This window comes from Ruditapes philippinarum, unplaced genomic scaffold, assembly GCF_026571515.1.
Source record: "Ruditapes philippinarum isolate M1 unplaced genomic scaffold, ASM2657151v2 ctg3667_1_1_1_1, whole genome shotgun sequence".
Taxonomy (NCBI): domain Eukaryota; kingdom Metazoa; phylum Mollusca; class Bivalvia; order Venerida; family Veneridae; genus Ruditapes; species Ruditapes philippinarum.
The window spans coordinates 18,837-156,086 of record NW_026861498.1 but is presented as its reverse complement, the minus strand read 5'-3'; the positions used below and the strand labels follow the sequence as shown (position 1 = coordinate 156,086).

The 137,250-nt window shown below is 32.5% G+C and overlaps 4 protein-coding genes across 10 annotated transcripts; 1 reads left to right on the top strand and 3 right to left on the bottom strand.

The window, feature by feature from the left end:
- The first annotated feature begins 14,261 nt into the window (after positions 1-14,261).
- Positions 14,262-21,628, top strand: LOC132715860 (putative ferric-chelate reductase 1). Its single transcript, XM_060698956.1, has 10 exons — positions 14,262-14,374; positions 14,642-14,801; positions 15,413-15,532; positions 15,902-16,017; positions 16,285-16,371; positions 17,326-17,391; positions 18,228-18,327; positions 19,125-19,271; positions 19,755-19,840; positions 20,511-21,628. Exons 2-10 carry the CDS (start codon positions 14,768-14,770, stop codon positions 20,595-20,597), a joined length of 843 nt encoding a protein of 280 aa, XP_060554939.1. The 5' UTR covers positions 14,262-14,374; positions 14,642-14,767; the 3' UTR covers positions 20,598-21,628.
- A 3,438-nt stretch (positions 21,629-25,066) lies between these two features.
- On the bottom strand, positions 25,067-62,979 carry LOC132715859 (sushi, von Willebrand factor type A, EGF and pentraxin domain-containing protein 1-like). 6 transcript variants are annotated; one of them, XM_060698949.1, is made up of 44 exons: positions 62,858-62,979; positions 61,641-61,973; positions 60,580-60,948; positions 60,189-60,248; positions 58,265-58,438; positions 57,784-57,897; positions 56,874-56,984; positions 56,569-56,643; positions 56,187-56,282; positions 55,361-55,531; positions 55,036-55,209; positions 54,470-54,643; positions 53,550-53,723; positions 52,922-53,095; positions 52,537-52,710; positions 51,831-52,001; positions 51,306-51,479; positions 46,605-46,775; positions 46,027-46,200; positions 45,438-45,611; positions 45,043-45,213; positions 44,172-44,345; positions 43,754-43,921; positions 43,181-43,345; positions 42,192-42,365; positions 41,363-41,536; positions 40,446-40,619; positions 39,506-39,679; positions 38,978-39,151; positions 38,510-38,683; positions 37,877-38,050; positions 37,396-37,572; positions 34,903-35,076; positions 34,548-34,721; positions 33,954-34,127; positions 33,437-33,610; positions 32,883-33,056; positions 32,317-32,490; positions 31,496-31,669; positions 30,703-30,876; positions 30,044-30,223; positions 29,205-29,378; positions 28,237-28,367; positions 25,067-27,515 (listed from the first exon to the last, which is right to left on the bottom strand). In XM_060698949.1, exons 1-44 carry the CDS (start codon positions 62,919-62,921, stop codon positions 27,213-27,215), a joined length of 7,554 nt encoding a protein of 2,517 aa, XP_060554932.1. In that variant the 5' UTR covers positions 62,922-62,979; the 3' UTR covers positions 25,067-27,212. The 6 variants fall into 6 exon arrangements, with proteins under 6 accessions (XP_060554932.1, XP_060554935.1, XP_060554933.1 ...); XM_060698952.1 differs by lacking the exon at positions 32,883-33,056; XM_060698950.1 differs by lacking the exon at positions 56,187-56,282.
- A 9,589-nt stretch (positions 62,980-72,568) lies between these two features.
- On the bottom strand, positions 72,569-86,111 carry LOC132715858 (sushi, von Willebrand factor type A, EGF and pentraxin domain-containing protein 1-like). 2 transcript variants are annotated; one of them, XM_060698947.1, is made up of 16 exons: positions 85,807-86,111; positions 85,055-85,375; positions 83,642-84,013; positions 82,903-82,965; positions 80,781-80,954; positions 80,137-80,310; positions 79,519-79,692; positions 78,823-78,996; positions 78,200-78,373; positions 77,479-77,652; positions 76,745-76,918; positions 76,339-76,509; positions 75,700-75,879; positions 74,782-74,955; positions 74,471-74,616; positions 72,569-73,941 (listed from the first exon to the last, which is right to left on the bottom strand). In XM_060698947.1, exons 1-16 carry the CDS (start codon positions 85,865-85,867, stop codon positions 73,228-73,230), a joined length of 3,420 nt encoding a protein of 1,139 aa, XP_060554930.1. In that variant the 5' UTR covers positions 85,868-86,111; the 3' UTR covers positions 72,569-73,227. The 2 variants fall into 2 exon arrangements, with proteins under 2 accessions (XP_060554930.1, XP_060554931.1); XM_060698948.1 differs by lacking the exons at positions 85,055-85,375; positions 85,807-86,111 and adding an exon at positions 84,722-84,797.
- Positions 86,112-86,782: 671 nt separating this feature from the next.
- On the bottom strand, positions 86,783-133,831 carry LOC132715863 (sushi, von Willebrand factor type A, EGF and pentraxin domain-containing protein 1-like). Its single transcript, XM_060698958.1, has 36 exons — positions 133,472-133,831; positions 130,296-130,361; positions 129,761-129,934; positions 124,611-124,784; positions 123,595-123,768; positions 122,891-123,064; positions 121,159-121,332; positions 120,693-120,866; positions 119,912-120,085; positions 118,821-118,994; positions 109,866-110,039; positions 109,124-109,297; positions 108,211-108,384; positions 107,775-107,948; positions 107,207-107,380; positions 106,584-106,757; positions 105,440-105,613; positions 104,420-104,590; positions 103,790-103,954; positions 103,103-103,276; positions 100,952-101,125; positions 99,881-100,054; positions 99,211-99,384; positions 98,147-98,314; positions 97,494-97,664; positions 96,658-96,831; positions 96,149-96,322; positions 95,014-95,187; positions 94,375-94,548; positions 93,513-93,680; positions 92,844-93,014; positions 91,879-92,052; positions 90,829-90,999; positions 89,886-90,059; positions 89,439-89,572; positions 86,783-87,462 (listed from the first exon to the last, which is right to left on the bottom strand). Exons 2-36 carry the CDS (start codon positions 130,303-130,305, stop codon positions 87,349-87,351), a joined length of 5,793 nt encoding a protein of 1,930 aa, XP_060554941.1. The 5' UTR covers positions 130,306-130,361; positions 133,472-133,831; the 3' UTR covers positions 86,783-87,348.
- Between the last annotated feature and the right edge of the window lie 3,419 nt (positions 133,832-137,250).

Genomic DNA, 137,250 nt, shown 5'->3' with positions numbered 1-137,250 from the left:
GTATAGAGATTCAACATAGTAATGATTATAGGAAATAAAAAAGGTGTAGCTAATCCAGACCAGACACCGTGAAAGAGAAGGCAAGATGTTTTCAGACTGACATAAAGCACTAGTTTCTAAAACTAGAATATATTCCTAACAGCAGCACGAATATTGCCAGGATAATATTCCCCTTATTGTGGTTACATCCTGACATTACCTGTTTTATTTTGCAGGGATATTTATGGAAAATGAGCTATGCACGGTACATTATGAGTTTTTGCAATATTTAATGATGTGGTGGCATAGAATTGTTTTCACAATTTTTAATACTTGTATGTTCTTGATTTAATCTAGTCAGGCTTTTGTTTTGTAAAAAATAAAAGAAAAATAATAAAATTTTATCAGTATATGTCTTATTATATTATTATTTTCATATTTTTTCTACCGGAATTGAGCACCATCATTGGAAACCCTGCATTTATTCAAAATCCCCAATGTAGACTGGAATGATAAAGCAGGCAAGCCTGATTTGTTAATCTGATTCATTAATACATTTGAAGTTGTCGGTTTTACGTGGAAGAAGAAAAATAACAAATTTATTAGTGTATCATTAACAACTTTTATCTTGCAATTCCATTAATTGAATCGACAGTTGGTTTCAGCGAACCTAATTATTATTGCCAATTGATTGACCTGATTTTTGATAATTCATTGACATAAGTCAAAGAAATAGGACCATCATTACCCATTTGTTAACATCTGATTATTAACATATTTATAATAAGTTGTAATATGGACCCAATTCATTACCAAATCATGGTTCACTGATTTATTAACATTTATTCATAATGGCAATTGGCTCATTTGCATGTCATTTCTATCTAATAATAAATTGGGAATAAAATGGTTAAATTTGTTTATCAATTTAATTATAGCTGATTCATGTCCTAATCTTTTTTTTTTGTTTGGAATATTATTTTTCCCAAATCCAGCAGAAAAAAATCCCCAATTGAAAGTTACAAAATTAAAAAATATTGAATAAAAATTCTAAAAATCTTTGGAAAAATAAGGGCTTCTTCACCTGTAATACGGTGGCTTAAATGGTTTGAAAAGATGCCATCCTAGACAGTAATGTATTGCATCCATATTAATCACTGTATAATTTCATCCATGAGCATTTTTTCCCCAATTTAATAACAAAAACCCACTGAAATTCCCAATTCCAATGGGTATGGGTCATGTTCCCAAATCCTGGAAAAAATCCCTGAAGCAGTGGCAAAGAATTCAAAACTTAATGGATCAAGTGTGCCAGCAATTTTTCTGTTGTTTTGTTTTGAAATAAGCTGAACATTTACTTTCAAAAAAAATTTTATATTTTTTATCTTTTGCAGTTAAAGTCGATTTTTTTTTTTTTTTTTTCTAAGAAAATTTACATTCTGTCAAAAATCTGGAGTGGGCTTGATTTCTAAAAAGAAAAAACAACAACACAAGAAAATTTTCACAAAAAAAAAAAATGGACACTATTTTACGACTGTTTCTACCACCATTCTAAATAGAAGAGGGCATAAAAAACCCAAAACCAAATACTTCAGTCATTTTTGCAAATTTACAATTCAACCATTCACTTTAAAGGTTAACATGTACAAGTTTACCTTTTTAAAACCCCCTTTTTCATCTCTAACACTAATTGTACATATAGCACTTTTCTTTTTTCTCTTCCATCTATTAAAATTTTGCACATCATTATAAGACTATGTATATAACTGTAGTCATATGTAGTTGATATTGTGCTTTTCTCATACTTAAATTATGTATTAATGCTGCACTGCTTTGCTGCTATAATACTGTGCTTTTCTCATGTTCAAATTATGTATTAAATGTTTTGCCTTGTGCTGCTATTTTACTATATGTACAGCCTACAGGTGTTAATAATTGAAGCTGCATGGCCTAATGGTTAACTAATTGAAGCTGCATGGCCTAATGGTTAACAGGTCAGACTTGTAATCTTAGAATCCCTATAGTTGCCTAGATTCAAACCCGTCAGGGGCAAGCCGCTGTTTTGTTAATTGAGCACTGGTTGGTTCCAGGAACAGATTTGAGTACGTCTATGAGCTTATAGCTTCCTACACAATTAAAACTAAATAAATTTTTGTATAAACTATACACAAAAAAAACATAATTATATACATTGAATTAGTCTAATGGCATATAATTTGCAAACAATACAAATACAAAAACTTCTCCCGTCCACTATTCACTTTGCACATTAACTGACACTCACCTCAGGTAAGGACCGATAGTATGAAATAAATCCTTGTTCTTGTGATAAATCTGAAGTAAACAATCACAATAATTGATATTACAATATTTAATGTTTTCATTAAAAATTTGAATGTGTTTATCATGCTTCTATGACAATGAGCTACAGCCCAAACAAAATCAAATTTTATTGCAAGGCCATTTTCAGTTTAAATTTCTATGAACATATTAGTTTTAAAAATTAACAAAAGTAACTTTTACTTAGAAAAATAGTTAATGAATAGAGCAAATTACCTTGGCCAAAATTTGATTCGTCCGAACACTATTACACTATGAAATATTATTTTTTTGCTTCGTCGGTATTTGTCATTACAAGTTAATCATTCTAAATTAAAGGGAAGGAGAAGACAATGAATATTAGATAAATGAATTACCTAATTTCAATTCTTGGTTCGGCTGAACTGCCATTTTCTACCTATTTGCTGAACTTGCAATTTTTGCGGGAAATTAAACGGTGTCGCGCGAATAATGTTTTGTGAAGAATGATTTTTTTTCACTGGCGTAACTGTACTATGTCTCCCCCAAATGGGAAAACGCTGATTGAAAATAAATATTATAAGCTGGATTATCTAACCAAATACAAAGGGGTATGACTCATTTAATGTTCACAAAATATGTGTTTGATAGCGGAAAATATTTATGCTAAGTCAGAAATGAATTCTAAGTCAATTTCCTTAACACTTTTTTAGACTATATAGTGTAAAGGAAATTGACATAGAATTCATTTCTGACTTAGGATAAATGTTTTCTGCTATCAAAGCATTCAATGAGCCGTACCCCTTTGACCATATATAACAAAACCAACCATTGAAATCAGGTATATTGTATAATATTTATTTATACCTGTTCCAACCAAAAAGCAAGCCAACGGTGAACCTGTCCGCTTTGAACATATATAGATCTCATTACTTTATGTGATTTAACCGACTTTATTTATTTTTAAATATCAAAGTCGTCTTTTAATTTAAGAGGATTGCATGTACACTCAATTATAAAGCAATTAGATTTCCATAAACTACACCATTTTTTACAGTTTTTTTTTCAAGAATTACGTATAAAATGCTGTATATTTTACTATGTATTCCCCCAAATATCTTACAGAAATACAAATGTTCTAATTCGTTTGCTATGAGGTCTTTTCTTATGTTGTCTCAATTAATGGTCCTAAACTCATATAGACGCCTAAACATTCAAACCTATTTGTCGGTGGTTATACTCGGGTGCCCGTTCGTACCAGACAAAATGCACGAATGGGATTTTTTGTACGAGGTATGGAATCTACACGTTTTATAAACATATCGGCTTGAAAAGAGCAGATAGTGGACATCGAAAAAAAATCACGTGCGCACGTGTTAACTACCATAGGTATACATATTAACTAAAATGTGCACACACGTGCACATCACTATTTTTTCCACGTTTTGACTACCGTAACGGTTAAAACTAGGGTTATTGCTAGGGTTAATCCCAACACTGTTAGTTAACGCGTGCGAACATAATATTTAACACGTGCGCTCCTGACAAAAGTCTTTTTCAATGTTCACTCTATGCCACCGTAGGGTTTCAACAAATTTGAAGCATGTATAATAAGCTATATAAATCTTTGAAACATTTGCTAATAATAATAGTAATTATAATGAAACAATGACGTCAAGAATACAGATTGCAAATACATGTACACACGGATAACGCTTTTAAAACGATTTCAAACGATTGCAACAAGTCATTTCAGATATCAATTCATTCGATAGCCTCGTCATTTCATGTGCTCGCAAGGAAGAATACAAATTGATATAAGCTAGCAATAAATCATACAGTGGTCGGGAGTAGCAGTTGCTTGTGCTCGCAATAAATCATACACATTAAATTATACAGACTCGTGCATGGATAACTGATATTTGAGCCGCGCCATGACAAACCCAACATAATGGGTTTGCGACCAGCATGAATCCAGACCAGCCTGCGCATCAGCGCAGTCTGATCAGGATCTATGCTGTTCGCTTACCAATAACACAATGCAAATCCCTATTACAAGTAGAGAAACTGATAGCGAACAGCATATGAAAATGGACCTCCGCGTCCTATTTTCAGTATTAATATTATAAATGAAATGCAAAGTTTAAAAATAGATTAATAACATTTACTTTGTCGCTAGGAAAAATCGAACTACTTTGACACAGATCTGAAAATGTACATGATAAATTCGGTCATAAATATGTATTTAGTAATTTGATTTTAAGTATGTTTTACCCTCGAAAAAAATGTTTGCAAAATATTTCTGTTCTGTTTACTTATCTATTGTCTACACTTAGTTCTCTGTTCCGTAAAAGCTTTTTTAAGTCGACATGATCAATCAAAATAAAGATAATATTATCATAGGCATATATTTGCTGAACAATTAACGTTAATTATTTCTATTTTTCTCAGGTATTAGAGAATTGTTGTCTCGCTTTTCTGACTCGGTAAAACCAGAATGGCACGGTCGAGCATATAGATATGCAAATGAGCCGAAGACATGAAATGTATTAATGCGCTGCTATGATGTTAATATCTTGCACATTATGCCTCTGAAACAAATCAATTAAAGATAAATACATGAAATATGAATTACATAATGTATAAATAATGGTTTTTAGAGAAATGTAAGATTCTTGTTACCTAAAAAAAATGTAGCTATAAATGTGAAATGATTTATTGTAAATTAGCAAAATGTAAACCAAGTAGTATCAAGGTATATCAATATTAAAAAGGTTTTGAGAAATATAAATAAAGACATTTCTGAAGCATTATAGGCCTTTAACTTTTTATTGTAATGTTTACAACGGGACTATTTTTCGTGATCCTTATTTTCAAGTTTCATGCGTTTCACGAGTTCCGTTTTTAGCTCGTCTTTTCGAAGAATATGGAGAGCTAGCTATTGTACTCACCCCGGGGCCAGCGCCCGCGTCACACCTGTATTAAGAATGTGCGTGCAAGTTTGTATCCCCAAAACTACTTAAGGATTGAAAATCCACACACTTATTTGAGAGCATAATCGGTTAATGTAAAAATAAAAAAATAAAAATAATTGTAACTTATAGAGGATAAGCAAGCTTTTTTCTATAAATAAAGGATTTACACTTTCATCGAGAGGTATGAAATATGATAATTTTCATATTACAAGATGAAAATAAATCCTGTATTTACAGAAAAAAACTTGAATTTTCTTTTTATTATATACATTTTTCTCTTTTTTTTATTCGTGACAATTTGAAAGATTTCCTCTTATTTTTTGGTATTGACTGAAAGTAGTGAACGCCAAAACACCAGTGAAAATACGGAAAATATGTTTCACTGCAGTGAAAAATAAATATTTACAGTGAAAATATGGAAAATGAAAATACACATCAAATTTCATCAATATTTCTCAATTTCTCATTTATAAGTAAATGATAAAAAGTAATTTTCATAGATACATTTGATTATTTCACAATCATGAGCGTGATTTCCAAAATTAAAGGGCAACAATATTTTCCCTCTAACATTCATTTATTGAACGATGCCAAGTGACCTTTACTTTTGCATTGTGAATGTAACTGGATATTTTGATGTTAAAAATTCAAGAAATGACAATTATATAAAGATATAGATCTATACCCATAAGCATTTGACAAAAAGTTTGGACTTTATATATTTTTTTCACAATCATCATTATTATTTTATTATATACCACATTTCTATAGCACTCTTTTCATAAATAATAAATGTTCAAGAGTGCTTTACATAAATCCGATAAAACATAATCATATATATATATATATATAAGACATAATGTACAACATTAATTAAGTAAACCTATTAAACAATAATGATAATCTAAAACCAGTAAAGGATGGTAAGAAATACAGACACATTTAGTTTAAAATCAAGGCTCAATGAAAATTAACACTGATAATATAGCAAAAGTAGTACATGTATGATGATTTATGAACTAACGTCCATAGAAACTTTATGAATAATGTGTTTGAGAAGCTCTCTTAAAACATGGCCATAGGTATTACAGTCTCTAATGTCAGGTGGTAACGCGTTTCCATAATTTCGATGCGGCTGTCTGGAAGCACCTGTCACCATATGTACTGTCCGAAGATTTTTAGGACACAACTAATGTCATTGAGTTATTCTGGGACCTCAGATTTCTGACTGGGATGTACACGTCTATCATGTCTTTTATATAGGGCTTCGTGATTGATCGATGAGGATTTTATATGTATAAGTCAAAATTTTATATTGCGACCCGATACTCTGCCGGAAGCCAGTGAACGTTCACGTAAGATAGGTGTTATGTGGTCCATATTTGAGTGTTTTGGTCACAATTCTAGCTGCTGTATTTTGAACATGTTGTAACTTGGTCAATTGACTGCTTAGAGACTCCATATAACAGTGTATTACAGTAGTCTAACCTAGAAGTAACAAGTGAATTTACTAGTAGATTTGGTGCTTTTAAAAGTAAGATTAGGGTCTGATGTGACCGATTTGTCTTAATTGTGCATAACAGTTCCTACAGACATTATTTACATGTTGTTTCCATCCCTCATGTTCGAGTCAAGAAAAGATGCCACCAAGATTGGCGCACACTATAGATGATTGGCTAATTTTCAAAAATTTCCGTCGATGTTACTGTAACTTTCTGAAACAGGTTGTGCGTTATTTCAGATGAGAAGATATCAATTTCGGGTTTTGTGGGGCCCTTTTGGGCCTTCAGCAGGGGGGGCATTCTTTCCAAAACTTACAATGTCTTAAAGGGACATCTTTAAATTACGGTTTTTTAATTCCCCTGAATTGAAATATTAGTCACGGGTTTTTTAAAAGGATAGAAAAGAGTTGTGAGTAATTGCCGAAAAAAAAGGGTTTGTTTAAAGTTTCAGTTTACAACAGATTTTCTCCCGAAGGTTTCGTAACACCCACATAGCTTTTGGGCCCCAAAGGAAACAACCCTTGAGGTACCCATTTTTCGCCCCGGGAAAACCAGTACATTTTTTGAAGTGATTTTAGAAAAGTAAAAACATGCGATTTAGTCCCCGTGACTTTTAAATTTGTATATTAAATGGGGGGGGGAAAAGAAGAAAAAAAAAAAAGGGAAAAGGGAAAAAGAGAAGAAGAAAAAAGAAAAAGGGAAGAAAAAAGGGAAGAAGAAAAAGAAAAAAAAATTTTTTTTTCCGAAACCCTTAAATGTAAAACAGTATCCTGTAAAAAATAAAATTATCACGAAATTAAAATATCCCATGATCACAAAAATGTGATTCGGGTTATCACAAGTTAAAATTTAAATTTAAAAAAAAAACACACCGATAACCTTTAATTTGAAATTAAAAATAAGGCGGAAATTCCCATGCATGCCCGGGTGAATCACCCCTTTTAAAAAATCAAAGCTTTCTTTTTTCCAATATGGGTTTAAATTTAACAGCAAAGTATTCAGTATTTGACTTAAAAAAGGGTATAATAACCCTGATAAATTTGGGCCAATACCCCCAGAAAATCATGTATTAAAGATATGTGTTATTTGTTTTAATATACAGAAAGTTCCCCCAAAGGGTGATATAAAAAAATTTTTCCCGGGGGAATTTCTTTTCCGGGGGACGGGTGTTATTTTCCCCAAGGGTGTTTTATAAAGGGGTTTTCCCCCGGGGAAATACAAAACCATGATTTTTATGGGGGAAAAATTTTCCCCATCCCCAAACCCTTTAAATACGGGCAATAATATATGAGATTTTAAAAACCATTGAAGGACAATATAAAATGGGGGAAAAATAAATTTCTACCTTTTAATGTTGGCCCAGTGTTACGAATAAAAAATTTAAAAATTAGGGTTTTTTTAAAGTTTTATAAAAAAAAACCAATAAAGAAAGGGCCATTTTTTAATTCAAAACCGCTCTGGGGGTTTCATTTTCCCATACATTTTTCGGGGCAAAAATTTTATTTAAACCCTTGTTTTTCCAATCAGTAAACCATAAAACTAAAAATTTGACATTGTTTGCCGATTTAAAAGAAATTTTTGCCCAAAAAAAATTGATAAATTTTAAAGATTTGTAGGTCAATTTTGGTTTTCCCTTTTAAAAAATCAAAACGGGAAAAAAAGGGGTTTCCCATTAGGGCTACACTTTTTATAATATTTTCAAGGGGTATAGGGTTTTTTTTTAAATTTTTAAATTAAAAAAAGTGTAGGGTTTTTTTAAAAGGGATTTTTTTCGGAGGTATCGTTAGGGGCACACCTTGAAAATAAAAAAAATTTTAAAAAAGGGGGGGGGGGGGAAAAAGAAATTTAAAAAGATTAATAGTTTCAAATCTTTCCTTTTTTGATTTAAAAAAGAGAAATGTTAAGATATTTTTCAGGGGTTTTTTTTTGATACTTAGGGGTGCGGGGGGGGGGGGTGGGGGCCCTTTCAAAATTAGCCCCCCCAAATTTCCCAAACTCCCGTCCTAAACCCAAGCTCAATCAAACCAAAAACCCTCCCGAAAATTTTCCAATTTTGGCCGTTTTGGGGTTTTCCCTTAAAGGGAAACCCTTTTTTTTTTCCCCTCTTTTAAACCCCTAGTTTTTATTCCCATTTACAAACTTTTTTCAAAATTTTTTAAAACCAAACTAAATACAAACTAAATGGGGGTTGTAATACCCCCACTTAAAAATGTTTCAAAAAATTCCCCTTTTTCCGCCCGCTTTTTTTTTTTTGTTTTTTTAAAACCCTTTTGTTTCAAAATAACCAGCACGGGTGAAATTTTAAAAAACAATTTTTTTAATACGTTTTTTTATTTAGCAGATTTTAATAAAAAAAGGGTGACTTTACAAAAATTTTTGGGAAAAAGAAAAATATATTTTTTAAAAATGCACCCGTTTAAAAAAAGGAGGGGCACTTTTTAAACCCACTAATGTAATAAAATTTAAAAAAAATTTTTTTTGGGGGCGTGGATTTTTTTTTTACAAAAAAATCGTGACCCCCCTTTTAAATGAATCAAAAAATTAAAAAAATTCAATAAAGCAAAAAAAAAAATATTTAAATTCGCCCCTGGATCATGGGGACCAAATATTTGGGTTTGCTTTTTTGACCCCCAAAAATCGTGATTTAAAATTGGGCAATCGCATATGCATAAATGACTAAGTTAAACTTTTCCCCCTTTGGCCGTAAATTTTTAAAACGTTAGCAAAAAAAAGCTATAAATTTTGGAAATCGTTTTTAGCCCCTTTTCCGTTTACGCTCGTTTTTTTCATTGTGGGCCCCAGTGTAATCGAAGGGGTTTTTTTTTAAAAAAAATTGGGAAATTTTTTTCTGTTGGGTTTCCCTATGTAACTTTGGGGGTTTCTGTGTACAAAATTAAAAATCATTTTTTTTTTTTTTCCTATAAATTTTAATTAAAATCATATTTTAAGTAATATATATATATTTACAACCATCATGAAAAACAACTATAGTATATTATGATGTTAAGTACTGATAATTACAAATTATATTTATCATATACATTAATAAAACTGATAATTATCATGATATTTATCATTTATTTTGATGATACTGATTATTATTATAATTATCATACATTATATTATGATGATACCGATACTTATTATGATAATTAATATACTGTGATAATACTAATAATTATTATGATAATTATTATATAATAATGGTACTGATAATTATTATGATAATTTTTATATTATGATGATACTAATAATTATTATTATAATTTTTATATTATGATGATACTAATGATAACAATGATAATATATTATAATGGTGATGCCTGTATTATATTACGATGATAATAACAATGATAGTATTGGTAAAATGATAACAACGGTCTATATTATTATGACAATGACGACATTGGTAGAATTAATAACAGCTTTAACAGCAACCATTATGGTTCATCATCACTATCATTGTTGTCAAAGATGTAATCCTCCTCCTCTCATCATCGTCATCATCTTTATCATCATCATCATCATCATCGTCGTCGTCGTCGTCGTCGTCGTCGTCGTCATCGTCGTCGTCATCATCAAAAAATTAAATAATCATCATATCATAATCATAATATAAATCATTTCAACCAAAAAATATCATCATCATAAAATCTGGGTTCCGTGGGTTCGTCAAAAACCTCATCCCCCTCATAAATTATCTTTCATAAATCAACAAAAAACATCATCATCATTATCATCATCCCAAAAAAAAGGCATCAACAACAAAAAACAATTCAAAAACAACAAAAAACAACAACCCCAAGCGTCATAAATAAAAAACAAAAACACTACCCCCAAAATCATATCATCACCACCAACCACCACCCAACCACCATAAATCACCCACCCATCATCATCACGTTATAAACGTTTTTTTTCAAAAAAATGACCCATCTTTTTTCGTCATTAAAAACAACAACAAATCATCTTTATTTAAATCCCTGGGGCAAATAAAAAATTTTTTGTTTATTTGTTTTTTAATCTTTATTTAGGGGTTTAAACCCATGTGTAACGAAAACCTTTTTTCACCCAAATAAAAAATAAAATTCGTTTTTTTCCCTTTTTGATTTTTAAAGGGCTAAAAAAACACCCCATAATCATCTTGAAAATCTCAAAAAAACGCTTTTTTTTTATTAAAAAGGAAAAATGGTTAAAACCCAAAAATTTTATAAAATTTTTGTTAATGAAATACTTTCAAAATACACACGGGACTTATTAAATGTGTGTAGATATTTCTATTTAAAGATTTGTAACTGATAATGGAAATCACGATGTTCATTTAAATATAAAATTAATCAAATGTAAATACAGCTTTAAGGCAAAGGCAATATAACGATGATTATCCCGAACGCAAATATTTTTTGTTTGTACAGTTGTTTACTTGTATTATAAAACTTGTTTTTGAAAGCACCTTTTTGAAAAATCGCACTGAACTAAAAGAAAAAAAAATGGTTTTTTAAATTTAAAAATTTCTTTCTGGTTTATTTTGATCAATTTTAGGGAAAAAAAGCCAAATTTTCCCAAAAAAGGTTTTAAAATCTCAACCCGTAGGTTAAACTGGGTTTTTCTTTTTTCATGTTTTTTCAGTAAAAAAATGCATTATTTTAATTTTTTAATTTTTTTAGGGGATTTCAGGGGCAAATTTAAAAACCCGGGGTTCGGGTTGCGGGGTAAAAAAAGGAAAGTTTTTTCCCCCCCCTGCACCAAATTGCGAAAATTTTAGTCAAAGTGGGGTTTCCTCGGGTTCTTCCACTTTCGTTCACCCCTAAAAAACCCGAAAGACCCGATTTCTAATGTTTTTTCTCGCTAAATTTTTTCTCTAAAAATATCCCCCTATGGTAAATGTTTAAAAATATATCCATGATTATTTGTTAAAGGTAAAATGTTAAATTTTTTTCCCAAAAAGATTATCGTGTTGGGAAAAGGGATTTCTTTCAAAGATTATCAGATACAGGGGTATTTGTTTAATTTTTTTTTTCCCAAAAAAATTAAACATTGTAAATGAAATTTTTTTTCAAAAAAAATTATCATTAGTAAAAAGATTTTTTTTTTTCCAAAAAAAATTAAAAATATAGTAAAAAAAAACCTTCCAAAAAAATTATCAAAATAAATGATATTAAATTTTTTCCCAAAAAAATTATCATAAAGTAAATGAAATTCCTTTCCAAAGATTATCATATAGTAAATGATATTTCTTACCAAAGATTAGATTATCATATAGTAAATAATATTTCTTTCCAACAATTATCATATAGTAAATGATATTTCTTTCCAAAGATTATAATATAGTTAATATTATCATGTAGTAAATGATATTTCTTTCCAAAGAATAATATTTAGTAAATAATATTTCTTTCCACAGAGTATCACATAGTAAATGAAATCCCTTTCCAAAGATGATCTTATAGTAAATGATATTTCTTTTCAAAGATTATCATATAGTCAATGAAATTTCTTTCCAAAGATTATCATATAGTAAATGATATTTCTTTCCAAAGATTATCATATAGTAAATGATATTTCTTTCCAAAGATTATCATATAGTAAATGATATTTCTTTCCAAAGATTATCTTATAGTAAATGATATTTCTTTCCAAAGATTATCATATAGTAAATGATATTTCTTTCCAAAGATTATCATATAGTAAATGATATTTCTTTCCAAAGATTATCATATAGTCAATGAAATGTCTTTCCAAAGATTATCATATAGTAAATAAATTCGCTTATTTTCCTTCCAAAAGACCTTGAGCGTACAATAATAGTGTCAGACAACCCTACAACCGACAAGGCTTACCATAGGTTCCATAACTTTGCAGCGCATTCTAGGTGTTTAAGAGCAGAAACTTAAAATATAGCTCTGTTGTTTGAGAATTTTGAGAATTAAATAAACCAATTTCAAGTTGGTTTTGAAAGACTTGGGAAAAAAAATGTTTCCAAAAATTTGGCAAAATTTTCTTTAAACCTAATTTTCTTTAGTGGCTAAATTAGGGAGTCATTTATAATTTCCCTAAACCGCGCTTTTTAAAAGGGGGATGAATGCCATTTCTAAATAAACTTTATACGGGAAATAAAGTTTAAAAGGACAAAAACCCAACAAAACAAAGAAGATCTAAAAAAAAAATATGAAGGAAAAAATGAGCTGACCTCATACATGAAATTAGGCCTTTCATAAAAATTATGAAAATGTACGGATTTCATGACGGGCGTCAAATATTGGTAAAAGAAGTGGAACATTGTCATAACAGTATCGGAAAAAAACTTCTCAATAACACGGAGACAGGTACTCAAGTATAAACGTATTGATTTAATCTAAACATCGATTCTATAATCTTGCAATTCGCATACGAATGTATAATTGGTAATTTAAGTGAATGGCTGGCTTGCCTTATTCAAGGAATATGTTAAAAATTAGGTTAACCTTTTCTAACTCAACGTGAGAAAATTAACTTTTTTTATTATATTTATTACAGGATCCATGTGCATAAAAGGCATCTTACAAGAATTTTTTAAACTGTAAATACAAATAAATGTATACCAAAATAGATCATTGAATAACGTTTCGTGATTTTGAATTGTATAGGCTATTCAAACAATCAATTAATATTTAAGTTGAATATGATACTCTGACAAAGGCTTAAATGTTTTTTCTATAACGTACATTTATATACACATGTATATTCTCTTAATAGAGTTGTAAGTCCTAATAAACTGAGCCGTGTCATGACAAAACCAACATAATGGGTTTTCGACAGCATTGATCCCGACCAGCCTGCGCATCCGCACAGTCTGATCAGGATCCATGCTGTTCGCTTACAAACCCTATTACAATTTTTTTACTTGTAATAGGGTTTGTAAGCGAACAGCATGGATCCTGATCAGACTGCGCGGATGCGCATGCTGGTCTGGATCAATGCTGGTCGCAACCCATTATGTTGGTTTTGTCATGACACGGCTCAACTTATATTTTACAAGTCGAATCTATACTGGTATTTAAAGAGTCTAAGTTTTATAATGCTTATTTATGACACCATTCTACGGGATTTATTTTTGTCATTAAACTTACTGCATGTTTATACTTTTAAGAACAATGTTTCAATATCGCTTACACTCTTAAGGGATTTTTTATTTATTTATTTTTTTATTTATTTATTTATTTATTTATTTATTTATTTATTTATTTATTTATTTATTTATTTTTTATTTACATAGGACATCTTTTGAGCTTTGATTTTCATATAGATCTGCGTAGGATCAAAAGGGAAATAAAAACACTACAAAGAAACAACAACAACAACAACAACAACAACAACAACAAAAAAGAAAAAAAAGACCCCCCCCCACCCCTGCTCATTTTGATACCACTTTTGCTGTTTCATGTTGAAAATGTTCCCACACGTTCTTTCTTCATGTAACTGTTAATGAATAAAGTAGACATTTGTTTCGTTGATGAATATATCAGTATCTGAAGTTTCATGTTATTTTAGGGTGAGGACAGTGTCGTGGGATGTATTGTACCAGGAACCACTGTAAAGAGCTACTATAACGAGGGCACAGAGACAGACGAACTTTCTAATGTAAGCCATCAATAAAGATTGAACATTGCCGTGACAAAACCGTATTCACATCCAGACTTTAGCAATTATAAATACTCAAAAATTGTTACGTGCGATTTTTTTAAAGATAAAACTAATAATCAATTGTTTTGATAAGAAATTAAAGTAACTATTAAATTGATAAGAATGTGCACATTTTTCTTCCAGGGGCTTAACCTTTTGTTATTATGTTGCTAATAGCTATCTAATTAAAATAATTTTTCTCATAATTTGCATTTTCAATTACAGTCAGCTTTAGGCCTGAGCGCCACATCAGTATCGCAGACGAACGGCGTGATCACGTGCACATTCACGAGAACGCTGTCAGAATCATCAGACGACAAATACTTTGATCTAAACAATGATTATATTCTTATGCTTGTCGTTGGAGAGGCGGAGGAGGACGAAGGTATATTTCAATAATACAGCCGCGTCTAACGATAATCGTCCATGTTGGTCATTAAATATTGTTTTGACGTATCATTGTTCTGAACAGATACTGTTTTGCAAAGCCAAATAGCAGCAAAGACGGAAGGAATGACTTTCGCGTTGAAAAATGGCGTCTTTTTATGCCTACCTCAAAAGGACACATATTGCTAGACAGTGTTCCTTGTTCAATATAACGGTGTTTTAGTATCTAGTATCTATCTTGTATATATTTGAATTTTATGAATTTTTATTATTCGATTATCTCTTTTTTTTAATCAACTTGTATGAATGACTGAAAAATAGGTTTTGTGTAAATGCTCTTTAAAACATAAAACGTATGTAATGGACCGCATGAACGTCTTTTCAAACTGTTTTCTGGTTAAGAAAATATGGTTTAGACTTCGGCTATGCTCATGCGGTATGTCTGTATAATTAAATCCATTTAACACTTCTGACAAAAATTGAAACGAACATTTTTTTTTCTTTTGCATTTGAAAAAAAGACAAATTCATTATTGTTATCAACTTACAAGTTACATTTAAAAAAACAAACTAATAAGCATATTTTTTTTCCATACTACCATCGAAACAGGGACGTATAAATTAGAGGAACATGCTAAGATTCCATGGAGTAGTGACGGCAAGGTAGATTTCAATACTCACAAAATCTACGACCTTTACAAACTCAACAGTCCTGCGGTGAAGCTACATGGTGAGTAGTTATGATTACCTCCCTTTAAATTTCGTCATATAATGAACTTGTTACCTCCCTTGCTAGTTCGAACCGAATTATGTTCCAATCTAATTAAGGTTATTCTGTTACAATTTCCGTCTGTAGGTTCTTCATCTATTTATATTACTCAATAATTAGGTCAATATGAATAGAATAAGTTAAGGACCTGTAAGGGCAGTTAGGAATACTAAACTTTAAAAAAGCGCGCGAAAAATGATACCTCTCTGTGACCTCCCCTTATCAGGGAATGAATGAGTTACCAACCCGCCATGATATAAAACACGTTCTGCTACTGGAATAAAGACATTGGACACTTTTTATGTGATTTATTTTTCAATTCTATTACAGGTATAATGATGGTTCTAGCTTGGATGTTGCTGGTAGTTATAGGCATTGTCACGGCTAGATACAATAAAGATATGTTACCAGGGGAGAAGTTGTTAGGTACCAAAGTCTGGTTCCAGGTACGTAACTAACCGTGGACAAAATGTTATAACCAAACGTTATGTGCGGCCAAAAAACACACAAAAACAGCAACAGCAAATAAAAAATATAAATAAATAAAAAAACAAGTATAATGATGATTGGTACTAGACGTCTACACACCTAAACCGACTAGAAATTAATTAAAATGTTAATATTGTTATAGTTTCTACTTTTTTATATTTTATAAACCTTTGAACTTAACGATATACTAACGACGTCATTAATTTTGAACATGCGTATTTCAGGTTCATCGTGGAGCAATGGTGCTAGCTGTGTTGTTTGTAGTAATAGGTTTCATACCTATTTTTGTTGAAGTCCAAGGCTACAGTCAGGTTCGTATATAAATTCTTTTGGTTAACGTCTGCTGTTTTGTTAATATGATATGGAGACAAAAACATTAAATCAAATGTGTTATGAAACTAAACCGTGTGCTTATATCAACAGATTATGCAATATTCAGTTAAAAAGAGAAACTTTCCGCTGAAAAAGTAAAACATTTCGAACAGTTAAACTAATGACCTACGTCACCTTTGAATTAAACACACTTTGTAAAAAGCTGATTATTCAAGATTTTTTTGAAATGGTTCCAAGATGTGGACTAGTTAACAGAAGATCCATTAAAAGTAGGCCGGTTCTCGCACCAACTAAAGTATAGTAAATGGTGTCGTCCTGGTGAATTTTCGTATTCTTTGTTCTATAGTAAATCAGTCACATTAAAGGCTTAATTCTGGATTCCACTGTTCTTGATGAATTATATACTGTCTTCAACTTTAAACATCAACACTATGATCTAAGTCAAATGAGGCCCAAAATATAATAGGTTAGCCATCTCCTTTTTTCAGAAATCTTCATTCTGTTGTAACACAGTTTAAATTCACCACTTTAAAAACTCCTGACTGCTGGTGGTTGGTACATCTTTAATCATTCCGCCAACAAATGAGTTCCTGGAGAATACACAAAAAACAACTTTTAAACTCATCATATAACACACAAAAACTACACACATGCAATAAATACACTTTAATTATGACCAATCTAACTAGAGATGACTTAAATTGGGCCACTTCAAAATTTTAAAGAACTACTTTCTAGACTACAACGGGCTGGGTCTAATTCCGTACCGGGTTGAGACCAAATAGGGCACTTATTTCACCACTTAGAGACTACAAGATTTACTAAATGTATTATGACATTTCATCGAATGTTGTCTTAATAAAAAGTTCAACTGTATACATGTGCATTTTCTTCACCCAAAGTTTGACTTTAAAGTCCTGTATTATTTTCAGATCATAGAATCCGGTTCGGCCCATCCTGTTTTAGGAATTCTGGTGACGGTCTTGTGTTTCCTAAATGTAAGTTGTTAACTTATTGCCCTATTACCTTGTATACGAGTATATGTATGAATTTTTTTTATTAAATTGATTAACAATAAGATATATTGGTACGTATTCTAACCTTGCCGCGCGTGTTATTCATTTGCACAATTTTACGTGGCATGTTTTGTGCAACTCCTAAGTTATATTCACATTCCTGCGTTACGGACTTTCACGGTGGTTAAGTAAAATAATTCTGGTAACGCTAGATTAAGCAAATTGTTTTCAAATAACTTAACATGAAATCATTTTTTTATATTTTCCGTTCAATTTGGACAACAGTGTCTCAATTATATGAGCATATTAACCCTTACCTCGTTGTTATTGTAAATGATTACTACTTGTCACCTGAGCAGAGCCAGGTCAGTCTACACATCCGTGAAATCTGAGCATGCGCAATACTTGTAGCCCTATGTTGTTCTTTTTTATTTTGATATAAATATCACTTAAACTTAAATGGACTTTCCAAATTGAAATCAGGGCACATTCAAATATGCACTTAACAAATGTACACGATTTACCAAACGGGACTGATAACCTGTAGTGTGACGGAATAACGGGATGGTCTAGATATCGGTGCTGGCGACCATTGAAATAGAGAAGCAAAAAACCGGGTCTGAAAATTAATCGTTCTTATTAGTGAGTTGGTTTCGAAATCGGGGTGGTCGCAAAGCGTGTTTCTTACTGTATTAAAAATCTGCAGGTTAAGGGTGGAAGAATATTTACAATTGTAAAGTTAATTAAAAAAACACAATTAAATGCAAAACTATGACTCAAGAGGACGTATAAAGAGATGTTTTTATATTATATTTTAGCCCATTATGGCTCTGTTTCGACCTGATGGTGACCACAAATTCAGGTGGATCTTCAACTGGGCACATTTGGGTGTCGGTGTCATTGCACAGGTGTTAGCCGGTAAGATTACAGAGAAATTAGTTTCATATTAATCTCATACAAATGTAACTATGACTATAAGTAATTTAAAAAAAATATTTAAGTATCAATTTGAAGAAGCAAAAGTATATTTTTGTGAAAGAGTTTGTTTAAGCAATTAGCCTAGACCATAAAGATCAAAAAATATTTTTTAAAGTTCAATGATTTAGCAATCAAATATAATTTGTTCCTAATACATTGGAAAAAGTTGACGACAGCTGTGAAGCTAAGAATATAAAAGTTAGCTTAATATGGTTTCTAAATATAAGAAACCGAGCTCCTGGGTTTGAATCCCGATTTGGGCATGTACTCTGGGTGCTTTTTCAGGCACGATTGCTGATTCAATCGACCCATTTACAAATTTGACATTTGCATCCAACATGATTTAATACAGAACACCATATACATGTAAAAAGATATTTTTCTATATAGATTGATATTTAGTGCAAACATGTACAATGTTCGGTGTATGAATTTTATTTTTATTTATTTTTGTCATATTTAAATGAAATATATATTGTTTCCGAAGTCACTGTATCTAGTAATACACAGGTCCCTATTATCATTTGCCTTGCGCCCTGTACTGCGTTTGTTTGGGGTCCTCCTGCATTGGCTTCCTGTCGCTGATTCTTGTTGCTTTGTCGTGTGGGGCTTTGCGTTCGTTTAACTCTGCATTTCCTGATTGATATCGTTTATCATGTTTTATCATATACTTAAATTTGAAAAAAAACCCACAAAAAACGGTTAACAAATTGACATTTTTTTCACTTCTGTTTTAGTTGTGACTGTTTTCCTTGGATACGTACTGGAACGTTCTATGATGCCAAACGAAGCTCTCTATGTGACCATTACACACCTGATTGTCATCGCTATCATCTGTGTAGTCCTCGAGATCACCAAATGGAAATCTTATATGAAGCAAAAAAGTAAATATTATTTCTTAGTGCTTTCTCAATTTTTTGTATAAGTGATTACATAATTTATTTTGTTAAATGATGATTTTTTTTCTCAATGATAATGCATTTAAACCCAGTACTGCATGAGCATTGTGTGAAAAATGGTTGTTTTAATTATATAGGCTCCTGTTACAAGTTCAAATTGCTATGAAACCATATTATTTTTAATACAGTTTAAGCTTGCATGGCACACATATTGGCTAGACCATAGCCTTTGTAAAGGCATGCTCAATCTGAAATTTCCTGTTACAATTGCAACGAGTGGACATATCAAAATTGCCAAAGCAAGTGTTTTGGGCCTACATAACGCATATTTTTACTACTTTAGGCCTCAAACTTAGGAGGGGGGAGTTGAATAGGTGAAAGCACGTCTATAGGTAATGGGTTTAACAGAAAATGATTTTCAAAAAACATTTATAATCTTTGTATTTTTTTCCACACATTTATTAACAGAGCAAATAGAAAACAAAAATGGAGTACTTCCTGAAGATATCGAGATGAAAGAGGTCAAGGACGTGTCAGAACCTCCAAAACCCTCTGTAAGTTTTTATTATGGTAAAAAAACTGTTTTGCTTCTTAAATTCAAAGCGTCAGACTTTAAATTTGCCTCAGCATTGCTTAAGGTATATGCTAAACATACTATACTAATTGATATATTCCATCAACTGCATTTGTATACAAAGTTTATACGAGGTCACTTTGTATGAAAATATGATTCTCACGTGTTAGTGTCATACCTTCACAAGATTAATTATTATTATTATTATTATTTTTATTATTATTATTATTATTATTATTTAATTATTATTATTATTATTATTATTATTATTATTATTATTATTATTATTATTATTATTATTATGCGCAAATATATTGTGTTGCTATGGAAAGCCGCTAGATGAAAGAATAAATTTGAAAAAAAGAAATAAAGCAGCATTAACTGTGTCCCTTTCATAACACATAGATACAATGAAAATTTTTATACTTACCTAATTTCACACAAATCTAGTTATCAAACGAAATAAGATTGATGTATAAATTTAAGGCTAATGCATGTAAGACCACTAGGAATTAAAGTTGCAAATTATCTTATTTGCAAGTTATTTTAGAAAAATCATATCATGTTTGGCGACATTGGAAATCAATTTGTAGCCTTAATATGCGTATTCATTTTAATGACAAATTAATGTTGAATATTATTCATTTCAGGTCCTTCCGTTTGCCTTGATGTTGCTCCTCGGTGGATTCTTGTTTGGTTCCGCGATGGCGATCCTAGTGATTATAGCTGATAGCTAAATCTGGGAACCAGTAACTACCGGTTTCTGTAGTTCCATATTTCCCAACATACGCTAGGAACCAGAAATATTTTCACCCGTTTGTTCTGTGTGCTAATAATCATCGAATTGTATGTTTCATAAAACACAACAACGTTTTTTTATGAATTAAAAAACTCAGACTTTACATGAATATAAAACTGCAAGCTAGTTGTTTTGTGTGCCATAGAATTTTACTTTTCATACTGATTTGATTACAACTATAAATTAGATGAATTCTTACCAAAGACTATCCGTTAGTTTGAATGAAACAGTGGAAAAAAGAACCTTTTAAATAATAGGTGCTTGAATTACTTGTACATTGTGTGTTTAATCATGTTTTTCAAACTATTTTGTTAATTTCATTTGTTAGACTATTAACGCTTATAACCATTCACCTGCCGGAACATAATGTTTTATAGCCTTTACCGCCAGTTTGAACCCAGACCATCCGGTACATCTCCTACGCAGTCAATCTCCTACGCAGTGATCTCCCCTATCAGCACAATCTGCTAAGGGAGGTAATCACTGTGAGGAATTTGTCACGCTCTAAACTGTGGGTTGCTTAAATTTTTGTATTTTGATACAAGAACCGCTTGAATTTTGAATGGGCGGTTCTGCTTTTAAGTCAGAGCAAGTCCATTACACAAATGCAGAAGGTTTAGAACTAAAAGGCCAATTATGCCTCAGATATGCCACTGTTTTTATTTCTAAAAAAACTTTATTTTTTATATTTCTTTACAGTTTCCAAAACATTACTCATTTGTCATATAGATGAAATAAATTTGCTTTGTTGTTTTATATATATGAGAAGTTGGTATAATTATAGTGAATAAACGTTTGTGGATTTCTGAGACATAATGTGCCTTAAATAAAAGTTAATATTTGTGAGTAATTGCATGAATAATACAAATATAGTATATTCTGCTTTGTTCTAAGCGATGCTCAAGTGTTAAAATACGCAATTTGAATGTGATACATTTACATATAAGTTCTGTCTTTGTTTATCTTTTTCTAATAAAATTTATACATGTATAAATATATCGTTTGTTTTATTTTGCTTTTTGTGCAAACACGATGTAAAATATACAATGTAGTAAGAAACAAAGTTTTTTCCTTAAGAATTCCATATCAATGTGACATAATTCAGCAAGTGACATGAAATAGTAGCAAAACCAGCTTTTCGGCAACTTTCTACAATTCTGCCCAAACCAACCAAATTCCAAAACCTTGAATGGTATCAGGGCACTTGATGACTTTCATTTCGTGAAGGTTTGGATAAATTCCTTAAGAATGGAGTTGTTTATTCGGCTTCAAAGCAGCCGAGTCTTTTAGGACGTACGGACAGACAGACGTACGGACGGACGGACAAGTGCAACGCTATATTCTCCCACTTTGTGGGGGCATCAAAATAATTTTTGGTAAATAATGAGCTTTAAATATATAATGCAGTCATATATCACGTGTTTGGTAAATGAAAATAAATCGTCCTTATCATAACTCAAAATTATACAGCTGATATTGATGGCCGTGAAGTACACGGGGCAACGGGCTAGCAGTCTAGCGGGCTAACAGTGTGAACTGGGCGGGCTAGCAGTCTAGCGGGATAACAGTGTGAACTGGGCGGGCTAGCAGTCTAGAGGGCTAGGAAATGTATCATAACGTTTTCATGTTTATTCAATTAAGTATTAAAGTTTATCCCGCTGGACAGCCAGCCCGCAAAGTTCACACTTCTAGACCGCTACACTGTTAGCCCGCCCACTTAACACTGCTTGGAAATGTTTAATGACGTTTTCACGTTGATTCAATTAAGTTTTAGAGTTTATCCCGCTGGCCCGCAAGACTGCTAGCCCGCTACACTGTCAGTCCACCCAGTTCACACTGCTAGGAAATGTATCATGAGGTTTAAATGTCGATTCAATTAAGTATTAAAGTTTAGACCGCTCGCCAGCTCGCCCAGTTCACACTGCTAGACCGCTACACTGTTAGCCCGCCCACTTCACACTGCTAGGAAATGTATCATAACGTTTTCATGTTGAATCAGTTAAGTTTTACAGTTAGGCCAGCTGTCCCGCCAGCCCGCCCAGTTCACAATGCTAGCCCGCTAGACTGCTAGCTTGCCCAGTTAACACTGTTAGGCCGCTAGACTGCAATCCCGCTCAGTTCACACTGTTAGCCCGCTAGACTGCTAGCCCGTTATCCCGCGTACTTCACGGCCATCTGATATTGTATTACTTTTGGATGTTTGCATTAATTTACATTAACCGACGAAACATTGAAGGAAATCGCAATAATTTGGCTAAAGTTTCATTCAAAGTTCGTCTGTGGAAAAATGGAAAAGGGTGCTTTTGTATGTCTACCAACCTCAATCTGTAAGGTACCAGATCGATTTGCCAAACTTTTTCAGAGTTCCAAGCCGGAAAAATACGATCCCTTGACACCTATCTTTCTCCATGATTGATATAAAAGCCTTATTGGCAGCCGGTGTATCAAAATAGTAAATATCACACAATCAACTTCTGCATACTCATTTAATTTAGTATCATTCTGTGAATAACTGGATTCAAAATGAAATGACCACCTTTTGGCAAATCTAAACCTTTCAGGACATGCATTGTGACATTCCCGCGGTCCGTTTCCTCGGTTATGACGGGCGGTTGATATGGTAAGAAATCATTTGAGCCGCGTCACGACAAAACCAACATAATGTCGGTTTTGTCGTGACGCGGCTCAATTTTTTTGACATGATATCTATTGCGAATCTACACCTGTTATTTTACGGCCTATTGTTGATGTGTTTTTACATGGATAGATGAGCAGAGATAAAGTTTCTGTATTTGAGATATTATAAATAATTATCAATGTTTAAAGTCGCATGACTACCACAGCATTTTGAATAAGTGAATTTAAAAAGCCTAAAATCTGTCCACAAATAACCTAATTATACAGAAAAAATGTAAGTGTCGTTTTATAAGTGCCTCTAAGTGTATATATATGCCAAAAATATTAATGTCAATGGTAAGATAATTGGCACGAAGCATTTTTATACGAATTCTACGAAACTGAATTACATTTATCCTTTGGGGTTAAATGTAGGTACTGCCCCAGGGTTGTCATCTTTATATAGACTTGTATTAGGTAATGTATATGACCTATACTGTGTCGGTGTGACAACAAACAAACATATTAATAGGTAATTTTAATTCTTCTAAGTTCTTGTTATATATATTTTGTAGCTGTTTTATTTTATTTTTCAATTAAAAACTAACAATATGGTTGTTAGTCAGTATAAAATGTACGTCTATCGTAAGCATACATTAGTCGTCTAATTATCTTGGCATGCATCGAGGGGCGTCCGTGGCCGAGTGGTTAAGGTCGTTGACTTCAAACAACTTGCCCCTCACCGCTGTGGGTTCGAATCCCGACAGGGACTTTCGATTCTTTCATGTGAGGAAGCTATCCAGCTAGCTTACGGAACGTCGCTGGTTCTACTCAGGTGCCCGTTCGTGCCTGAAATAATGCACGGAAGGGCACCTGAGGTCTTCCTCCACCAGTAAAGCTGAAACGTTGCGATATGACCTATACTGTGTCGATGTGACGTAAAACCCAAAACAAACAAAAACAAACAAAAGCATGCATCGATATAGATCTCAACAAAAGTTTCATAAAATAATTATGCACATGTGGTTATGCATGTCTCTGCCTTGGAGGTAACTCAAGCGGCGCTCTTGTTAGAAAGTTGTAGGTTGAAGCATAGTTAGGGTGTATATGTGAAGTTGTGAAGTTGAAACAAGTAATTTTTGTATCATCATAAAGTACCATAAATATTTCAAAATATTTAATAATATACTACGACGGGACTTTCTATGCAACTATGTTGCTAAAGGCAAGCTGCTTTTACAGAAAGCTGATGTTTGTTTAATGACAATATAACTATAGTAGTTTACTCGCAACCTTAGCTTTCTCACTAAAAAGCGTTCGTTTGACATCTATATATATCATCATTTTTTTTGTTTATATTTATCATGATCAGTAGTCCTATACTGGTTAACTTCCGCAATCGAATAAACTCTTCACCCCTTTCGAATTGGAACACTCAGGATTTAATAAAAGCAAATAAAGTATCATTATATTCTCAAATAGGAGGGAATAGGTGAATAACATATAACCTGAACGACTTTGGAACTGCTAAAGATAGTAAGGTTTTTATGACAATATGAGTAACTTGTCAATTAATTATGATAGTTTCGTACTTTAATCGTACATAAAGGTGTATCCGTGTTCAAATAATTAAGATTATTTAGCACGGAAAACGTTATACTTAACATATCAAAAACAACAACAATCAAATACGAACAAAGCGTGTTCATATACATATACATAGAAATAAATTTTAAAACATCACAGAAATTTAATTTGAAAAAAGAAGAGCTTAATATAGAAAACTGAACATTTCTACATTTCTTTATTTTTTAATATGACAAATTCATAATATCATAATCAATATCAACGAATACCATTTTCTCCACTTTTCTCTTGTATTTATAAATCCCATATGTACATGTAACTTTTAAACACCTTGAATTCAAAAGGAGGTACACACATACAATTGAATATTTTGAATACTTCTTATTGTAACACATAAACACAATGAACATACCAAGTACGAACACATACATTGTATACATTTTATATGATTTGAAATATATGTAACAAATATGACAACAGTTTTACGATATTACGGAAGCGTCCCGGTGCCAATTTAACATGATCTATAGAGACTTATAACTCCTACATAGGAGATAAAAAACAACCTATTATGACTTCAAAACTACTACGTAGGACTTTATAAGCTCTACGTGAAACTTAATTACTCTAACGAAGGACTTTAAAGTCATACGTAGGATTTTGTAACTCCTACGTAGGAGATAAAAAAAGTCTAATTAGGAGTGTATAACTTTTGCAAAGGACTATATAAAACCTACGTAGGACTTTGTAACTCCTACGTAGGAAATTCAAAAGCCAAATAAGGACTTCAGAAGTCCTACATAAGGGTCATTAACTCCTAATTAAGCATTTTATCCCCTACTTTGAAGTTATCATTTTTATAGAACATGTTAAATTGGCACCAGGGCGCTTCCGTAAGATATACTATGCTCATCCTTGAGTAACATTTTAATCATCGTCCTTTAAAAAGATAATCTGTAAAATTCTTACCAAGTCTGTCTTATTTGTATATATGAATTAATAAACTATGTATGGAAAGCTGCGGTCCCTATGACAGGTCAGGTAAAGTTGGTCCTTTCTTACAAAAACTACCATTTTTTTAAAGGCACTATATATGCATATGATGACCACATACGAGCATTGTGTACATTTTTTTTTCAAGTAATATATCTACTTCAAAAGGAGTCAAAACATGTTGTTTTATATTAACAAGAAAATTGAAGCAATTATCAATATTTACTAATATTTGAGCAAAGTATATCTTTAAGTCTTATTACCCTGTAAATGCCATCTGAAACATATAATGACAGTGAATAATTGTTAATTTGATAAGACCATTGAAACAAATGTATATACGAGCATGCTTTGTTTTTCTCACATATCTCGTTTTAGCGTATTCCATTGTTAAGAACATGTAGTGTACATCAGCTCGGATCAATGAATCAGTTTTCAATTCAGCTTCTTAATCAAATTGCGTGAGCAAGCTTAAATACTTGTTCCTAAAAGATAACAAATTAGCGGTAAACGAGTGCTAAACGAGCCAAATACCTGGAGGATCATAAAACAAAACTTTGTTTTAATAGTCATAGTCTTATACTTCATAGCTACATAAAAGGTAAAAAATATATGATTGTATGCTATAGTTTAAGCACACTGAATGGTTAAATGGTTATTAATTATGCTACTCGTACATTATGGTGTATTCTACCAATAAGATATTTAAATATTTCTATGCTAATAACATGCCATAAAATAAAGTGATGGAAGTACAATAAGTTTTCCATAGGCTTAATGTCTGACGCCCTTTTTGAAAGGACAAATATGAATTTTATAACATTTAAACAATGGTTTAAGAGCATGTTTGAAATTTATCACCTGAGGAAAAGAAGAACTGCATGAAAAAACTATTTGTCATAAAAGTAGCAAATGAACGGAAAGTAGTATTTAGACAACATGACAAAATATTAAATCACAATTATATTAACTGTATGAAGGGAGGAGAAAAGATGTTTATGGTATTTCACATATGAGTATTTTTTAAAACTATAACAGGACATTAAAAAATATAGCATAATCTCTATCTTGTGAATCCGAACTTGTTGAGAATAATAGAGGCAAGACAAAAAAGAGTATTGCGGTGAAGTCGATCTTCCTTTATACCACTGTCGTCGAATTTTCCTTTCGATGTAGTTATAGGAGTTAAACAATTTAATCATTTACGACGTCTAAAATAAATTTATCAATAAACGTCAAAGTCTTTAAGGATCTAGTGCCTTGTTAAATTAAAGAGAATTTTAAATAACACAATACAAAAAAGCTTTCCTTTGATACTCGTATTCTCAGAATTTCACAATGTTCAGTTTACGTCATTCTAGAATCTATAATTAAAATCCCAACCATTGCTAGATCCTTCTGCATGAGTACTCATATCTGAATGCCACCTGTGAGGCTCATGCTGACTGAAAACGGTCCTTTCTAATGTATCTATTTCTTGCGGAATCATAATGTGACCCGATTCAGGGAGCTGCTGATCGGAATAAGGTTCTGCACCATTCTCTACGGTATTGATAATTTCATTATCTACTATGTCATCATCTTCAAAAGCATCATTTTCGGCCGTTTGGTATGGTCCATTTCTTTCAAAATGATCATAAGAATGTCGTCTATGGCTTTTCTGAAATATGTTGTTGAGAATAATCTTACGTTATTGATAGCTGTAATATGTAAACTTATTTCTCCCACGACACTACGTGTAATGATACATAACAGCAAGCAGAACTTCGATGCATGTAGTTCCGATCTTCCTTTATTAAAATGATATATTCTTAATTAAATAAGACATGTTTTCAATCAATGCTTAAAATATAATATTGTTTTTATTCGGTTGCCATGGTATTACGGCTGTCTCGTAGTAGACGTACTTGATCATTTGAGCCGCGTCATGATAAAACCAACATAATGCGTTTGCGACCAGCATGGATCAAGACCAGCCTGCGAATTCGCGCAGTTTGATCAGGATCCATGCTGTTCGCTATCAGTTTATCTACTTGTTATAGGGTTTGTAAGCGAACAGCATGGATCCTGATCAGACTGCGCGAATGCGCAGGCTGGTCTGGATCCATGCTGGTTGCAAACCCATTATGTTGGTTTTGTCATGACGCGGCTTAAATTGTTTTTTAGTTTAACTTGTACTTAGCTCATTCAGGAAGAACATGTAGTTAACATTATGTACAAAGTCCTGTCAACAACCCTAATCTTAATCATAATCATAATGAAAGGTACGCATAAAATGAAGCTGTAACAATATTATAACATCTCATAAACTCTTAGCATTCATCTAGACGTCTAAAATAATGAAAACAGGTAACACAGAATGGATAAATTGTACCAATTACCTGGTCATGCAAGTTTGCAGAATTTTTCCTTGTCCGGCTCAAATACGTTATTAAAGCAAGTAAAATAACAGCAATCAACAAAACAACGCCACCTGCTATTACAATGATTTTAAAAGTGTCCTCGTCGTCATCTGTAAAAATATTTGTTTCGTAAAACATATACAAGTGTTTTAATTTGTAACAATCAAAGCCACGACTTGAAACGGAAACCAAATATGAAAGAAATAAATAACATGTAATATTTCTAATTATTTAGGATATCAAATCCACTCATTTATCTCTTGTAAATAGAAAATGTAACTTTAATTTGTTAAACATATTGTTGCCCCAAAAATATGAGCATTTGAATTTGAACATAAATGATTTGAACAATGAAGTTGTATATTTCATATTTGATATGGTTTAATTTTGATACGAGCAACACATAGGTTTTGTTGTGACATTATTTTTTTATCAGACATTTTATTTAAATGTAAGCATTGTTCTTTGTATAGATGAAATCTATGGTTCATGAGGGTCCATCCGCCTTTTCCGGCACAAACAGCAGCTGTCGCTGTCGAAGACTGACCCAAGACATGTCACCAGTTATGACCTTAAAGGCTTAATTTTGAAGCTCAAAGTGGTGTTAATCTACCTCAATGTAATTTCAATGGAGGGAGTATTAGCCAAAGATATGAACTTTGAGCTACAAGGTCATTGTACGGCGACCAATGAGAACCTAAATGTACTGAGACAATATGAGGAAGAAGCTTTGAAAAGGGCCGTTATGCCAGTAAAGGGCCAGTCTTTTAAGCCGTCTATCTCTGTGCTAGGGGCTTTTGTACCCTAGCACTTTCCGCGCCGTTAAATTTGGGGCAGCCGTGTATGTAGAATATGTCATCCAATGATAATCGATGTTTCAGACACGCCGTATTATAATTATAAAAAATAATGCTAACAATGGGTTGTTGAAAAATTGTAATAGCTACCTTCAGGTTCACAAGAACTTTCTTCCCAAATGCCTGTCTCCTTACAAGCCACAAACTGTTTCTTTGTTCGGTATCCTTTATCGCATGTCACATGCGCAATGGAATCGTATGTTCTATATGATCCGTCTAAAACCTTAACAATACCATGTAAAATACTAGGTGGGCTACCGCAATCTGAAATTGTAATAATCAATACATTATGTCTACAAAGATCAATATTTATCTAAGCTTAGTAGCTCGATAATTGTTGGTGGCTTTGAGAGGTAAGCATATCGGTTAAGCATGTGCCAGGGTGCATTAGAGATTTTGGATGTTCTACTATCTTTCATGGAATACTCGTTACACCGAGTCTTAAATTTTCAATAATTTGCTTTAATTTTCATTGCTACAAGGTTATCTCTCCTTCCTCGTTTCTTAGAATTTTTCTCTCTCCAAACAAGATCATTTACAATAAACAGCATATGAAACATATCAGACGACAGTTTGCACTTGACAGTACCGTCCATGGACAGGCTCAATCAAACCGAGCCTGCAACAACTTCAATTGTGCAGTGTTGGACTTTCTTTAGGAATTCTTATTTTCTCTAAATGATTAAATTGCTTTTGAGAACTTGCTTCATTTATTAAAGATATTACATAAAGTGGTCGGTGTAGATCTACTTATATTTTACATAACAAGTTTGAAAAAATGTCAAATATTTATAAATGATCAGTAACAATTCATCATCTTTATCTACTGAAAGGGGATTGTCCTTCTTGCAATTATCAAGTACTTGTTTAACGTCCTTTTATGTACAGTTTAAGATAATCAAAATCCGTAAGTTACTTTTTGATCTTACCAACTATGTCACAAGATGTATTTTGCCATTTTCCAGTGTTTAAACAAGTAATTATATCATCTGTTTTGGTATATCCATTGTTGCACGACACCCTTGCGGTTGCTCCTTTTTGCGTCTTGCCAGCTGTTGTCAATGTGAGTTTTCCGTTATCGAGATTTGGGAGAGATCCACAGTCTAAGACTATCATCAATAATGTATTACTCAGTATGAACATGAATATTACCCGGTCAAATACATTTGTTACTGTGATACATCAGCTCCAAGATATATTCAGTTAATTACTCAGCAAACATAAAGCAATTTTGTATTACTATTAGGTTCTGTTTATGCACGTAGGCATTGCCACGTGCAATTTTATCATAGCATATATACTTTTAAGAAGTGAAAAATGTTTATTTATAGTGTACAGATATAACCAAAATATTTTTTTAAGGCTGCAAAAAGAAGAAACAGTTTGAAATAAACTTTTTTTATTTACAACAAATGTACGTGCGTCTTTGGTTCTAAGCCTGCTAAAAACGTTTGGTCACTTTCGTTTTTGTCAGATAAACTATAGAATTCCAATACATAATGGGATTGTCATTGTTAAGGTTATTTCTTAAAACAACCCACAAGAATATGAGGATACATTTGTGATAAACAATTTAAAAGCATTTTACCTTCCTTTGTACACGAGGCATCTTCCCATTTACCATTCGACTGGCAAGATATCGACGCGGCAGATGGCACAAAACCCGTGAGACATTCAACAACCGCGCCCGAACCATAAGTCGTTTTGTTTTCATCACTCAACACAAAGTCGCCATTCTCAAGTTCAGGCAGATTTCCACAGTCTAAATCAATTAGACACTCAAATTAACTTTCCCTTAGTTATCATGTAATTAAAATATGTATGATATCATAATATATAGTTTTATTACTTCAACAAATGTCTGATAATTTAGATAAAAAATGAAATTCTTAAGAGGTAGGCACATTACCACAAATGTGACAAATATGGAAAGGTTGCAGTCTCGGTTTGATTGAGCGTAGTGTAGTCATGAACAGGTATTGTGAATGCAAGTTAATATTCATGAACGCTAGCACCTGCTTAAGCAGAATTTAACACTTATAGATGAGTATAGAAACATAGGCATATTATTTCAAATAGCGCTTATAATGGACACTTCAAGAACCTCCAATCTGAATCTGAATCTTACAACTGTAATCACAACATGAGTAATTCTTACCCACCATTTAGGCGTTTTCAAATGTTAACTTTAAAGGCGTTTTACAATTGATTTATAGTAGCGATATATGTTGATATAAATACTACTTTTGACAATTGTAACGGTCATAGAACGTTATTCTTAGTATTTCTTGATGATTATATTTATAATGTGTTGTATTTGATATTACTTATATTTAAATCGTTATGTTTTTTAAAGTGAAACATTTTCCAATGCGTGTTACCTTTGATTATGCAAATAGCTTCTTGCCATTTACCACTAGCTTCGCATGATATTTCATTTGTAGATGCATCGAATCCTATGTCACATGTTACTGTTGCATTAGAGGAGTAGGATGATTTACCTGGGTCATTTAAAGATATTGTTCCATTTGCCAATGTTTCAGGTAGCCCGCACTCTAAAATATAGGTACCACGTTTACATAAATGTTTCATAAGAAAAACCTACTGTAACAATAAGATGTTACAAAAATGTCATGTTTTCTTTATTAGCATTCGTAACAATTTTGGATACTATTAATAATACATAATCATGCTCAGTTACATTTTAATCCAATTGTCAAAAGTTGCAGAGAAAGGATATTTAAAATTTAAGGATATCATTTCTGCAATATTTAACTTCCTTGCCCAAAGTGACAGCCTTTGTTTTAGGGTCAATATTCTATACATTAATATAATTGACATTAAGATGAAAAAAGCTACTTTACATGAATTGTCATAATCTTTTATACATATGTATCCAAATATTATTATAGCACCAATATGTAAAGAATCTTTGTCATTTTTCATGAAGATGATAGCATTATAATGAGAGATTTTTATCGTATCTTAAGAATATTATTATTGGGAATGACTCCCAAAATGGCGGCCAGGGATGGTAATAAGCATCTATGTATGTATTACAAAACATGTTTCAAAGCTACAATTTTATACTCATAATATATCTAAATAACAAACAAAACAATAGAAATAGAAATCCGCCAGCCAGTTATTCAAAGAAAAATAAAGCATTACTCTTTAAACATGAGTTTCAGTAAATAGTTACCAATAATAATGCAAGCGGTATCTTGCCACAAACCGTTAGCTTGACATATTACACTGTCGGTCGATGTATTGAAACCGGGGTCACAAGTTACTGTGGCATTGGAAAGATAAGTCGATTTTCCAGGAATATCAAGCTTAACTTCACCATTGTTTATTACGTTGGGAGCTCCGCAATCTGTATATTAATTTACATACAATTACAAATTATTATAAATAATTCATATTCATCGTCGATTTTGGAACGAAATAAATGCTTAGCTTATTGTGATTGGTCTAAATGTATTTCGCTGTACATATATATTAATTATACCTGTATACATTCGAAACTAGCGTTCATATCACTTAATGAATATACTCTGTAAGGAATCGGTATGGAGAATTATTTTACCCGGTAGTAGTCTTAATTATAATCAATCTACTTTGTTCAAACAATTAGTTTCTATTAGGTTGCCGGATACGCCTAATTCAAACACATAACTTGCATCAGCTTACCAAATAAGCTTATAAGTATCTTTAAAAAATGGAACAAAACTTTTGTGATACCCGTTACTTTTCATTGCTAGTTACCTTTAATCATACAAGACGCGTCTTGCCACTGACCATTAGCTTGGCATGTTATTGAAGCCGAGGTCACCTTGAATCCTGTATTACATGATACTGTTGCCATGGAAAGATAGTGACTTTCAGCTGGATTGTCCAATAAAATGATACCATTGTGTATTTGTTCAGGAATTCCACATTCTGAATTAAAACATTTAGTTAAAGAAATAAATGTCTTATGGTTTTCATATACTATCTGATTACAAAATGTTGCACTGCGTTTTGAATTGTTATCAGTTGATTCTTTTTATATCGACAGATCCACAGGTATTACGTGCGGGTCATCTACACTCTTAGGCTAAACTATATGAAATAATTCACAAAGACAGTAAAGATTATTGTAAATATATATAGAGTTATTTTAGTGAATTATTAAATTCAGCTGGAAACCATGTGAATTGAGTGAAGAAAAAGGAGTGAAGAAAAGGAAAACTTTAATTTATTGTGTGGGAAAGGATACCGTATTTTTTAAGAAAGCAAAATAATATTTAAACAAGAAATGGAATTTCATAATGAAATACCTTTTATTTTACATGATGCTTCTTCCCATGAACCGTCAGCTTGGCAAGATATCGAATCATCGGATGTTTCGAAACCAGTATCACAAGTTATTGTTGCAGTAGAACGATATGTTGTTTCTCCAGAAGAATCCAACTTAATACTTCCATTTGCAATTTTACTAGGCATCCCGCAATCTACAAAATGGTTATTGAAATAAACCTCGTGTATACTTTTTGGCGGTAATCAGTACGTGTTTATTTAAAAACTAAATTCCTTATAATTATATATAATATAATATAATATAATATCAGTTTTCATGAAGATGCTATAATTATGTTAAGCATATGATACATATTGGAGATGATTCCAAAATTGGCGGCCAGGGGAGGTAACAATTGCTATATGAAAAGTATTCATTGTAAAATCATGATTTTATACTCAAAGTACATCCAAATGTGAAACAAAATTAATAAATCCTTCAGCCAAGTATTCAAAGATTAATTTACTATTAAAATATGAATTTCTGTAAAAAGTTACCAATTATAATGCAAGCGGTATCTTGCCACAAACCGTTAGCTTGACATATTAGAGTGTCGGTTGATGTATTAAAACCGTGGTCACAAGTTACTGTGGCCTTGGAAAGATAGGTCGATTTTTCAGGAATATCAAGATTAACTTCACCATTGTTTATTAGCTTGGGAGCTCCGCAATCTGTATAAATTACATAAAATTAAACTAGTTATAAATAATTCATATTCATCGTTGACATAAAAAAAAGAAATCCATAAGTTAGCTTATTGTAAACATTATTTAATTTTAAAGATATATACTATGTAATGACATGCGTTTTTCATTACAAAATTTTGAATTATTATTTGTAGTGTTTTTTTTTCTAAGATCGGCACAGCCACATGTGCCAAGTGCGATTCATCTACACACTAAGGCTAAACTACCGGTATATAAAATAATACACCAAGACAGTATAGATAATGGTAAATGAGTTGGGTAAATTATTGGTTTTAGCTAGAAACCATGTGAATTGAGAAAACAAAAAGGAGACAAAAGGATACATTATTTTTTAAGAAAGCAAAATAATATTTAAACAAGAAATGGAATTTCATAATGAAATACCTTTTATTTTGCATGATTCTTCTTCCCATGAACCGTCAGCTTGGCAAGATATCGAATCATCGGATGTTTCGAAACCAGTATCACAAGTTATTGTTGCAGTAGAACGATATGTTGTTTCTCCAGAAGAATCCAACTTAATACTTCCATTTGCAATTTGACTAGGCATCCCGCAATCTACAAAAAAGCTTATTGAAATAAATTTCATATCATTAAACTTGTGGGCGATAATTAGTTAGTGCTAATTTGAAACATAAATTCCAACTATATACATATTTTCTATATAATAGCTCTAATGGATATTTTTCCGTACTTTCCGTCACATTATTGTTTTAATGAATTAGAAATAAAGGGATACCATTAATTTCACAGGATGAATTTTCCCATAAACCATCTGCTTGGCAAGATATTACGGAGGGTTTCGGAGTAAAGCCAATATCACATTCTACGTTCGCTTTGGATACAAATACCGTGCCGGCTTCCTTTTCAAGAACAATTCTTCCATTTTCTATCGACGGTGGTGTTCCGCAATCTAAGAACAAATAAGAAATAAATTTGCAGCAAATTGTGTGAACAAACAATGTTGAATAACAATTTTCAGTCCATAACAGGACATTTTCTATATTAATAAAATTCAAGCAATGTCAATTCCAAATGCACCCATGTTTATGTAAAGCAGAGCTGAAGATTAAAGAGATAAGCAGCTCCTCTATAATCCATATAAATATCACTCATATCCATAAGTGAAAGAGTAAGCATGTTGTAGCGATTAAAACTTAATGGGAGTAGATTTAATTCATTTATATTAACTGTATACATCATATGAAAGTTATAACTTTGATCTATTGCTGCATGTTAAACTATTTCTACTGGCATGCGAGCAGTTCCCGTACAGAAGCAGTACCCGTATTTTTCATTTAAACGCTTGATTTTTACATGCATTTTTCAAAAATTCATTTCGAATCAAGCAGATACATAAACGAGACGAAATCTAAGCCTCAGTTCGGCAGTACGTATAAAAAGTCTCATTTTAAATCACTTTCACCTGTGCGTTGTCAAAACGTGACCTTGTTTTATCTGGGGAATTCCGTCCTTGCGCGCATGCGCAAACATACTTACACGTGAGGCATGTTAAAGGGTTTTCCACTAATACCACCTGTTTACAGATAAGAAGGCAATGTGATGAAAACTTGTTTAATTATCAAAATTTTGACTAATATTACTATATAAAGTAATTGTATGGCTTTGATGCGTAAAATATCATGCATACAAGCATGCAATTGCATGTGAATGCGTTGGGGGTAACGGTACCGGGTAATAGATACACGCGTTTAGTCTACTTTCTATTTCCTGAATAACATCTATTTATCTCTTAGTAAATGGTCTGTTCAACAATTATAAATGAAAAATAGGTCCGATATGATAAAATTGTATAATTATAATGGATTAAATTTTATGTACGGGAACTACTTCTCTTCATACAAAATAATTGATAATTTCGGTACCCCATATGAGGCCTCATAACTAAGGGTTATTCTATGTTTTGAACATGATGGAATTTCCATGATTTGTGTGACGAGCCGAATATTGATGTGTAACATTCAAATTTTGGTGAGTGCGCGTAATAAAAAATAATGTTTAAGTAACTACGATTTTTGTACGGGAACTGCTCGCATGCCAGTATGCCTTTCACCTAAAATATCGTAGCAGAAAATACCCACTGAGCCAGTTTTTCATCATATTCGTAGTAATGTAACAAAAGTTAATAATTAAGTAGTTCCATTCAGAAAAAAAGATGTATCATTTATTTAAATGGGACCTAAAAATATTTTTATCTTAGGTAAAGAATGAATGTATAAGCTTTCAGGAAACGTATTATGGGGGATGATTTGATATCTAGTTAGTAATTTCTACTTGCCATAGGTTTTAGCTTAGCAAGCATCTTTATATCATAACTGGCTAGGAAATTACCTATCTTTGTTATCTTTGTCTCTATATAAAGGCATCAGCAACAAGATATATTTTAACAAATACTATTTTAAGAATCATAAAATTATTTAACTTTTAAAAGGTGGTCGATTACGGATACTTGTAAAAATGACAATATACTTTAATATCTATAGAAAGCATGTTACATTTAGTGATACATGAATCAAATTCTTTATTCATTTTCATGAATTTAAACAGAAATGTAATATGCAAATCAACTTCATATACTACGTTCGTTCTCAGCTTTAATCCAACAAGTGATAATAAATGCATTGTATGTCGACATGCGTTTGTATATCTACCTAGTAGGTATACATTGTACGTTTCATAAACAAATCCTAGTTATTATGTAACTTTAGACGATTTTATTTTCTCCTAACCTTAGACAGTGTTGCACGATGAATTATTTACAGGACTCCTTATCCAATTGTTTTAACACTAAAGCTGTTGGAACCGAAAATGAAAGAGGGATCACTCTTTCTCTTGAATATTACCACCAGTATAGAACCATGTCAGTTTGCAGTCTGACAAAGTTCTTTACTTTTAGCTGAAACATATTTACTTGAGCTCGGTTTCGAAACTAGTATTTTTGCAACTAATTGCAATTTATACTAATCACTGTCGGGTCAGCTGTCTAGAACTAACTGTTGGTGTCCTATGAAAAAACATGTCCGTGACCCGAATTTTGCTCGAACTCATGGTCCCAGGGTTTAGAATCAGACACATTGACCACTTGGTCACCGCTCACCCCTTGTTTATTGTTAGTATTTCAATTTCGGTATTTTGGAATTGAAATTCAGCATTTTTAATTTAATATGACCATAAATAAAAGTATAAATTTTATCACAATAATGACAAATACCTGTTTTGACACAGTTAACAATTTCCCACGAGCCATCTGATTGACATTTTATTGTATCAATCGTTGGATAGAAACCAATATCACAAGTTACTGATGCAGTAGAACGAAATGTTGTCTTTCCATCCTCGTTGATAGTAATTGTCCCATGTTCTATAGTGGTATTTAATTCCCCACAGTCTAATTGGAAACATATATGAATGGATTTAATACGAAGTGATTCAAATACATATAACTAACTGGTATGTTTATTCAGGCAGCACATCTGTTGTTACATTTTAGTGTATATATTTTCTCTTACTGTATCAAACGTGTGAAATGCGTTTTTTAAAATTTTCTTTTATTTCAAGTTAATTTTTGTACATTTTCTATCATATATCAGTCAGTAATGTTGTACATTAATTGAACTTGTTTTTTTTATTATAAACGATTTCCGTATACTACTTATCCATTTAAAGATAAACTAATACAGTTGGGAACACACCTCTAATTTTACAAGAAGCTTCTTGCCAGGTACCGTCTGCCTGACACATTATTGAATCTGTTGACGAGTCAAACCCCGTGTCACATGACACTTTTGCAGTGGAAAGATAAAATGTTTTACCGGCGACATCTTCAGTAACGGAGCCGTTGTTTATTTTATTTGGGACACCACAATCTATATATTGTTAAAACAATTCTTGTAAATGAATCAATGATTTTTGTTCATACAAAATTTACTTTGACAAGAATCACACTCTCGTCATGTGCTTGTGTAAGATTAATTATAGTATTGTCAGCTATGCATTCATCATAACATTTATTCAAGGACAAAAGTTATATATTAATGTACATCTAATGAATTGTGTTATTAATTTTCATGGAAAAAATGCAAAACTTTTGCGTAAATGCGTAAAAGATGCTTAACAATCGTAAATAAATCAGCTAACAAACGAATGCATCATATACTCATTATCAAAAACTCAAAGTTAGTTCTCATTTACTATTTCAGTTTTCAATAAGGAGTGTTAATTAAATTTACCGCAAACCGAAATGATATAGCACATACATTACAATTTCATCAATGGACTCTACAATAAAATAATTTACTTTGACAAAAGAAATTTTTGTTTATCACCTTTGATTATGCAAAAAGCTTCTTGCCAGTCGCCATTTGACTGACAAGAAATTGTTGCTGTTGACCGGTTGAAACCAGTTTCACATGATATAGATGCTGTAGATTGATATATTGTTTTGCCAGGCACATCTAAGGTTATGCTCCCATTTAAAATCGACCCTGTGTCCCCACAATCTTAAATAAAAGATATATGTTAGTGTAGTATTATTTAACAAGTTGTGAATTTTGAATATGTTATTTTAATTCAGAATAAATTGTACATGAATAACTGAATGTACTACAGTCATATCCTAACAAGAAAGAACATATTATATTTAATCCCTTTAAATATAATGTAAAATGATGCGTTGCATGCAGCAGTGTGCAAACTTGCTTATGGACACACGCACACAAAAAAACGTTATCAATTAGATTCAATGTTTTGCTTTTTCTCTAAAATATTATAATGTATTAACTCGCTCGTTTTACCTGTAATATTACAAAACACTTCTGACCACAATCCATCTGGTTGACATGTAACTGAACTTGAAGTTTTGTTATATCCAGTGTCACATGATACTATTGCTTTTGAAAATAACGTTGTTTCACCTATAACTGCTTCAGTTATATTCCCGTTGTCTATTGGTCCAGGTGCACCGCAATCTTCAGTGTTAAGAAAAAAACATGAATTATATATCATGACTGTGTTACCCTCAAAGTTGTTGGATAGTAAAAGAAGAGTAGACATTTAGATGACGAAAAAGCATTAATTAAAACATGATTCATACGGAAATGATAAAATTATGTTTAAGTGGTTAAGCATTTTTATGTTTTAATGGTTCAACATTATACACTATACATCATGTATCTTATATCAAACAGTTTGTACTAGCCTAATTCATACAATAAGCATTACTTATTATGGTCAGTTACGTTCTTACATATTTAAAGCTGGAAAGTCATATAGAAATGTACTCTGAATACTTTTTTATTGTATATTATTGTTAACATTTGTACCTTTGATAACACATGTTGCATTTTGCCATGTACCATCGGCCTGACAGGATATGGACTCATTTGAAGGATCAAAACCAAGGTCACATGTCACAGACGCTTTCGATAGGTAAATACTTTTACCAGAAATATCCAGTTTAATACTACCATTGCGTATTTGATAAAGATCACCACAGTCTTCAAATGAAAAAGAGAATAATGACACGTTTTTTACACGAATATTAGTACATATTACAGGATCACTTAAAATAGATAAAAATAGAATCCCTAAAGAAAGCCCAACACGGCAAAATTGAAAATGTTGCAGGCTCGGTTTGATTGAGCCTGTTCATGGACGGTATTGGAAAATGCAAGTTACCGTCCACGCCCCCTAGCACTGGCTTAAGCAGAATTCAACATTTAAACATGAAATGGTAAAATTTTGAATTTAGAAACATCCGCAGATGTAGTCATACGGCGGTTATCATGGAACCTTCAATGTGACACTTCCATGCCATTCCATGAAAAGCGGCATATGGTCCCCAAGTAATAAAAAGCGTGTGCCCTAAACGAGAAACCATGGGCGGAACTAAATAAAATGGAATTTTGAAAGGGGATCAGAGGTTATGAAGTCACACATTATCCGTAAGCATATTAATTGTTGAATATATCTTAACAAAAAATCAACCATGCAAAAACATAAATGAACTTGTTTTCCCATTTCAAATAAAGTCTCATAAATGGTTATTTAATTTAACATCTACGTGCAAAATATAGTTATTGTGTTTTCTATAAAGCAGTAACAGTCTATATTGCTGAATTATCATTTATTAACTGATTTGATACAGAGCGTGGCGTGTTTAGATAAGGTTAGTAGGCGGGGCTTATTACTAGTACATCTTGACTAATGTGTAACAGAGTTATACACAACAATATGTCAATGAAATACATTATGTGTTCTTACCTCTTATAGTACATGTTGCATTTTGCCATTCTCCACTTGCAAGGCAAGATATGGATGCTCTTGATCTGTCAAATCCAGTATCACACGAAACACTTGCTGTAGAACCATATGTTGTCGAGTCAGACACATCTAATTGTATGCTTCCGTTGTTTATTGTGTTGGGTGTATTACAATCTAAATCAAAATAATTTTGCAAATTGTTTAATATCAGTTTAGACACTGCTAATAACTGTCACCTATAACAATTGTAAGTAGGGTCCATTACATGTACATTTTTAGTATGAGTATGAGCCTTTGTTCATATAGTAACTGTTTCTAAATATAAGTAAGTGAGTGTTTTAGAACAGATCTTTTATTCACCAAAGTACATGAAAATATACTTCGTAAAATGTGGGGCTATCATAAAAGGTAAAAAATGTGCACTATCTTTAGTTTGATGACCGCCGAATAAACACTTTTGCGGCTTTCTCTAAATTCAGTATTTTACAATTTCATGTTAAATGTTGAATTATGCTTAAGTAAGAGCTACGGGAACATGGACGGTAGCTTACATTTTCCAACAAACTCATTTAACATTTTCACGTTTGACGTTTGAGTTTACGTTTTACTTTTTTGAAATGTTACATCTGTTTACTGAAATTACTTTATAATATATGATAATGTTTGGCATTCGAATAAATTGCATCCGCATACATTGAAAAGCAAGAATTATGTTTACTTCCAACTGCGTATTTGAAAAGTTCCTGTCTCAATGAATTTCTAATGAATTTTACGACGGCTTCAATAAAAATCGTATTTACCTAACACTATCTGAAATCAACATATAATATTGAACATAGTACAAATGATATAAATGAAACATCTCAAGTATTCATAATTATAATATATGTAATTCTACAACGTTAATATACATTTACCTTTGATTTTACAAGAAGCGACTTGCCATTGACCGTTTGCCTGACATAAAATGGTGGCAACTGACTCAACATATCCCACGTTACATGTAACTGACGCTGTTGAAAGGTATGTAGTGTTTCCAGAAACATCTAGAGTAATCTTGCCATAGTCTATTGTACTCAAACTTCCACAATCTGAAGTTGAATTTTGTGATAAACGTATCTCCTACCGAGTCTTAAGATATACTGTATAAGGACACACATTATATCAAAGTGCGTTTGACCAAATGTCATTCTAAAATCGAAATTGTGCAGACAGTCATTTTTAAGAACACTAAGCACTACCACGTACCGTATTACCTACTAACGCATAGGCAGTTATACATTGCTTTTTTCAAAATACTTGCGCAAATGATACATACAATACTTTACAAACGAAGAAAAAAATACTTACATATACAAATTAAATTATAAACCTTAAACTTTAGTTTATTCCTTTTACAAAAAAATTCAATCAGTGTTGTACATGAACGAAAATGAGTTGAAAATGGTTTTAAATTTGAAAAAAAAAAAAAATCTATTTACCCCAGAGTTTTACTTCATAACAATACTTGTTGAGTAATCATTTAATTGGATAACATAATTTAACTATTACCTTACTGGAGCCTAAGCATACGGACAGCCTGACTCTTAAATTTTACCTGAAAAACTTTAATTATTAATCTTTATTTCCCATCAAATGATGTGAAGTTAGGGTTGAGATTATGGAATTTTATGAAAACAGTCATTTATCATTTTTTTATATTTTCCTCCATGATTGGACTAATTTTAAATTCATATAATGGCACACCTTTTATCGTGCAAGATGTATCCTCCCATTCACCGTCTGCCTTACACATTATGGACGCTGAAACAGGTGTCAAGTCATATCCAATGTCACATGACACGGTTGCCTTAGAAAGATACGTAGTTTTACCGATAACTTGGATGTTTCCATTATCTATTGTTCGTGGCTGCCTGCAATCTGAAATGTATTTTAGGAACATTTAAAGAACTTTTAAAAAATGATATACAAACAAACATTTACAGTCCCATATTGTACAATTACTGACTAATGAGCCATAAAATGTTATGACATTGTGATATTAACCGGCAAAATGACATAATGACAAAGGCGATAGCCGATGCCAATATGATGTTCTGCCGGTGAATATCACATCATAATCTATTACTCTCTAGTCAATTACTGTTTAAGTATATAATTAGGTAAGAATTTAGAAAGACAAAAAATCACATAGAAAAGCCTAAGAGGGAAAAACAAAACAAACCTACTTTTAAAGAATCGAGGAAAAAAAGATGCATATAAACAAGATGACTTCAAGCGTTTAACGACTATCAAAAGTTTATACTCACATTGCTGTGTAACATTTAACTATCTTATTTAAGTAATGATATTTTAATCGAGAAATATGTCACAAAGAACAAAAGGTATCACTTATATTTTTATGCGCGCTCGAAATTAAAATTCTACGATGTATGGTCATTGAATATGAGTCTCATTCTAATTTAAGATCGGGAATATCAAACTCAGCAAAATTGAATGAATATGATACTAGATCACATAATAAATCAGTTAAGTTTATCGTCTAAAATCCTTTTTTACAAATTAAATGGAGCATATGTAAAGAGATCTTATCCTACGGAAAAGTAAGGGAAATATTATATTTATTTACATATTTAAAATTAAAGAAATGAAACTGAAATATCTTCTGTACCAAAGTATTTATATAAGTGAGTTATACACAATACAATTATTATAATTGTGCATTCTAAACATACCTTTAATTATACACGAAGCACTTTCCCATTCACCGTTTGCCTGACATGTAACAGCATCGTTTGATTTATCAAACCCAGCGTCACATGAAACCATTGCTGAAGAACTATACGTTGTTTCATTAGCAGTGATGGTACCATTCGAAATTGTATTAGGTATTCCGCAGTCTGAAAGTGAAAATTATTTATAGTTTTACGTTTCTCTTAGTGTATATTTGGTACCCTATCCTTTCCATCTAAGTCTGTTTGACATTGATGCTAGTTATGCTTGGGATTTGCATAAGCGGAATGATATGCATCTATACTTTGGAAAAGTTTGTATTTGAAAAAAAAAAGAGAAAAAAAATCATCTGGTTGAAAAAAAACACAATTTTTTTTAGATAACGATATTTATAACTTACTAATATACCAAAGCATTATTGAACTAAATATGAAATGTTACATTTTTCAGACAATATATTAGATCAACAAACAAAACAAGAACAATGCACAACTGTCCTTATTTAATAAAAACCATAGAAAATCCCGCCTACACAAATTGCAAACAAATCAAGAACATTAAATCGAGTTCAATACCTTTAATATCACATGAAACATATTCCCATTTTCTATCTTGTTGGCATGAAATAGATTCCACAGATCTGTCAAAGCCAGGGTCACATGTAACGGATGCAGTAGATTGATAGGTTGTTTTGTCCACTACAGTTATAGTACCATTATCTATTGCATTTGGTTCTCCGCAATCTAAAATATATAATCATTATATTCAGAAAAAATGTACTATGAACTTAAATAAATTTAAAATATGTAAAAAAAGGTATCGCATTTGCCATCATTTTATCTCTAGTAGTTACTTTTCCTCAAAAACTGCAAGTATGCATTACTTGTCAGTCAATAATACGATCTCAATATCTACTAACACGGTAGTTAATGACAATAAATATATATATTGTATAACTTGATGATTCAGATTAGAAATGAATAAGGTTCCAACCTTTGAGAGTACAAATGGTATCCTGCCATTCACCATTTGACTGGCATTTAATTGATTCTAAACTAGCTTCGAAGCCAGGATCGCATGATACTGAGGCAGAAGCATCGTACGTCGTTACACCAGGGGTATCTAAAAGAATTGTTCCGTTGTTTATTACTTTCACTTCTCCGCAATCTGAAATTCAATATTTTCAGCATTATATTTGAATTCTTATAATACTATGCAACATGTTTAGCATATAAGTCTTCTTATTCATTAAATGAAACTTTGACACTACCGCTAAATATTTGTACCTGTTTATCAAAGTCTTTACATAGTAAACTTTATTTTTCTTTGGTTTGCACAGTCGCCAGGATTAACATCAAACTTGTTCAAGCATATTGTGATCAGATATAATATTATCAATAATTATTGAACACAAACTTGGTATCTGCAATACATCTCCTGTGTAACCATAAACAATTTTGCAAATTTTATCCTTAATCATGTGCTTAAACTACGCTCCCTTAGCACTTAATTGAATGCACTGCCGTTATTTTATAGTAAGAAAGTGAACAAAAGTGGAACATTGGACCAATGCGCAGGAGAGTGAGCTATATTTTATTGGGGTAATAAAGATGGTTGTCGAAATAAAGGAAATAGGACGTTTGTACATATCAATTTTGAGCGATACTTTAAACTGTGATACAACCAAAGAAATAAATAGCAAATCTTCAGATATCAATTGTTTCATATGAAAAAATATTTGTGATATGCGGTATTATAAAAATGTAAAATAATATAGTCACTACTGTAACAATAAATTTAACACTTGGTGTTTTAAGTATATATATATTTTTAACATGGTAATCTCAATAAAATTAATCATTACTTTTTATTATGCAGGATGCGTCTTGCCATGAACCATTCGCTTGACATATTACCGAGTCTGTTGTGCTGTCGAAGCCAATGTTACAACTAACTGCTGCAGAGGACAAATACGTTGTTTGCCCTGAATTCGCTACTATTGAACCGTTCTGAATTTGTCCCGGAGCGCCACAGTCTACATGAAAACAATAGAAACAAAACCACAAATAAAAATACATCTGGTGTTGCTCATATTGTCAAAATATGAATAATAACCATGTTTCTATAAGGTTTTATAAGCAAGAGACCATTGGTTGTTTATTGATATGTTTCAATGCCATTGAGATCTAAGATCATTTATACTAAAACATTAATATACCTATAATGCCTTGTAGACAAAGAAGTAATAAACTTTGTTACCTCTGATAATACAAGATGCGTCTTGCCACTGTCCATTATCCTGACATGATATGACTTTAATTGATTCTCTAAATCCAGGATCACAATCAACTGTCGCATTAGAGAGATATGTAGATTTATTGCTGTCCGTTAAAGTTAAAGAGCCATTGTTAATTTCCGAAAGGTCACCGCAATCTACAATTCAGATCATAGATATATTTATTTCGTTTAGTCATGAAACAGATCTTATATAGTAACACTTATAGATATCAAAATGTAATCAAAGCAAATATAAGATAAGTTTGAATTATTTAACTGAAGAGAAATAAGATAAATCTGTAACGGATGTACGCTTACTTTGAAAATCAATTCGAATTACCGTTAAATTTCTTTCTTTGTTTTTTTTTCATTGAGCTTTTTCCTTATATCATCAATTTACTCTTTTATGATACTTTACTTCTATCGAGCCAAATTCAAAATACTTTAATTTCTTCAATTTGAATAATACGATACTTCTATAATGGTATGTTTTAATAAACTATAATTCTTCTTTATAAACTTGTTCAAGTTTTTTAATATCTAAAAAGTACTTTTTATTAAGAACATTTACTTTTAATAATACATGAGGCATCCTGCCATTCGCCGTTCGCTAGACATGATATAGAATCGGTGGAGTTATCAAAGCCAGTCTCACACGACACTGTTGCAGTGGATTGATATGTTGTTATACCAGGTGTATCCTCCGTCAACTTTCCGTTTGAAATTGTTTTAAGTGTTCCACAGTCTGAAAATGTGTCAAAGGTTACAATTTACGTATAATCATGAAGAATAATAATCATTCTAAGAGGACCACTAGCAAAAATGGACATATTCTTTAGAATTATAATCAAAGACATGTTATCCTGAAATAATTTATGCTCGTGTTGATGGCCCATGCGATTACAACTTAAGTCAAAACACACATTTTAGCTATCAGGGGCACTTGCTAAACGGAGTGAAAAAACTTGAGGACCTTGGTCATCAAATATCAAAGTAATTCTTATAGTAGGTAGTTTCGTAAATTTTAGACAGAATTAACAAAATATTTTTGCAGAGAACTTATAAAATTGATTTGTTGATCCATAGCTGATGATGGCGTATGCAAGCAACGCTGTATTCTTAAACAAAAAATCTCAACAATTAAATTACCTTTAATGGTACAAGAAGCATTCTGCCATTCACCATTTTGTTGACAAGAAATAAATTCAGCAGACTTGTCAAAACCAATGTTACAGGAAACATTTGCAGTATAAAGATATGATGTTTTGTCCATGTCCGCAATTATTTCACCATTATCTATTTGATTAGGCTCTCCACAATCTGAAATACATGAACACGAATACAAAATTATTAGACGGGTTTGATTTTCAGAAAAGACCCTTAGACGGGTTTGATTTTCAGAAAAGACCCTCCGTTAAGAGTCTAACGGCATTTTTAGTGCAAGCAGGTAGTCAATCGTTTTTAGATAATTCGGGTACGCTGAATCCATTTTTTGCTCTACCACGGCTGTACTCGAAAAGTCCTTGACCTTCTAAAGGTCAAATCAAAATGGCCGCCATTGTCCTTTACCATCTACGTAAAACATTATTATTTCTGGTACATATCGTATCATATGTCCTTTAATCTACATGGAATAAAGTTTCAATTACTTTTAGGAATAATTGGCTAATAATTATACATGCTTTACACATTGACTGCTATGCTGGACATCTTTGATTTCAAAATGGACACCTTTTTTAACAAATATAAGTAAAGTGTTTTTAAACAAATGGATCCTTCTGTAGGAATGAGTATCAAAAATTGTAAAATGATATAAGCAACATGTCATATCGAATTGTACACACTGTGTAGGTATACTGCACACTTCAATTTACATCATAACTTCAAACTATCACAGGTCATTCCTTTTGGACAATTAATCTATATCAGGTATCTGAGATCCCAAATGTCTTACAAATTTTAATTTTCCATTAGATGTTTAAGGTTGTTTTTTATTTTGATAGAATAGCATTTGTGTAAACCTTTATGGACACTAGGTCATTTTATAATTTGAATGCCAAGAGTCAAGGTCAGTATGTAAATATTTTAAATATTGCCTGTCATCTTCACAGGTCAGCGACTATGTCTCCGGGCCCGCATGTCTTTGCAACAATATCTATTGTACGACCCGATTTAAAATAGAAAAAAAAAAACAGCTACTTGAAATTGCAAGGTACCGTTCAAGCACCCTAGCACCTGCCTACGCAAAATTCATATATAAAAGGGGGAATTTCGAAATTTGGAAATTAGAAACATCCGCATATGTGTTTATACGATATATTTTTATTGTTGTATTGATATAGCTACTTTATAAAGGGTCGTATTTATCAATCAAACTTTAAACATGCATAGACATGGTTAAAAACAGATCATCTATTTATTAATTGAAATAAACTCAAATAAATGGTAAGGTCGTTATAATCTTTATTATCTTTCACTTTGAACAAAAAAGTCTCGCAAACATGAACCATGAATAGTCTACGAGCTTGCACTGTCTTACGGTTAATGAATAATATAGAGTAAAACATTATAGGTCTACCGCGGGTATTTGATGATGGTACATGCATAGAAGATTAGACAGATAATTGATACCAATTCTGCAGTTAATATATTGACAATTTATTGTCTTAATTAATATCAATGTCTTCATTATATTATGTCACCTTGCCAAGGACGCTGCGCCTTATTCTATCTCATGTTTTAAAATCATTCAAGTGACTATAATTCAAATCTTCATACTTATTATGTTCTTGTATTGGCTATCTTTCAAGAAATTGATGAGTATCTTATTCCATTATGATATAACATACATGTATTTTGATGTCATTTGCCACAATATAAATATTTAATCTCATATTTTTTTCTACGATCACTCCATTAAATTACTTTGGTATTTCTTAGTGTAATTTTAGTCACTAAAATGTGTACCACCAATTTTGCACTATCCTGACAATTATGTAAAACAAAGATAAACAAGGGTGTGCCACTTTCCTTGTTAATTTTGTTTTCCATTCTTTACATTGAAGGCATGGTTACTGTAGTCTTACAAGTTTTACAAACATTAGAAATATTAAGAAGCATTTATTTATATCTTCGGTAAACCTTATTATTTTAAAAAGCATTCATTAATAAATGACAAAGATATAGACACAACCATCAATGTTTTAAATTGACCTATCCAGCTGTCAACCTAGTGTTTAAGCATTACAAGTAGTCCTAATGTGCCACAAATGTATGCCCAGTTATGCCAATATCCATCTAATGAATGACAGAATTCATGACCGGACATGACCTTCAAAATATGACCTTTAATGTCTGAAATCTTACTTTATGCGACAATTCTTTTCTCACTCAAGACAAATTGTTTCAAAGTACCACGTATTTATTCTTAGCTCTCGCTGAATAACACATATATGGACTATACATGGCCACATATGCACTCTCATACAATGACTTTTGAAATACAAGTGTGACCTTGAAACATTTGTCCGTTACATGTCTACTTACAAAGAGGCACCATATTTATCCCAAATGATTTTCAATTCATCCATGAATGACAAAATCGTTAACCAGACACTTTAAGGAAAATATTTTGTTCGAAGTGAAAGTATGATTTTGATCTTTGATTTACATCATCATATGGGTTTACATGTGACTCATTGTCCCAATGTGCCATATATTTATGCAGAATTATTATTTCAAAAGGCATCAATTAATGAGAAAGTTATAGATCGGACACAACCATCTTGTTACGTTTATATCATGATTTATGATATAGAAGTTTAACTGTAGACATAACCCTGCTTGTGCATGACACGACCTTTTCAAATTACACATTTACGCAGTTATTGTCGTTCCAGGACGGCGGCATATACAATTAACAAGATTTAAATATTTTTACCCGTACACCGCCTGCTCTAGGTCAATCAAAACAGATAATTTAATACCACATGATAACAAAATAGACGACAAAAGTCCTAACACAGGGGCCTCAACCACCATGTTCTTGTCGGGTTACCTATATAAGCAAATGAAATACTATCCTCATGCACGAAGCTCGGCACTAGTATGTAGGGGCTTCCATGGGATAAACACCATATGGAATATTTCTCTTACAAGAAGAAACATTAACTCTATTATTAAGGAATGTAGTCCATTTCATGAAAAAACATTTTTTCGAATGACAGCCTGGATGGCGATTCCTATATTACTTTTGGGAATACTAAGACTTTTTTTAAATATCATGTCGTGCGAGAAAAATTGTTGTCTTTCTTGATAGACATGACCCTGATCTTTGGACTGTTGAATTGGCTCTCAATCACTACATGTCCCAGTACATGTTCTTGCGCAATTGACATAAGAAATAAGTAAACAATTTTCATGGTATCCCTGTTTGAAGATTAAGTAATAATATAAGGTACACAATTTCCCAAATCCGTTATAGGCCGTATATTTATGCTCAACTTTTTTCAAAATCCATCTCTTAATGACAGAATACTAAACGCACATCTTTTTTCAAGCACTTTCAAGTCTAACTTGTGGAGTTGAGCTTCAAACCTGGGTCTTTCTTATGACATTGTATCAATGTGCCACACATTAATGCAACTTATTTCAAAATCTATCCAAAAATGACAGATATGGACGGGATTAAAAACGGATAGACAGGGACAAGCTCTTACTGAGAGATTTGTGAAGATGTCTGTTATCTTCATGTTTGTTTCTTACTCCAAAAGCAGCCTTTTGCCTCCCATAACCAATGATTCATCCTATAGGTTGGGGGTATACGGAATTAATCTAAACGCCAAATTGTGATCGCAAATACCCCTAACAGACACAAGAGGACGCTCGGACAGATAGACAGACGAACAGACAATTGAGCAGGTCCCCTCTCAGAGCGATACAAATTCAATTTAACGAACATGCATTGTATTCTTAGAAGTATAAAAATAACATCTCAATGACAAAGTGAACGCAAATATGACTCTCATTTACGTTGTATTAGGGTATAAATTGTGACCTTTTTGCACCATAAAGTTGTAGTTTTAATGGATGTCTTTCAAAATCTGCGCTTGGAAGTCTTAATTAGTATCACTGAACTTCTTATAAAAGAAATCATGCGTGGTGAAATGTCTTCTTGTGCTTGTTTACTTTAATTATAATACAGTGTATAAAACATAGGAAATTGTCAGCCATTTTGAAATCCAAGATGGCTGCCGCAATAAATTTTATTATTTTTGCATCTATTCTTCTCGTCCACACTTCAGCAGAGAAAAATTAACAAAGCATTAAATTAAAATGCCAAAAAATGTGTATATATCTCGCCCATGGGAAAATTAAAGTAAAATTAAAAAATTCAATGGCGGCCATTTTGAAATTGATTTTTAAAGGTCAAGGACTAAAAATACAGCCGTGGTAGAACAAAAAATGAACTCAGCGTACTCAAAATAGGTAAGTAAGCCCAACTACCTGCTTGTACTAAAAAATGCCGTTAGGATGAACATTTTCCCAAAATCAAACCAGTCTATATTGCATTTCATACATTTTTACTTTAGATAAGAAAGGAAAAGTAAACCACTTGTAACTATGTTGTTTATGTATATATGTTTCATAAACTAACATTTCCATTAATCTCGAAATCAGCATATGTTAGTAAATTTATTTTGTAGATTAAATTCCTTTCAAATAATTTTAATGTGTTTTAAAGTCCCAGAACCCTTACATTTTAGTGTATCAAAGTTGAACGAAAAGCAAAATCATTATATATCAGTAAATCGTTAAGTCATAAATAAAAGATAACATTTTGTTTTCTACCTTCAATGACACAAAAGGCGTCCATCCATTTGCCATTCGCTTGGCATTTTATCGACGCTATTGTCTTGTTAAATCCAGGGTCACATGCTACTGTTGCAGTAGCAAGGTATTTTGTTGCGCCAGGCTGATCTAAAGTAATGCTTCCGTTATTAATTGTTTGTACATCCCCACAATCTGAAAATTGAAATGTTTGGAGCTTTTTAACGCCAGAAAAAGATAGGTATATATGTAACATATTAAAACATCAGAATCGAAATATATACATTTAAATACCCATTATGATAGTTGTTATATGGTACTTATTACATGTAATTGTTTAAAGAACTAAATGCATAATAATGGTGAAAATAGCATTTGAATATTTATTAATTAAAATTCAATAACGAAATCATACAAAACTGCGCGTTAAAACTATTTACAATTAGATATCTGGATACTTTAGGAACAACAAAGAAGACAAAAATCACGTTGAGATTAAATTGATTGATGAAGAAGCTTCGCCGCTTATGTTAACATGGCCATTACCCTTTATAACACATGATGCGTCTTGCCATGAACCATCCGTTTGACATATTACTGAGTCTGTTGTGCTGTCGAAGCCAGTGTCACAACTAACTGTTGCAGAAGACAAATATGTTGTTTGTTCTGAGTCTGCTTCGATTTTACCATTTTGGATTTGATTTGGTATGCCACAATCTACAAATTGTTATAGAATTCAAAGGTAAGTAACATGAATGTTTCTTGAAGACCAATTACATTGTATACTGTTGAAGTGCTATCATTTTTTATTTCTCGAAAACTTCTTAAGTTTTGGTATCTCGTTACAGTATCCAAACATACTAATTTGCTAAATACATAAACAATCTTTCGCTGATTGTGTTATGTTGGCAACTGGTATTATTATAGTGAAATAGTATATTCTATGGAAATCAAAATGCAACTTGGTTTACATTTTACTTCCGTTACGACACAATACTGCATGTTCAGCGCTATTTCTTCAATTGTTCAAAAAGTTGTTTCAAAAAATTAATATGGATTTCAAAGAAGATGTCAAGTTAAGTGACAGCCAAAAGAAAATATGAGAACCATGATCAACAATGAAACGATGTTCACACAATTCAGTTCACATTTTAATGGAAAGAAATCCACTTTCGAGCATCGGTTAAAAATAACAATCATAGATAGTCTAATATAACAACATTTTAATTTAAGGAAAACCAGTACTATGTACCTTTAATTTTACAGGTGGCGTCTTGCCATTTTCCATCCGCCTGACAGGATATAACGTCAGTTGACTCAGTGTATCCAGGATCACACGTGACACTTGCTTCGGACAGGTATATTGTTTTGCCGGCCCTCGTCAAAGATATATTCCCATTGTTGACACGGCCAGGGTCGCCACAGTCTAGAATACATAGTTGTTTGAATTATTTGTGAATGAAGAATAACACATCATTTCAAACTTACATGTAATACGTAGTAAATATTCATTTATCTATATTGTTCTATATAGAAACTGATTTACTTATATCATTTTCGTTCGCATTAGCGATATAATTTAAAATGAAAAGTTACATTTAATCATACTACCATAATATGATAGTAAGTGCGTGAACCTTTTATTATGCAAGACGCATTTTGCCATTCGCCATTCGATTGACATGATATAGAATTGTTTGAGCTATCAAAGCCCGTATCACATGACACTGTTGCTGTTGAAAGATATTTTGTTTGACCAGGTGAGTCCTCGTCTAAAGTTCCGTTTTTAATTGTTTTAAGCGCTCCACAGTCTGAAATATGACAATATAAGGATAGAAACAATATTACAGTGCTACATTTGTGAATATTTTAACATGTGCAGTGTTCAATTTCTGCAAGAACCTGTACAAACCAAAGTTATTTACGCTATTGATGTAATCAATAAAATATAGTTTGAAAAATGAATAATGTGTCTTTTACTATTGATATTACAATCAAGCAATGCAAAATTGCTAAATAAAAGTATATTGCCACAAAAAAATATAGTCCCTTATATCAATCTACACTCATGCGACGACTTTTCAGCTTTACTGGTGGAGAGCACCTCCATGAGTAGAGTCAACGAGTTTCGTCACTTACCTGGATAGGCAACAATATGTATAAATCATATAGTTATAAATTCAAATATTTTTCACAGAAAAGACGCATACGGAACTAACCGGAGACAGACAGAGTTTTACAGCGATTCTGCTCATTCTGTTTTACCTTTTATTATACACGATACATCTTCCCAGACACCACTTGCCTGGCACACAATTGAATCGTTTGAACTGTCAAATCCAGTGTCACATGTTACTGTTGCTTTAGACAGATAAGTGCTTTGTCCTGTTTCTTCCGCTGTAAGCGTTCCATTGTTTATTTCCGGAAGTGCTCCGCAGTCTATAAAAACATTAGAATATACAATATTGATTTGAAAAATAATCTTATCTGGTTCACAACTCAAGTTTTCACTAAATAATATACACTAGTATTGTATTTGAGTTATCTTCCTTTGATCATAAATTCTTGATATTGTTATTGTATTTAAAGCAAACTACAAATTAATGGTTGAGACAACATTTATGGGACTATTTTCAAAAAGTAAATTATCTGAGAAGAAATTAAAAAAAAACCTGACTATTATTGTCAATGTTTTAATACCTCCAGGATACGAAACACTATAATTTGACATCATCTAAAATGTTTTATACTTTTATTGAAAATGTTCTTGTATAATGTCATCGCAAAGATAAATAACATTTAGCTAAATTCCCTGCTTCAATAACAAAGCAGTTAATTTCAAAAACAGAACATCAGAAAATAGTCAATGGCATTAGTCAATCTCACAGAATTTTAATTGCATGAAATGATTCAATAATGGTTCTTCCAACACAAAATGTAAACTTTTTTTCCGCCATAAATTGAAATGAAAGTTTTGACGTATTTTGGACTATTAACTAGTATCAAATGAAATTTTACAAACGACATTAATCTATATTGGAATAATAAAAGTGTTACAATAAACAACAAATAAAGACAAAGGAAGTCAAAGAATAAGAGCAAACATAAAATAATAAAAAGATAAGGATGTTCAAGATCCATTTTATTAGCAGTTGAACACGGGCTTTAACTAGCTTTGAGTTTACCTTTTATAATACAAGAAGCATCTTGCCATGTTCCATCCGCTTTGCATTGTATAAACTCAAGAGACTCGTCGAATCCGTCGCTGCACGTAACATTTGCCTTTGATTGGTAAGTTGTCTTTTCAGGGATTGTCAGAGTTAATGATCCATTATCAATTGATGCCAGCTCGCCACAATCTTAAGATATATGATATACATAAGTATTGTCAAAGTTGATGAACAGAACTGATTTATGATAAATGTGTACATAGTAGCTTTCTCCCTTGACAAATCAACATTATGATACCACTCATGACAAACTTCACCATTAAGTATCCGGAAATTTAAAATGAAAGTGCTATAGAAGAAACGTGTAAAAAATCTAGAATACAAATATTTCAGACCGATTTTGCTAACTGTGATTTCTGCTTGTATATTTTCAACGTATGTTTATAACAACTTCTTAACTTCACAAGGAATAATTAGGCTGACATTATGTTCTAATCGAAAAGGAGTTTTAAAATCGAAATAATGTGTATTTTTTAAGTTATCTATTACATCACATGTGAAATGTATATGAAATTTATTACCCTTGATGATGCAGGACGCTTGTTCCCAAGTACCATTTGCCAGGCAACTTATCGAGTCCGTAGACCTATCAAATCCAGTGTCACATGACACGTTAGCGGTAGATTGCAGCGTTGTGAAACCAGAACGTTCTAAATTGATGGTACCATTTTTAATCGTATATGGAGCTCCACAATCTATAGAAGTGTAATAATAAAAAAAATGAAATCACACTGTTTCACCATAAATCTTCAATATAATATAGGCCCCCACTAATTAGAATTCAGTTATAATGAATGTAACTGACAAACTCCCATGATCAGTTAGAATTACATAGCAAATACTTACCAACAAAGCAACTAACAAACGCCCATGATCCATTTGCCAGGCATGAAATTTGATCGACTGATGCTATAAAACCGTTATCACACGTGACGTGAGCCATAGATCTATAAATAGTCTTTCCTGGTTCTATCAGGGAAAAGGAACCATACTGAAGACCTGCCGGCGTACCACAGTCTAAATAATAAAAGAAACTATTCAATACCATTTATTTCACTTGACTTTACAATGATAATAATTGTGATGGATTTTATTAAAGAATAGAAAACAGAATAAATTTGATAATGTTTGGTCTAACTTACTGACCACATTGATCACCTAACACTTTGGAGTCAACTACAATATGTGCCTTCCCATTCAATTGCATGTTTTAATGTAAATATGCATATAACTGCAATATATGTATAACAGTGAATTGGCGTCTTCGATAGCGCTGACGAGTCAGATTTCTAATATGGCATGTATTATACACGTTTTGGAATAGGTATTCTTAAAATTGATACATTTGATTTTGTTCAGAAAATATATCATATTAAATTTAAAATACTGAAGAAATGATAGCTTTGCACCGGAATAGTACTTTACATTTTGTAAGTGTACACAATGAAACACATATTGACAGAAACAAAGATCAATTGAAAGTAGAATTATGTCCTAATATTCAAAATGTCGTTCATCGTGCAGTGTGTCACGTATTGTTGATATTTAAAGCATGTTTGATTAATATCAATGTATGTGTATCTAAATGAAAAACCTTTAAATGTTTCCCAAATGTTAAAAAGGATGGCATAGAAGTGTAATTTTACATAAGCTAGAAACTTTAGCTAAAAACCTTTTGGTACACACTGGACAATCTCCCATCTTCCTATCACTAAGCAACTAATAATACCATTACTAAATTCTGTTTCTTCCTCATCAGTTCCACTATCTGAAATGCCACAAACACTGAATTAAAATATTTAATTATGTTACATCTATCGTTTAGAATGCTAGTTAATCAAAACAAGAGAGTTAATTCCTGACCATGACATAATTATATGGTTTGGCCATTTGTACTTTTGAATTTCGATCTGCAAGCTAGCTCGTTATTCAACTCCTGCTCGAAATTCGACCTTTTGCAAATTTTAAATTTCGATCATCGAGATGCCTAAAAAAATAAGTCCAGGTCAAAATCGGCTTTAACTAAATTTTCTATTTCTGACAATTTTACATACCTGTACAAGTGTAGTTTGAGTCTACACATGACTTGCCACATAATTTCTGACCTTCGGCACAATTTGTTTGATCCGCTGAAATCAAGAGAACAAAACGATAATATAACACATGTTAAATATACTTCATTATCAAAATTTGTTTAAAGGTTTATCATTTTGCATTTGAAGAAATTATTTGTCAGACGAACTGTGAAAAATCTTTCAAACATTGTTCTAAATAAGTTTTCTCTCTAAAAATAATCTATTTTATTAAACCCTAAAAAATTCACTATTGATGGCATAATATAAAATGTCAGCTATCTTACAACATAGTAATTCATCAAGTTCGTCAGGACAATCAGGAAAGCTGTCGCATCTCTTACTGTTTGGGAGACATGAACCGTCGCCACATTGAAATTCATTACTACTGCAATTTCCTATTTAAGAGAAAGTATCTTATTAGATATGCAAACAAACAGGTTGATTATAAAGACAAATTTATGATAGCGTAGAAACAAATAAAGATTATATAGAGGCAAATGGTGATAGCGTACTAGCAAGTAAAGATCATGTAGAGGCAAATGATGATAGCGTACAAACAAATAAAGATCTTGTAGAGGCAAATGATAATTGCGTAGAAACAAAGAAGATTATGAAGAGGAAAATGATGATAGCGTAGATACACATGATGAAAGCGTAAAGACAAAAAAGGGAGCGTAGAAACAATTGAAGATTGTGTAAATACAAATGATTATATCTTACAGACAAATGATGATAGCGTAAAACAAATTATGACAATATAGTGACAAATAATAATGGCGTTTAGACTAATTATGATGGCGTAAAGACAAATGATGATATCGTAAAGACAAAGGATTATTGTATTGTAAAATGATGATCGCGTGAATGATGATAACGTAGTGATGAACAATAATCGCGTTGTAAAAGTGATGATCACATTGTGACGAATGGTGATAAAGTAGCAACAGTAATGATCGCGTAGTAATCAAAGTAGTTATCGTATAGCGATGTACGATGGTAACTTAATGAATTGAATTACGATTGCGTTGTAAAAGTTATGATCGTATAGCGACGGAAGACGTAAACAAACCTACAAATGATGATGACTAATGCTGATCGCGTAGCGAAGAATGTTGATTGGGTAATCAATAATCATTAATATGGTTTGTCATGATTACATATTGCAATACATGTATCAAATTGTTGTTGCCTTACCTTTCACTTGAAATCCTTCGTCGCATATAACATTTGCTTTTGCGCCATAAGTAGTGTTTCCATCGGTGACAAGCGTGATTATACCATTGGATATGTTGAAGGGTGATCCGCAGTCTGTTGAAATAAAAATAAATCACTTAGAATATTTATTATATATTAACCTTTGTATTATAGTTCAGATATTATATTTCAGAAAAATGTCGGTAAAATTGTGATTATATAACTGAAAACAAATAATCGCTGGTCCATTTACATAGCAAATTTAATTTGAAATTTGTAAATTATAGGTATTCAACCCAGTTACACCACAACGTCGTACAGAATTTAAGACAGATAAGAAATGAATACCTTCTTGAGTAGTGTTTCTTGACAAGATATAAGTGGACAAGGTCTTCGATAATTTGTATACATAATGAAGATATAATAAACATCCTTGAAATCAATCATAAAAAGAGGCATGAACATGTAAACAATTGACTACCTTTAAGGTTGCATTCGGTTGTATTCCACAAACCCGTATCTAAACAGCTTACTGTTTTATCTGCGGACTCATAACCTTTGTCGCAGACGACATTGGCTAACGCGCCATAACCGCTGTTTCCATCTTCGACAAGCGAAATAGTCCCATGATGAATGTTGTTTGGTGTGCCGCAATCTGAAACGATAAAATACACAATTTTGATGAAGAGGAGACCTAAAATAACTTATTTTATATCAGAAATAGCATTTCAACACTGGATTAAAATAACAACTTTTAATTTACATATCATATTGGATTGATGAAATATGGGTCCCCTGTACGTTATTACAGTTTTACGCACGTAGTTTATCAGCTTTTGTTCTCTACTTAATGTTTTGTTTGAATAATAAAAGGTTTTTTTTGTTCTCCATAAGGCAATTTATTATTAAAATATTACATTGCGTCCAGTTCTCATTACATTTTTCTAGTAAACATTTTATTTTACACAAGAACTTGCCGAGTTTTAAAAGTTTGTTTAAAGTAACGAGACCGCCAATAATATTTATGATCCTATCAGTTTATCCATTCACTTTTAAATATTGAAAAACACACCAAAAATTAAAACTTATCAGGTACCCTCAGATAATGATATTCAAAAGTGTCCTGTATATTATAGTGAATATACGATCATTGATGTGTTCAGTTGATATATAATGTTTATAATTTTCATATATTTTTGCATATCAATCATGCATTGATAGATACATGTATATAATGCCTACGTACTACGTAGATGTTGGTGCTAGAAATTGAGTTCCCTTACAGAAACACGACAAGTTCATTTAGGAACACATGCATCTTACAGTGTCCTATTTTTCAAGATTAATAACCATTGTTAAATCTTATCGTTGGTCATTTTGTCAAATGTAACACAAGTATTTTTACATATAAAGGTTCATTACCTTTTTTAAGGATTTTCAGTGTACTACATTATTTCATTATTTCCCTCTGTACTTGTTTCGAATCCGTGCATTTTTTATGGATTTAACTCAATACAGGATTGGAGCAGTACCTCTTGACGCTTGCAGAAATCATGATCACAAAATAAACAAATATCGTTTTTTTGCCGATTATTACATTTTTCATTAATTATCATACATTAATCGGTGTGAAAAGATGAATCAGACATTTTAAAGTTCATTCTTAAGGTGAAAAGGCGAAATTTTAGCATTTAAACATTCAAATAGAATAGAGAAAATAAGAATCCCTAAAGAAGGCCCAACATGTCAAAATTGAATATGTTGCAGGCTCGGTTACCTCTTGTCTGGTATGTACCGGAATACGATATTGAGTGTACTGCTCCAATCCTTTTTTAGTCTCACTCTTTTTTGCACCAACGTTCTTATTTAGAAACATCCTTTTTTAAATTTCGTTTTTATCAAACTTTGGTTGTTTACGTTATTCTCTTTAAATCTAATATGACATTACTATAATTTTCCGTGTTTATAAAATGGATTTTTTCTTAGCTACAAGACATTTGTCTTTGCCATGCAAAAATTGCTACTATTTTTACTTGTATCGAATTTTACAAATAGCAAATGCAATTTTCATAACTCATGTGATGCGTTCTCAAGAATAGAACGGTAAGAAGATATGAGGAATATTGCTACGAAAATTGTGCTCAAGATTCACTGGCTTGATTTTCAAAAGACAAATAAAGATTGCTTATTAACTAAACATGAAACATACTGTCTCCCATTTCATCTATTTTTTTTTAAGAAGAAAAATACATTTGATTGGTAATTGCACGAAGCATTAAGCTGTATCAGTAAAACAATGTATCAGTAAATGCGGAATAAAGAGTTGTGTAAATACTATCATGACATAACAATTCTCCACGTTACTGTTATTGCTACTTTAATTTATAAGAATATTTAATACTTACCCATACATACTGTCTGCTCCTCAAATGAACAGCTTAGTTTAAAAGCAGTTTCTTCAGTCACTGAAGTTAAGATAAAAACAATTTTTACACATAGAACGAATTTACCTATATACAGTAATCTAGTAAATTGTAAAAAGGGCTGAAAATATTTTACAGGTTTGTTCGTATATGTCTCAATACGTTTTCCAGTGAGTGTTTCAATGTTGCTGCTGTAAAGTAATAATGTTTAGCCATATTGCAATTTTAAAAAAGGGGACAAAAACATGACTGCTTCTTAACACAGGTGCCATAGGTTTGAGCCTTTATCAGGTAACGACTATGTTTTGTATCACAAAATGAAATGTATAATTTATAGCAATGTCATTGAAATTACATAAAAAATCCACATTACCTCCAAATCCGAGAAAGAAGAACCCTTCTTGATTCTGATCAGAGTTATCATTAAAATCAATCTTTATATAATTTGTTGCAAAACTTTTCGTAACTATTTCGTTAACAGAGTAACTTCTACAATCAATTTTGTCCAAAGATGTGCTTCTCCCATCAAGAAAGTCAATATTCTGTTCACAATTGACTTGATCTAAATACATGTCAGCGTCGATAATATAACTGTTAACGCGTGACGTGCACGAGAAAACTTCTACTGAACAAGTGCACGAGCTGTCCTCTGTCGCCACACGTGGGTAATCGTTGCTTGTGAGATATATCGGTTCTCCCGCAGATACAAGGCTGGTTCCTGAGCAGCTTGTTATTCTCGACTCTAAACGAGAGCAAAAGAAAATAATAACGTTTTAAATGACATTAAATTTCATCTGTAAACGATAACGTCATTTATTTTTAATTTTAAATGAAATCATATTTATTTTCGATTGCAAAAAGAAAAAAAGCTGACAACGTCATAATTATCGGAAATTTCTATAATTAAGCTTATGGCATTAAGATACATTCATAATAAACAATCTATTTTATTTATTTATTTATTTTTAGACGAATATTCTTTATATTTTGACGTCCTTGAATGATATCCAACAATAGACTTGCACATTATCTAATCTTGACAAAAATATTCATCATTTTTAGTGAACATTTCAAAATAATTACTGACTATAAATAGCGAACAGTGCATATCATGATCAGTCTACACCGTATACAAGGCTGATCTTGGTCTGCACTGATGTGTCGATTTGATTGCCACCAACTTGCCGTTTGGCAGCTGCAAAAAGTTGCCTCGTACTTCACTTCAGTGTTGTTATATTTTTCTGGTCTTTCGGGGTTATTGATTGCAGCACTTTTAGTTTAAATAATTAAGTACTGCTCAAGCCGGTGCTAGGGAGCGTGAGGGATGTTGCATTTTTTATGATTCCTCATGTACCGTGTCTGCAATTTTTATGTTATTTCGGTGTTTTAATGAATACACCTTTCCCAGGTATTGTAAGTTACCATTCTACTTACCAGGTACACAATAGTGATAAATGACAACGTATGACGGCTCCTGAGGTTTTGCTTCTACGCCAAAATCTCGAATACCTTCAAGCGGTTCGAGACTGCAATCAGTCCTTCCGGAGCACAAACGCCTTACAGTTGTGATGTCATCGCTGTCTGCCCCTATTTTGTAATGAGCACTATCGAAGTCACAGCATGTTGCTTCACAAGTCGGATGATAGTAAAAATAGAACGATTGTATGACAATAACACCATCACTGCCACAGGTTATATCCAAATTAATTTTTAAGTCACAAGTGGTCTTGTTTCGTAGTTCCTCTTTTGGAATGTATTGACCTAGCACTACAAGAATACATGTAAAAGAATGATTATTTTATAGATAATTTTTAGATAGATAAGTTAACATGAAATATCATTTTATGGTTTTTCACGTACACGTTAAAGCAGCATGCCTTTAGAGTCATGCTTATTTTCATAAAAATTCTGAAAATCTGTTTTAAAGTAAAGTATTATGAAGTGAACAAGGAAAGTTTTTTTCTGCCCGACTGTGATTGACAAAACTGAACATTTTCAATAATTGGAATAGCAAAATGAAAAATTGAAGTTAGACAGCCAACAATGCACAGTTTAACAGCCAGCAGCCGGATAGTCCAACATTGGCTGTAATTGAGAGGTGGTCGTTGCTCATAGGGTTTGTGTCAGACTTGAAATATTTGTAAGTTTTACCCTTGTGAAGAGGCATAACAAATAGAGAATACATGATCCTTTTCATGTGATGTTGTCTGTTAATAAGTATTCATTACTTAAACATTGCAGATACTGACAGGCGGACATGGTTTGAATGTGATGTGTGTTTGTTTTATAGGCTACATTTTCATAAACAGTGGAACGAATTTTGTCTCTTGACGAATCATTATCTTTATTTTAATATAACCTTACTAACATATTTTACGTAAATATATAAACGCATACAAAAATTATCAAATTACCAATGATTAATGTTCAACTTTTAACTTCTTAGATTGCATATTTGATCAAAATTAAGAACATATATTTTAGTCAGTTCTCTTCGGTATGATCGTAGAATGCAGTGTATAATAGTGCAATTATTGTAATATCATTTCGCAATCCAACCTTACAATAATATGTATGCACACTCACTTTACTATCATCAATGATATTAACACACATTCTGTTATTATAATAAAAAATCAACATTTCCTCACCTCTGTTAAAACTAAGGAGATAAACCAAATTCACAAAGCAAATGATAAATACACGAATCCCCATTGTTTCCTTATTTGTTTAAAACTTCAACTGATGAAACTATTGTTAAACGTTACCAATTACTTCCCGAATGAGGATATTGCTTTTATGTATATACCCCACTTGCCCACGAAATACATGCGCACCGTTAAAAGAAATTATTTAAGGTATCACTCCATATTAAACTTAAGGTACAAAAAACATACATAAACGCTCATTTAAGCTATATTCGATACAAGAATAATTTCATTTACCCTTTCTTATGTCGAGAGGTAATCAATTATTCTCTAATCTACTATAGCAAGAAACAACAACAAATACATAGGAATAACGCTTAATATTTGGTAGAACATATCGAGTAAAACAAAGAGGGTATCACGTCTGGAAAATAAAATAATCAAATCTTTTAAACAAATTATCAGTAAAAGAATGATGTAACCCAGATACATATATATACCAGAAACATATCCATTCAGAGTATTTCCATCTCTTAGCTAGGCCTGTATAAACTGTAGTACACCAGAGACTCAATGCAAGACGTGACCATGTCAGTTTCATCTGTTTTTTTGAAAATCTTATTAAAATTTTCGCCAAAAACCGATAGTTTATAATATGTCCAAAACAACATAAATAGTATAAATATTTTTATAAATATTAAAAGATTAAAAATATTAAAATTTGCTTCGTAGTTTCTAGCGAAAAAATGTAAAACTATATAACTCGGTTATATAAAAATCTAACAGGGCACCACTTCCGCCCAACAGAAGGCAACACTTCCGCCCAACGAGGGGCAACTCTTCCGCCCAACGAGGGCAACACTTGCGCCCAACGAGGGGCAACACTTCCGCACAACGAGGGGCAACATTTCCGCCCACGTAGGGGCAACATTTCCGTCCAACGAGGGGCAACATTTCCGCCCAACGAGGGGCATCACTTTTGCCCAACGAGGGACAATAATTCCGCCTATTGAGGGGCAATTCTTCCGCCCAACGAGGGGCACACTTCGATTCAAGGCAACCATTCGATGTAAAAAGATATGCAAACAGAATGAAAAGAATATAATCTTCCTTAATTTACAAATGATTCATATATGGTTATAAACATTATCACTGATATATAAAGTAATAGTTTCAAATCACTATTGGATGAAATAGTTTTCAAACAACAATTTGATGTGATAATTGTAAGTCGCAAAATAATGTAATAGTTTCAAAACACATGGCTTTTGATTAATAACAGTGTCAATTATAAATGTAGATTTAATGACACAGACAAACGGTCCTTCAAAGAATCTTCCACATAGACGTCTTTGGCCAATGTACTTTCCGACCGACCATGTCTTTTCCACAGTCTTTCACTAGTTTTAAAGTAAGCACTTACAGTTTCGGCACCAGATCAAAAAGAATGTAAGCCATACTTAGACGAATCTAATCCTAATCTAGTTAACATGTCTTTAAATATTTCTCTAGTTCTATATATGATAAAGGTTTATTTGGTGGATTTCTCAATATATAAGATTTTTTTCCAGAGAGAATAGGTCAGTAGATTCATCAGATTTCCTCGCAGCGTGTAAATATCTTTGTAAAAGAGTTACAGGCCATGATGTGTTTCCTGTTTTAGCAATGAGTACATTCTGACCATCTCTATAAACGTCAGTTTTAGACTTTTCTATGTGTAAAGAACAATAAGAATAAAAAAATTCAACATCGGGCCATTTTAGATCTAAGGCTTCACTAATTCGTAAAAAACCCAGCTTAACACAAAATACACAAGGTAACTATTCTCAAATTTCCCAGATAACAATTCTTAGAAGCAAAAGTATATAATAATATTTTCAAAATATCAGGAGAAATAGGTTGTTTTTTCTGCTCTGGTCGACATACTTTCCTGACACAACCTTCCAAACATAATTTTAACCAATTGTCTTTACATGGATTTTCTTAAGAAGCTAACTCGTGAGCACAGTTAATAGCATAAAACGCTGTATTTAATTTTGATTTCCCACAACACTCATTCTCGTACTGCATTAAAGACACTAAATACAGTGAGGCAGGCAAAAAAAAGAAAACTGTAATTGCGTACACCATTTTAAAACTTTGTCAAAAGAATATTTATATAATACGCATCGTAGATTGTTCTTTGCAAGACATCACGGCGTCTCTCACTTCTGAGAAAAGCTCCTGGTTGTTAGGCAAAAATGTACACATTTCTTGTACATCTAACCAACGCTGACTGGTTAAAATGCCTGTTAAATTGACAAACAATAATAAAACAAAATATTTCATTATGCTTAATTATTATAGCATTGCTTTTCACAAAAAATGACCTTTTAACCAATCATAAAACATAAAATATATGAGTCAAAACTAACAACATTCTATTCTAGCAACAATTACCTTGCTAGTAAAGTACGTAGACCAAAAATAGTTTCTTTGTTTCTGCCTTGAACATATATATCCTTTTGATCATTAAACAAAGGTGTTTCACAAACAAATCGCTTAAGATTTGATGTTTCCCCAAAAATCATCGGGGAAAAGGGCTCGAAGGCCAGTAAGGGGCGACTAATGTACCATTAGCTTTAGAATATAATAAATAGTTTAAAGCCTTTGGTATCAAATAGACTGGAGGAACAGTTAAGTTATTTTTCGATCCCTAATTTACTGTAAAAGCATCCACATTCTCAGATGAAGGAGTGAAATATAAAGAATTAAAACGAGGTAGTTTGTTATTATAATCATTAGCAAATCTGTCCACTGTTTGTGGACCGTATAAATGATCTATGAAACTAAAGAAATCCTGTGATATCCCATAATCATCATAATCTATCAATTTGCTGTACATGTCTGCCTCTTTATTATTATCCCTCTGTATCCAATTAATATCCAAATAAATACTATATTTTGCACACAAAGCCGAAATATATGTAAAGATAACTCTTGCAAATTAGATTTTGAACTGCCCTTTTCTATAATACTGACACAATTTATACTGTCAGTGTACCAAATAACTATTTTCCTGCCAGTTTACTAACAAAACTGTTAAGACCATAATGAATGGCTAATAATTCCCTGTAAGTAGAACTCTGATTTTGCTCAAACTCTGTCCACGCTCGATGAGCTTTAACCTTGTCACATTCTACTAAAAATGCTGCTTCCGCAACATTAATAGCATCAAAGTATGCAATAACTGAAGGTAAAAAGTCTTGGAACAGCTTCTTATTGAATGGCTAAGACAATTGACTTTCCAAGAACTGAACAGTTAAATAACATTCTGAAATATTCATTTCGTTATCCCAGGAAACCCTTCTTTCTATTAACTGATAAAAAGATTTTGTTTGTAATAAAGCCACGTTTCCTAGAAAAGGCATCATAGAAATTATTTTACCAGTTGTGCCAACTTCCTAGCAGTAACCCTCGGACAAAAAACTCTTCATAACCCTAATACAAGATAAAATGTTTTAAATACGACGATAGGGTATTTTCAAAGTCCCATGTTGAAGGTCCCAAATGAAGCCTAACCCCTCTAATCTTTGAACAGGGACAAACACTGATTTTTCCTTGTTAGTTAAAAACCCAGCTTTAAGTAATGTAGAACTCACAAAATTTGCATCACACAATGCATGTTCAAATTGACCTCACTCATCATGCAGAAACAGAACAATTCTTAACCCTTTTTGTCGCTAAAACTTAACTAAAAGTCTAAACAATTTAGTAAAGACGAATGGAGCGGACGACAAACCGAAAGGCAATACGGAGAAAACAAAGTAATGATTTTTTCCATGAAAAATCCATAAAAAACCAAGGTAAGAATGATGTATTGGTTTGATTGAAATATGATGATAACCACTTGAAAGGTCAAATTTATATATAAAACCACAATGAAAAAGTAATTCCGTGGCAACCTTGTAATCTTCAAATTTATTACGACCTTTCTTAACATAGTTATGCAAAACACTTAAATAGAGAATCAAACGTTTTTTCCCTGAAGAATCTGTAGCGACGGACAACGGATGGATATTATGAGGTAAAAAAAGGCAGCTCATAAACATATTGTTTTTGTAACAAATTTTCAATTGCTTTGCCTACAAAATCACTATTCTCTTGTGCCGACTAATTGTTTCTCATAAAAAAAAAATTGGTGGCTGAGATAAGAATAGAATAACATAGCCGTTCTTTATGCAAGATAGAATATCATCGATAGGTTGTATCGAAGTTTCCCAAAAATCTAAAGCTTGTTTAAATCGACCTTTAACTGATAAATCAGAAATTTTGATATTTCTTTCTGTATATTCACAAAATATCTCATGATGACAAAAATTGCAAGTCATCCAAAAAACAATACTTATCATCTTCAAAAGAAAATCTTGTGATTAATTGTTTATTAATCTTGACTTCCTGCTTGTCACATTCAGGTGCTCTTGACTCTGTTGAGGAACCGATGGGCTTTGTATATGGACCTGTCCTGACCCGTGTACATCCAGATGCGATGTGTCCCAACTGTCCACATTTGAAGCAAACGACTGTTGAGGGAAGTTGTTGTTGGTAGGAGGATCCGCCAGCCATGGCATATCTTGATTACGGTGTTCGGCGAAAGCTACGAAAATTAAACTGAGAGCTTTGGTTAAAATTAGTAGACAGTTAGGCCTTTTCGAAACGACCTTTGGCCTGGTCTTCAGCTTTACGAATTATTTTATCGTCATCAGAATTGCTAGCCACATCTAATTTCTCATACTCTTGAATGGTGCCCAAACCGGAAGGAGAATTGTCAGCGAAATTCTGATCGGTTTATTTCTACGTTTGATAAGATGTTTTGCTTCAGAAATATACTCATGAGTTTTGCCTGCATGTCTTAGCTAAAAAGCCTTATCAATACTGTCAAGCACATCATCAAGTTCACAATTGAATTGATACTGTTTATTGTTAGATAAACCTATTAGAGTAACAGATGAATCTTTTCTAACCTTTTTCTTGTAGCTTCTGCAATCCACTCTGTATCAGTCTGAACGCTCCTCTTGAAGTCGTTGAATTTAGATTCAAAATTATTCCTCAATTCGTCAACAATTTCTGTTCTTTGTGACGATTCTCCACGTGGCTGAGAATACCGATTTTCTTCAACACTCATAATTTCGTATTTAAACAAGTTCTTGAAGTACTACCAAATGCAAGCGTCGAGTGTAGAAAACCCGCGAAAACACTATATTTAATACCTCACTAACCCACGAAATACACGTGCACCGTTAAAATAAAATATTTAAGGTATCACTCCATATTTAACTTAAGGTACAGAAACTGAAATTGAATCTATTTTTCCAAGTTGAAACTTCAAACATTTTTTTCTAACAAAAACAATAAAAAAAATCCACGGATAAAGGTATTTTGATACTTCTTCTGATGCCTATCTGTAAACACCGGTTTGATTGCATGGCTAAAAATAACTTTCTCGGGAAATCCGAATTACAAAGAAGGCGAAACATATACGGCCGTCATGGTAGAAATAAATAGATCTGAACTTAAGTCAGATTGGGATTTTGTGCTATGACGAGTTACGTGATAAAATGATAATATAAATACCAAGTCGGTAAACTAATAAGTTGTTATAACCTGGTTCACCTATGCGAGATAAAATAGTTTAAAAACGTTAAAAACATTTGAAACCGTATGACATTTTATACTTTAATTTGTGGTTTTCACGTTTAAACAATTTCGAAAGAGGAAGTTTGAAATTATAGTAAATTTGCACAGACTGTTGAACATAACTTTTTGTATAATACATTTATAGTAGAATACATTTTTATGTTTACTTTATGGGTTATGCGACTGAAAGAGAGCATAGATAGGATTCGGTTTCATTCAAGTGATAAGAAGAGTCTGGGGCGAATGATGCATATTAATATAGACCATCTTTGTAAGTTTCTGCACCTTTTATTAATATTATAAAAATAACACAATGTCTCCAAATGTAAAAGTGCACATTAGCAACCGGAGAACTGAAATAACACCCAATGATGAGCTGAACCAACATTTAAATGTACTTTTTAACAATTATGCATTTTTAACACATTCGTCATTGTATTTTGGTGTTTTTTTATCAGGAGAGAGAACCAAACATTACGTAAAGTCCATAAAGATTATTTGCCCCTGGGGAAAATATTGACCGGGTATTTAATATTCGTTATCAGGATGATAGATGAAATAACACCATGTGACGTCATATTATGCTATATAGTACGTAGTTAACGAGGATATAAGTAAAGGTTACTACATGGGGCAAGTGTGCCTTTAATCCATATTGGCACACTTGGCGACTTATTTGCCCGAGAGTTTTAGCCCGAGGGCAAATTTGAACCAAGTGTGCCAATATCGACTAAAGGCACACTTGCTCCATGTAATGACCTGTTTATTGCATATGTTCCGCAGGAATTTTTCAGACTTGAATAAAATAAAGCAATAACGTAATTGTTCTAATGTATTCATTAATTGCTTGAAAATAGATATTGTTGTTCGATAGATTATCTAAATCCATCAAGCGTTTCGCCAAAGATTTCAATGTCCTCTCGACGGCCATTTTTTTCGATGCGGTTGTCAGTTACGTAACGTGAATACGCGCGGACTTTCTGCCGTTTCTAGATAACAGGTGCGTGACGACCGGAAATAGCCTCAATATGGGATTTGGGCACACTTTGCAAGTGCGCCAATATGGCTTATTGGCACACTTGCTCAAATACGGGACTTTGGCATGTCATTTTGAGAAAAAAGAAACGCATTTTTATTACTAATTATAGTAACATATGCAATAAAGTTTGTTATTGCATATGTGTTACTATAATTAGTTATAAAAATGCGTTTCTTTTTTCTCAATATGACATGCGAAAAATTATTATAACATTGCAGTTAAATACACATTGAACATTTACCTTGATTTCACAGACGCTTTCATAATTTCAAATAAGTGACATACAATTATTTTGAGGTGTCAAGCTTCAGTGAATCAAGGAAGATACAGTTACTTTAAATTTGTTTGTAATACATGTACTTTCCTTTGTATAGTAATGTATCTGGTGTTTTATTACAACATTTATGTACGGTATACGCTTGAAAAAGTATACCGATAGATGTAATTTTGATTAATTACATTATAGAAGCTGACAAAGTATTTTCATCTCTTTCCTCTCATTTCCCAAATTTCAAACTGATTAATATTATCCATGGGAAAATTTATATCTTAAGTAACTTTAATTTTATCTAATTTTAAAACATAAAATTTGATTTGGCAACTGCAGGTGTAGTAATATAATTACATTGTTCTTTTGGCAGAACAGAAACATAAAGAAAATATTGGCTATGCGCTTGCGTTCACATGAAGAAACCAGTTTAATAAACTAAGACAAAAACTGAAAAAGGATTAATTAACCGTTAACCTGCTAAACTGTTTTATCTCCCATTATTTGAAAAACATTTTTGAACAGTACAAGTCACGGAGACCAGCCCTCGAGGTTATAAAACTATCTTATGAGTTCTCTCTCAATTCGCAGTGACTTCATTGGTCAATGTATATTCTGTGACAATTTCTGACCACTCAAGTACTTGAGATGTGAGTTTGAGGTTAGAAAATTTCTTCAAAGCCTCATACCATAGAGACGAGATTTTAAGATTGACTAAGGAACATCGCATAGATTGTCCTTAATTAATTTCTTTTATATTTGTTATTGTTATTATAATAAAACTGAAATAATTGGTCTGTCAATTATTTAGATGAGATAAACCTAGAGAAATGATATAATTCTGATATATTTAATATAGATATGAATTATCATTCACGGTGTATGATAAAATCTGCAAATTTTCCGGTGCCTTTCAAAGTGAGATGAACCCCGACTCACAGTTCCGAGATAAATCGTTACGTGAAGTCACGTTTAGACCAAAAAATGACGTGACCTTTAATCTGCTCTTTCAGTACACTGTAGCATTTAAAACGTTGATCATTTCTGAGCGATTTACGTCTGTTTACCTTCGTTTTTTGTTTCCTTATTGACAAAGACACTTTTGTTTTGTTTTCAGTTCCAGATGAAACGCACATTATGCCTCATAAACCAGTAAACATTTTTTTCTTTAGAAAGGGCAAAGATGAGTTTCATAACGTTAAATTAATGGCTTCACAACATTTAAGATGTTTTCAACCTGAAGAAAGTATTGCTGACTTGCAAAACAATTGTCATAAAAGTAGCTAAATATAAACAAAGAATTATTTTGACTTCTATACAAAATAATTAATCACTTTATTTGTACTAATTGCCAAAATGTGCCATTGTTCAGGCACTTGGTCAGTTAGTATTCTTTTGAAAAATATAACAGGACAACAAAAATAAAAAGCTTTTGAGAAATAGAAAATGCATTTTTAGGCTGAACGGGCCTTGAAATGTATGCTGCTTATATTAGAGTGGTCATGTTAATGCGGTCATGACCATGCTTCCTAATTTGACACCAGTACTGATCTGTTTCATGAGGTGGACTCTCGTATGATGTAAAAATACGTGGCAAGCTTTTTCATAATTGAGTATACAGAGACTTGATTCACCTTTTCAAGAGGTCTATACCATTAGACGTAGGTCAGGACCAATAACTTGTATGCACAATTTCAGAACAATCGTTCTGTCCGTTTGTTTGTTGAAAACCATTTAAATGTGCACATTAACTCAGGTATTAAGTATTCTAACGCTTTTAAATCATATCAGGTTTAATATCACATAAAACGATTTCTAACTTAATACTTAGTATATTAACATAAAATCAATCGCTTCTTTTTGCCGATTTAAATGTCCTAGGTGACCTTTATATGAGGATTCAAATTTTACCGATATTCGGCTCAGTGTTGTTATATTTTTTGTCCTTCGGCATTATTGATACCAACACTTTTAAGTTTTGAAAATTGGGTACCGCTCAAGCCGGTGCTAATGGGGGGGGGGGCTTGAGCGATGTTGCACTTTGTCATTGACCCTAATGTAAACTTGCATTTTTCATGGTATTTTATTGTGATAAATGCTTCTGAGGAGTCACACTTTGTCCAGATTTTTATACTTCACAACAGAAGTGCCAATTGCTGTATGGCAGCTGTAAAAAGTTACCCCGTACTTCTCTTTAGTGATGTTATTTTATCCTGGTATTTAGGGATCATTGAGTCCAACACTTTAAAATGTTGAAAATTTAGTACCGCTTAAGCAAGTAATAGGGGGCGTAAGGGATGTTGTACTTTGTCATTATCCCTCATGTAAAGATGCGATGCAAAGATGTCATTTGTTGTGATAAATGCTTCCGAGGAATCACACTTTGTCCAGATTTTTATGCTTCACAACAGCAGTGTCAATCGCTGTGTGGCAGGTGTAAAATGTTGCCCCTTACATCACTTCAGTGATGCTACATTTTTCTGTTCCTTCGGGATTATTGATTCCAACACTTTTAAGTATTGAAAATTTATCAAGCCGGTGCTAGGGGGCGTGAGGGTGATGTACTTTGTCATAACCCCTCATGTACACACTCAATTGAATCAAGTCCAAAATTTCCATTTTGTTGTAATTCATGCTTCGTAGGGGAGATTTTTAACCAAAGTGGAGCTCCTTTTAAAACATCATGACGAAACACACTATGTATTTGTATAATAAGAAGGAAATACAGCAGTAGAGGATCAAATTTAATATGATATAGTATGTAACACTTTAATAATTTATTGTTAGGTTCCTCAAAAATTCTTTCGGAAGCCTACATTTTGAGGTGTTTTCATGGAATGCGTTAACAAAAGCATTTTGTCATGAATAAAGATAATTTATATTGGATCAGTAAGCTGAAAGAAATATAAAGTTGGAAAGTTTTACAAAGTTGAAAAGTTAGAAATTGCGATTAAATCTTTAAACATTGTTTCATTTTTACCATTCATACATCATTTATACAGACATCAGAAGTTTAAGAAATTGCATATAAGAGAAGGAACTGTCATGTCGAATTAAAAACATTCTTCACATAACATACATGAATAATGAAGCATTTAAATTAGTTCATGAAAATATAAAATAAGATAAACAATTATATGTAACAGTTATGAATCAAAAAGGGTACTAAAATTGTTTTCCATGCTTTTTGTACAAATTTCTTCATAAATTTGTTAAGGTCTTTCCTAAATCTTAATTTTTGACATTTCAACGGAATACATGATAACCAACTGTTTTCTGTTTGTACCCAGCACATTCTGCTCCCGCCTCTAACCAGATTTTTATTTTGTTTGTCTAATATCTGGTTACCTGTATTGCTAATTTATTATTGAGTTTAACCCAACTGCTGACTTATGGATCGTCAATTTCACCTTCATCACTTGTGGGGCAATACTCTTCACCGTCGTCATCATCCCCTAGATCGCTTTTCCTGTCTAAACTGCAAGTTTCATTCTTCGACTCTTGATTTTGTTCGTCCTGTTTCTGTTCATGTTCTTCCTGTTTCTTTACACTTATCTCACTAGATTCATTTGCTCCTTTAGACAAATCGCCTTTCACATCATCCCCTAGATCGATTTTTCTGTTTAAACTGCAAGTTTCATTCTTCGACTCTTGATTTTGTTCTTCCTGTTTATGTTCACTTATCTCACTAGATTCATTTGCTCCTTTAGACATATCGCCTTTCACATCATTCTCTTCCTTGCTTGTTTTATCACTGGATTCCAGATTCTTTACCTCTCCATTTGGATCATCCTTATTAACCTCAGTTGTTTCACAAGGCTCTTGAACCTTTTCGTCCTCTTTAGGATCACCATCCTTCCAAACATCATTTGATATATTCGCGTCTTGACGTTGTTCCTCTACCTCATCCGTAACACAAAAATTTATATCTAAATCTTTGAGAGGTATTACCGTATTTTGAAAGCTTTTCATGTCGATGACACCTTCGTCTTTTACCAGAGATTCGTCATAAGGATTTTCTGTTTTGTTTTTAAAACTTAGATTTGTATAATGTCTTTCTTCATCTTCTAGAGCATCTGTAGGTTTGAAATACACACGGTCATTCTGTAAAATATTGATACAAAGTTGGAAAGTAATATTGATAAGAGTTTCTTATTTCTTTACTCATATTTGTGTCAATTCATATAAAGATAGATACGAGTATATCTAGATATAAACTGTAAATCTAATGACTGGTGCAAGTACTCGTTTAATAAGCATTACTTGAGTATTAAGGCAAACTAAGTTTCTTTTAGGCTTAAGGCATTATAGTATAGTATAGTATAGTATAGGAAATGCAGAATGTAAGGACGATTATTGTGACAACCGTCATTAATGTATTTACACAGCTATTGCTGCATGTTTATGAAACCTTTTTCGAAGTTTTTATATTTCGTCATAAAAAAGCATTTCGGATATCTATGTACCGGTATCTCTCCTTATGTTAACGATATTTTGTCTTATAACTTTTGCCTAGTGATTACGGTCATATAGACTTACATCCTAAACAATGAAATTTGCTGAATATATTTGACTCTGTACATTTAATATGACTTAGCTATTAGCTTGTATTCCTGCTGATTCAAATGCATACCCTAATGTTATTAGTATTTTGTCCATCTATAAACATATTTCCCCGATTTTGCCGTTTCTTGTAGACAAGACCAACAATTACAATGCTTACAATCAACAACGCCGATACAATTATTGCTATTGCGATAGTACTGCCGTTCCCCTTGTCTGAAATATAATAACAATATAATTATACTTTAAATATTTGTTCTCTTTCTGCAGCATTAGCAATGATACAAGATGTGTTCTCAGATTAATACATAATATTAAAATGCTTCTTTTGAAATATTTTTTCTCAAAAACAATACTAAACAAATAATGTTCAAAAATAACCTGAAATATATTCGCAAGCACTGCTTTCCCATAAGCCTGTTTCTTCACATTTTATTGTCGTTTTCTTCGGTTGATATCCCTCTTGACATTTGATTTCTGCCGCGGAACCAAAAGTTGATATTGAAACTTCTTTTAATGTAGCACTGCCATACTGAATCACTGGCTCTCCGCAATCTTTAATAGGATATACATCAGTTGTATAATTCATGCTATTGATAAAACATTTAGTGTACCAGATCATGAGAGCTATTTTGGCATCTTGCTGAAAGTGTAATCTCTACTCAAACAGTGCTTCAAGTCTATACATTACATTGTGTAGCATGAGATATTATGGTTCCAAAAATTAACATAAATATCTAGACATTTAGCAATCATATCGCATATTCGATCTTCTTTGAAACATGTCTTAATAGAATTTTAAAAAAAAATATTTAATCATATGTACAGATGATTTTTGATATTATTCCAAATATTGAAATTGAAATTAAACAATTAAAAAATGTCAAGGCAAACAAAACTCAAACTGTCTTTACAACGTAAGGAACAGAAATCCACTCCAGCACTGATAGTAAGTAACAACTGCTAGAGATTAAATACTTCAACAAAATAAAAGAAATTGTGTATTAAATATATAAATCAAACGAACAGAGTTCTTAACTTATGTAACAGCAGTTCGAATGTAACACAAGTGAACACAATGTAAACTAAATGTTCTTATCGTAATAGAGAAGATGAAGGCGGTCACGATTACCTTTATCGTATTGGTTTATGTGATGTAGACCAAAATCATAAAAAAACAACGTAAAAGGACCTTCACTGAGGTATAAAGGCATGATCATCCCCCAAAACAAGATTTTTTTTTATCTAAACGCAGATAAACTATGGTATTGTGTATTCCCAAAAATCTCAGCAACCAACCTTTTTTATTGCATGTTGCAACTTGCCACTTCCCTGTGCTTAGACATTGTATAGCTAATTGGGACGCATTAAAACCAGCATCACACGTTACAGTAGCGACAGTCCCATACGTTGTTACAGTCGATGAAATCGATGAAAGGGACACTGTACCATTATCAATTTGGTATAAACTTCCACAATCTGAAGCAATTCATATACAAATAATATTCTTCAAACGTTTAAAGAATGGCTAAAAAAATGTGACTGTGCAAATATGCTTGATGTAGATTACAAGTATGTGTATATACATGTAACTGTGACCAGCGTTTAAGATTTTGGCTTAATAATATAATTTCATTAAATATACACTTACTATTTTTATATACATATAGTGCAAAGATTAGTCATTAAGAAGATCATTATAAAAATATGTTAGCATAATGTGAACACTTATCGGCATGAATGTATAGTGGAATCTCTTTATAAATACCCTTTTCTTTACCTTTCAATTTTGATATTAAATAGTCAAAGTCTAAACCGTATGGTTCACCCAACAGAACACAATTGAAACGTTTGTAAGTCCCCCGTTAACTTACATTCAATTAGACATACAAAGGTAAATCAGTGGAATTTAAAATATAAACAGTAATCAAAACACACCTATAATATTGCATGTAGCCGCCTCCCATTTTCCTGTACTAAGACATTCTACAGTGGAAAGAGATGCGGTATAACCAGTTTCACAAGCTACAGTAGCGACAGCTCCAAAGGTTGTAACACTAGATGAAAGTGTTACTGTACCAAAACCAATTTGGTGTACATTTCCACAATCTATAACATTAAAAGATGTCCAAAAGTGTTTTGTTTTTGTTATTTTGTCTTAATCTATAAAGGTTTTGTATTGTAAGGTAAATATTTGCCAATTGCTTATAAATGAAAACATAATAAGAATGTTATTATGTTTAATTTAATTCATTTATTTAATATGACAATAGTATAACTTTAATTGTTAAGATATCTAACACTAATTTTATATAAATCTAATTTAAAAGTCAATATCGTTTACCTTTGATCGTACATAATGTACTCGACCACTGACCATTTCCTAAACACGTGATAGTGTTATTGTCGGGGTCATATCCCTCGTCACAAGTCACAGTTGCCATGGCACCAAATGTTGTTACACCCTCGTCTTCCAGAATATATCGGCCATTTGATATAGTTGGGACAATGCCACAATCTTGAAAACATATAACGTTGTAATAATTCACAATAGTTTATTGACGTGCTAATACACTAGTATGTGAATTAAAATTATATGAAAAATAACCTATGCTGCGTAATCTTTTATCAGTTGTTTTTTTTATGGTGAACAAATCAAACTATTTTGAAGCAGATTCCGGATAGTATTTGCGTTTTCTTATGCATTTATCAAAAGAACTACGGTAATATACATATTTGTATACATAATCATTTTTATGATATTCATTTATTAACATATTGACGACATAGTGTAAATAATACTGCAAGTGAATTTAATAATATCAATAATATATAACATTTGCCTTACTTTATACATTAATTTGTTAAACGTGGTGCATGTATATTTCATGTATAAATGACCGAATAATAAATTTAAACTTACTTTTGTTCCATTAAGTATGTTTGATTTCATATGAAAAGAAAACTGCAATTATGTCTGTGACATTCATCAAGTCAAACATTTGCACATATTTTCTCAACTTTAAACAGCATTTATTAAGAAATCTATATCGAATGAAAATAAAACATAGTGTTTACCTTTGACAGTACATATTACACTCGACCATTGACCATTTTCTAAACACGTGATAGCGTTACTGTCGGACTCATATCCCTCATCACATATCACAGTTGCCATGGCACCAAATGTTGTTACACCCTCGTCTTCCAGAGTATATCGGCCATTTGATATAGTTGGGACAATGCCACAATCTTGAAAACATATAACGTTGTAATAATTCACAATAGTTTATTGACCTGCTTATAGTATGAATACACTTGTATTGTCCTCGTTTTCCAAGACATACTTACCATTTGATATAATTGAGACACTGCCACAATCTTGAAAACATGTGACATTATAAATAATCCAATAGTTTTGAACATGATTTCCGGTAGATTGATTATAAGGACATGCAAAATAGTATTTATATTTTAGCGTTTAGAAATTATCCATTTATGAAAACATATTGTTGATGTGTATACATTTTGCTACAAAATGGTTTAAACGTAATCAATTATTTCATTTACTATATAAACAGTTCCGAATAATTTACCTAATAGTATTTTTTCCTAATTCAAATCAAGGATATCTAGTGTGTTCACGTCATTTCCAAGCCACGTATATAAATTCCGGTTCATAAACTTAAAAGATGTTATCTCTTAAAGCGCGATTTATTATAGCTTATTAAGACATGATGAAATTGTCACTGTCATAGTTTTAGTAAAATATTCATTACATTTTCGTCATTTTATTTACCTTTGGCAGAGCATAATGCCCTCGACCACTGACCATTTTCTAAACACGTTATAGCGTTACTGTCGGACTCATATCCTTCGTCACATATCACAGTTGCCATAGCACCAAAAGTTGTATTGTCCTCGTTTTCCAAGACATACTTGCCATTCGATATAGCTGAGACACTACCACAATCTTGAAAACATGTGACAATAGGTTTTAACTTGATTTCCGGTAGAATGATAATAAGGACATGCAAAATAGTGTTAAATTAAATATTGTAGCGTTTAGAAATGATCCATTTATGAAATCAAGCGTTGCTGTGTAAATATTTTGATAAAAAATGGTTTTAACTTAATCAATCATTCTACTTAATGTATGAACAATCTCTGAATGGTTTATTGATCAATATTTCTATATAATTTAGCTATGTTTCTTGTACTTAAGCCAGACATTAGTTCTTTTTTAAGTACAAATTAAGGAGATCTAATTTGTTAATGTCATTTCCAAGTCACGTATATAAATTCCGGTTCCATAACTTGAAAACACTAGATGCTATCGCTATTTTTTTATAACCTCTTAAGAAATATTATATTTGTCTCTGATTTAGAAAACATTCATTTCATTTTCGTCAATGTATTCACCTTTGGCAGAACATAATGCACTAGACCACTGTCCGTTATCTAAACATGTGATATTGTTTCTGACGGATTCGTATCCTTTGTCACATATCACAGTTGCCATGGCACCGAACGTTGTATTGGCCTTGTCTTTCAGTACAATTTTGCCGTGTAATATAGTAGAGATGTTTCCACAATCTTGAAAATGCAAACACAGATTTGTTCATTTAAACAGAAATGTGCATACCATTGTCTGTTGATTCATGCATAGGTCGAGACAAGCAGTATTTTATGAACAGACACGATCAAACTGCGGCGATAAAGTTTGTACTTTTTTGTTGTTTTCATATCACTTAAGTGATATAACCTAAACCAAAATTTTGTTATACTGCTTCTTAATGTAACATTGCTCTCATTGCCACCATCGCCGGGTGCATAAAGCGTTATAAACATTTAAAAGCAATAAAACTTTACGATTTTCTTAGTTATTACTTTTCACTCATGCTTGCCATTTCTAATAGCATCGCAAGCAACTGCGTTTTAAAGGCATATCACCATTTGTTTGTAAAGTTTCATGCATATTTGCATTAATCAATGTTGAACGATCAAATTTATTGTAGCCGTGTTTTATTCTGTCATCGCAAGTAAAAGGTTATATTGAATTATATATGAATAATAATATTATCAGCAATTCCAAAAATGATCGTAATAATTGCTTACCATTGACTGTGCATGACGAGTTTGACCACTGACCTACATCTAAACACATGATGATATTACTATCAGATTCATATCCTTTGTCACATATCACAATCGCAACAGCGCCAAATGTTGTATTGCCTTCGTCGTCTAGCACATATATGCCATTTGATAACGCAGAGACATTGCCACAATCTTGAATATACACAACTTTATATCAACTAATCAGATAGAAGTCATTATTGTTTTCCTTTATACTCCTTAATGTTTGAAATTAAAAAAAAATCATCTATTTCAAATGAGTATGACATGTTTGTCATCGTGTGTGGTGATTTACACTTTATAATTATAAATGCCGCAATTCATTTTTAAATCCGAAACTTAAAATTAAGAAATATATGATTTTTGTTAGAAATCTTCTACCGTCTTTTAAAATGGGTCACTCTATCGGTATCTTCATGCAAAGGTAACTGTAAACTTTATAATGTAAAACATATATTTGTTAACCAGTGCACGATCGTTCAATTCATTTTAACTTAATAAAACAAAGGTCACAAGAACAAAGTAACAGAAAGCACATTGCAATAAATTGTAACGTAGTCGAACATTTATTATTTAATTTAGCAAATAACCACTAACCTTTAGCAGTGCACGTGGAATCGGACCACTGTCCATTATCTAAACATGTGATTATATTAGTGTCCGACTCATATCCTTTAACACATGTTACAGTCGCCATAGCACCAAATGTTGTATTGGCCTCGTCTTTCAGTTCATACTTGCCATTTGATATGGCTGATACATTTCCACAATCTGGAACGTATATATAACTGTAGATTTTTACAATTCGAAAGCAGCAGCATCGCTTTAATTTGAATGACGTTAAGCATAAGCGTAATAAGCACGTTTGATGACCGATTAAACTCCAACTATTATGTTGCTATAGGAGGGAAAAACTAAATAGTGACAGTCCTAAGGTAAACACTTCATACCAGAATTCATAGACGTATCCATGGATGGCACCAATGATATTTCCCGATATTTAATACGTAATTACATTAATAAATATTTACGATACCGTCCATGTTAACTAGAAATTAAATACGGCACAAATGCCGTAGTATGTTAATAGTGTAAGAACAGACCAGTAGGTTTTTATCATTCTAATCAAGGGCAGCGGGCAGTCATTCAGATATGTGTAACAAAAAAGAAGCTTGATTGTGATAATAATAAAGGCATTGTTTAAAGGTCTATAACAATTATCAAGGTAAAATGACAAAAACCTTTTGGATGACATGTAGCATTTTCCCATTTTCCATTGTTCAAGCATTCAATGGTGGGTTTGTCTGAATCATATCCATCGTCACAAGTTATATTAGCAAGGGCACCTTCGCTTGTGTTCTCATCGTCATGAAGTACCATATCTCCATGGGGAATGACAACCATGTTTTCACATTCTGCGATATATATAAATATTTATCAGTGTAATAGGTAATTGTCAAGGTATGATATTCACTAAAGGAATTCATAAGTCGATGCTTTATGAATAATACCTAATCAAGGTATAAAAAAGGAAAATAAAGTATCCTTCTAGAACGCCCAAACACGGCAAAGTGGTAAATGTTGCAGGCTCGATTTGATTGAAGTATGAGTCATATCTGTTTTAGTAACTATTAATTTCGTTCCATGAAATTTACAAATACAAGAATAGAATATAAATAAAAAGAAAAGTTCAAAATGGAGATCACTGTTCACGGAACGTATCACCCTATAAGGTCAAGCCAAACAAGTCTAACAAGAGCACCGCTAGGCGGAGCATTATATGCCTGAAAGTGTTTTTTTAGTAAGGATGAAGCATTTGTAAGACATGGGAAAATTAAATTAAGTATTACCTCCTTCAAAAAGCAATCCTCCTTTATAGCTGAAGAACCTTCATATAAATACAGTTGCTGTTTCTAAAGCACCACCATCAAGTTGTTATCTTGTAAGTCAAAATGCTACGACGGATGGAAATATTGGACATGGTTGTTCATCCTTTAAAATTTACAGCGGAAACTGTTTTCAGTTTTAAGGCAATAGTGACCTTTGGCATTGTGACCCCAAAATCTATAGGGGTCTTATACCAAATATTGAAAATCATCCTATGAAGTTCGAACACTGTGAGCCAAATGGAACTTAAGTTATTCTCCAGCAACCACAAATTTTCAATGTAAAGATCATTGTGACCCTGACCTTTGACCTTATGACCCTAAAATCAATAGAGGTCATGTATTGGACTGTTCATCCTTTAAAATTTTACAGCTGTAGGTTGATTAATACTTAAGTTATTCAGCGGAAACTGTTTTCAGTTTCAAGGTAATACTGACCTTGACCTTTGACCTTGTGACCCCCAAATTAATAGGAGTCTTATATCTAATAAGGACAATCATCCTATAAAGTTTGAATATTTTGAGACAAAAGGAACTTAAATTATGCTCCGGAAACTGTTTTCAGTTGTAAGGTAATAGTGACCTTGACCTTTCACCTTGTGACACCAAAATCAATAGGGGTCTTCTACCCAATATTGACAATCATCCTATGAAGTTTGAATATTGTGGGCCAAATGGAACTTAAGTTATGCTCCGGAAATTGTTTTCAGTTTAAAGGTAATAGTGACCTTGACCTTGTAATTCCAAAACAAATAGAGGTCTTCCACCCAATATGGACAATCATCCTATGAAGTTTGAATATTGTGGGATAAATGGAACTCAAGTTATGCTCCGGAAACTGATTTCAGTATTAATTTATAGTGACCTTGACCTTTGACTTTGTGATCCCAAAAGCAATAGGGGTCTTCTACCCAATATGGACAATCATCCTATGAAGTTTGAATAATGTGGGCCAAATGGAACTTAAGTTATGCTCCGGAAACCAAATTGCTAACGGAGGGACGGACGGACGGAAGTTCTCACAGGACAGTAATTATGTGGCTATTCTATTGTTCTCTCTATTGTTCTTTTTAGCCACACAAAAGAAAATAGCCACATAAAAGCATTACGGAATGAATGACATCAAAGAGAAAGAACAGTTACCTATTGTCCCTCTAGCCACATAATTACTCTCCTGTGAGTGCGGACGGACAGACAGACGGACTTCAGGGGGTATATATCATAATATGCCCGAAATTCTTTCCGGCATATAAAAATGACTGTTACAATCAATAATATTATTTTAAACCTTTTACCTTTTTACAGTGCGTTCATAATTGTAGTTTTGTATGTGTAAATGAATTAATATTTCATATTTAACATACACTCGCGAATTTACAGCTTCTAACCAAGACTCAAAACTTAATAGCTTCATCAAGATATGAAAACTTCTTATTATCTACTTCAGAGGAAATTTATCCTGAAGATAAGTACTTACGAAGGCAGATTGTTTCCCGCTGGTAAGGACATCTTAGACTGAATGATACATTTTCCTCAGATGCTGAAATAAATAAGTTAAGTGTTTTTTAAAATGACATGAAATTGTGTTATTTACAATATAAACATATACATGTACACATATTTTAATCACGGTAAATATTATAGTATGCTTGTTTTTCATGAAACTTGTTTGTAAATAGCAATAAGCAGACAACAATGTTTTGAAACGCTGAAGCTGTAAGTAAAGTGTCTGGATTTGAAGGAGATTGTCTATCGACACGAAATTTTAAACACAAAGTCATAATATCGACAATTCTCGTGAATTAAAATTACATTTGACTGTGTGTTTTTATCCTTTTCCTCAAGAGTTTTGTGTGTGCGTTTGTGTGTAAGCACGTGCGTGCGCGTGTGTGTGCTTCAACTATTAGTTTAATCTATATAATTTTTCGAAATTATAATATTTATTTTTTCATTGTCACTTCCATTTTCAGTTAGTTATTTGAAGTTTTTCTCACAAAAGCATCCGGACATTATATATTATGAACTAAGTGGGGAAGGATAAAGATAATGTTGTACTAACTTTAGGCCAATCCATTTGCACTATACTAATGAACATTTGTTTTCTATTATAATACACATTTTATATGTTACAAAATTGTAATAAAATATTGTTAAACTTATAAATATCTTTAAATGGAATCAGTGCTGAAATTGTTATTATCATTCCGTAATGGTACCTGCAAATCCAACAAAAAAGTGACCTTGGTCTTGTAAGGAATTGTCAATAAAATCTATCTTCAGATAATGTGACGTGATCTGTTCGACCATTATACTGTTGTTCTTATTGTAACTATTGCAAAGAATCTGTTTCAACACATCATCCGCTCCATTTTTAAGCTCAATACTTTGTTCACAGGTCGCTGGATGGTTGTTAAAGTCTACATCAAACATGGACAAAGTTATATTCGATGCGCAAGAGTTGACTTCTATGGAACATGAGCAAGTGCTATTGCCAGTAGCAAGCGATGGATAATTTTCGTTTGTTAAGTACAGCGGATGTCCAGTTGACTCCAGCACTCCATCAGAGCAAATTGTTGATGTCCTGTTTTCTAAACAAATAAAGGAATTTCATTTTTGAAACATATTCCTAGAAACGGTGTAAGGAATGGGTTGGTATTATGATCATTCTCATAACAGCTCGCTGTCACTACAATTTATGCATTGTGGGAACATTGATGCAGTAATACAGTTATCAACAGTGGCACGAAATTTTATAGCGTTCAGCATGTGGTCTAGGTCTTCAGAATAAAACGGTTATTCTATGAATACATCTTCCTTAATCATGGTTGTTATCCGATCTTAGCTATCTTAACTGAGCATAAGCATTTCACCATGCAAACACATTTTTTTGTGGTTTCATAAAATCAAAAAGCTCATAAAACATAATAGACGCGGAAATTACTTCTCAATTGTCATTAGGGATGGGGGAATGAAATTTAAAAAAAATGTTTTACATCTTTATATACATGTTGAGTGAAAAAATGACTGAATTTCTTACCAAACTACTTATGGATGTTATGGAGAATGTGGTAGAAACTTATAATTCAAAATTTTCTGACGATAACAGAAAGTTAACATCACACTCTTTATATTTCAGATGTTTGTTTCAAACAAATACACAATAAGAATAAAAAAATATTTTGATTTCCTGAGGTATATGTAAGGTACGCTTAAAATATTTACATGAAATTAAACCTGAAAATATAAGTGTTAATGATATCATATCATATTATTACTAGAAAATTGCTTAGTCTTACTAGGTATACAGTAATATTTCAGCACAATTTTTTACTTCTTTATCTACATGTTAAATAAAAAAAATGACAAACTACTTATGGATGTTATGGAGAATGAGGTGGAAAATTCAAAATAGGTTTTTTTTCTGACGATAACAGGAAGTAAACACCACACTCTCCTTATTGCAGATGTTTGTTTCAAACAAATACACAATAAGAATGAAAATAAATCTTTTGATTTATGGCTGTATGTATAAGATACGCTTAAAATATTTACATAAAATTCAACCTGAAAATATAAGTGTCAAATATATCATTATGTTATAGTACTACTAGAAAGTTGCTTAGTCTTACTAGGTATACAGTAATATTTCAGCACCACGTAGGAAGGTAATTCTTCACCAATCGATCCAAACTGTCGAGTTCCATTTAGGTCTTCAGCACAGCTAGATTTTCCTGAACAATTACGACGAATATTCTGGAAATCGTTGTTGTTTGCTCCGACATTATGATGACTGTAATTAAAGCTACAACACGTATTGTTACAATCTGGATGATAATAGAAGTTCAGAGATTCGATGGCAATCATCTCATTATTATCGCAAGTAATATTCACGTTCTTGAGGTCACAAAAAGTCTCATTCTGTAACATTTCGAATGAAACGACGACTTGTCCTGGAACAACATTTAGATAATTATAAGAAATAAATTAGCAGAGACATCACAAAACCAACATAGTGCGTTTGCGACCAGCATGAATTCTGACCAGCCTGCGCATCCGCTGATCCATGCTGATCGCAAACCCATTATGTTGGTTTTGTCGTGACGCGGCTCAAATATATATATAACCTGTTAAGTTTATTTTAAATTAGAAAATCGATCTCCGAATACACTTTATAAAACATAATTCTTTTTTGTTTGAGAATATTGTACTTAATTTCCAACATTAAAATTGGTGCTAGTTTTAATATTTAGTGAATACAATATTGGCATTTTTTCTTTTTAAAAAAAAAACTTATAACAACAGAAACTATTTTCTTACAAAATATATATTTATTAATTTATCATTATTTAAAAAATACTGGAAATAAATTGTTACTGAATACCTTTTCCAAAATAGAAACACAAACAAATTAAAACTCCGAAAAGACATTTTCTTACAACCATGATTGTTTGATCAACTATTCATGATTGAAACAAATTTCATTCAAGGAACATATTATTACCCTTGAACAACATGTTGAGATGCAAAGTATTAAGCCTGCAATAATTTCCGGTTAATTGTTCTCCATAACTTGTTTTGAAACCTCTCAAAAACTAATGGGGAAAATTTACATACATAGTATAGATATCATATTCGTACACAAGTATGTAATCCTTTTATTTCCTTTATAATTGTGGCTACTGTGCATTTGTTAGTGTATAAAAGAATTAATTTTAACTTGAAGTAGACAAGGAATAAACCCACCACAAACGTTGCAAAATGTTTTTCATATGTATTATATGTTTTAGTCGGTTTATGATAACTTAGGATAGTAAATACGTTAAACAAGTATATGAACCGCGTCACGACAAAATCAACATAATGCGTTTTCGGCCAGCATGGATCCAGACCAGCCTGCGCATCCGCGCAGTCTGATCAGGATCGCTTACAACTATATTACAAGTAGATAAACTGATAGCGAACATCATTGATCCTGATCAGACTACGCGGATGCGCAGGCTGGTCTGGATCCATGCTGGTCGCAAACGCATTACGTTAGTTTTGTCGTGACGCGGCTCGTATATCTTGATATCATCGTACTTGATCGTAGTAACAGATAACACAGCATGTTTATTATACTCCACAATATATAAAACTTAAGGCAATTTTATAAAATTTAAGATTATTTTTAAAGATTTTGTTGTTGTTTTATTTACCTTTTTATTTTCCATTTCGTATAAACAGATATACATTTTACAAACTAACAAACATAACTCATATTGTATTGATTATCAGAATAAACAAAGGATACACGTTGGAAAAAAAACTTTATAGAGTATACGTAAACGTCTAGAGATTGATAAATTTGCTTAAAACATTTATAAATATGTTTTCATTTATGAAAAAATAAACAAAAACAAAAACAAACAAAAAAACACAAGCACGTTTCAAAGTAGAAAGTGTACATAAAAAAATAATAGATATAAGATTTTTAATGTCTTAAAGTGCAAGTTTTACGAGGTAAGAAAAAATGTAACAGCACTCTTTCCTCGTGCTATAATCTGTTATCAAATAAAATACCGATCATTGTAAAAAAATTGTTACATACATATGAACGAAAACATAATTCACTTTAAGCATAATGTTACATATTTATTTGGTAAAAGAAAAAAATTTTATGAACTTTAACAAAAAAAAAATATTAGAATTCGTAAATAGTTGAAAATAATGTCTGATGTCCGCAATCTATATAATAACGTTCATATATGAGAACGTATATATGTTCTCTCATTTAATCATGCATAAGCTTTTAAAACATATTTTTTTCTTTCAGGTACCATGCTGATTTTAATCATAACGGGAAGCAACCGTGTGTCCACATGGCGGCAGTGTGAAGATAAACGTCGTGTTGATTTTCTTCCGAATTCTGCATTAAAGCATGTATTCAAAGTTTTCCATTGTAATGATATCCATCGAAGTTCAAATCATAAGTGTTTTCCTCTTTCATTGCATTAATTTTACTGTTCCAAACCAGCGATACCCCTGATTCAACAGATTTCTGAAATACAAAAATAGTTTGTGAAAACAGATTTCATATAGTGTGGTTTCAGTCTTTAAGTGATATAGAAATAAAAAATGCTAAAATAGATATTTCTATGTCAGACAATTTTGTTTTCGTTTCTAACAGTATGGCAACGAAGATCAACTTTTCTCTCTACTCAATTTTACAATGTAATTACGTTTTCTTTTTTTTATCGCTAAGTTTTTATATATTCATATCCAGACGGGCATTCTATCGAACCAGCCTTCCTGGATAACTAACTGGCAATTACCAGTTAATCTGCAACTGACCGACTATTTTTCCTCATGATTTCCGTATCTGATTCTTTTCCCTGGGATCGAATCCGTGCTCTCTCTACTGAGCTAAGCGGTTGAACATGTTCTATGACATAACGGGCGGACGTGTTTAATGTCATACCGGGCGGACACACGTTCCATGTCATACGTACTTGCACAGACGTTGTAAATAACTGTACAAATAAATATTAATCGGGTATTTGAGGAGTGGGGAGGGTCATAAATGACAAATCAAGCAAGCTTATTGTCATTTTGAGCTTCTTATCAATTTGAGATACCGTTATAAAGTTCTGTTATCTATTTTTTGTGCCCCCACGTTAGTGGCGTACATTTAGATTTACCCTTGTCCGTCCGTCTGTCTATCCGTCCTTCCGTCCGTCCGTTCACTTTTGTGTCGCACGTAACTCAAAAAGTATTTGACCTAGAGTCATGAAACTTTACAGAAATGTTGATCAGCATGTGTAGTTGTGCACCTGGGTATTTTTGTCTGGATAATTTTAGTATTTTCAGAGTTATTGCCCTTGACTTAGTAAAATTTTGCAATTTTCAACTTGTGTCGCATGTTACTCAAAAAGTATTTGACCTACAGTCATGAAACTTTACAGGAATGTTGATCAGCATGTGTAGTTGTGCACCTTGGTATTTTCGTGTGGATATTTTTAGTATTTTCAGAGTTATTGCCCTTGACCTAGTAAAATTTTGCAATTTTCAACTTGTGTCACACGCAACTCAAAAAGTATTTGACCTAGAGTCATGAAACTTTTCAGGAATGTTGCTCAGAATGTGTAGTTGTGCACCTGTGTATTTTCGTGTGGATATTTTTAGTATTTTTAGAGTTATTGCCCTTGACTTAGTAAAATTTTGCAATTTTCAACATGTATCACACGTAACTAAAAAGTATTTGACCTAGAATCATGTTACTTTACAGGAATATTGATCAGCAAATGCAGTTGTGCACCAGGTATTTTCGTCTGGATTTATTTACTATTTTTAGAGTTATTGCCCTTCACTAAGATTTTTTTTGCAATTTTCAACTTGTGTCCCAAGTTACTCAAAAAGGATTTGACATAGTCATTAAACCTTATGGGCAGGTTGCTCATTATATTTAGATTTGCACCTGGGGTTTCGCTTGTGGATTTATCCAGTATTTGTAGAGTTATTTCCCTTGACTTGGTGAAAAGATTGACATAACAGTGGCGCCGTGGGGGCACCCGTGTCCTATGGACACATTTCTAGTTTTATTAATTTACATTATTCTTATAATAAAAGATAATTGGATCGTTTTTTCTCATGAAGGTCATTGGTCACTGTTTCATGAAGACTTAGTAACATATGGTTAAGGCCTTCAATATGATATTTTTAAATACTATCGTCAATAAGTACAAGTATGTAAATTTTATTAATTGATGTATCTTTTAATAAGCGCGAAAACATAAACTTATATCATTAATCATTATTCTTTATACATCAGGCAGAAATAAAAGAAAAACTATGCTCTTTCCTTAACAATTATGTTCACGTGCCTAAATTTAACTTTGATTCTGCATCATTTTTTAATAATATGAAAAAAACAACAATTTCAATGTTTTAAACAGCTGCAATAAAACTTGCAAATAAACACTAAAAAATCATATTATATCCTTGTATATCTGGTGTATAATAAAAACAAGTTTGTACCTCAAAAGTTGGCTTTGGTACTTGATTCTTAGGAATTACGTTCCATAAAGCTACCAAACCAACGGCAGCTGTGACGGCGATCACTGCACTCACTAAGACGGAGACAAGAATGGTCGTAGAGACACCTTGGTCATCTACAATAAATGGCGTAAACATATCTTCTGAATTATATCTATATACTATATCAATTATGATGCTTAAACCATTTTGTAAGAGATTTCATACTTAAAATACCATAATTTATTTCATCTTTCATTTGCACACGATCAATTGAGAGAAATACCTACAATACAAACACAAAAAAGAAGGTTCTTTATTTTGTGGAAATCTTCAAAATAATTCATTGAACATGTAATGTAATGAAATATTCCATGTCGTAAATATTTCACTTATCAAGGTACATGTATCAAACAACATTAATTTTTGTTCGTAATAAAAATGTAATACCTGTTTTAATACAAGATACTGTCTCCCACATCCCGTTTGATTGACATAATATATTCTGTTTTTTACTTCCATATCCTTCATCACAAACAACTTTGGCTGATGAACCGTATGTTGTAACCGTATCAGTCAAAAGTAAGAAAAATCCATGAAGAATAATTTGGGGATTTCCGCAATCTGAAAGTAAACATTAATTCTAATGCTTATGGAACTTATGTCGTTTTGGAAGCAGTTTTTCCAAAGATGATCCGATTATATGCGACAAGCCAATTAACAGAAATACCAAAACAAATTAAACAACTATATAACCAAGCTCCAAGATGATTTCTTTATATCTACCCGATTGTATTTTACACAATACGAGGATTCTCGACTGATTTTTAGCAATCTCTATACCACTAGTAGTAGCAGTACAATTTTAATCCGATAACTTTTGTATAGGAAGTCGTAGCGATGCCAAGCTGAGAAGTCCAAAGTGACAACTCTTGTTGTCGAGCCGAAGTTGTCTCAGATTGCCTAATTGTGCTTACATTTACACTAGGCATCAAGGTATACTTTTTTTTAGTGTTAACTTTATCTGATATCTCAAGCTCAACTTCGTGCCGAAGATCTGAGTTAAATGTATGTGTATTAATTCGGGTCGCGGCCAATTATGTAGAACTATAATTTCAACAATTAGGTAAATATCCTGTTACTTTTCCCTTTTTGCGATAGTACTCCAGAGTACAATAGCTAGCAACAGCAGAGATATAACTTTTCAAGCTATTTATCTAAACAGTCAATTTTGTTAAAAATACTTAAAATTTTACCATTTAAGTTTTCAATTCTTAATTTCGCAATTTCATACACGCATAACTCTTAATTTCAATATTTAATATTATGTATCAAGCTATATATGTTTAATTAGACATTTACAAACAGTATGTCAGTTACAAAATACAGTAACCTATTATCCTGCATGTCACGTTTTCCCACTGTCCAGATGGAAGGCACGATATTGAGATCCTGGAAGCAATGTATCCCACACTACACGACACCACAGCCGTATCTCCAACTAGTGTTGCACCGATATGTGAAGTTGTTGCATTTCCATTTTCAACAGTGATTGGACCACAATCTATCATTTAATGACAGTATGTATTTATAATTATAATATTTTTGCGTTATAATAAGTAAAGGTCAAGTAATAACACTATGACTGATACTGGGAAATAAGTAAAATGACTAGAATATCTTTATATATACAAAAAATGAAAACAAGTGCCGGGAAAAAGTCACATATAATAAAACAAAAAACACAGTCCATGAGTTAACTTATTACGAACAAAGGAGACAATACTGAACTGAGAAGTCAATAGAAGTCAATAGAAAATATTTTCCGTAACCTACACATGTTTAAAAGGACGAATTAACAAAAGATTTAAATTATTAAAACAAAAAAGAAACAAAAACACAAAAAGCTAAAGAACAACAACAAAAAACAACAACAACAATTAATTATCATTTGCAAACGAGTGAGACTAAAAGGTGATGAAGCACCTCACTTAATTTGTTTTGTCTTGTTTTGGGTTTTACGTCACATCGACACAGTATAGGTCGTATCGCGACGTTCCAGCTTTACTGGTGATGGAGTACCTAGCTTAATACCGAACTCCGGTATATACCGGACAAGGCGCTTGAATTAATAAATGCTATAATCTCCCCCTTTTCACCCGCAAAAATGCACCCTTACATGTCTAATCAGTCTGTTCACGACAATTTATATAGAATAATGAATGAAAAATATAAGAATCGGCGAATAAAAACGATTCATGATTTCCGCAAGCGGTTAGAGGAACTGCTCCAATTCTGTAATGAGTTATATCAATACCCTTGCAAACTACATGATGCATGCACTAAATCACATGATCCAGACAGTGCGATTACTTAAAAATTTGTCATGTATCATCAATTAAATAGTAATGAAAAATAAATCATGTCACAGAATCTTTTGTACCTCTGATACCGCATGTTGGAAGTGTTGACCAGTTTCCGTCATCCTCACATGTTACAGTTGAACTTCCATTGAGTTTAAACCCATCAATGCAGGATATAATAGCCGTTTCATTGAATGTTGTGCCATTTGGTGTGTCGGCGATTGTCCCATTTGCAACAGTGGGCATTAAACAGTCTTGAATAAAAAAAGATAATGCACGCATATAGTTGTATATTTCAAAATGATATGATTGACTTGATTTCGACCATGAAGAGGAATGATAATTGTATTTAATGAATATCTCTAATTTGCATAAATCGAAATGCAACATATACCTACTGAAGTTAATTATTTCAACTAAGCTTAAAGTATTTGGAAGACTGCATTCGGGAACACGATTGCGTACGAAACTCAAAAGGGAAAGCATGGTATTTGAATTCTAGAGGTTGCTGGTTTAATCTTCGGGCAAGGCGAATTCTACTCGGTCATTGAGTCTAACAGTCATGACATTGAGCCGCGCCATGACGAAACAAACATAATGGGTTTGCGACCAGCATGGATTCAGATGCTGTTCAGGATGTCAGGATCCATGTTTTTCGCGTACATACTCCATAACAAGTAAAGAAACTGATACATGGATCCTGACCAGACTGCGTGAGATATGTAGTCAGTCGCTTGTAGAGAAATTGGTAACTACCAGTAAGTTGTCCAAGATAGTCGATAAGTTGGACCGGACGCCGCAGAAATAAAACCAAACATGTGCTAAAATCGGCAGTAAAGCTAACTAACAAATACAAACCAAGCAAGCTTCCAATTATCAGTATTCAAAAGTATATTAATTTGTTAAGATGTTAGATACAAGCCTGTTGCTTATCGCTTTCATATTTCCTAGTTTCTGTCTAATGGCTAACTAATCCTTTAAGCACGTCTTTCAGAATTTCTTTTTTTTCGTTTTGCATTATAATTAGAGAATTCATTATGCATACCGACAACAGTACATACTACAGCGGGTGCATTCCACCCGGTCATTGTACATATGGCTACATCTTGACCAGAAATGACATAACCAGCGTCACATGACTGGTTGGCTGTTTGACCAAATGTTGTCCCCGACAAAGCAGTAAACTGGCCGTTTACAATAGTAAGATTTCCACAATCTGAAAACATGCCAATGAGTGTGATAACATTTTTCTACATGCGTACGACACATGTTATGATTTTTTTCAGACTTTATACCGTATCACCAAAAACGTTTTACTTAAAAACAAAATTGTAATATAACATATGACAATATCGTAGTTGTTTTTGTATGCAAAGTTGCTTACAACTTATTCTTAATAAAGAATTTACTTTAGTTCGGCGTACAAATTGCCCTGTACTTCGTCTCCGGTTTGTTATATGTGTATAGAGTCATTCGTGATCAACACATAAATATTTCAGGTGCAATGGTTTGAAAACAGCTCTAGCCACTGCATGGGAAAGTCTGCATGTTACACTTTCTTTGTTATCAAATTTTAAAGTTTTGCAGTTTTCAACTTCTTCTTTTATTTCATTGCACTTGAGGGATCTCCCTTTCTTCCCATCTCGAATGCCAACATTTATGTGTCTATTTGTATAAAAGTATTCACAAAAAGTAAATAGCACGAAGTATTTACCAAAAGGTACGCAATTGGCATTATCACTCCAGCTTCCATTAGCCGTGCAAGAAATAGATGGACTTCCGGTTATGACATATCCAGTGGCGCATGTAATTCCCAGCACAGTACCATATATAAAGTCTGTGTCATTTGTAGAACCAAAAGCCGGTGAAGGATTTCCACAATCTGTTGCAAAAAGGACAATATTGAAAGTTCATATACTTAGGAAATTATGATGAAATAAACTAACAAACAAAATAATACTAAACACATTTAAATCAATGACATAATAACTAAATAACAATAAGTTAAACTTAAAATATGTTATTATAAAATCTAGCAAATTCAGGTAAAATCATTGAGAGACAATAATAACACGCAAATATATAAAAAAAGTATACATTTGTACCAATATTTAACTCTAACTAAAAATATTTTTACTCGTAAAGAACCTGTTGCATAAAATGGAGAAAAACAAAATAACTAAAGCCGGGTCTAATGTTTCTCATTATTGTAAAATATATAAAATAATATTGATTAATATAATGTATCAATCATAAACACTGTTTTTTTCTATTTTATTTCAAATTTAACACATACTAGTATATGTATTTTGGTCATATCTGGGCGATCGATCCACCTAATCCGGGTTTCCTGGTGACTAAGCAGTAATTGCCCATTTCCTCGTAAGTGACAATCCGACTGCTAATACTTAGCAACAGGAGATTTCTTAATACGCGGAGAAATAAGTCAATGTCTGATATATATTTGTTGCCTCAGAAAAATTACACTGCACCCGAGGAACGAACCATCGAAAGCATTAATTTAGTGTTTCCTCTGATCCATTCCCCAAAATAGTATTATTTTATCAAATGCCTACCAACAATGGTACAAACTGCAGCAGTTGCGTTCCATTCTCCTGACTTTGTGCACATAACCGTATCCTCGCCAGAAAATGTGTAACCTGTATTACATGTCTGTATGGCTGTCTGTCCAAATGTCGTTCCTGACACCGCTGTAAACTGTCCATTGACGACAGTAAGATTTCCACAGTCTGTAAGAAAATGAAAAAATGTAGATACATATATTTTTAGTATCTACCTATCATGGACTTATGCTTCATCAATAATTAATATTGCAAAGGAGGAAATAACAAGTAGAGGCAGCATGCATCAAGTTTCAAGCCATGTTCAAGAGACAGAAGTCTACACTATGTCAGATGAAACTGATAAAACATAATGTCTTACTCGCAAGACTTTCATTCGCTCTGATTTTGTCTGTCAGACTTATAGAGGTTATGTAATAATTCGTTATTAACAAAATCAAATGAAAAGCTACAGAACAAATTTATTGTTAGAAAATTGTGGGTATGTTAATGAAAATAGAATACGACATTTCAAAGTGTTTCATATTTCCGTTCATAACTCTGCACCCAACCCAGTATGTTCAGCCAACGAACGGTTTCGGTCAATATTAATTACAATTACTGGGATACATGCATTATCAATGAAATACCTACCCACAATCGTACAAACAGCAACAGTAGAGTTCCATACTCCTGACTCTGTACACGTTATAAACTGCTCGCCAGAAATAGTATAACCGGTGTTACAAGTCTGTGTAGCTGTTTGTCCAAATGTTGTTCCTGATGGAGTTGAGAACTGCCCATTGACGACTGTTAGATTTCCACAATCTGCAAGCAGTTGTGAATCAAACCTTTATTCTTCTTATGATATACATGTATACCATAAGTGTAATTCTTATTATCTCATTTATTGACAAATCTTGATCATCGATAATGATACTGGTTTTGTTTTATAACATAATAAAAAAAGAGGACTAGAAGTATTTTTTCAAACGGGATATACTTATCCTGCTAACAGCAAACGCATCTGGCTGTCCTTTGGTGTTTAAGCGAATCATGAAAACAAAACTGCAAAAGAATGTTTTTTTCCCTTTCAATTCAAATATCTGCAAATAGCACTGTATATGTAAAACTTGGTTTTTGACATTTCAAGATTTGCTTAGGAGATCTTATTCTTAACATATAAGCAGACTTCTTAAGGTGGTTTAATGTCAAATCAAGAGTAAATGGTGAGTGTTCAGGCAGAATTAAATAACTTTACCTTTATCATAATTGTTTTCAATTTAAAAATAGACGTCGCCTAAGTAATCATTTACCCACTTGATCGGTTGATCCACATAAATGCCAAAAAATATTCTACGCAAAAGACAAGCAATGTTCAGTTTATTAAAATAGTGAGGCAGTCTTTTATAGTTAATGCAGTTTTTATATTTTATTCTAAACATTCGTGTTTATAAATTATTGTTCCACTGCCACTAAAATAGTCAATCTTTTGAAATATACAACTAATTTTTCTCAGTTTGACAGCGGAAATATGAGCATAATGTCAGATTAATATATAATGTTTTGAAATATCGGATGAAAAGGATACCACAAACCAATATTTTATTAGCAACGACTTAAATGATTATTGAATATTGTCCCAAGTATTTAGTATTTTCAAATATATATGCGTATTATATCCCAAATAGTTTGATTCAAGACGCACTTATAAACATAGTTCACTGTTAAAGTCATTGTTGTCCGTATTGATTACTTAATTTAGTACTGTTGACAAATAAATACCTACCAACAATTGTACATGTTGCAGCGGTTCCGTTCCACTTGCCCGATTCTGTACACGTGACCGTCTCCTCGCCAGAAAAGATATAACCAGTATCACATGTCTGTGTGGCTGTCTGTCCAAATGTCGTTCCGGACATAGCTGTAAACTGCCCATTTACGACAGTAAGATTCCCACAGTCTGAACACATTATAAAAACAAAGAAAATAAGATATTTTAAATAACCTTTCATCCTCTATTTCTAATAATCAATATGATTAATATACGCCGATTTATATACAATAATGAATGACAAATGTAGGAATTGGCGAAGAAAAACGATATTTTACTACTTTGAGATGATGATTTCTGCAAGCGGTTAGAAATACTGCTCCAACACTGTATTGAGGTGAATCAATTCCTTTGCAAACTACAACATGCACTAAATCACATGATCCAGACAGTGCGGTTACTGACAAAGTTGTCATGTTTCATCAATTAAATAATAAAAAATTATGTCACAGAATTTTTTGTACCTCTGATATCGCATGTTGGAAGTGTTGACCAGTTCCCGTCATCCTCACATGTTACAGATGAGCTTCCATTGAGGTTAAACCCATCAATGCAGGATATAAAAGCCGTTTCATTGAATGTTGTGCCATTTGGAGTGTCGGCGATTGTCCCATTTGCGACACTGGGCATTAAACAGTCTTGAATGAAAATATATTTTTTCATGCATTAATCATATTTAAAGAATGTAGTTACATATTTCAAAATTATACCATCGAATTGATTTCGATCATGAAGAGGATTGAAAATTAATTTTAATGAATATTTCCAATTTCCTTAAATCGAAATGAATCGAAATGTAAAATATATTATTTCGAATAAGCTTAAAGTATTTGAAAGACTGCTTTTAGAAATACAGTATTTTCAAATGTGAAGCTCAATAGGGAAAACATCGCTTTTTTACTCTAAGGGTTGATGGTTTGATCTTCGGACGATTCGAACTTTCCTCAGACATCGAGTCTAACGGTCATTTGTTTCTCAATCATGATAAAAAATATAATCAGTCACTTGTGAAGAAATTGGTTATACCGGTAAGTTGTCCATGAGGACCGAACGTCGCAAAAATATAACCAAACATGTGTTAACATCGACAACAAAAGCCAACCAACAAAAGCAAACGAAACCAGCTTCCAATTATCAGTGTTCAAAAGTATATTTGTTAAGATGTTAAATACAAGCTATTGCTTATCGCTGCCATATTCCCTAGTTTCTTTCTAATGGCTTAACTATCCTTTAAGCATGTCTTTCAGAATTTCGTTTTTTTTGTTTTGCATTATAATTAGAGAATTCTATCTATACATACCGACAATAGTACATGTCACAGCGGGTGCATTCCATCCGGTCATTGTACATATGACTAAATCTTGACCAGAAATGACATAACCGGTGTCACATGACTGGTTGGCTGTTTGACCAAATGTTGACCCCGACAAAGCAGTAAACTGACCGTTTACGACAGTAAGATTTCCACAATCTGAAAACATACCAGTGAATGTGAAAATCTTGTTCTACATGTGTGGAATTATTTTCCAGACTCAATGTAGAATCAATAAAAAACTTCATACTTCAAAACCAAATTGTAATATAACATATGACAATACCGGTTTTTTGTATGCAAACTTGCTAACAACTAAAAAAGAATATACTTTAGCGTAAAAGCTGCGCTGTACTTCATCTCTGATGTTTTATATGTGTTAAGAGTCATTTTGAATAACGCTTTAAATACTTAAAGTGCCATGGTTTGAAAACTGCTATTGCCGCTGCAAGGATACATAAGATAGTGTGCATGTTGCACTAGTTTTCGTTATTAAATTTTTAAGTTTTGCGATTTTCAACTACTTCTTTTATTTCATTGCACTTGAGGGATCTCCCTTTCTTCCCATCTCGAATGTCAACATTAATGTGTCTATTTGTTATAAAAGTATTCACAAAAAGTAAATAGCACGAAGTATTTACCAAAAGGTACACAGTAGGGAATATCACTCCAGTTTCCATTAGCCATGCAAGAAATAGATGAACTTCCAGTTATGACATATCCAGTTGCGCATGTAATTCCCAGCACAGTACCATATTTAAAGTCCGTGTCATTTGTAGAACCAAAAGCCGGTGTAGGATTTTCACAATCTGTTGCAAAAAGGACAATATTGAAAGTTTATATACTAAGGTAATTATGATAAAATAAACTAACTAACAAAATAATACTACACGCATTTAAATTATGTAAACTTAACAACCATAAGTAAACTTAAAATATATTATCATAATATCTAGCAGATCAATGTAACATATTGGGAGACAATAATAAAACGCAAATATATGAAAATGTATACCATGTATAACTCTAACTAAAAATAGTTTTACCCGTAAAGGACCTGTAGCATAAAATAGAGAAAAACAGAATCACTAAAGCCCATTATCTTTTAAGGGATCTAAAGCTTCGCATTATTGTAAAATATATAAAATTGATTTATATAATGTATCAATCATAAACACTGTTTTTTTCTATTTTTACTCCGAATTTAACACATACTAGTATATGTTATCAATTACCCATTTGATCGGTTGATCCACATAAATGCCTATAAATATTCTAAGCAAAAGACAAGCAATGTTCAGTTTATTAAAATAGTGGGGCAGTCTTTTTTAGTTAATGCAGTTTTTATATTCTAAACATACGTGTTTATTAATTATTGTTCCCTTGCCAATAAAATAGGCAATCTTTTGAAATATACAACTAATTTTTCTCAGTTTGACAGTGAAAATATGAGCATAATGTCAGTTTAATTAATAACGTTTTGAAATATCGGATGAAAAGGATACCACGAACAAATATTTTATTAGCACCGACTTAAATGATTATTGAATATTTTTCCAAGTATTTAGTATTTTCAAATATGAATGCGTATTATATCACAAATATGGTTTGATTCAAGACTCCTTTATAAACAAAGCTCAATATTAAAGTCATTGTTGCCCGTATTTATAACTTAACTTAGTACTATTGACGATTAAATACCTACCGACAATTGTACATGTTGCAGCGGTTCCGTTCCATTTGCCCGATTCTGTACACGTGACCGTCTCCTCGCCAGAAAAGATATAACCAGTATCACATGTCTGTGTGGCTGTCTGTCCAAATGTCGTTCCAGACACCGCTGTAAACTGCCCATTTACGACAGTAAGATTCCCACAGTCTGAACACATTATCAAAAACAAAGAAAAGAAGATATTTTAAATAATCTTTTAACCTCTATTTTTAATAATCTATATGTAAAGAAGAAATTATCCGTAAAACAAACATGCAGAAAAATCGTCTTATTTACGACAGTAATTTTTCGAAGTCTGACAGTCAAAAATGTGTAATTTTTTTTCTTGTTTTAGAACTGAGGCAGCTAACAGAAACATTCCCTGACCGACAGAATACAAATAAGCTATTGCCAAGTTTATTTGATTTAACACTGAAATAAACATCTATCCAATCTAATTTAGTTTTAAATTCATGTTGTTTATAACTAACTCCATGCACAAGACCCATTATTTTGAAACGATGTGCTCATTCTTTTCCATTTCAATGTTCTCTGACATGCAATAATTAAGTATAAAAGCACCGACAATGAATATGGTGTCATGAAAAAAACGGAAATATTTGTTACTTGTCTCATTATTAACATTAAAAAGTCCATTGCCTACCAACTAAGGTGCAAACTGCGGCAGCTGCGTCCCATTCTCCTGACTCTGTACATGTGACCGTCTCTTCGCCGGCAAAAGTGAAACCAATATTGCATGCTTGAGTTGCCGTTCGACCAAATGTTGTCCCTGACTCAGCACTGAACGTTCCATTAATAACAGTAAGATTTCCACAGTCTGAAAAGAATCGCTACATATTAACGACATCATAAAAATAAACAGCAATTTTCTTGATAAATCTTTACGAGTTTAAAGTAAAATTTAAACTTCCACTTATGTTATATCCAGCATCGCAGGTAACTCCTATAACGGTGCCATTATACGTGAAGTCTGTGTCATTTACAGATGCAAACGCGGGTGTTGGGTCTCCACAATCTGTGTTATAAATGGAAAAACCTACCACATGTAAGTACCGATTAATTTATTACTTCTTATTTAGTCCAATATTAGATACATGCGCGTCATAAAAACTGTATAATCCATAATTAGTATACATAAGATATATCACAGTAAATCAAATTAAATTGCGTTGACTCCAGAGAATTATCACAAAATGAAAACACGAGAATATAAAAATATATACATGTATGTATATCTTTTTCTACTTCAAAAGGCACTTAAGGCGGATATTGTTATCATCCGGCAAATGCTTTACATATGATATTGAAAAAAGTACGATAATAATTGACAGTATTAAACGAGATAAAGAATTGTATTGAAACGCTCAATACTATCAAATGTATCTTATGTATACATATTAAATGTATCGTTTTGATTTTATTGTTATAGTTGTTTAAAAGAAAAAAACAGCATGATTTATCTATCTCATATTTTACAGACCAATATTATGTATCCCCTTATCTGCTGAAATGTTGTTATAAATTTGCCAAGATTTGAAAGTGAAACAGTCTACTTAAAGTTTAGAGGATTTCAATATAAAAAACAAAAATGAAGCTATTAACCGTATTTGGTAAGCTCTTTGATTAGACTATGTGCATGCATACAGGTTTTATACTGGTAATATAACATTCGGGTACAAAAAATGGTAAAAGATAAGATCAATTATTAATTTACCAACGATGGTGCAAACTGCGGCAGAAGCGTTCCATTCTCCTGTTTCTGTACATTTAACGGTCTCTGCGCCGGAAAAAGTATAGCCAATATTACATGTCTGGGTGGCTTCTTGGCCATACGTCGTTCCTGATGGGGCATCAAAACTTCCGTCTACGACAGTAAGATTTCCACAGTCTGAAACATTCAAAAACACATTTGAACAAGTTAAATGAGTTCCTCTATTTTTCATTTGCTTTCGTGATATGCTGCAATAAGAACAAGCAAATTCGTTGAATTTATATCCCCCGCCGAGTACTGGTTATTACTTGAAGACCTGAAGACATAAGGCTTTATTTATATATTTATCATGGCATAAACAGTAATATTCTTTGTACTTGATAAATATTCAGGGCAATAACAGAGCCATAACTCTGTGTTAGATAGTAATATCTGGACGTAATTTGCCTTTGTGTATCCATGGTTGCCATAAAGTTTTGTTGAAATCAATACAGCAGTTGCAAAGAAATAGCAATATTGCTCTATATGCATACTACATAACTAATCAAGGGCCAAAACTCTGAGTTAAAGCGTCTGACCGAAACAACGCGACCATATGCACATTTCCTCTTGGTATTGAAGGTTCCCATAAAGTTTCGTTGAATTCCAGCCAGTAGTTACAGAGAAGTAGTGCGGAAACGATTATTGCTCTGGTTGCATACTGCATAAATAATCAAGGGCTATAACTCTAAGTTAAAGTGTCTGACCGGAACAATGCGATGATATACGCATCTCCTCTTGGTATTTAAGGTTTCATAAAGTTTCATTGAACTCCAGCCAGTAGTAGCAGAGAAGTAGTGCGGAATCGAATATTATATTCTATATGCATACTGCATAACTAATCAAGGGCCATAACTCTGAGTTAAAGTGTCTGACCGGAACAAGCTGACGATATGCGCATCTCCTCTTGGTATTGAAGGTTTCTATAAAGTTTTGTTGAATTCCAGCCGGTAGTTGCAGAGAAGTAGTTCGGAAAGGATTTTTGCTGTATATGCATACTGCGTAAGTAATCAAGGGCCATAACTATGAATTAAAGTGTCTGACCGAAAAAAGGCGACGATATGCGCATCTCCTCTTGGTATTGAAGGTTCCCATAAAGTTTTGTTGAATTCCAGCCAGTAGTAGCAGAGACGTAGCGCGGAAACGATTTTTACTCTATATGCATACTGCATAACTAATCAAGGGCCATAACTCTGAGTTAAAATGTCTGACCGGAACAAGGCGACGATATGCGCATCTCCTCTTGGTATTGAAGGTTCCCATAAAGTTTCGTTGTATTCCAGCCAGTAGTAGCAGAGAAGTAGCGCGGAAACGATTTCTACTCTATATGCTTACAGCATAACTAATCAAGGGCCATAACTCTAGAGGATATGCGCATCTCCTCTTGAAATTGATGTTTCCCATAAAGTTTCGTTGAATTCCAGCCAGAAGTGGCAGAGAACTAGTCCGGAAACGGACGGACGGATGGACGGACGGACGTTCTCACAGGACAGTAATTATGTGGCTACTCTATTGTTCTCTCTATTGTTCTTTTTAGCCACACAAAAGAAAATAGCCACATAAAAGCATTACTGTATGAATGACATCAAAGAGAAAAAACAGTTACCTATTGTCCCTCTAGCCACATAATTACTCTCCTGTGAGTGCGGAAGGACGGACGGACGAACAACGCCAAAACAATATCCCCGATCTATCGGCGAGGAATAATAACGGACAAACTGATATTATGTCATCTTTCTTTTGTTTTACTTTACGTCGCACCAACATTTTAGCGAATTACTTTGCACCAACATGATGGCGACTTTCGAGCTTTATTGATTGCGGAAACCTGAGGTGCCTTTTCGTACATCATTCTTGGCACAAATGGGCACCTGAGTAGAACCACCAACATACACCAAGCTAGCTGAATAGCTTCCTCAAATAAAAGAATCCAAAATGCATTGCAGGATTCGATGTATCTAAATATTAACATGCAATTTATGCTCATTGGTAAAGTAAGACCCGACGTCGAAACTGCCAAACTTATTCATTGAATGCCACCTTTTCTTGTTTATCTTTATTTTTATATTTGATATATTACTTGTCGTTATAAACTTCTATCTATCAAGTGCCTACCAACAAGGGTACATGTCAAAGAAGTGGCGTTCCATTTCTGCGAGTCGGTACAAATAATTGTCTCTTGACCAGAAAGAGTGAAGCCAGTGTCGCATGCTAACGTGGCTATTTGTCCATAAGTTGTTCCTGATGGAGCTTCAAACTGACCGTTTATAACTGTAACGTATCCACAATCTAAAACGAAAGAATGCTATATAATATTCATTTGAGTAAACGGCCAATTTCGTTTGAATCAATGACAAATTATTATATAATTATGCCTTATAAAACAAAAATAATATCCAATTCGGGGAAAATATTGTGCAAGCTCCGTTAGAGATTGATTTATACATAGACTATGTTAAACTGGTTTTACAATCAATGTGCTGAAGAGTTAAAAGTACAGTAATTTAAAATATATAGTTCTGAAGACAAAATGTATGATTAAAATTTTGAGCTTTTGTAAACATTGTCTATGCATTCTGTTTTTGTAAGGAACACGGAAACCATTTTTTTTTAAATCGAATTATCTAGTATTGTAAAAGGGTTATTCGTCGGAAGCACTGAAAATCGCAAAATTATAAAAGTAATGCAGACTCTGTTTCATTGAATCTGCACATGTGAGATATTGAAGAAGTACAACATCCCTCACGCCCCCTGGAACAGGATTTAACTTTATAATTAAATATGCTAGAATATATGATCTACCAATCAAAGGACATGATAAAGCTGTGATATTCCAATCTCCAGACTCTAGACACGTCACTGTCTCTTCGCTGATAGTTGTGTTGCATATTAATGTTGCTGACTGTCCAAATGTTGTTCCTGACGGGGCACTGAAATTGCCCTCGAAGTATGTAAGATTTCCACAATCTGGAGATGAAAGAACAACCAATAATCAGAAATTATGATAAATTGTTCAGATACTTTAAAGCCAGAAACGTTTGACTTCCTTACATGAATTTAATTAATCAAAAACAATAAGGTTATTTTTCCAACAAATAATAAAAAAATACTTATAATTTAGTGTGTCGTAATGAACAACTTAAACATGTAATTATAATAACGTACAATCCGTTAATTAACACAATTGTTTGTCCTCTACTCATATCAAGGAGGTATGGTTTTTTTACATTTCTTACACGGATGTTTTACAAAGCTGAGAAAAATTTCTTGTAAGAAAAAGTACTGTTGGATATAACACGAATATAGATGTTTTAGCTGGTGTATGATTTAACATGTACTGAAAACGTTTCATCGCAAAAAGCTTAACATACACAAGGCAAAAAAGTGAATATGTACATATGATAATATGATATGCATAATAAGCACACATACCGACAATGTTGCATACAGCTATATCATTCCATTCGCCAGATTCTGTACATTTCATCGTCTCTTCACCGGAAAGAATATAACCAGTGTCACAAGACTGTGTTGCTTTTTGTCCAAACGTTGTTCCAGATAGAGCTTCGAAATGGCCGTTGACAATTGTAAGATTTCCACATTCTAGAAAATAATTAACTTACAATTATATATAGTTTTGATATCCATATCACAATGAGCTTATCATCTACTATTCTTTTCGGAATGTATCAGTCATACCTTCTTACAAATTACAATTCATATTTCATCAAATTCAAATAAAAATACAGTAAAATGCTAATTATATAGAGGATATTTGTTTGTTTTGCATGTAAGATTGAAATATAATTTCACTGAGTGAACACCAGATGCAATATTTTCACGAGTGGCGTAGCCACGAGTGAAAATATAATAGCTGGTGTTCACGAATGAAATATATTTCAATCTTATATGTAAAACAAATAAATTTTCTTTTTATTTCATGCTTTTTAAGTGATTTTAAGTATTTTTTACCGATTTTGCCGCGTAACGTCGCGCATTCTCCTTTGTGACGTCATCACATCATGACGTCACATCATCAATTTTGAAATATAGTTCTGTTAAATTTCTCTAACTTTGTTACATTTTAACATGATGTATGGGGACATCGACTTTCTTTTCCTAAAGAAGCAAAATTTACGTATAAAGGCATTTATTTCTGCCTGTTATTCCATTAAGTTATGATTTTCTTTTCATCCGCATTCAGATATAGTCCGGCTACAGTGAAAATTATATTTGATAAATTTCACTAGTGGTTTATCAGAATATAATCATCTGATATATTACAATAAAACACTGGAAAGCATGAAATAAAAAAACTACTTTTCGGACTTTGGAGGGATGTTTTTATTTTCGAGTCGGTCTCAATTCGAGGACTAATTAAAAATTTAAAATGTTTGCAAAGTATTGATAGTTGAACATAACCTATAAATTTATCTGCTAAAGTGTACATACCAACAATTGTACACGTGACGACAGTAGCGTTCCATTCTCCTGTCTCTGTACACGTGACGATCTCTTCACCGGAAATATTGTAACCGGTATTACATGACTGTTTGGCTGTTTCACCAAATGTTGTTCCTGATGGAGCTGTAAAATGTCCGTCAACGACTGTCACATTTCCACAATCTGTTGATATGAAAATAATTTTGTCTTGTATTAATGTTTTTACAATCAACATTAACTAATATATGTTCTTAACAACCGGTCATTTCTGTGTAAATGAGTGTAGGGTAATAAGCCAAGAAAACAAATTAAATGTGTGATTGCGACATTCTACTTTCAGGTGTCTACGTGCCACAGTGGCATAAATCCGACATTTGCAGTATTTCTTCATCTCGTTGCAACGACTCATTAGCTTCTGGCCAAGACTTATTATCTTGCGGCCTCAAAATATTATCTCTTATCACTCAAAATTGATATACATTTCCTAGAACATAGATTAAACTTTCTCCCAGATATTTCTTTCACAACAAACAGAATTGCAATACTCATGTAAAAATGAACACATGTAGGTGACAAATAGACTTATTATCTTGCGGCCTCAAAATATTATCTCTTATCACTCGAAATTGATATACATTTTCTAGAACATAGATTAAACTTTCTCCCAGATATTTCTTTCACAACAAACAGAATTGCAATAATCATGTAAAGATGAACACATGTAGGTGACAAATAGAAAAAATGACATGCTTAACTTTCAGTTTAGGCCATATTATCAAGCCAAAATAGATAGAACTGTTTTTATTTTTTACCTCAATATAAAATTGAATTAGGGGACAGCGATATTTGTCTGTTTTCTATTGTTTTCTATTTGAGATAGTGTGAAGCACGTGGAAAGCGTGATAATAAAATTTACGTCATTCATTACTAATACGTCATGGCCACGAGATAATAGCTTAAGGTCACAAGATAATAAGTCGTGGACACAAGATAATATCTTGAGGCCACAAGATAATAAGTCGTGGACACAAGATAATATTTTGAGGCCACAAGATAGAATAAGGCCGCAAATGTCACCTCTATGCCACCGTAAATATCAGAAACTATTTTTACATTAAATTTAACATATCATGATAGGATAAAACGCATTTACCAATTATGGTGCACACAGCGGCGGCAGAGCTCCAATTTCCTGATTCTTTACATGTGACCGTCTCTTCTCCAGAAAAAACGTAACCGATGTTACATGACTGTGTAGCTGTTTGACCGTACGTCGTTCCTGACGGAGCACTGAAATTTCCGTTGTCGACAATAAGATCTCCACAGTCTATAAAGAAAAGAAATATGATATGAAAAACATCAGTTATTTTGATATACAATCAGTTGTCCTGAAATACAAATTTATTTATGTATAGAAACACATTTTATGGAATAAGCCATACAAATAATTATCAATTGAGTAAATTTTATTGCAAGAGAAAGCATGTTTGCAACTGTTGCTTAATTAATTACAGTTTTAATTTTCAAGCTTTTTATTCAAACAGTATTAAATTTTATGAACTGTTATGGATTGACAACGAAGCAACATTATGACATGATAAGTTTAATTCTAAATAATAACGAACAATAAAGTAACAACTCCAGTTTTATATCTTTGATGCCATTCCTTCCAGTAAGTTTATAAATCTTGATAATTCAAAAGGTAAAATTTTGTGAAATAATACTGGAATGAAAATATTTATTTCAGTATATTTATATAGGATTAAACATATTTACCAACTATTGTGCACACAGCGGCGGCGGCGCTCCAATTTTCAGATTTTGTACATGTGACCGTCTCTTCTCCAGATAAAGTGTAACCGGTGTTACATGACTGTGTGCCAGTTTCTCCGAACGTCGTTCCAGATGGAGCATTGAAATTTCCGTTCTCAACCGTAACATCCCCACAGTCTGTAAATGATTGAAATAAGTCGTACTTAAAGACGAGTAACAATTCAGATACAAAGATGTGTCGTTACATGTATATAATGATGCTGATATGAACAACTAACTATCAAAACACATTCGTTATCATTGTAAACACATGCGAAATTCCTTTTAAATCTATGACATGTTTACCTCTGAAATAATGATAGCTTTTGAAGTATATGAATTCTCGAACTTCATTTAAATATAAACTGACTGACTTGTAGTTGTAAATTACAAAAATGTCTTTTAGTCTGTTTTGGAAAAAGAATTCATGTTTGAATTCAATATGTGTAATTCGAATTTCCTTAAAATAATAATGAAATGAAACAAATTCATATAATATTATACATATTGATGTGGGATAAAACGCGTTTACCAATTATGGTGCACACAGCGGCCACGGAGCTCCAAGCTCCCGATTCTGTACATGTGACAGTCTCTTCTCCAGAAAAAGTGTAACCGGTGTTACATGACTGTGTAGCTGTTTGACCATAAGTCGTTCCTGACGGAGCACTGAAATTTCCGTTGTCGACAGTAAGATCTCCACAGTCTTCCAAGAAAAGAAATAAGTCAATAACAAAATAAGTAACTGTTTGAAATACAATATGTGATACTGAAAACACTGTAAGGACATAGTTATGATTCAGTAAAGTTCCTTAAACTTCAGTTAAATAATTTATACAATTTCTTCTAGCCTGTTTTGTAAAATGCTTTATATTTCAAGAGTAAAATATTGTCAAAAATATCGTTTTTAAAGCAAATTATATTTGCATATCTTAATTTACGCATTTGATAACATAAAATGCATTTACCAACTATAGTGCATACAACGGCGGCGGCGCTCCAATTTCCGGATTCTGTACATGTGACCGTTTCTTCTCCAGATAAAGTATAACCGGTATAACATGACTGTGTGCCAGTTTCTCCAAACGTCGTTCCTGATGGAGCATTGAAATTTCCGTTCTCGACAGTTAGATTTTCACAGTCTGTAAATTATTAAAATACGTCATAAGACGAGTAACAGTTCAGATACTATTCTTTGTCGAAGGAAATATTTCAAGATGCAGATACTCGTATAATTCATTAATTATCAGTGCATAATATTAAGAACGAATTATTTCAAGTATATAAAGCTATATTAGTGCTGAACAAAATAATGTTTGAATATCAAAATATAGTACATCTAAAATTCTTGTAAAAGTAAATATGGTAGTTAAGTGCTTAAAATCACGTAATACTCGATTAACGGATACTTAAACCATACTTAAAATAGCAAAACTGAAAAAAATAATGTTTGAATTTCAAAATATAGTACATCTAAAATTCTTGTAAAAGTATAGAAATATTTAATAAGATATAGCTTTTAAAATATCTTTTGAAATAAACCATTAAAATTGTAAAGACATCTAAAATTCCCTTTACAAGCTGAACAAAAGATTGCAAGTTTGCAATCACTACTATGTTGACAAGTTGTAATTTACATAATTTACACATATTGTAACAAGCTATAAAGTAATGTCATTAATGTTTATGTTTAATTCAAAAACTTTACTTTAATATAAATTTATCTGTGGTGTTATCTTACAAACCTTGTTTAAAGCATTTAAAGAAACAATATATTTATACCTCTAAGGGTTAGAATATGTATAAATGATTTTAAAAGTGAGTGAAATATTTTTTTTATATAATATAATACATATTTCGATGGGGATAACACCCATTTACCAATTATGGTGCACACAGCGGCAGCGGAGCTCCAAGTTCCTGATTCTGTACATGTGACAGTCTCTTCTCCAGATGAAACGTAACCGGTGTTACATGACTGTGTAGCTGTTTGACCGTACGTCGTTCCTGACGGAGCACTGAAATTTCCGTTGTCGACAATAAGATCTCCACAATCTGTAAAGGAAAGAAATAAGTCAATAACAAAATCAGTAATTATTTGAAATTCAATCGGTTGTAATGAAAACTAGAATAAACTCGTACATGTAGATATGATTAAGTAAAGATTAATGATATGCAAAACATGCAAATTCTATTACAAGAGACAACAAGTTTGCAATCAATGCTAAATTGGTGACAATTTTAAATTTGTGTCATTTTTTATTTAAACATTATTAACGTATTTTATCAATGTTTGTTTGTTTGTTTGTTTGTTTGTTTCATTTTACGCCTTTTCCCAACAGTATTTCAGTCAAATAGGCGGGTAGCTCCTAACCATCAATGTTAATAGATTGACAATGAACAATTTGATAACAATTTTATAACAGAATATGTTTTATTTCAAAAAAGTCACTTGCAATATAAACTTTCAGTTAAATGATTTATACCATATTTTTCTAGTTTGTATTGTATAATGCTTTATATTCCAAGGGTAATACATGTGTACATGAAACAGTACAGTTTTAATGCAAATTATATTTTCTGAGCTAAATTGACATCTTTCAAAAGGATAAAATGCATTTACCAATTATAGTGCACACAACGGCGGAAGCACTCCAATTTCCGGATGCTGTACATGTGACTGTCTCTTCTCCAGATAAAGTGTAACCGATGTTACATGATTGTGTTGCTGTTTCACCATATGTTGTTCCTGATGGAGCATTGAAATTCCCATTTTCGACAGTTAAATTTCCACAGTCTGAATATGATAGAAATAAGTCATGCAAAAGGACGGGAAACAGTACAGATACATTGAATATGATATAATATTTGCCGGCATATATAATATTGACCAAAGCGAAAGCCGAGATCAATATGACTTTCTGTCGGTGAATATCACATCATATTCAATGACTCACTAGGCAATAAATATTTAATCATATAAATAGGCTAAGAATTAAAAAAGAAACACAAAAAGTACAACTTTAATTTTATATAACATGTAAAATGTTTGACTCATTGAAGCGCGGGAAAAAAGACGTACGTGTTAGGCTTTCAGCGTCTACGCGAATGCTGCGCATACAAAAGTAATTCAAGTTCATACACATCATTGCGGTGTAGCCTTTAAGTATAATTGTAAAGCAATGCTATTTGAATATAGAAATATGCCATAAAAAACAAACGCAACAATTTTTTTTAATTAAACGCGTAATTAACAGTCAACGGTGTATGGTCATTGTATATGAGTTTCAATCTATTTTTAGACTGGGAAAATTCAATTCAGCCAGTGAATATGATACTGCAACCAGTGAATATGGTTTTATAAAAAGTTCTGTTGACAACTGTTTGGACCAATGAGATTGCAGCTATATTTAAATCATGTCGTTACGAAGAAGAAGAAGAAGAATGATTTTATTTTCAACTTGTACACAACATATGGTACATCGTTGTACAATATACATTTACAAAATACATGGCATATGGTCACTATGATTGACAATGTTAACATTCTGTATCAGCAATCAATAATGTTTAAGTAAAGTTTATATCTATGAAAAATTAAATAATTATGTGTATGTTCTTAAGACATTACCTTAGAAAATATGTACTTAAGTATTCATCTTAGAAAAAGAAAAGTCAGGTTTGAAAATTAACTTAAGTAAAGTGAACAAATACTTTCTATCAATTGAACAATCATACAAATTAGAATAAAATTAACACCTGTTCTAGAAGTATTTTTTTAAACTGATTACATCAAATATTATTTTTGGCAGTAAAGAAAAACAATTTATAAAAAGTACTATTGGAGAACGAACGGAATATCATATAGTCCTTGATAATATGGACATGTCCTCAGCATGTGTTTCAATCAATAGTGATACATGATTAAGTAAAGTAGACATTATGCATGAGTATGCCATAAATATATTACTTTTGGTGTTTATTGAGAAAAAGGCAACAATCTATAGGAAAGTACTATTGTAGCATCGACCACAGATATATGTTTAATACGTTGATGTCGGTTCAGGCCGTGACAAAAAAACACAACGATTTATAGTTGATATTGCTTATCACTTTGGAAACGTATATATTCAAACTTTAAAATAAAACTGCATTATTACTGTATTGTATAAAGCAGCTCTGTGCGAATACGACTCGCTTGGTAAATATATTTCGCCAGGTTTCTGGTGATAACTTTATTTTTAGCAGATACTAATTGTACGAATTTGTGCATATTTGGGCGCCTGTAAAAATATTGTTTAATGTATTTATGACGCAAGGTTTCATAGGCTTTGCAAATTATAGTGAAGTGGTATTCATCCTCAATTTCTTGAGAATCACAAAGCTGACAAACTCGCTCGGACCGTTCTATGCGATTTCGACCGTGCCTACCAGTTTCAATGCGCAGCCTATGTGCCGATACGCGTATTCTTGTCAAAGACTGACGTAAATACTTAGAGTTTATAACATTCAGATAGTCACTCGTGACGAACTCATCTTTAAGGTATACATATAAAGTGTTCAGAACATTATTTGCTTGCAAATCAGCTCGCCAGCTCTGTACGTAACAGTCAAATAGCCGTTGTCTAAATAAAGGTAGGAAGAGTTTCGCATCTACGTTATCTTGATTTTCCCAAACGTCAGAAAACCCATACTGATCGAGTAATATCTTAACTCTACCGGCCCAACTTACTGTATTACTATTTAGGCATCTTTTCAACGATTCGTCATATACACGTTTAATTATAATGTTATCCGTCGTTAGAATTTGTAACCAATACTTAATAATCTGATAATATCTTGTAATATGCAGCGGATACCGCGCTAGTTCCCCATATACGGCTGCGTTACTAGTACTTTGTTTGACTCCCAAGATTGACTTGCAAAACCTCAAGTGCACGCGTTCTATTTCCTTTGTTTTCGAGAAACCCCAAATCGGACAGGCATAGTTTAAGATCGCACCGACAAATGCATCAAAAAGTTTCATAGATAACGATGGGTTTAATTCATATTTGTTGATATTGTTTAAAAGTATGTTTGAAGCTTTAATCGCCTTTCCAATAACGTACTGATTATGCAAAACGAATGAACCGGTATAATTAAACACGACCCCCAAGTAATTAAAAATCATTTACTACTTCAAGAGGTTGGTTGTTATAATACCAGCGCTCTTCTTGCTTAACAGGACCCCTTTTACGGAACACTACGACTTTGGTTTTTTTCTATATTAACTTGAAGTCCCCAGTAATTGCAATACTCATATAATTTGTTTAAACTAGTCTGTAAGTCCTGAACAGAATTACCAATTAAAACCATTTCGTCTGCAAACATTAGTAATATTACACAAATATCATACATTGTTAAACCAGACGTGTTCGAATCTTGCAAAAATAGTTCCAAATCCTCTAGAAATAACGCGAACAAGGCAGGAGAATTATTAAGACCTTGTCTTAGACCGATTGATATTTCGAAGAAGTCTGAGTACTTATTACAACTTTTAACGCATGATTTTACTACAGCATACATTGCCCTAAACGTTTGTAGAATTTTACCATCGATGCCCATATTGAAAAGTTTGAACCACAGTGCATTGCGGTAGACGGAGTCAAAGGCTTTCTGCAGATCAATGAATGCGCAGTGCAGTCTCAACTTTTGTGATAAAATGTGTTCTATTAAGTTATGTAATACAAAGGCCGCATCAACTGTACTCCTACCCTTTCTAAAACCAAACTGAGCGTCTGAAATAAAATTGTTTTTTTCGAACCATTTTTCAATTCTACCTGTCAGTATACTTGTATATAATTTTCCCAGATTGCTTAATAAAGTGATCCCACGATAATTATTTGGCAAATTTTTATCCCCCTTTTTAAAGATAGGCACTATAAATCCTTGAGACCAGGATTCTGGGAATTGTCCAGAATTGAACACTTTGTTGAATAAATCAGTAATATGGCTACCAAGTATATCAATTGTTTCTATTAAATATTCGTTAATTAAGTGATCACTAGGACACGATGATTTGTTGCGCTTAAGACTTTTTACTGCTGTGATAACCTCTTGTAGCGATATAGGGCCATTAAGTTCACTGAATGTTGAATCATTCACATTAAAATCAGAAGTTTCGTTGAAAGTTTCAACATTATCAATGGAAGTTGTCCTAATATCACTAAATAATTCAGAGAAATATGTCTTAAACTCATCCGGCGATATATTACCATTTGAATTATTATATTTTGTCTTAAAATGTTTCCAGAAGTCACGAGGCTTTTTATTTTTTAGATCGGTCAATTCCCTTGATTTCTTTATTTTATGTGCACGTTTCTTTTTGCGTGAAATATATTTGAAACGCTTCCTTGCGTCGCACAACTGCGCTCTATTATAATCAGACTTGCAGTTATTAAATAAAATTAGTGTGTTTTTATATTCATTTTTAAGCATTAAACATTCATCATCGAACCATGGAGAACTATAATCACGCGGCGTGTTCCTATTATTTGAATTACCCGTATATTCTTTTTTAAATAATGAATCCGCCGCGTCTAAAATAGCTCGCGAGAACTGCGTTACTGCTGAATCTACGTCAAGAGTGTCATCAAAAACAGTATTATTAAAAATATTTAAATTTCCAATAATATTGCTTCTAAATGATGCCTTTTTATCAGCTTCCCATTTATAGTAAATATGTGATTCGGAAGAATGTACATCTGTATCTGTACGACACGGCTCAATTCCAGTTATATTAAACGACAACGCTGCGTGGTCGCTAAATGTGTTGAAAGGTAATATTTCAAAAGAATTAAGTACGTGAAACTCTTTCAACAAAAGATAATCGATTGTACTGCTTGAATTACGGTTAAAAAATGTAAAGGAGTCCGTGTTTATATAACGCCCGTTAGCAATTCGCAAACCTGTTGCTTTACACAGATCTAACATTTTTAATCCCCGGCTATTGCATACGATGTCGCATGAGGTTCTGGGAAGGGTCTCATCGGGTATATAATTCAAATCGTCCGTAAAATTTATATTTGAATCACAAAGTATATAATCTGGCCTATTCCCTACTCTACAATTCCAGTCCCCCGCCAATAAAATACATCCGATTTGATCAAAGTAATAGATGTCTTGCATTAATAGTTCGAACAGATCCGCATCAATAACATTAGCAGCCGGACTCGACCATAAATATAGACTCATCGAAAAACATTGCATTTAGCTTTACCATAAATATAGACCTCACATAAGTAAATATATATGTAGTAAAATTTTCTATATCAAATTGAAAAACATATGCATTTAGAAACAAATTCTTTTTGCTGTCTGTTAACCAAAGTTCCAGGCAATAGTATCAAATATAAAGTGATTTTTTTGTTGGCCTTAATTGCCTCCTGTAGTTTGGGTACTAAACCTCCTTCTTCGGGCTGCTATTTCCGGCGGGAATTGTTCATAAAGGTAATAATCCGATCCTCTCAACAAACGCTTTTGCCGACGAACAATCTCCCTGTCTGAGAAAAACGCAAATTTTATAACCACGTTGCGGTCCCGACGAGAGCCGGGCGCTCCCATACGATGTATGCGCTCAAGTTTCATGGACTCCACTATTGACTGGGCCATTTTGAGTTTGTTCACTAAGAAATCACGAAATTTTAAATCCAAATTTTCACCAGGCTCCTCCTTGAGCCCACCTAGCACTAGATTGTTCCGCATGCTTTGAGATTCTAAGTATGTAACTTTATCTTTGAGGTTTGTGTTTTCTTTTTCGAGAACGTCAATGCGTGATTGGTACTCCGCAGAGATAAATTCAACTCGCTCAATGCGCTCGTCGATCTTGCTCAATGTATGATCCAATGCTTTATTTTGATCGTGTACACGGACGCTCAAAAGTTTCATGTCTTTATCAAAAGAGAGCACCTTTTCCTCTAGCGAATCCAATTTATTCAAACGTGTTTCCATGGCGTTCAACTTAGTTTCCAGACATTTCAAGAATTTCACAAGAAAATCATTGATGCAAAGCATCAAAGGGCGACGCCAAAAGAATTTGATCCAGATTTGCACCTAAATACTTAACAAAAGATGTGTACTTTATAGCAGTACCATTACATGTGACCTGGAGGCTAGGGCCAGTTTAAGTTGAAACTTAAACCAAAGAAGAATAGACTCTGTCTTGCCAAGATGCAAAGACAATTTATAGTCAATTGAGCAATCTTATAAGACTTATGCTATAAGAAAGAATTTCTTCAGATTTATTTATGAGACACAAGGATTCCTGAGTCATCAGCATATAATCACTGGCACGAGTATCGGACCTGGGAAGAAAAAATATGACCAGATGACCAGATTGATAAAAAAACTGTGTTTATAAAAACCAAAACAAAAAATGTAAATAATGATCCCCTTTAAAAATATACTATCAACTTGAAGTATATTTTTAAAGGGGGGTCATTATTTACATTTATTTTGGTTGTTGACACTTTTAAGATGAACACAGGTTTTTTTATCAATCTGGCCATATTTTTTTCTTCCAAGGTCTGATACTCGTGCCTGTGCATTATAATAAAAGCTTATTGCTTAGGGTTGAAGACATGTAATTGACATATATTAGACATAAAAGAGGACCTAAAATGAACATCAGGGGGACAGCATAGGTACTCCCAGAGCAGTAGTAGAATGAGTACCAGCCACATCAACCAGCTACTATCAGAGATAAGACTTAAACCATGTAAGAATGTCATTATATATGGCAGATGCTTGAAGTTTCATGAAGAAGAAGAAAAACAACTTCTTCATCCCAGATGTGCAGTATTGTGTGTTCAACTGTATCAAATGCCCTTTGTAGATCTAAAAGTATCATGCAAAACTGCCTTTGTCCATTTCAAATAATGCAATCTGTTAAATGAATCAAACATGTGTCAGTTGAAAAAACCACTTCTAAACCCGGACTGAAACTGCCTGACCATGACTCGAACCCATGACTTTCAGAAGACCAACTGAGCTATCCGGCCTGCTACACATTTTCTCTTTAATAATGAAACAGTTCTAAACCACAACATATTTCCCCACTATATCGATTTGTGTTCGTGAATTTCTTATGTTACAGAGCATAGGAAATTGAACTCATGCTTATATGCAGTCACAGGATGAGAAAAACTTTGAGCTTGACCAGAACTCAAACCTGTGACCAACATAAGAAATTTTACGAAGGCTGATTTGTATTTTGCATCAAGGGCACCGGGCAAATAGACCTTAAGTTATGCTCTGGAAACTGTTTTCAGTTTTAAAGTAACAGTGACCTTGACCTTTGACCTTGTGACACCAAAATCAATAGGGGTCTCCTACCCAATATGGACAATCATCCTATGAAGTTTCAACACTGTGGGCCAAATGGAACTTAAGTTACGTTCCGGAAACTGTTTTCAGTTTTAAAGTAATAGTGACCTTGACCTTGTTTTCATCTGGCGCCCAGTTACTTTTTATACTATGTTGGTTTTCATGTGGCACAAATCACCCACTATAAATTTAGTGCACAAATTTATTCAAGGGCAAGTAACAATCTACTCTATGTACAGTCTGTTGTCGGGTTGACTCAGGAGACCTGGAGGTTGAGACCGGTGTCTCTTCATTACAAATAGATAAGACCGAAGCTGTTTTTTTCAAACTATGCACATGTTAGAAAAAAAAAAGAATAACTATTCAGAATATGATTTTTTGAGACTTTATTAATTACATTGCTTGATCCAAGTTTAAGGACATTTTCAATCAATACAAGTTTTATCATTTATAACTATAAATGAAAGTCTCATCCCTTTAATAATAATGACATAACTGTATCTCTTTAAATGCAGAAAATATAAGTCTCAACATATCAATATACTACTGTCTAAGATATACATGTATGCACATAACATTAATAATTCCCAGTTTATATTAAATATATATGAAATCCTAACATTAACATGCTTTTGATGACCTTACAACTGGTGAATTATATACAACAAAAATAGTATTATAAGTAATACCTAAGATAGACAGAAAAGAACAAATAATTTAGTAAACATGAGTTACTTCCCCTTAAAATAAAGAAAACCTGAAACCAAAAGAACACCCTAAACAGCAAAATTATGAAATGCTGCAGGTTCAGTTTTATCAAGCCATGCAAATTAATGGTAATGTATTCATAAAAAAATAGATGGCCATGTGTCAGCAGTAATTGCAGAAAATCGGATAGCTTTCAACATCCGGATACTGGTACACTTTGTAAAAACAACCATTCTGCGCAACAGATAAATGTAATAAGGATAAAATCAATAGGATAATCGTTTACAACAGTTCCATTACCTATCCTTATACTCAATTGCAGGTGAACTTTCTTCTTGTAGGAAAATTTTGAAAATGTATAAATGAATGAATGAACTGATACGGCCTCAATCTAGACCACAACGATATTCGAAATCCGGGTTTTAGTATTGTCATTAAAACTAAGGGACAAGCTGTTAAACTTAACCTGAAATTTCGTGAAAATAATATCACAATGCACATGCTTTTTATAAAAAGTTATTAAATACAAATATAATAACACATTTGTTTACTTGATTTTTACGAATCAAAATAAAACTAATTAACACAACATGAAATTAACTGCTAATAATAACAGCTCCTTCCATAGGCAAAAATAAAAAGCGTTCCATAATAGACGACGCCGCTCACCGGCGTCGCCAATAATGTCACTATTTGAAGGTGAGGGTTCAGCAGGCGATTCCACTGGTGTAGACGCTGGGGCGGACGCCATCGTGCGACCACCTTCCCCTCCGGGCTGAGTAGCAAGGTTTACGTCGTTGTCCAAATTGTCGAAAATAATATCTTCAAATACGTTATTTGAAATGTCAAACAATACACTGTTAGTTTCAAACAAAAGTTCGCTCACCGGTTTGGTCTGATTATCCGAAACAGACTCCTCTGACGGGCCTCGCGCCCGATATATTTTACTCAGATTGACAAATTCCTCCTCATTACTGCTTCTGTTTTTACGCTTTTTATGTTTTTTGGTCGATTTTGAACTCATTATATGTTTATATCCACAGTTATACCAAAAAAGTTCCAAAAATGCATTTTAAACTTGTAAAATCCAGATTTAATTTCACAGAGAAAAAACACGCTACTCGATTCAAATCACGTGACCACGTTACGACTACATAATTATGCAGATATGATCAATGAATAATGTTAAAAGCACAGTCAAGTCATTCGTTACAACAATGCATGCCCATGGTATGGGTGGACATTGTTAAAGCGAAAATTCCTTTACAATCTAAGAAAAGTATGAAATTTTGAAATCACTTCTGACATGATGATAAGATTTTTGATTTACACAATGTTTACGCATTTTGTAACTTAAAATCTGTCTTGAAAAAAGAATTAATGTCTTAAATGTTTAGAGATTGTTTAGAATAACAATGAATTGTGAAATAGTACCGTTACGATATTTAAAGCAAATTATATTTGCATATCTAAATTCACATATTGTGATAACATAAAATGCATCTACCAACTATAGTGCACACAACAGCGGTGGCGCTCCAATTTCCTGATTCTGTACATGTGGCTGTTTCTTCTCCAGATAACGTGTAACCGGTGTTACATGACTGTGTACCAGTTTGACCGTACGTCGTTCCTGATGGAGCATTGAAATTTCCGTTGTTGACAGTCACATCTCCACAGTCTGTAAAGTAAAGAAATAAGTCATGACCAAAATCATTAATGTTTTGAAATATCAGTCGTCCTGAAAGTTATTTAAAAAACGTAAAGATCAATCATGGATATGTTAAACTCATACTTTGCAATGATTACAAAGCGTGATCAATATTTATTGTTTGCAATTAATTTTAATAAATGAAAATTAAAAATTTATATAAGTTTTAATTTACACAGTATTTATGCATTTATTAAATCTTAACTTTATGGATTGACAATAAAGCAATTTGATCACAGAATATGTGTCACTGGCAACACAGATGTATATTAAGTTGTATATTTTTAACCATTATTTCTGTTATGTTTTGTAAAACATCTTAATGTTTCTAGAGTTAAAATTATGTGAATTATAACCTACTACCTTCTATAAATACTAATTCCTTATTTTTAACTGTGTAATGGAACCGTTGAAATCCTGTTCATGCGCAGTGTTGAAATGAACTGCTCAACATTTTTAACTGTTTACAACTGTCAAAGAACGCTCAGCTCAATGAATGGTAGTGCTGTTTAGAAAATCAAGCGTCTGTATGATTTACTTGTAAACAGTTTACAATTAAAACTGTTGTAAAAATTTATTAGTTTGTTGTTGCAGTATCAAATATAGTTTGATTGCAAAGAATTAGGTAATAAAACAATTATTTCATGGGGGTTTGTGAAACATTCAAGACTGTTATCCCTCGGTATCAGGGATGATATTTTTTCTGTAACCCTTGGCATGCATTCGGCCGCTGGCAAAAGCTTCAAATGTTATCCCTGATACATCGAGGCAACAGTTTTGACTGTTCCACAAATACTCATGAAATAATTGTATAATAATTCCATTTAAAAGTGAGTAACTTTTACATATCTTAATTAACCTATTATGATATGATGAAACACATTTACCAACGAGTGTGCACACAACAGCAGAGGCATTCCAGGTTCCGGATTCTGTACATGTGACAGTCTCATCTCCAGATAACGTGTAACCGGTGTTACATGACTGTGTGGCTGTTTCTCCATACGTCGTTCCTGATGGTGCAATGAAATTTCCGTTGTTGACAGTCACATCTCCACAGTCTGCAAAGTAATGAAATAAGTCATGACCAAAATCATAAATGTTTTGAAATATCAGTCGGAAACTACAATTTTATTACTATTCGTGTATTTTCATGGATAGGCTAATTCTCGTATATAAAATATAGCGATATATTCTGCTGTATGATTTTCTTTATTACATTACAAGCATATTACTTTTTACAAACGCAAACAATCCACGAATGTATGAATACGCCTTAATGTCATATTTCTTTTTCCAAAGAGCACGACATACCATACCCACAAAATAAAGTGAATTCACGGTATGCTTTATACTATTGGGTTGAACTATAATAACATGTAGTTCATATTTTTGGGCATTAATGAACATCTGAATTATAAAATTATATGTTTCAAAATTTTAGATTATGTTAAAGAAACGCCACTGAAGATTTTTGACATGATTGGACTAATTATATTGTGTGAAATGTTGTACTTTTTCATGAAGATCTAGACAAATAAAATCTATGTAAAGTTTTAAATCATTTGCTTAGTCCATTTTTCCAAAATATAAAGAAGTAATGTGCAGATTGACAAAGAAGGAAAAGCGATAACGCATTATATATTAGCTGTAATAAAACGCATTTACCAACTATGGTGCACACAACGGCAGAGGCACTCCAAGTTCCCGCTTCTGTACATGTGACCGTCTCTTCTCCAGATAAAGTGTAACCGGTATTACATGACTGTGTGGCTGTTTCTCCATACGTCGTTCCTGACGGTGCGTTGAAATCTCCCTTGGCAACAGTTAGATCCCCACAATCTATTATTGATTGAAATGAGTCGTTAATAAAAGCCAGTATCGTTCAAATTACTATGATTTGTTATAAATTGATGTCATTTTTGACAAAAACCACGACATTACATGCCAACAAAATTAGATTAATTTACAGTATTTTACATTATTGGACTAATTGTATTCCTATGGCATGTTTTACTATTTCATATAGACCTAGACAAATAACTTAAGTATGTGAAAATATGTCAATTTTTCCAAAATATGAAATCATACTCTGCAGATTGACAAGAAAAGCGCTGGGATAAAAAGCATTTACCAACTGTGGTGCACACAGCGGCAGAGGCACTCCATTTGCCCGATTCTGAACATGTGACTGTTTCTTCTCCAGATAAAGTGTAACCGGTGTTACATGATTGTGTGCCATTTTGACCGTACGTCGTTCCTGATGGAGCACTGAAATTTCCGTTGTCGACAGTAAGATCTCCACAGTCTATAATTATAACAGCAATAGATCTTTAGAAAAGTTCAATATGGTTTCAAATACATTATAAATTGTCATTTTTTTCTTTCAGATCATTTACGATTAATCAGTGATTTTCAAAATAAAAAACAACGGTCAGTGAAAATAGACACGTAAAAATACTCACGTTTGCAATAAATTTTATTAATTTTCATTGCTATCAATGTCTGACAATTAAAAAAAACATTCATGAAACTGTACTTTTTTGTATCTACTTGAAACGATTAAACTCATTTGATATTAAGTTATCAGGTAACAAATGAATGGAATGTAAAATAATTAAACTGTCAATGGCAATACATACAATCCATAGTGAAGAAAATATTTCATCAATTTCTTAGTATATTTATAACAGATCGTACGATATCAGTATTTTATTCTATTCATTTAAGTAGTTTTCATCATCACGTTTTATTCAATCTTGTTTTTTTGTTATAGTATTATGATGCCAATTTTGATAAATGTCTATATTGCATTTATATACAAAACATGTCGCTCTTCAATCGAAATATTGCACCAAAAAGTTACAATTGCAATGCACTGCAAATTTACAGACGCCTATAACATTAGATTCCATTTCAATTATTTCTTTATAACATTATATACGTATGCCCTTTATTTATTTCGAAGTAACATGAAGACACCATATAAAAATAATTGCATTGCCAATGATCTAATCATCGCAAGTCTCTTGTAGTTAGAATATCAAAAGATAATTTCATTACTTCTTTTTGATAAAAAGTCATATTAAGCCGATTGACTTCATCTTAATATTCACCAGCAGATTCGAAATATGCAATTGACTCTATAGAAGGAATTATCAGTCATGATACATACATATCAACGGTTTTTATACCATCTTTATTGCAAAACTGTTAACGTTTTAATCTGATGCTGAAATAAAATTTAAAACAAAAAGATATCAAAAAAGATTTTTGCAAGATACATGTAATTGTTTTTTTCATACCTGTTCACAAGTTAATTTCATCTAAGTAAAGAATATTTAATTGAATAATATACCAAGACAATTGCTATACAAGTAATTCGATACATTGTTACATTCCAAACTCAAATTGAGATTGTAACCACACACATAGAATTGATCTCTACGGTCACATTTACCAACGACTGTACACACGACGCCAATGGCATTCTTATTTCCGGATTCTAAACATATGACCGTCTCATATCCAGATAAAGATAAAGTGAAACCAACGTTACATGACTGTGTGAGTCGTGAATAAAGGCCAGTAACGTTTCAAATACTCATTTGTTATAAAACTTATGTCATTTTTTGGACAAAAACCACGACATTCCATACCGAATTCACTGTGTTTGATAAAATTAGACTGATTTTATTCCTATGACATGTTATACTATTGATGTAAACCTAGACCAATAAACCAATGTGGAAAGATTTAAAGAATTTTTGCTCATTCCATTTTTCCAAAAAAAAACAACAACAAACAACAAGTCATATTGGGCAGATTGACAAGAAAGCAAAAGCGCTGGGATAAAACGCATTTACCAACTATGGTGCACACAGCGGCAGTGGCACTCCAATTTCCCGATTCTGTACAAGTGACTGTTTCCTCTCCAGATAAAGTATAACCGATATTACATGACTGTGTGGCTGTTTGACCGTACCTCGTTCCTGATGGAGCATTGAAATGTCCGTTGACGACAGTCACATCTCCGCAGTCTGTTATAATAGCAATAAATCTTTAGAAAAGTTCAGGGTCGCTTCAAATATTATGAATTGTCCTTTAGAATGCAGAAATGATCATTAATGATTAATTTATGATTTGCGAAAAAAAAAACGGTCTATGAAAAAAGAAATACGTATGATAAAGAACCGTTCAAATACTTTTAAAAGCAAAAATACGTTTGCAATTAATGTGATTAATTTTCATTGCTATCAATAATTGTCTGCCAATCCAAAATTAAATATACAAAAAATTTAATAAATTTTGAAGCACTCATGAAACTTCACTCGTGTTCATGTATGCGAATATAAACACTACTTAAACGATTAAACTCATTTGATGTTAAATTAACTGGTAACAAATTGATGAAATGTAAAATTTTTAAACTGTCAACGGCAAAACGTATAAAATTGTGAAGAAATTTTGTTTCATCAATTTCTTGATAAAGTTGTATAAAGTGACATCATGAGTTACAAGAAGGGTCCGATGTTTTATATTTGTATATGTCTGAATAAAAAAAACACACCGACAAGTGTGCAAACAGCCACAGCAGAGCTCCAATCTCCCGATTCTGTACAAGTGATCGTTTGTTCACCAGAAATATTGTAACCGGTGTTACATGATTGTGTGGCTGTTTGTCCAAATGTCGTTCCTGACGGAGCATTAAAATTGCCATTGTCAACAGTTAGATTTCCACAGTCTGGAAATAAAAAAAATCCAAAGCCTAAGGATTCCTATATTAAAGGCAAAAAAGCAAATATAATGAAATAAAAATTTATTTAAGTCGATTAATGAATGTCTGAATATGAATACGTGTAATACCTTTTGTTAAAAAACAGGCGATAATGTTTATTTGCTTGTTTGTTTCATTTTACGCCTTTTCCCAACAGTATTTAAGTCATATAGGCGGATAGTTTCCTAACCATCGTTCCTGGAGAGTTACACCAAAACTAGACTACCTTCCTCCGTGTTAAACTACCAAAGCGTCTCCGGGGGATCGGACCCAACCCAGAGAGGTAACTGGATTAGAAGTCATCGACTCTAACCCCTCGACCACGGAGGCGTGCAATAACCGTACAATACAGCATATTTATAGTTGTTTAAAAAATACACAACGTCATTTTACTTTTGAAACAATATCATAATGAGTTTATGAATGTACATGTATTTACAAAATGACCGTAAAATATGAACATTTTCAACTTTACCATGAAGTACATGTTGCAGAATAACAAGCAACTGGGGGCACCGTATTAGCTACCTGTTGGCAAAAACCTCTTATTTTAATGCACTTTTTGGTGTTTTTGTTTCATGTAAACGCGCATAGTAGAATATAAGAAATAAACATGCTTTCAAAATAAAAGTTTATTACTAGAGAAACATACTTTCCAGTTTTCAAACGTGCTCTTCACATCTCGGGTCATTTAAAAAAACAAACAAACAAAAAACACAAAAACAAAGCAGGTTATAAATTATATTAATATTGAATAGCATAAAAATGTTTCATAATTATATTTGAATATCCTTCTAGCAAATACATACCGACAATGGTACATATAGCAACAGCACCGCTCCAATCTCCAGATTCTGTACAAGTGATCGTCTCTTCACCAGAAATATTGTAACCGGTGTTACATGATTGTGTTGCTGTTTGTCCGAATGCTGTTCCTGATGGGGCATTAAAATTTCCGTTGACAACAGTTAGATTTCCACAGTCTGGAAATGAAACGATACAAAAGGATTCTCATCTTTAAGACAAGAAAGCAAGTACAGTCCTACGCATAAACCCTTCCAGCCTGCTGAATCTCAGTAAGGGCTTATCAGCTAGTAAATTACTATTAACTGTATATCTCCCATTAACACGTCCACTGAGTTGAGAGTTTTGTCATTATTTATTGCCCCTCTGTATTCTTATCTAATGGCCCCAACTTTGAAGGATCAAATTTCTACAGAAGATACAGTCACTAAATTTATCAACGTTTTTTCCCCTTTCTTTTGATTATGGGTCTGTGGCCCAATTGAATTGTGAAACCTAGCAATTATTTGTAAATATACTTTATAACATACGTTAATAATAAATAAAATAAAGTTCAATTGTTAAGTGTCGCTGTTACTCATCTTACTGACTGAACCCCCTCCCGGCCAGCTAAAAAACAAAAACCAAAAACAAAAAACTGTTCATAGATGTAACTTTTACTGAAAAGTGCAAGACTCTTAACTAAAATGACCAGATAAGTGATATTTTTATTATTAGCTCGACTATACTAAGAATGTGGTGAGTTGTCCTACTCACCTTGGTTTGCAAGTCGACCTCAGCGTCCATACTTTAAATTAATGTTTAAATGCGCCTATAACTTCTTTATTTCTTAAGGTATCAATTTCAAATATATATTCCTTCTCATCGTCCACATCATTTGATAAGGTGCAAAACTCTAAAACCAGTATTTCCAGAACTATATCCCATTGAACTTAAAATAATGTTATATTTTACTCTAACATCTTTATTTCATATTAAAGTATTGACTTTAAACTTCAAACATGTGTTCCTTATCATCAACTTCATCATATGTGTCAATGTTGTTTTTTTTTAACTCTAACACCAATTTTTTCCAGAATTATCTCCCAATGATTTTTTTTCCTCTCAAAAAATGTTACTGTTTACTTTCTTTTTTATTTCTTAAGGTATCAACTTCTAACTTCAAATATATTTCCTTATCATGTGTGACAAGATTCATTACTGTAGCATGAATATTTCCAGGATTATTTACCCCATTCAAATTTGTTTTGAATAAAAATTGATATTTTATAACTTTAAACAAAAACATGACAAGCTTTATAACTCTAGCATCAATATTTTCAGAATCATCATCCCTTTATACGTAGAATTTTCCTATAAATATGACCTTGACCTTGAAGGTAGGGATAGGGGTCTTAGTCGTGACATGTCATCTTGATGTGGAAAGTATTTATGCCTAGTTATTTTGTAATCCTTTGATGCACGACAGTCTTGATGTGAAAGACATGTATCCCAAGTTATTCTTCCATGCATGACAAAGTTACATTCCGGGCACAAATGCGTGAACCTATAAACTTTTATTGTGAAAAAGTGAAACTTCAAAATGTTAGTGTGACCTTGACCTCTGAGGTAGGGACGTAATTCTTGGACGCAAGATGTGGTAGACATTAATGCCTAGTTATTTAAATATCATTCCATGCATGACAAAGTTATAGTCCGGACAGGAATGAAGTGGGGATGCACAGACAGACGGACGTCCAGACAGCCAGACAGAGGGACGGTGCGATTTTAATTGCCTCCCTTCGGCGGCATAAAAATGTTTTTATCAACACCTTTATCAGGTGCGATTAGATTTATAACTTAAGTCCTGTATTTCTAGAATTATCTCCATTTCATTTTTGAATTAGGGATTTATTGAAAATTAATATATTTCTAACAATTATCCTTGTTATTATAAATGACATCAACTCTAGACTTGAGATAATTGTCCTTTGTCATTACTCACATCATGCATGACAAGGTTTTTAACTCCAGTATCTTTATTTCAAGAGATATTTCCTCTTTGAACTTAGAATTTTACTTTAAAAACTTTATTTACTTTTTGCTTGTATCATTTTGGTACCTTTTTTATAAAAAAAAATCACATTCATCTCTTTTCCTACTAGATTGAATGATAACCTACAATAATGCTTTGAATCCATTATTATTATTACTAAACATTATTTTGCTCCTTCTGAAAAAAAGAAAAAGAATGTAAATCACTGAGGTATGATATAGGCTTTTAATACGAAAGTTATTTACAAAATTATTTTCATTGTGAGTTGTAAGTGATTAAAAACCTTTTTTTACTGTAATCCAATTTTTATTTGTCTTCTTTACACTAAAAAGTTAAATCTTAGTTTTTCGTTACATCTATATCTTCCAGCTTAAACTATACATTCTTGAAACATAATAGGGTCATAAAACATTCAAGGGTGCTGCTATCAGTAATACAGTGACAAGCAGTGTAATTATAATTAAATGCTCATCAGTGACCAGAGATAGGAAATTTTGGGGAAAACTGGAAATCTTGGGCTTATGCGTAGGACTGAGTATGAAATACAAATGTTATTAAAGTCGATTAATGAATTCTGAATATTAATAATCCTTTTTGATTTAAAATAGGTGACAGTTTACCTGTATTTACTTCATAATACAGCACATTTATAGTAATTCAAAATAATACACAACGTCATTTAACATTGGAACAATATCATAATGAGTGCTTGAATGTGTTTACATAGAGGATATTTGATTGTATGTGTGTGAGATGCAATTTTATTTCATCGAGTGGGCTTTAAAAACAGTGTTCTCACGAGTGGCGTTGCTACGCCACTCGTGAGAATATTGTTTTTAAAAATCACGAGAACAAACAATTTTTCTTTTTATTTTATGCTTAAAAACAAGTTAAAACGAAATTTCCATAATATTAACGTTAATAGTAAAATCTGTTTTCCCCATTGAGAGCCCCATTTAGTCAGAATTTCCCATTAAAAACAAGAAGTCTTGAGCTGAAAAATAAGTTCGACAATAAACGTTAAATGACGGTGATATTATTCATTTTATTAGATCGCTTGTTTTAATAATAAAAACAAGCAATTCTTGTAGGTGAAAAAGTCGCCCCATCCATCAATATTTCTGTTAATTACTGCGAATTCATATTAGACCTTAGATGTTAAATGTAAGTGGCCATTTTTTAAAGTTGTGTATTTCACGGGAGGAAAATAATTGTGTTTGATTCAGAGGGATATTATTTGGATTTGTTAGTCATACACCTTTTTAAAAGAAAGAAAACTTATATGAAGATTGTAACAGACAAAAAATAAGTGTTGACAGTTGTGAAAACATTCAGAATAGCAGCTAGGACAATGGAAAACTTGAAAACTGGCTCAGGAACGCTGGGTGGTTAACTTGTTCTACGAGCTGATGGCTGTCATTGCTTTTCAGTTTTTCATAAAGCATATGGCAGTTATTGCTCGTAGGATATGCCCAAATGTCATCAAGAGCAGTTTCGCATGTGGAAGGAATGTATTTTCAGACATCAGCAACCCTACAGCAAATGACCTGTCTGCAGTCAAAGTGGCACTTGCTATTCCTGGACTAGACATGGGCAAACAGGAAAATGAGACCATCCGTAGAAGTCTGACACTTGCGGCTATCTACGCAGACTATCCTTCGGACACATGATACACAGATGGGTCAGCCACTAGAGCCGTTAAGGATGGAGGCGGTGGTATTCACATAACGTACCCTTCAGGCCAGAAAACAGCCCATTACATCGCCACTGGGAAGCACTGCAGCAATTACAGAGCAGAGACTGAGGCACTCATGAAGGCAGTCTTTTTGATAGAAGACTCGCCAGAAGAGATCACCTCTGTAGTCTTCCTCACAGATGCAAGATCAGTTCTGGAGGCCCTACAAAACAACAATGTCCCTGAACTAGCGCAAGCCGTGAATAAGCTTGGGTCGTCCTGTAATGTTGCCTTTCAGTGGATACCATCTCACTGTGGAGTGCCCGGAAATGAGGAGGCTGACAAGCTGGCTAGGTTAGGAGCCCAGTTGGAGCAACCAGATAACCAGGTGACATACAAGGAGAAAGCCACCATCATCAAGGCTCTCACCAAGACAAGACAGGAAGTGGATGCCTACCACATGCTTAACCGACCAGAACAAGTGGTGATGGTCAGGCTTCGCTCGGGACACAACAGACTGAATGCACACATGTGCAGGAAGTACAAACTGGTGCCGTCCCCCATATGTCCCTGTGGAGAAGAGGACCAGACTACAGAGCATATCCTCCAAAGATGCAAAAGACACGACCAGGAGCGAGGAGCAACGTGGCCCCGAGGTGCAACACTCCAGCAGAAGCTGTACGGAGACGTTGAGGATCTGCGGTGGACCACAACCTTCATCGCGGATACTGGCGTGATCGTGTAGAGCGAACGCCAGTAAAGTAGTAAGTACTGTAAAAATGAAACAAAAAAATTTAGAGACGAAATTTGGTGATTGGAATTCGAATGAATAGAAGTAAGTTTTCTTCTTTTTATTACTTTTGGCATTTAAGTTATTTATTATTTTAAGCTTTGCTGTTTTTTTAAACAGCCTGACATTGTCAGAATTGTTAGCAAAATAAAATTGAGGTACCACAATAGGAAAATCTTTAAAAAAGTAGTTTCGTCATTGAAAAGTGTGAAATTATATTTTGATAATTTTCATTGTGAAATTATAATTATCAAATATAATTTTCACGGATAAATCAGTAATCCACTGAAAAACATAAAATAAAGAATGATCGTTTATTATGAACATTTTCAACTTTACCATGAATGTACATATGTTGCAGACTATGAAGTAAGTGGGGTCACAAACCAATATTAACTATCTTTTGGCAAAACATATCTTATTTTGATGCAATTTTGATGTTTTTGTTTCATTTAAACGCACATAGAAAATAGAGGAAATACATATGTTCTAAAAATGAAATTTCGTTATAACTAGAGATATATACTTTCCGGTTATTCAGATGTTCTCTACACATCTCTGGTCATTAAAAAGAACACACAACAAAACAAAAAAATAAATTATATTAATATTGAATAGCATAAATAAAGTTTCATATGCATCTATCAAATCATACCGACAATTTTACAAACAGCAGCAGCACTACTCCAATTTCCTGTCACTGTACAAGTGATCGTCTCTTCACCAGAAATATTGTAACCGGTGTTACATGACTGAGTAGCTGTTTGTCCGAATCCTGTCCCTGATGGAGCACTGAAATTACCGTTGACGACATTAAGATTTCCACAGTCTGGAAAACAACAACAACGAAATTGTCATCGTATTGCCAAAAAAAGCAAAATATGAAAGAAAACACATACAAATTAGCACAAGATCTGTTAATACAGTGAAATTAAAGAAAATATAAAGAGTGCATGTGAATAATGCAAAACACATATTTTTTTATTTTCTTAAGATAATAGTTTAAATACGTATGGAAATGATTTCCATTACCCTATCTTCGACCATTTTAAACAAAACAATGAAAGCATGGATTTACAACAGAACGAATATATGAGACAATAAACATAGGTTAAATTAAAGGTTTTTGCTTATGAACCGTGTATTATGAACTCTATGAGATATAAGTAAGTCATCACTTAGCAACTCACCGGTGCACATATCTGTTTGCGGTATATCTTGACATGTAAGAGTAATATTAGCGTTTTGATCGAATGCTGAAATAAAATAAAAGACAAAATACCAAAATATATTCTGCATGTCCTCATACTTATTATATAACATTTTGCAAGCACAAGTTAATTTAAGCTGAGTAAAGAAATATATATTGTATATCATACCAACACAATTTCTATGCGAGTTATTTGATACACAGTTACATTCCAATCTCAATTTGAAATATAATCACAAATATAGAAATGATCTCTACGATCATATTTAAAATTTCTTTTTGAATTTGCTCTTTACGTTCATATTTCATTTGAGTAAGTGACAAACCTAATTAAAAAAGAAAGTTAAACATCGATATTATATTTAAATCAGTAAGGAGCATCTGTGGTCGAGTGGTTAAGGTTGTTGACTTCAAATCACTTGCCCCTCACCGCTAAGGGCTCGAATCCCAAAAGGGACTTTGGATTCTTTCATGTGAGAAAGCTATCCAACTAGCTTACAGTACGTCGTTTGTTCAACTTAGATGCCCTTTCGAGCCTGAAATGATGTACAGAAGGGCATATGAGGTCTTCCTCCACCAGGACAGCTGGAACATCGCCATATGACCTATAATGTAGCAAACAAAAATATATTGTTTTCAAATTTGGAACTTTGAATCTTTGCAAATGTTAACGTAGCAAAATGAACCTACTTGAAAAGTTATTTATGTATTTTGTTTCATTTATATATTGAATGGTGTTACTTGTTTTATTATATCCGTATATATATTGAATTTTTAACACTCTTTTTTCGTGCAATAACATCTGCTGAAAAACAAGGATGCATTAAAAGACTGAGCCTTTGGTACGAGGTCTTTTTCAGGTGCTCATGAACTAATTTAAAAGCAATAGGGGGATAAACGTTATGTTTGCATAAAATTATAATATTAAATCCGATATTTCCGGGTTTACTCATCTAACCATTTAAAATGCTTCCCTAGTGCTGGTCCGATGCCATTTTGACACTTATGTTTTGGTAATGAAACTAACGGGACCGTCTTTACTTTTTACATCGCGCCCTGAGTTACCCCAGTTAGAAAAAGTTGCACAATGTGCGTGCTCTCGTGGATAATGCAGGTTGTTCTTTTCTCCGTTAATTATGACAGGAATGTAGCTGATTCTTTTATCGATTGTAATAGTTTGATCTCCCCGTACCTTGCTTCCATTTTTGATAAAATTTATGATTCTGGTTTATACTAAGGGTATAATTTTACCAATTCACAAAAAAAGGCGATGTAACAAATCCTTCTAATTACAGATACTTTATTGCTTAGATATTAATTGAATAAATAGTGTTGGAAACAATCATGTAAATAAATACTATTTAATGAATCACAATTTGGTTTTAGAGATAATCATTCTACCGCTGACTGTATTTTTATACTTCATTCCATCATTCAAAAAGTATTGACTAATGAATCGAAATTGTATTATACATTAATTTATCAGTCTATATATGCAAATGTTAAATCTTGTGTACAAGTGTCTGCTATGAATTTTTCAGAGTTTTTTGACGTGTCTATATGTTTAATACAAGGGGAACCGCTCTCGTCGTTAGTGTTTATTTTTTTCGTTAATGACATTAATATAAATCTTGATATTAACCTATAAACTGAAAACGACTTTAATCAGTTAAGTATGTAAATGCTTCTTTTTGCTGATGATATTGCTTTATTCACAACTAACCCTGAATCTTTGCAAGCTCTGTTAGATATTATTAATAACTTTTCAATTAAATGGGGCCTTAAAATAAATGTTTATTAAACAAAAATATGTATTTTTGAGAAAAGAAAACAAGTAAATAATTTTGTTTGGAAAATAAATGATGACAAATTGATTTAGTAGATAATTTTACTTATCTTAGTGTAAATTTTACTTATACAGGAAACATGAAAAAATCTGTTAAAGCACTGTCAGATCAAGCTCTCAAAGCCTATAATTCACTTTTGTCTCTTTTTGATAAAGTCAAATTTGATATCAAAATGAAGCTTGCACTTTTTGATTCTTTGGTTGTATAAATTATTCTCTATAGCTCTGAGGTATTGGGTATTTATGAATTTCCTTAAGTAGATAAAATACATATAAAATGTATTAAACAATAAACTCCTAATTTAACTGTTTTGGTGAACTGGGTAGGTACCCACTTTCTGTTATTTGCAAAGAAAGAGCTATTTAATACTGGTTAAAAATAATGAAAAATCAGCATTCACCTATGTATAGATTATATTTAGATCTTAGCAATGGAAATAATGTGATTTGCTGGGCCTATAAGATTACACAACTGACAATTTAGGCTACAATAATCTTCTGAATTTTAGACAAGATGTAAATTATTTTCCTGCTAGGAAACAGCGTATTAGAGATCAGTTTATACAATCTTGGAGTGAGACAACATTGAATATGTCTAAACTAGATTACTATAGAAAGTATAAAATGCGTTTTGGCTTTGAAAGTTATCTGAATTATAAATAATGATAAAATGTTAACATGTTTCAAAATGTGTTCTCACAACCTAGAAGTTGAATTGGGAATATTTAGTGGTTCACAAAGACACGAACGAATCTGTGAAATGTGTAATTCAAAACTGATTGAATCAGAGTATCACTTTCTATTAACTTGTCCTGCATATGTTGATCTGAGGGCTAAATATTTGGGTAATTGTTCATGGCTTAATGTACAGAAATTTATTAATACGAGTATTATGTTTTGAAGTAGTAAATGTAAGCTGTATAAATCTGCTAAATACATATATGAGGCTTTCCAGTTAAGGAAAATATTCTAGAAACGGAAGCTTACACTTTGAAAATGTACATGTTTGCTTATATGTTTATATATTTATCTTGTAAACTATATATGTTATATGTCTTGGCCTTATTCGTCAATTGTTTTTGTTAAATTGGCCAAAGGTATGTTAAATATGCCAATTTGCCAAATAAAAACTGAAACTGTTAATGTGTACCTGCAAGAATTTCAATGAAGCATTTTGTTCTCTACTTGCTTACTTTCATTCATAAAAGCCATTATCAGCACTGGAATAGATATTATGGGGAATTCTTAAAATTCAGTTTTGTCCGTTCCAAAGCTTTTATGTCCCCTGAAAATATTTTGATTAAACTAACCTTCCAATCCAATAAAGAAAAGCCCCTCTTGATTTTGTGTTGAGGTGTTGTTGAAAAAAATCTTAACGTAGCGTGAATTAATGTTAACAACACTTATACTATTGGTGTAATAGTTGCCACATTGTATATTGTATAAAGATGTATTGGTCCCGTTTACAAAATCCAGACTTTGCTCACAATGAGTAGAGTCGAGATATAAATCTGCATCTATTATATACAGATTCACGTCTTCAGAGCACGGAGAAACTTCTAAAGAGCACGAACAGCTTCTGGATCCAGTAGTTACCCCCGGATAACCCTCATTCGTTAAGTAAATTGGTAATCCACTGTAAATATGTCCTACATTCGAACAAATATTGGTTATCCTTGTTACTGTAAGGCAAAAACAAAATATGTATTCTTGAACATCAGTTGAAAATTGTGTGCAAATTTTCAATTAAAACAAAGCTTCTATAAAATACATTTTTAGATCGCAAATTCGATGATATTAGATATAAGATGTCGAGCATTTAGAATTAAGAAAAATATGTGCCGCACGCATTCACATACTATTTTGAAAAAAAAAGTCAATTTTGTTAAATAAGTATTTAACCAGATCAATATTTCGTGACGGTTCGATTTTAGACAGGGACTGTGAGGAAGCTACCGGAAAGCCGTTCTACACTACCTAAGGGTTTCCTCCTCTGTCAATAAAACTTGAAAGTCGCCATATAACCTGTACGGTTTCGATGTGGCATGGAACCAAAAGAAAAAAGTATAAATACATCGTAAAATTATGATAAGAATGTTAAACAAATGTACACAATTTATACACAGAAAACATCAAAAACTCTAAACTGCTTATTCCTGATGCAGCATAACACTTAAAATAGATTCTTACCCGGAATACAGTAGGATTGAATGATAACATATTCGGGTTCATGTGTACCGACAGCACCAAAGTCACGGGTACCTGTTACACCTACTGTACATGTTTGTCTACCAGAGCAAACACGGCGGACATCAGATATTTCGTTTGCAGTTGCTTCAGATTTCGTGTGACTGCTGTTGAAATCACAGCATGTTTTTAAACAAGTTGGTTCATACCGGAAATCAAGAGACTGGACAGCTATAACGTGACCATTTTCACAGGAAATATTGACATTTGATAGTTCACAACTGTGAAAGGTGATCAGTTCTTCTTTTGAAGACAGCTGACCTACGTAAAAATTATAAATAAAATATATATGTCAACTTGTACATCTATAGTATGCAAACTAGTACTCTTCATTTAAAGCGTATGCTAAAGTTACATAAAGACACAAAACACATTAAAATTCTTATAAAAATATTATTTTAAATCACAAATGCCACAGAAACGAATAAAATTTAGAAAGAGTAAACATGAGTTTCATAAATTTTAAATAAGAGAGCACGTTGAATGCATTCTACCCAAAGAATGTCGTCCTTTATGTGAAATTATTCGTCATAGAAGTAAACAAAACAATAGTTTGGATGGGAGGCAAAATACTTGACTTTACTGTTTTGTGAACAAGTTGCTTAAAGAGTACTAACCAAAATCCAACAGAGCAACAGTTGGTTCAGGTTATTGGCAAAGTTTAAGTTTTATGGAAACTATAACATGACAACCAACATTAAAAGGGCTTTTGAGAAAAAAGAATAAAATCATTTCTTAGGCATATTGGGCTTTTAATGTTGGCATGATAATGCTATTAGAATATGATTGCAGAAACTTTTTAAGCGCCGTTTGCTTATTACAAGGGCAGATCATTCGCAAAGGCCTTCGTTGTTCTAGGTGAAGAGTAGTTTTTCTTCACCTTTATCGATGCTACCCTTCTTTAAAAAGGACTTTTGTAAAAAATGAATTATCCGCCTCCGTACTTAAACTCAGTAAAAAAACAAAAAGGTGTGACAGAACTGCACAAAATTTTGTTTTGAAAATAAAGATACAATGGTAGAACAACAAGTACAAAAACAAACCATAAAAAGACAAGATTGATGTGACTTATAATTAATCTTACATTGATATGTCCTAAAATAACAACAATTACTGTAACATTTAATTGGCAAGTAACTCAAAAAAGAGGCTACCATTTTTTCGCTCAAAATATTGCTGTTTTAATATGCCCTGTGTTCACAACTAATATATATTTCTGTTATCAATCTTGATTTTACTAACAGTTGTTTCAAAAACTTCTTCAGTTTCTTTTACAATATATAGAATTTACTTTCGTTCCAAATGTATCTGTAAGATTTTACATTGTATGAACAGGTAACAAAGAAAGGCATTTATAAAATAAACAAATCAATATAAGTATAAAAAAGTTTGAAGAACACTTGACCAGAAGTCACACTTGGTAAATCAAATGATAATTGCATGTGACTACTTTAAAATATGACTTTTTAAATGCTCATTTTTATAATGTTATGACTTCTTTGATTAATACATAATTATTTTAGAAAAAAGCCCAGATATATGACGATTTTAAGATATGACTATTTCAATGTGTGTATACTTCAACGTGTGACAACTTCAATATTATGACTACTTGAAAATATGAATACTTAAATATGTTTCACCTTAATTAAGTATATTACTGCTTAAAAATGTAACAACTTGAATGTATGAGTATTTCAACATGAGACAAATTAAAGTGACATTATGTCCATCCAAAAGTGGGAGAACATAACTTTACATTTGCCATAATTGTTTTCAATTTTATATTCTATTTCACGAGTGTAATCAATAACCCACGTGACTCAAAGACAATTCTACAAGTATTATTCGGAATGTTTTGTTACCGTGTAACTGATAATAAAGATTTGGGAAGTCCTTCTTTTATTAAAGGCAGTTTTTGTATTGTATTCTAAACATATTTAATTATCAATTATTGGTAATTAACCATTATAACCATTTTGTTATATATATATATAGCCAATTCAGCTTAATTATATAACTCATAGCATAATGTCACTTTAAATGCATGGTTTTAAAAATTAAAATAGTTACAGCCCAGTACACTAATTATGACTGAATTGAATATTTTACTTCCTCTATTGATGACTCATCTTCAATATAATAATTTACCTATGTATATAAATAATATTTCAAAAGAAAATATGTTTTAAAAACATAGTAAAAACATAGAACTTGTTATAATTATGATAATACATAACAATGAATTAAAATACTCACCAAGATTTGTTTTTATGAGAACCAATAACAAAATTATACACGTTATAGCATATCCGTGAAATTCCATAATTAAAAATTAATGCAAACATTCCGACCAGACATTTAAATGGAAGCAAATGGATTTTTAAAAAAGAAAATTCAATAACACTTCTTCTATCGAACAAATTGTTCACACGCTATTGCAGTGTACTATAAGGTAATTTGAGAAAAGTCGAAGATACACTAAGTTTGATAAAGCATAAAAGAAAGATATCTTTTTACAAAGATTGTTATTCTAATAGTATGTTAAGTCAGGTTTATCTTTTACAACAATAGCAATCTTTAACAATTTTTTTTGTTTCGGTCTGAATGTAAACAACGTATTGTCCTTGTAAAGTATGTGACAAAATACGAGAGATAGAATATAGGTCATTGTAATCTAATTTATTTATTATATGAAACTATATTGTAAACTAAATTGTAAATTGAATAGTAAGATTTACAATTAATAAACGGTTATTGTCTAGACGCAGTCACATTGTTAGTAACCACTATAAGCTCAAACTCGTTACCTTGCAAAACTGCTTGAACCTCATTTCATCGT

Coding starts and splice junctions, on each gene's coding strand:
- LOC132715860 (XM_060698956.1), top strand. CDS start 14,768: ATGCTTGTCGTTGGAGAGGCGGAGGAGGACGAAG. Junction 18,328..19,124: donor CATTGCACAGGTGTTAGCCG/GTAAGATTACAG, acceptor CTTCTGTTTTAG/TTGTGACTGTTTTCCTTGGA. Junction 19,841..20,510: donor CAGAACCTCCAAAACCCTCT/GTAAGTTTTTAT, acceptor TATTCATTTCAG/GTCCTTCCGTTTGCCTTGAT.
- LOC132715859 (XM_060698949.1), bottom strand. CDS start 62,921: ATGGGGATTCGTGTATTTATCATTTGCTTTGTGAATTTGGTTTATCTC. Junction 54,644..55,035: donor AGCGTCCTGCATCATCAAGG/GTAATAAATTTC, acceptor ATATATCTTAAG/ATTGTGGCGAGCTGGCATCA. Junction 30,224..30,702: donor TGCCTCGTGTACAAAGGAAG/GTAAAATGCTTT, acceptor TATTGATGATAG/TCTTAGACTGTGGATCTCTC.
- LOC132715858 (XM_060698947.1), bottom strand. CDS start 85,867: ATGGTTGTAAGAAAATGTCTTTTCGGAGTTTTAATTTGTTTGTGTTTC. Junction 76,919..77,478: donor TGTAATATGTACTGTCAAAG/GTAAACACTATG, acceptor TATGTTTTCAAG/ATTGTGGCATTGTCCCAACT. Junction 75,880..76,338: donor GGCTACATGCAATATTATAG/GTGTGTTTTGAT, acceptor GAATTGCTTCAG/ATTGTGGAAGTTTATACCAA.
- LOC132715863 (XM_060698958.1), bottom strand. Junction 109,298..109,865: donor CGTTGTGTGCACTATAATTG/GTAAATGCATTT, acceptor TTTCCTTTACAG/ATTGTGGAGATCTTATTGTC. Junction 101,126..103,102: donor TTTGACATGTACCCTTGTTG/GTAGGCACTTGA, acceptor TGAATGTTTCAG/ACTGTGGAAATCTTACTGTC.